Source organism: Protopterus annectens, chromosome 4.part1 (assembly GCF_019279795.1).
Source record: "Protopterus annectens isolate FY-2018-M chromosome 4.part1, PAN1.0, whole genome shotgun sequence".
Classification (NCBI taxonomy): Eukaryota; Metazoa; Chordata; order Ceratodontiformes; family Protopteridae; genus Protopterus; species Protopterus annectens.
This window is the reverse complement of record NC_056734.1, coordinates 299258417-299402595: the sequence shown is the minus strand read 5'-3', so window position 1 is coordinate 299402595 and position 144179 is coordinate 299258417.

Genomic DNA, 144179 nt, shown 5'->3' with positions numbered 1-144179 from the left:
AGCTTTGCTGAGTGCTAATATTTCTATTTGTGGAGTATGCATGGCTATAGGTATGTTTTGACCTGCTACGTCTGACATTTCTACAGAGCAGCTCCCACTTTCATCATTTGTAAAGGTGACAGCCCTATAGGTACTATATTTACAGCTGTGACATTTGACAAGTCAACACATACCTGCGGTCAATACTAAACTGACTACTTCAGCACTTTTCATACCTTTAGATTTTTCTTGTAGTAGTATAGTTGATAATACTGTTTCCTATAACATGTATCTGTTTCTGATACAAGATATATCATTTTATTACACCACTACACACAAGAAGAAATAGCAGGCCAGATGCCATTACATTCCTTTTGCAGGACACACCCGCCCAGAGTGTTGTGTTCCTCACAAAAGCCAACAGGTGCTAATCAAAACATATTATGCTATCATCTACCTTATGTGTTCGCCGGTATTTGCGCTTACCGTCAGTGGCAGAACTCACATGAGAGTGTGGGAGACTGAACACTGTATCAGGGACACTGCATAACAACCTGAGGGACACATTTATTTTGTTTCTATTTACCTTCCACATTGACTGTCACAGGGCATAAGTATTTATTCACATTTATTGAGGTACATGCTTTTGACTTATACATGTTTTGTCATTTGTCATCACGTCTTTCTTCACACCTGTCCACCTGATATCATTAGTTCTGTACATTTATTTAGGACAAGGTTACCTTCATACCTCTCAACTGTACACATTTTGGGTAAAAGTCCCGAACCTAGACTAATAATTTTGTTCCTTTTTTCATAATATTGTGCCTTTCTGGTAAATTAGTGGCAAGTCATTAAGGACTGTGAGGTTAGATAATAATGACAGACATTAGTATTTTCTAATTAATAACCATCAAAACATTCATACTAATGAATTATCCATTATTCTATCAACATTTTAACTTTGTCAGAGGAATATTTAAAATAGTCCCTATTTGTACTTATTTTAATATGCCTTTGTCCAGATGTCTTATTCTGAAAGGTTGAGAGGTATGGTTACAATCTTATTCGTACGCATGTACGTCCATGATAATCGCTTACATGACACTGATATAAGTCCCTACGTCTTCTCCCAATGGTTTACACAATATCCAGTAGATGGGTTCTTCATTTTTGGAAGACATAGGCGTGTGCTATACCCACATAGGAATATTAATCACTCCCATGGGGCCGACCTAATAAATCTGTGCCAACCAACACCTAGGCACCTAGGCCCATTATTGCATACCCATGATTCCCATACCTCACACCCCTCCACAGTAGCCATAAGACATATTTAATGTGAGCGATAATAAAGTATGAGGACACTTCTAAGCACTATCAACTCTCCGCGTATCGGGACATATGTCATACATTCTGTCAGCCCATGTGTTATTACCCTTGCAAAAGCTACTGTTGCATGTACAGCTATATTGTAGCTGCAGATGTGAATTTCTTTGCTTTGATCACTACAGGACGGTGCCTGTAGTGGTCCAATTTTTGGGGTCTTGCAAAGGACACCTATATCCATGTTTAAAGAGTAGAACTTGCAGATTTGGCACACTGGTACTTTCCGGGCAATGGTTTGGAAAGCAGCAGTGTATTTACCTTTCTTGCATGTCTTTATGTCTATCCATAATAGCTTTGATGTAACCTATTTATGTACATGTGTTATATCTACAAGGACATATGTTTATATGTTTGTTATGTATATATCAATTAATCTATTGTGTGTGTGTATGTATATATATATATATATATATATATATATATATATATATATATATATATATACATATATATGTCTGTACATTGTTTATTTCATATATTTATTTAGTTTAAGTCTGTGGATATATATCTATACACAAATATATATATCCATATATAGATATATAAATAAATGTGTAGAAAACAGCATTCATTTGCTATGCTGTCAGCGAATTACACACGCGCAGGCGCACTTGCATATTCTTATTGTGGGTTACATATGTTTATTAAGTCTTTGTGCTTAAGTGGGCTTTATTAATTGTGATGGTACCAGTAAAATATCTGTAATCTGGTTAATGGACATATGCGAAACACATGTTCACGTTTACATATTTAAATGTCTTTACGGCACAGACGCATTCATTACACTTTAAACTTATATGTGCTGTAGTCATAGTTGACGTGGGACTGCATTCACGTGGGCTGGATGCTGTAACCACTATACTACTGGTGTTCTGACTCATTTATATGCATACCCATAGTACATAGCTACATTAACATATGCCTCACCGCTTCACTTACAACACAGGCATCCATTCTCCTGCTGGGAAAAATGTGGCACTACATATTACACATTCCCTGTTCCCTACTGCTCTGGACCCAAGCTGCATATTTAATCACTCCAAGGATATGCAGAACTCCAAGGCTTATAGTCCTGGCACATACAAGTGTTTGATTGTCAGGGTGTTGATGTGGTGATCTGGGTTTAGGCTTGTACGCCTGGTGAATGGAACTCCTCTGACCTAGTTCAAATGTCAGACAAAGCTCATGGACAGAATTTGTCCATTTTATATATTTTTACCTTTGTTTACAGACACAGGTGTTTCGGCACCTGTCAGCAGCTTTTTATGTTGGCAATACATAATATGGATGGGGGTGGTTACGATACATAATCCACGGTGAGGGGTGTTCCCATTCACATTTGACTATTTCCTGTATGCATTCATACGAGGATTATTATTTTGGACATGAATTAACTACAGGTATGCAGTAGTACAGTAAACAAGTGTGAAGGTTTGTTACTGTAAATATGTACGGACCTCTGTAATACACTGTTGTTTTCTGGCAAATCAGTAGCTAATCATTAAAGACTGAAGTCAGAACATAATGACAGACAGTTGAGTTTCAGACTTCATACTCTTCAGGAAATTAATGTCAATGTACAAACTGTTATTCTATCAACTTTCTAAGTTTCTAAGAGCAATCTTTACAAATTGTCCTTACTTTTGGGCCTTTGTCCCACTTTTATTCACAGCTTTGTCCAGATATCTTGCTCTCAGAGGTTGACAGGTATGGTCGGTCACACCTACACACACATTAATTGTCCCTCACACAGTAAATCAGGGTTATCCTGTTTTTTGCCACTATGCGAATGTGTACAATATATTCTCCCGCTTATTCATGTCGGGACACGTGCGTCACGGGCAGGTGTTTGATCCTGGGTAGTAGGTTATGCATGACCACTTAGGGCTGGACAGTGTCGTGCACCTCTAATGCACATTCCAACTTCTGTCCAGATATCTACAGGACTGGACTTCATGTCTTCCATTGTAATGTTTACGCAGGTTACGTATCCCATGAGGGATATCCAAAAATTGGACCGATCCACAACAAGAGGAATACCGAACATCTTTTTGGAGTTACGAAAATGTGCTGAGGTCTTTACATGCAATGGATACATAGTGTGCAATCCTGCAACCACCTAGGGTGACACTACCTACTACATATGCATAGTGGTCAATATGTGTAGCTGTGGCTGCACCAAACCAGTAGGCCAAGTACGGCTGGATTTGGTGGACGTTCAGGTACGGGAGTGGGTTGTGTGATGTGGAGGGGATGCTGGGTAGTCCATTATGCATCCAGGTGTGTTGCATTTGTTATGTCCAGTTCCATCCATGTGTGTTGCATTTGTTATGGCCAGTTCCATCAGGACCAATCTGTGGGTATGTGCCGGTGACATATCTATACATTTGTATCGCACATTTCAATATTCATATGTTTGTAGGATTGTGTTCTACAGTATGGCCTGTCTGCTTGTATTGCAGCTGTTTATACATGTGTTGTGTTTCTTTCAGCTTCACCCGCTGCTCCCTCATACACCTCCGGTTCACCTATTCTGCATACGACACAGTATCGCCTTGGAGGATTGTACCATTACCCATCCACCCCACACACACAGACTCCTCACACCCCATACATCACTGCTTTGGTTGTTGGCCCATGACACAGCCAGATTAACACATTGAATACCCTACATGTGTCAGGTACCTGTATGGTTGTGTGGACTACCCTGCCATGTTTGCTTTCCATATGCTATACCTCATGCACATAAGTACATGCCCATACTTAACTTTCATTACATGGTTGGTATACCCGGGTACTACCCGTTTGACTGTGACACATCCTGACAAGTTCGGCTTGTACCGCTGACTTCCAGATTTTGGCAGCCTGTTGTACTCATTGGTTGGATGCCACCTTTTTCTATGTCCAGGATGGGATATATTCCATACACATATCCGACTGTAGTGGACAACACCTCCCCACAGTCGACAGTAGGATTGCCACCTTTTCAATTGATCAAAGTGGGATATTTTTGGTACAAACATCACATTTTACAGGCCGACACAAACCCACAGTCAGTACACAGGATAGAACTTAAGATTCTTGCCTATATAAATGCTTATTGTTGTAGCATTTTAGTTGCTATTCTGTTTCTTATAACATTTATGAAATTTAGATACAGAAAACCTGTTTAATGCAGCTATTACATAACGTATAGGGAATAATTTTGTCCTATAATCTCAGGACATTTGCCATTTTTACAAGTTTTTGTCAGGACACAACTGCCCAAAGATGGACTGTCGCTCGCAAAGTGGGACAGATGGTAATCCTAGTCGATGGTACGGATAATACTGTTCTTTTCGGACTACATGTGTCCTTATTGTTGTAGCTGTTTATATGCTCCTTCTGTTTCGTTAACATGCTTATTCTATTTCCTATCACATTTGGTATGTGAAATACGGACATACCTTTTGTATGTGACTATTACATGCCTTGTGGGATATGTTTCGGACATACGGTCACTAGATATCTACATTTCTCATGTATTTTGTTATGGACACATCTGCCAAGCTGTGTACCCTCCCTCACATTATTGGTCAGCTGGTGACCCTCACCATTGGGCTGGACATACCTATCGGTGGCTCACTAACGTATTATGCATTTCACTTCCACTTGATATGGCTATCTACACTGCGTTGTACTATGACCACATGGTCTTCCATGTCATTTGTTCACAAGATAGGGACCCGTTATTCCATACCGTGCATTTGTGTTTGCTTCTTCACTTTGTGCTCGCAGGTACTTTCCTGCATGCTTTGCATACGTTTCAGTATCCACGGACACTGACAGATGTGATTACTATCTTGCAACTTGTTATATGCAAGCATTTTAGGTTGCATATCGACAGCTACCATTTCCACACCTCCATGCGGCACTTCAACATGCCCTATGCACTCGCACTCCTTTCCTGTGCACGTGGCTGTGTCGGCAGTGTGCCTATATTAATATGCATTTGGTGCTACTGCGCCATCTTCACGCAGCACTGTAGGCACAAGCCTACCGCCGAACTTGTGCCGAGCTTCATGAATCCGGGGGTGGGTATCTAACTAGAGTTCATTGTGATTGTTTTCACTAAGCATTCAACCAGCAGAGCAGTGAACCATCTGTAAAATCAGATACATACCACCATTTAACATAGTAGCATTGGAGTGGGGAGGGTGTTAGGTAGTAATATAGCAGTAGTGGTTGCTGACATCCCGTGCTATGCAATACCCGAAGGGTATTGTGGAAAGAATTATAAAGAGGAGATGTGAAATTTTGCATTTAACTTGCAGTAACACAGAGGTGACATGTTAAAGCATACTGTACAGGAGAACATCATTTTCCAAATGAAGCTGTTACCATCCAAATTTTAAGAGGAACAGACCAAAAGTATGAGCCAAACATTCCAGACATTCTGTTAAAATTGTACAGTTGAGAGCTATAACTCCTTCAATTAGAAGTGGCGGAATGGGTAGAGAACTCAGGCTCTTGCTCTTTGTACTTAAAGTACAGAGTTTGAGCCTGAGGACCCCTAACCACCAGATATAATTTACACACACAAATTCAAAGTCACAGGTACAGTTTATGCAGTTTTATCATAGAAGTACATTGGACACAATACAGAGAGAAGATTAAATGTACTTGCTTTATCTGTTTCATCGTGTTCGGGCTAAGCCACTCACTGCACAAATATTAATATTAAACAAAAAAATCTAAAATATTACAAAATAAATTTTAGCACACATTACAGAGTTTTGCACAAGTCTGAATTTGAACTATCACACCAATGAGTCTACAAAACACAGTAAGGGTGTTTTATCCCGCTTTGTTATAGAAACAGCTCTGCACCAAGAATGCAAATCATTGTGCATACAAGCAAGTCCCATTTCATCCACAGTATTATTCAGACATATAACACTTGTACACTCTCACTTGCTTGTACTTGTGTTAATTACATATTTAGAGCAATGACTCATCACACAACCATTTATGAATATTGTTTGCACCAATGCAGCTTTGTCTTCTTTTTGTATTGTGTTCATGCATCTCTTATCTGAGCAGTAATTTCAGACATTCAGTCCGTAAGGCATTTTGTATAACTGTCCTTAAAATGTATGAGAATATTAAATGACAATAATATACAGTTTACAACATAGGCAGCAGCGTTTGGATATTAGTGAACAGGAACTGAGAAATGTGTGCCTCTCCTTTCCATTTAAAACCTTGACACAACTATTTCTGTACTTTGTAAGTTTAATTTGTGTGACACACCCACTGCAGGTTAGGGAGTCTGAATTGCTGTTGTGTTTTCCTTCCTCCTGCCACTAATCAATCACAGTTGCAATTCATTAGCAACAAACACTGAGGAAGTGCCTGCATTATGTTTACACATGCTACACAGAGCCAAATGTTTGGGATTCTGCAATCCTAATGAGTTCACACCTCATTTACATATTTACCATGCTCACAGGCCTGATTCTACACTATAAAAGGTAACCATGTAGCTAGGGAACCTGAAGGTGAGGAGAGTTGTGTAACTGGGCAACACAAAAGAAGACTGCTATTAATTTGAGTTTATCTGCAGAGAAGATATCTGATCTTGTTAAGGTATGATTGAATATTTCAATGACATACTAGATTTGCTCACATGTTACTAAAAAAAAAAAAATATATATATATATATATATATATATATATATATATTAGCAAATGTAACTTTGATCTGTATGCACTTCCTAGAAGTTTAATGTTGACCTAGGTATTATTGTCCTGTCATTTTACTTTCTCAGATAACAACCTTATTAACTTTCATCACAAGTGTTATTATTACAACTGTTTCCCTTACAATCATCTATGTTATTTCAGTGAACTGTAATTGTCCTATATTGTGAGTGACACAGTGGTGTTAGCCTTCTAAGATGGCCATAGACATATCTAGCGGAGTGCTGGGTACAGGTAGAGCTGACTCACAATTGTTTAAAAATGACTTTTCTGTGGTAAATGTGTACACATTTTGTGAGAATTTGTGGGAAAGCCTTATAATAATTGACTGATATGTTATTCCTTGTTTGTTACAAACTGTCATTTGCCTGTTGTTTTGGGGTAGGGGTCCCATTTTCCATTTGTGTGTTGCCACAACCAAAAACTTTTTTTTAAGAGGTTTGCTCTTGTTAGTCCTTCTTTTGGATAAAACCTTGGTCTACATGTGACAGTGATATGTTACAACCACGTGACCTTTTATATTTTAATACCTGAAGATTTATGTTTCTCCAGTGGGTAATACTGAAAAAATAATACTATGTGCATATATAAGCAGGACTTTTATTTATGTGATATTTATGTGTAGTATCCTTTTGTTTTATGTCACATAGGGTTATGGCACCCAAGCATCCCAATCCCCACAACTCCCCCTTCAGTGACTCTGAGAATGATGTCATTGTTCAAGCATTTAGATGACATGGTGCCTTTCTGCTTGAGAAAGGATGTAGAAATATGTCTGACAGAATGCAGATTTGAAACCAGATAGTAAATGATGTCAATGCATTAGGGGGGTGCAGTAGGGCTTATAATCAGGTGTGTCATAGGGCCACTGAGATGATTTCATCAGCCCTGAAGAGAGAAGCTGCAGTGGCTCCCAGACAGCTGTCTATGGGTAGGGGGTGGCCTGCTACAGATCCACCACTGACAAGAAATGAAGAGCTCCTGTCCACTGTTTGGGATCCAGACAGCTCACTGGAAAGTGCACAACAGCATGTGATTGATGTTGGTGCTGCTGTTTCAAGGAGGACCATTGTATCCCAGGATGAGTTTCCAGGTAAGCTTACATATGTCAATTTTAAACAATTTCTTGTATAGTAAACTATTCAAAGTAATAGTTAATTTGGTTTAATTACATTTTTTGGGGGGAACCTATTTATAAATTGATACAGTTAATGACACATTTTAGTTTATTACACATAGGCTTGGGGTGCACATGTCAGTCAAGTTTCAGTTAAAAGTATTGGTAATGGATGTAAAAATGCAAAAACTTGGTCTCCCTGTGTTATTGGTATTTTGATGATGGTATATTTACCTTTTGCTTACCTTCTTCCAGAACCATCCTCTCTAGCAAGTGTGGAGTTATCGGCATATGGTAAGCCAATATTTCTATTTGAGTACTGATGAGCATTTGACAGAAATATTTATTTATCCGTTTTTGACTGATGGGTGTCAGGAGTGTGTATGTATTCTTGTACCATCTGTGATAGTTGCACCATTGTTAGTTTATTAGCATATATTAAATTGTAGTAGTGTAGGTAATACTTTCTTTCCTGAATTTCTGGCTTATAATCGTAGATGATCCTGACAGTGGAAGTGTAGGACTATTACCACCTGATGTCAGAGTATCATCAGACTCAGATGATGATGGCCAGACACAGGTAGAGGTGGGGGATGCAGAGGTTGAATCTGACACTAAGGTTGACATTCGTTTATCCCCTGTATTTCCATCAGGCACAGCCAGTACACCTATGCATACTTATTCCAGTGAGCCCTCAGATATTGAGAGGAGGCCTCTTGTCTACCCTCCACCTGATCCTGGTGTGTCTTTCTGTGCCACTCAACATATGTTTAGGGCCATCATGAAGGCACAGGCATATTCAAGTAGGGGCTCTGAGGAAATGCCTAAACATGTGGCACAGGCTGACATGCATGACATGTTGCCAATTCAATGGATCAGATGAATGACACATTGGAACAGGTGGTGTCTGTGATGGAACACCTGCTTGGAGGAGGATGGCATCCACATGGATGTAGGTCAGCCACATCATCTGATGTTAACCAATGTGGCTATGCCCAATCATTCTCCCATAGTGGCACTACTTCCACTGCTCCATCAGTGGTTGAGTTGTCCACACCCAGCTGTGGTAGGCCATGGGATCATGGTCCTGGGTGTACTCATCAAGCAGACATCAGTAATGTTCATGTAGGAGCAGTGCATATGATCATGGGTATTTACATGGCAGTGCAACTCCTGATAGAGCCAGTTCTCATGGTTGGGGATAATGATGATGAAATAGCACCTCTACCATGGACATCTCACACCTGTTCAACATACCAGGACACAGAACTAGCACACAGTTTGGCTGTGTTCTTGTGGACACTCAGACACACACTTTTCCCATTGAGTGCCCATACAGACACACACACATAACAGTTACATGTGTCAGTCATGAGGCTTACAGCTCATTTTGTCTCAGTGGCCATTTGATACTTTATTAAAATGTCTGCCTGTCTGTCTTTCTTACTCACATGCACTCATTGTCTTTTGTGTTAGCCTAGGCCTCCTTCCCTCCCACACAACACCCTGTGCAAATGATGATAACTGTGCCATATCCTTGATTTTCTATCTTTTGAATTCAGGGATACAAAGTCTGTTGTCTGATGCTCAAGCTGCATAGCTGACTTAATGCTTAGCACATCTGTGTTTGTAATGCTGTTTTGCAAATTGTACTGCTTTCTTACAGGTTTTTGTAATGTGTACATCACTCTCAACATCCTAGACCAACAAAGCTGGACCAAACATAAATAAAAGTGGACAAAGGCCCAATAATATGGAACATTTTGAAATATTTTGGTCTTGCAAACTTAGAAAGTTGATAGAATAACAGGTTTTGCATTACCATATGATTTTTCTCAGGGATATGAAGTCTGAAACCGAAATATGTGTCATTATTTTCTAACTACAATCTTTCTGATTTGCCAGTACAAAGCTATGAGGCCAAACTGTGACATTCTGTGAAAATTTGTAAATTTGAGAGATATGAATGTGTGAATCTTTGATGCATGAATCCTTTTAGTTGAAACAGGACACATGTATTGACACTGTGACAGTGCTGACACATATAGATGTCATTGCTGTAAAACTCATCCACCTTAAACTTACATTAGTGAGTAACAGTCTGCAAGGATATGCCAATCATTTGTGTTAGACATTTATTATTCTATTCCAGGTTCAACACTTACCTTGGAAGTCGAGCAGTTGAAAAAATATTAATTTGGGGCTGAATCTGTCTGATGCTAGCAGTACTCAGCCATTACACGAGTAAGTAAAAAAAATGCTGTTCTTCCTACTTTAGTACCTTATTTTGCCTTGCTGCTTGCTCTTAAGTGTTGAAGTGTTTTTATTCTGCTGAATTTATTACTGTTTGTCATTACCCTTTTTAAATGTATCTGTTATTCTAAGCATCTTAGTTTTAGTTTTAGCACTTGGGCTTCAGGCCATTTACTTTACACTTGAGGGTTTTTGTGGTCTACACTCTTGTGGATAAACCCTTATCAAAACTCTCTGTCCATAAGTCCACCAAGTATTCAGGATGCTATGTCTGGAAAATCCCATCAGTTCTTCCTACTAGCCTGGTCAACATGGGCATACTGAGACAGTGTAGCAACTTCTTCATGTTCACTGACAGCCCTATTCTCCTAGCACATAATTCTTTGACTCGCAAGAAATGCATCTATATCAGTAATCTGGAGCCCATGCTCTCTTGGGGCACAGTCAGTACTCCTGACAAAGAGGAGATTGAAAGCAAAAATGCCACACCACTCACATCACATAGTCAAGCACAACACACACCCATCTATGTAGAGGTCCTTAATACATGAGTGTTTCACAAACACAGGACATAAGGCATAACAATAAACCAAAACAGTCCATAAGGCATAACAATAAACCAACCATACTAGACATTGGTGACTCAGTTGTGAGACACACCGATGTACCCCTCACCAAGCTCAACAAGGAGAAGGTTACAGTCAGTTGTCTGTCACTTGCCAGAATCTGCCACATCACATACATGCTAAAGACTATCCACAACATGTGCAAGTATGACTTTGTCATTGCCCACATTGGTGTGAATGACTTGAGATGTACCTCCCTGGACTATATGAAGAGAGACATAGATCTCAGAGTATGAGTCCCATGCAGGTATGACCCTAGGCCTAAGCAGCATCTTACCTTCACCAAGAATGATACCACAATACCCACAAAAAATAATTGACTTCAACAATTGGCTTAGTTTCTGGTGTCATTCAAGGGGATCCAGTATCTATTTGCCTGGGCATGGTTGATAGCCTAGATGCTTTGCCAGAGATGGACTCCACCTGTCACCCATGGGATTTTGGATCCTGGCCAAGGCTCTTGCCTCCCTCATTGTGCCTTTTTTGGGCAATATCCTAAAGACAATCCTTCCAACATAAAAGATCTGTCAAAAAGCAAATTGAAGGGCATGCTGCTTAATGCCATGACCCTTAACCTGAAAATATACTCATTGTAGGCTCTCCTTGCACTGGAAGATGCCAACATCTGTGCGGTCATGAAAACGTGGTCCAGGGCTGCGGAGAGCACCTCTGCCATACCAGGCCACACATTCCAACCCCAAAATAAGGTTGGGAAGACTAAGGGTGGTGAAGTCACTATCTTCATTAAGGATAGGCACTCCTCCAGACTGGTTTGCCAGCATGACACACTGGAACTTCTCCATGTGCAACTGACAGTTGACAAGGCACCCATCCAACTTATAGCCAGCTATAGGGCACCTCCATGATTCAGGATACGCATTCCTCTTGCCTGGATCTACTTGATTTCTTTAAGGTACTCCCTAACACCCTGATCTTTGGTGGCTTCAACTACCTCACCATAGACTGGGTGAACTATTCCTGCACTAATGCACTCACTCAATGATTCCTTGACTTCATCAGTTCTAACACATTAGACCAGCTTGTCTCATCTCCCCAAGGGGAGATAACATTCTGGACTTGGTTCTTGCCAACATGGGTGACTGTTGCACCACTCTCATAGTATGTTCTTCTCTGGTGAGATCAGATCATCGGACTGTCTCATTTGAAGTTTTTATCCCACCCAACCCCCAACCATAATCAAGCTAAAAAAATTCTCAAAAATTGACTTCAACCTCCTGAGGGAGGGTATTGCTAGCTTCATAGGGAGGGTATTGCTAGCTTCATACCACCACCTCCCTCAGATGATGCAGACAACTATACTGAACAGTACACCAATGCAGTATACAAGCAACTGTACAACTGCATGCACTCAGCCATACCCAATAGAAATAAAACCTGCTCCTCAAAGAAACACACACCTGTTTGGTGGACATCCTTTATTAACAGGCTTTACAACAAAAGGAACAAATTGTTGTTCAATGGTAAAAAGTAACATATTCCAAATTGGAAAAACTCCCTCTTTAGCCTCAACATGCAAATTTGATCACTAGTGAAAGCCTCCAAAGGCAATTATGAATCCAAACTAGCCTCTGAAGTAAAGGGAAATCACAAAGCCTTCTTCAGTTAAGTGAGGAACCTCCATGGCAAAGCCAAGTTTTTTTCCAAATTTGTACTTAACAGTATCACTTACATCAATCCTGTTGACTTAGCCAACCTGCTAGCAGATAGGTTCAGCACGAACTTCAACCCCTGTTCCCCCCAAAAGACCTTTCAACATCTCTATTTGTCCTGCACCTCACATCTCAATAGATCAAGTGTTAAAGGCCCTATCCAAGGCAAAGAGCACAGCTTCCATGGGACCTGATAGTATCCCAGGCTGTATTCTGCACCATCTCCAGCAAGAACTGACTTCACCATTAGCACCCTTTCAACCACAGCCTAAGTACAGGCTTCATTCCAGCAGAGTGGAGAACTGCCATTGTCATCCCTTTGCACAAAAATGGTGCCACTACTGACCCTAGAAACTATCAACCCTTTAGCTAGACAAGTCTGATCTGTAAAGTCATGGAGTGTATTATTATGGATCACATAAACAAGGGCATAGGCAATCTCCAAGCACTTGACCCCCCAGTTCAGATTTGTCAAGGCCAGATATTGCCAACTTGAACCTGGTTGACTTCTTTGAGACTGTCACCAAGGCCCTGGATGAGAAAAATTCAGTGCATACAGCTTACCTGACTGTATTGTTTTTTATATTTTCTGACATTTTTTTCTGTTTCTCATCTGTCCTGAAACTTTTTCCCCTCCCTCACACCCTATTTTTGTGGTGTTGTTATAGTTGGTGACTTTGCAGTTGCCCACTCCTATTGTAGATTTGATCTGTGACACCCCTCCTAGTCTGGTGTTTACTCTACTTAATACAGAGAGAACATTTGAGAAGGCCAACCCACTTAGGTTCTTAACCTTGAATATTTATTCTGCTCCTCCTTTCCTCTCTCCTTGCACTTTACTAAAAAAATGCACTTTATTTTGCTTTTGCCTCTTCTTAAAAGTACTCAATTGTATTTATTCTGCTGCATTTATTATTGCTTGGTCATAGCCTGATTAAATTGTAACTGTTACTCTAAGTCTTTTGGTTTAAACCCTTGAGCTTCAGACCAGTTTTACATTAAGAAGGTTTGTGGTCTGAACTGTTGTGGCAGGACAGGTGGCTTACATTCTTCTAAGTTTGGAATTGCTGAGTGAAGGCTCACTGTTTGTTATTCTAAAAGTGTACTAGTTCTGGTTTAAGCACTTGAACTTCAGGCCAGTTATTTTTCATTAAGAAGGTTGTGGTCTGCACTCTTGTGGGAGGAGAGGCTAGATTCTGCCCTTCTGAGCTGGGAATTTCTGGTTAAAGGCTTATTTTGCCTGCTTATTTGAACTGTTTCTTTCTGAAATTGGTGTGCATTGTTTGCTGTAGCATAGACTAGATTCAGGCTTGCTGAATCTAGCTTTGTTTGTACAACTTGAGCACTAATCCAGACCATCTGTTTTGGAGAAGGTTCCCCTGTACCTTAGTGCCAGGAGTGTGCAGTTAGAACTCGTCTGATTGAAGACTGCTGAAACAGAGTTCAGTTTTGAGCTTTTGTACTGGTTAATTGGGTAATTTGTTTAAATCAGTTTGCTCAGTTTCTATTGTTATATAAAAAATGCACTTTATTCATCTGCTTTTACTGTATTTGTGTTTTTCCCTACTTTATTAATTTATTTTGTTTTTGCTGCTTGTTCTTAAAAGTACTTAATTGCATTTATTCTGCTGCATTTATTACTGCTTGTTAGTGGCCTGAATACATTGTAACTGTTATTCTAAGTCTTTGGTTGAAGCACTTGGGCTTCAGACTAGTTGTTTTACATTAAGGTTTGTGGTCTACACTGTTGTGGCAGGACTGGTAGCTTACATCCTTCGAAGTTGGGAGTTGCTGACTGACAAATAGTGTCTGTTATTCTAAAAGTGTATTAGTTCTGGTTTAAGCACTTCAGCTTTGGGCCAGTTATTTTACATTAAGAAGGTGTGGCCTGCATTCTTGTGGGAGGAGAGGGTAGATTCTGTCCTTCTGAGCTGGGATTTTCTGGTTAAAGGATTATTGCGCATGCTTATTTGAACTGTTTCTTTCTGAAATTGGTACACCTTGTTTGCTGTAGCATAGCCTAAATTCAGACCTGCTGAATCTAGCTTTATTTGTATAACTGGAGCACTAATCCAGACCATATTTTTTTGGAGAAGGTTCCCCTGCACCCTAGTGCAGAAGTGTGCAGTTAGAACTTGTCTGAGCGAAGACTGTTGGAACAGGGCTCAGTTTTTAGCTTTTATTGGTTAATTGGTTAATTTGTTTGAAGTTTGCTCATTTCCTACTATTATATTAAATAAAAAAAATACACTTTATGCATTGCTGCTTAGGTAGGGTTAAACTATTCCTGGCACCATAAAGTCTGCTCTTCAAATTTTCCCTTAGAACTAGCCAGTTTTTTTTTAGTTTTAGTACACAAATCTGTTTCTTTGAGCTCAGCACGGGGTCATAACTCATTGTAAGCACTAAATAAGCTACAAATTACTACAGCACTCAACTTTCCTCACTTGTCTAGAGGAAAACAGTTTTTAGTACTTAATAAATAAACACCTATCCAGGCATGTCTAAGGGTCAGCTCCCAGTGTTGTCTCCTGTCTACATGATGAATCTGGGTACCTTGGGGCAGTGCAGCAATTACCTCATGTACACAGGCAACCCTCTCCTCCTACCACCCAACACTACAACCTGTGAGAGATGCACTTATATAGCCAAACTGGAAGCAAAGCTCTCTTCACCCAAGACTGGACTAGACAGTCAAGAGGAGAAGGTAACACTTGCACCACACCACACTCATCACATAGTCCCTCAAAACCTACACCACCAAAACACACATAGAAACACAAAACACACACCTACATTCTTGGAAGCACTCAATAAAAATCTGCTCAAGCAACAGAGACCTCCAAAGCAGAAATGCAAGCAACCTCCACCCCCCAACACAACCCAAATGACACATAGCCCACAAACTCAGTGTTCCACTCGACAACAGCCTATAAGGCATAACAACATACCCAACACTCTAGTCATAGGTGACTCTATAGTCAGGCTCACTGATGTTCCACTCACCAGGCTAAACAAGGAGAAAGCTACTGTCAGCTGCCTGTCAGGTGCCAGGATCCACCACATAATGCACATACTCAGGTCATTCTACAAGTACAAATATGACTCTGTCATTGTCCATGCTGGTGTGAATGACCTGATACGTACCTCAATGGACTATATGAAAAGAGACATGGAGGAGCTCTCCAATCTTGTAGCCCAGGCAGGTATGACCCTAGCCCTGAGTAGCATCCTACCATCACCCAGAATGATAGCACAGTACAAGGACAAAATGGTTTATTTCAACAATTGGCTAAGCTTCTGGTGTCATTCTAAGGGGATCCAGTATCTGTCTGCCTGGGATGACATGATCGACAGACCACGATGCTTTGCCAGAGATGGCCTGCACCTGTCACCTTTGGGATTCCGGATACTGGCTAAGGCTCTTGCCACCCCTATAGTGCCTTTTTAGGCAAGGTTCAAATGACAAATTCACCACTGTAACAGGTACAAGCAAGCAAAATCTAAAGGTAATGCTACGCAATGCTAGAAGTCTAAACCTCAAAATGCTTTCACTTGAGGTGCTCCTTAAAATGGAGAACATTGACATCTGTGCAGTGACAGAGACCTGGTTCAAGGCTCCAGAGAACACCCCTGCATTACCAGGCTATAATTCATACCACAAAAAATACAACCAACTTGCCACCAAAAACTTCACTTCCCGAAAAAACATCAATAAAACATCACCATGAAGGGAACAATGCTCGGAGATACTTTTAACCTTTTATTACATGTTCTGGTACCTCGGCCATTCACCTTCAGTGGAACAATTTATTTAAAAAATCACCTCTTTATATACCAAACACTACAAACAATTATATGCGATTAATTAATCAATTAAATACTTAATAATCATTGTTGACTGAATTTCCTTAAAGTGCAACCACATAGTGCAAATCTATACAACTCGAGCGAAACATTGTATATACATCAAACAACAAAAAGTAAGCACATATGATATGACCATATACTCTAAACATAGACTAATAATTCATGCGTACATACAAATACATATAAAATTATTTTTTATATATATAAACAGTTTTACCATGATCTTATAAACTGATGCACTCATGAAAAAAGTCCATGTTGACCTTTTTAATTTGATCAAGTCCATAATTTATGTTATACTAAATTAGCTATTTTAAAATATTAATTATATTATAATTTATGTTCATAAATTTAACCTTACTGTACATATTCTTTTATCCTACTGTTTTTATTTTACAAAGTTATATTGCTATCTAAATTCATTCCTCTAGGACTTACTGTATGATAATTAACTATCATCCTGTACTCAAGTTTGTTCAATTCCCTTTTAAAGTTGCCATTATAAACTTTAGGTCGTGCTAGTACACTAAAAATGAATCCCCCCGTTTGCCCTTTATGTGCAGATATAAAATGGTTAGCTACAAGGCTATCCATGTTCTTCCTTCTAATGTCTCCAATGTGTTCTAAAATCTGAACCTTAACCTGTCTTGTAGTTTGCCCTATATACCACAAAGTATTTGAGCAGTTACATCCAATAATATAAATCACATCAGAAAAATGAAAAGTAGTACAATTCACCAAGTACCTTCGGTTCCACCTAAAAGCGCTGTAAGCTCCAGTAACCACGTGTGATACTTCAAACACGGTTTACTTAATCCACATAACGCCAAAAAATTCACATAAAAATATAGACTTGAACGACATCCCAGTGCTATGGTAGTACGTGAATAAGATTATTCAAGTACAAAGCATAGACGTAACAAAACAAAAAATCATAGCACCGATGTTAACATACAAAAAAGATGCCAAAAAAATGTAAAAGTTTAGCGCTTTCAACCAAGATAAACTGGTCTTCTTCAGAACTCTGAAGATGCTGATGACAGTGTGTGTGTAACTTGAGTCATTGCTGAGATATTGTACATTGTTCACAAAATATTATAAATGTAATTTTTACCATGTTTACTGTGACTTATAAAGTTCTGTTTATGACCTAGACTCTAAAGAATGCTACTGTGATAGTCTGCCATTTATGCTTCTTTCATAACCCCTATGGTTACAGAGATATGAACATTTGTTTGAAATATGAGGACATAATTTGATTCTGTCAAAAGGCTTAGGCTCCACCCATTGGAAGCGACAGTGCAAACTTACTGAGCTCCATTGGAGTGAATGAGTTAATGTCCCTGAAACCTAAAGTGGCAAAAGTATATACTTTTACCTTTCTTCCCATTTTGGTCCATGGCCCAAGTGGCCTTGTCTGCAGGTAAAAGCTTAGAAGAGGACAGCAATTTTGATGGTTTGTCAGTAGCCAAGGAAATCACAGCAGGGTTAGAAGAAGGTCTTTTATGCAAAAACATGTGAGCTTTAAGGGATTTGCAAAATCTGTCAAGCCTCTTTGGAGAAGGAAGCTGTGTATCAGAGGCTTTAACTGAAGAAAAAGGTGTCTAACAACAAATCGAATACAGGGGGACTGCAGAAGGACAGAGTGAATCAATCGAACTTGGGAACAAACCCATTTAAAATGTTCCAGTGTACATACCAAAGTCCCCCCAAAGGATAATTCTTCTGTAGGGGAATCTGGAGAAATAGAAATCTCTTCCTCAGATCCTAAGGCAAGAGAAGAACGGAACTGAAAAGAGAAAGTCAAGGACTCATCACCAGAATCCAACTCTAAATCTTCATCAAGTGACTCACACTCCCTATGGCATTTAGGAGTACAGGACCAAGAAACAGAATAAGGGACAGACAAGCCTTGAGGAGGCTTTAGAGCTATGAAGGCATTAAAAGACCCTCTGTGAAATCCTGCCATTCCTTGTGAGTATCCTTTGCCACAGTGGCCACATGCCTGCCTTCTGTTTCTTTTTCATGAGAACATCGGCCCTAACAAAAACATGATGCTAAGACCCCTTCCAAGATTATCTAGGAATTCTTTCCTGACTAGTATCTGGTAAAACCCCCCTAAGCCCCACCAATATTATCAGACATGGTCCCCCTCTATGTCTGCAGTGGAGACAGGTACAGCCTCAGAGGAAGGTCAAGAAGGCAGCCGCATGTCAGCCTACAACTGGGTCATGGCAAAGTGATCTGATTCAGGCACCAGATGGTCCTCATATTCTTCATTCAAACCAACAGACAACCAGAGGAGGCTGGACAGCAGCAGCAGATTAAATGCAAACATCCTTTAGGCTTCTTTTCAAGTGGTGGCTGAACATCAGGGTAGGCAGACTCCAAAGCCATGGTACCCTGGGCCAAAAGCCTTAAATACTAATTCTCCAGGTAAATACAAAGAAGGAACAGATACCTGTGAAGTGCCTTCAGAGAAAAGACCTGAGAAATTTCACACTGAGTATGGCCATGAGTAGCATCCAAACACAAGAGGCAATTGTTGTGTCTGTCCTTTTTGGGAGTCTGCCTCCCAGATTCACATTTTCCCTTCCTGTACGATGTGTAAAAAGATAGAGCTACTAACCGAAAAAAGGAAGGAAAAAACTCCAATGGAGAATTCATCTTATAAAGGCTCAAAAGATGAATCAACTTGGCAAACAACCAGCAGACTGAATTTATAGAATAAGGTAGCAAAGAGCTTCTGAGGATTTAGTACTCTTACTTCACTTATACACCATAAGACATTTGAAGTTTTGAAGCTTTGAAATTTAGAAGTAGACCCACACACACACACACACACACACACACACACATATATATATATATATATATATATATATATATATATATATATGTATATGTGTGTGTGTGTATAAACCAAAATCAGTGCTGTTACAACAAGGCTGTCCATAAAACACTGCTTTGACTCGAATAAGAACTTTATTAAAATAGTAAGACTTAAAAAAACTTCTAAGAAACTTATAAAATGGGCAGATAAGCACTTTCAGGTACAAGATTGCCGTTCATCAGATTTGTTAAACTAATCAGTGATGGGAAATTTAAAAAAACTATCAGCCAATCAACATTAATGCTTCAGCTTCTGTCCCTTAAGGGAGGGTTACAGTAGGAAGTATGAGTTTAAAATTAGGATATCTATGTGCTTGGAACCTTCCTATCTATTTCATTTCTGCATGTTCCAAATGATTATTATGATCACCACCTCTCTGTTGTTCAGATACCACTTGTAATACTCTAAAAAAAGAACTTGTATCCATTTGATTCATTCATGTTTCACCTGGGGACTTTTAAGATCTTTCAGACAGATATCACTGATAGGCTTAGATATTCTTTCTTTAAACTGTCACACAGTCTTACCTACATAAAAGCATGTACAGCTGTCACATGTAGCCAAGTACACCAAACCTTTAGTAGTATAGCCAGCATACAGCTTCAGTATAAATATAAAATTAATAAATGGGTGTTTGAAATGTTGTTCTTTAGATATATATTTGCAATTAGAAAAACAACATGGATAGGTTCCTTTCTTGCTGGACTGTATCTTTACAGCTGCTTTATGTTTAAAACATAGCATTTGCTTAAGATCATGATTGTTCTTAAAGGCAAAATGTGTTCTGTTTCCAACAATCTCTTTAATTGTCTCATCTGATGTAAGGATCTTCCAATTAGCTTCAGTAATATCACTTGCATACTTAGTATCATTCATATAAGTCAGAACAACATGACTGACTTGCTCCATCTGTGGCCTCTTTTTCACCTGTTCAGAACTCTGTTGAGGGTGGGAGTCACTCTGATGCAAGTAGGGTCTCCCTTTTTGCCCATGTATGGCCTCAACCTTCTGTTGTGCTTTAACAATCTGTTTCTTATCATAGCCTCTATGTTGAAAAAATGTCCCCATTCTTAACGTAAAAATCACCTCTGTAGTACTTAATCTGGAAACTTTGAGCAGCTGTGCTCAAGTATACTAGAGTAAATATGCTAGGGATGCATACTTGATCTTGTCAAATAATTATTCTTTCCTTATGCAACAATTGTGTATCAGTCTTACCACAGTTATTCTGAATTGTCATCATGTCCAAGAAAGGTAACATCTCATATGAAAAAGGCATGCTAAATCTTAAAAATTCAGTAGTCCCTTCCAACAATCTATGAAAGCTGGCAGGTTCTTCTTCACTTCCTTCCCATAATATATATATATATATATATATATATATATCATTGACAAAATGCTGATAGAACTTCACATGCTGCGAGTATCAATTGTTATTTGACACAAAATCATGTTCCCAATTCGCCATTACAAGAGTAGAATAACTGTTGGCGCATGGGGTGCCCATAGCCTCACCCCATTGTTGCCAATGCAAATTGCCTTCAAAGATCATCACATTGTGTTCAAGCACTAGACTTAACAAAGCACATATTACATTGATTTGATTGATACCAATATCAGCTTCTCTCCATTGAAATTCTCTAATAGCATTTCACCCAAAATCATTTGGGATAGCCATGAAAAGTCTAACAACATCCATAGTCACTAACAGAAGCCTATTCTTATTTTGTTGTTGATTGATAAAGGCATTAAGAGATGTTAGAAAATGTCTAGTATCTTTAATAAACCACGGTGCTTTAACCAGAAAGGCTTTCAACTAGAGCTCAATATAAATAGAAGCTTTGTCTGTAATCCATCTGTTGCCTGCCACAATAGGATGCATAGGTATGATTATTCTCATTTTTATGTAGCTTAGGCAGAACATTAAGTATCAGATTGGTTGGATGATCTACTACTAAATAGTGAAAAAGTCTTTCGTAATAGATCTATACACGAGCAGCTCATGTAGAGTATCATTCACTGATTTCTGTAGTTATAACTTGTAATAGGCTTATACGTGTCATCATCACTCAATAACCCTCTCATTTTAATCACATAAAATGCCCTGTTTCTCAGAACAATAGCTCTATCTTTATCTGCAAGTCTTATAATTAAATAATCTTTCATCATCATACTTTCAAGGCTTGTCTCTCAGCCCTGGTTATGTTATGAAATTGGTGCCTTGGCCTCAATAAACATTGTGCAATATCTTGTTCACACACTTTTATAAAGGTATCTACCATAGAACTATTCTGTGGAACAAAAGCACTAGGCTTTTTGAATATATTAGCACAATGCTGTGAACTGTTACCAAAAATACTCTTTAACATAATGTCTCTTCCAAACATCTTCAGCTGTAAAATAACATCACATGAAGTCGAACAATTTGCTGGAAAATAACTTAGGCCTTGATTTAAAACAGACAAGTGGGTATCAGTCCACCTAAAATTAGATACATTTCCAATTAAGTTATTCATGTTGTCTAGTTGTCATTCTTCCCTTGATGTACTATTGGCAATTTTCTCCTTTTTCTCCATCTGCTGCTGCTAAAGGCCTCATTTTTCCTTGTACTCTTTCATATGTAGAGCTAATTCTGGGCAAAGCAACATCTGTACAGAAGTGTTTTAGGTCTAGCACCTAGCGAGACATTCAGGTCTCCTATTTGAGCATTTAAATGTGCAGACAATCTTGCCTGCTGTGGTGATTTAGACTGAGTGATCTTTCATTATTTTTAACTTCTGTATGGGAAGATACTAAATGTAGTGAAAAAGACTCTCACCATACATTGAATTATGCTTAACCAGGAACTTTACAGCTTCCTGCTGTATGGTGTCAACCTGAATTCTATCCCTTTTTACATTTCTATTATCAGTATTGTGAGGCCATGCAAAGACACACCCTTTCATAAAATCAACATAATCTCTAGTGAGTTTTTTTTAATTTTCTGTTGTTCAAGCCTTGTATTAAAACGTGACACCATTAAATGCATTTCATCAAGCTTAGCAGCATCATTTTCTTGATTAAATTTACCTTTTATCTCTCTCTCTCTCTGTTGATTTTTTATTATTAAGCTAAGTTCATGTTCTTTAGGTTGAAGAAAGTCAATTAAAAGCTTTATATAATTAAAGCTTACCTCCATGTTAAGTAATTGTCACTTCTTTGATAAATCCAGATATGTCTGACCGTACATGGGCATTAGTAACACTCTCAACTCCCTTGGAACAATCTTGTAATGTAAACAGGCTTCCAAATGGAAGCATTGCCACTGCAAATGCTTAAGTTCAAGAAAATTGTCCTCTAACTCCCTCATCTATTTCATTATTTATTATTATTTATTTTACATTTGTTAACCAGGAAAGTCTGACTGGACACAAGTCCTTTTTTAGTGGAGGCCCAGGGAGAAAATCTCCACATAAAAGTAAGCTAATACAACATAGGTACAATTAAAATATAAGAAATACAGTAGAACACAGTTAAATATGCAATGTGAGGCACATGATGTAATTAAACATAGTACTAGATATCATTTGTGTTTATATGTAGAATTAGTAAGATTGAATGCAATATAGTATCAGCATTAGGAACAAGTAGGTTAGTCAGGAAATATACATGGACATATCCAGTTTTTGGAGGGGTGAGGTTTTAGTAAAGGTTTAAGTTGAGAAGAGGTTGCGGTGGATATTATACTGGGAGGTAATGTATTCCAAATTTTAGCTATACAGCTGGAGAAGAGAAATTCCCCTGCCTGATTATTAGTACTGGAGACTTTTATCAAGGATTTATTATTGGATCGTAAAGTTCTGGTACTGGAGTATGGTTGCAGTAGATTTTGCAGGGTAGGTGTCTTTTCTTTCTGATGGAGTAATTTCTGGGCCATTGTTTGCTGGGTGTAAAGTAGGAGTTGAGGAAACTCAAGGCAGTTGAGCTCTACAGTGATGAGACCTGGAGTTTGAGTTGGTTGCAAATCTAATGATTTTATTATAACATGTTTCAAGTTTTGCAAGGTCAGATTTCCTAAAGTTGGTGAGAATAGGTGATGCGTACAGTAGGGTTGAGATCAAGTGTGTTTGAGCTATTGTGGCTTTTGTGTTGTTTGTGAGGTAAAGTTTATTCCTATACAGAGTGCCTATTTTTTTGGACTTTTTTACTGTTTGAGATATATGGAAATCAAATCTCATGTTATTGTCTATTTCAACTCCCAATATCCTAGTATGGACAGTGGGAGAGATTCTGGTTTTGTTGACAGATTCGATAGTGAATGAAGAGGGGGCTGTTGTAGTTTTGTTGGGTGAAATAGTATAAGTTTCATTTTGTTGGTGTTCACAATGAGGTGGGAGTTTGTTAGCAAGATTTCAATTGCAAAAAAGGAGTTTTGAGTGAGCACTTTTATTTCTTGGATAGTAGAGGCAGCACAAATTACTGTGGAGTTGTTGGCGTACTGGATTAGGGATGCTTGTGGGATTGAGGTGTAGAGGTCATTGGTGAATAATGTGAAAAGGAGGAGACCTAGTATGGAGCCCTGAGAGACACCTATGGTGGTAGGTAGAAGGGGTGATAGAGCTCCTTGCCAATGTACTGCTTGGTGGCACCCAGTCAAATAGTCTAGGAACCAGTCAGGTGCAGATTGAGAAAAGTTTAATGAAGAAAGGGTGATTAGGAGTTTGCTGTGGGATACCATATTGAAGGCTTTTGATAGGTCTAAGAAAACAGAGGATGCATATTTGTGATTTTTTTCTCTGTTGGTTTATTGTGTTGGTAAAAGATAACAGGGCAGTGGTTGTACTGTGGTGTGGACGGAAACCATGTTGTGACTGAGTTAATAGGTTATTTGTTTGCAGGTAGTGCATAAGCTGTGTAAGGACAATTTTCTCTAATATTTTGGACATTGGGATTAAGATAGCAATAAGTCAGTAGTTGATTAGGTCAGTACAATTGTCTCGTTTGTGAAGTGGAATTATGTGGGAAATCTTCCATAAGGTTTAGATTTGGTGCTCAACTATGAATCTGTTTATAAGTATTGAAACTGGGTATGCTATTGCTTTGGCTGCAATTTTTAGATATTAGGGTGGTAAATTGTCTGTGGCTACAGCAGTGAGCTTAAGTTTACTAAGCATTTTGTATTGTTTTAATTGATACTAGCTAAATGGAAAAGGTGGTTTTAGCTTTATTGGGACTTGGACTGTCTAGGATTGGGGAGGGTAGTTGCTTTCTAGTAGGGCTGCTATGGATTCGGTAAAATATTTCTTGAATTGGGTAGCTATGTTATCTGTATTATTTGAAGTAGTGGGTTATGGAGTAGTTGTTTTTCCTGGTTGGAGTACATATTTTATTGCTGACCAGAATTTTTGAGAGTTCCTTTTGTATTTAGTTTGGATATCAGTATAGTACTTTATTTTATCTTGCCTGATTTGTTTCTTAGGTTTGTTTCTGAGCCCTTTGTATTTTTATTTGGCAGTATTGGATTTAGTTTTGTTCCTTTGTTTCTGTACTTTATCTCTTACAACTAGTAGAGACCTTGTTTCTTTTTTTTAGCCATGGGGCATAATTAGATTTTACACTTATGGTTATGGTAGCAACGTGAGCGTTAAGAATACAGAGGAAGGTTTTGTTGTAATGATGGACAGCATCTTCCAGGGGAATATGTTTCAGTTGCAGACAGTTGGAGTTGACTAGGGAGCTGATGAAGTTGTTGGTGTTAAATTGTTTTGTGCTTCTTATTTGTTTGTAAGTTATTCATAAAAATAAAGTAATCCTCATCTGGTTCACATACTAGAAGAGTCATGCCATTAAAGTTTATACATAGTAATGGATTCTGTTTCTGAAAATTAGAGCTCTTCTCTGTTTCTTTCACTCTTTAATTTGTTTTAGGACAATAATCCAGTTCAAGAGGTAGTTGTTCAAACCCTTCTGTCATGTGGGTCTGTTCCTTACAAACAGGCAAAAAGGGCAAAATAAGCAAACAAACAGGAACATCCTCCAAAGAACAGCACTGCACCACAAAGTAATATGAGAAAACCAAAATCAATGCTGTTACAGCAAGGCAGTCCATAAAACACTGCTTTGACTTTGATAAGAACTTTAATAAAATAATAAGACTTAAAAAAACTTCCAAGAAATTTATAAAACCAGCGGATAAGCTCTTTCAGGTATAAGATTACCCTTCTTCAGATCTGTTAAACTAATCAGTGATATAAAATTTCAAAAGCTTTCAGGCAATCAACATTAATGCTGATTCTCCAAGTAAATAGAAACGGGGAACAGATACCTGTGAAGTGCCTTCAGAGCAAAGATTTGAGAAATTTCACACTGAGTATGGCCATGAGTAGTACCCAAACACAAGAGGCAATTGTTGTGTCTGTCCTTATGGGGAATCTGCCTCCCAGATTAAAATTTTCCTTTCCTGGAGGATGTGTAAAAAGATAGAGTTACTAAAGGAAAAAAGGAAGGAAAAAACTTCAATGGAGAATTCATCTTATAAAGGCTCAAAAGATGAACTGACTTGGCAAACAACCAACAGACTGAATTCTTAGAATAGGGTTTGGAGTGGTAGCAAAGAGCTTTTGAGGATTTAGTGCTCATACTTCACTTATGTACCTTGCACCATGAACACTATGATCGTAGTTTTGAAACTTCAACCTGTTTAAATGGATATCACCGTACAGCACAGAATAGTATATTTACCATTTTCCTCACTGTAGTGCTATCTCAGACTTGGTAGATGTAATTAGCAGGGTGTCTGGGGAGTGCAGGGGGACTTGCTCCCCTGTAAAAATGTAAAACAGATTAGTTTTGTTATTTAGATTTCGAAGTTTCAAAACTATGATCTTATGGTCTCGACCATAAGAAATTCAAAGTTTTGAAACTTTGAAATTTAGAAGGAAACCCACTAATAAATATATATATATATATATATATATATATATATATATATATATATATATATATATATATATACACACACACACACACACACACACACACACACATTTTATATCTATCTCTGTCTATATATGTATATGCACACACACACGCAAACACACACATGCTGGTTTATATATATATATATATATATATATATATATATATATATATATATGTATATATATATATATATATATATATATATGTATGTATATATATATATATATATATGTATATATATATATATATATATATATATATATATATATATATATATATCTATGGGATCCGGATGTTTGCCCAAATCATGCAACTCAATGGCCAGGCTTAAATGAATCTGTGCATCTCAGTGGCCAGGCTTAAATGAATCTGTTGCAATTACTTTCTTTTTAAGATTAAAAGCTTTAGACAGATGATGCTTTTAAAGAAATGTTCTTGTAATTTTTAATAGTTGAAACATATGCATTAATTTTATGTTTTACATATATATATATATATATATATATATATATATATATATATATACACATTGGTGAATTTTATACTGCATCTATTATGTATTTATTTATACATGTATTTATTCATTTATATTATAATATATTAAGGTTATTTGAAGTGTATAACGTATAGGAAATATTGAGGTTTTATTAGATTTTATTTACGCATATTCAATTTTATTTTAATAATGTATTTTATAGTTATGTATTTATATGTATTATAGTGGGTAATATTTAGGATGATGAATGTTTTATGTGTGATTATCTGACATTATTAGATGTAAATTGTAGGAATAGTCATTGCTCATGAATTATTCATGAACCCTGGATGTTGATTGGTTCAGCAATTAACTTAATATTATAAATTTGCTGTCAGTTGGGGCATGCTCTGCCTTGATAAAGTCTCCAAATGCTTGGAGACGAAAGCGCTTGATTCACTGGATGTATCTGATTTATTTTATTTTTATTTGTTAAATTAAAGTTCTTTCTGTAAGCACTTCTTAGTTGTTTATTTAAAAAAAAAAATATCTTTCTTCATCTTGTTGCAACCGAGGCCGATTTTTGGATTGTCGAATGAGCAAATGACCGGATCCCAAATGGCCACTCATACTTACGCGAAAGTGCTTTTCACCGAAGAAGGCACTTAAGCATAAGTATGCCTGTTGCTGAGGCTGTACTATGGTGTGGTTAAGGGAAATTTCCCTTTTCTCCACTATAGTGCGGTCTTGGAGGGAAAATATTAAAGTAGGGGGGTGTACAATGTTAATGCAGTGTTTTTTTTTTTTTTTTTTTTAAACACGCTTTAACGAAAGCACTTTTTCGATAAAAGCTCTTTTGTTAAAGTGTGTTTGGTTATTATGGATTTGAACGTTTGCTCATTTGAGCAAACTTCCTAGATATATATATATATATATATATATATATATATATATATATATATATATATATAGATATGGATCCCTATCAGTTGATCAAGTTTTCAGAAACTCAAAATTCATAATGGTGAGACTATATGATTGAATTTCCCAAAATTCAAAGCTTTTGAATGGTGATCGCAGTAGAGTGAGGATTGGGAAATTTACTGTTTTCTTCAATTTAGTATGATCTCAGAGTTGGTATATACAATTTAAAGATGGTGTAGAGGGTCCAGCAACTGACATCAAAAATGTAAAAAAAAAGATACACGTTTTTTTTTTTGTTATGTTCGAGTTTTCAGAAATTCAGTCATATCATCTCGCTGATATGAATTTCAAGTTTTTGAAAACTTGATCAACTGACATAGAGTCATATCTATCTATCTATCTATCTATCTATCTATCTATCTATCTATCTATCTATCTATCTATCTACAGATGCACTCCCCCCCCACACACACACACATCTGTCTCTTCATAGATACAGAGATAGTAAGCATTTTTTTTTATTTTCTTTCTTGTTTTGAGCACATCAAAGCACTTTCCAGCCAGCCTCATGGCCATTGCAATGAGTCGTATTAGACATATATGTATAAACTTGTCTCCATGCACTCAGTAATAAATAAACTTGCTCTTCAGCCATAACAAATATTTTCAGTATCTCTTTATCATCTTTTGCCATCACTAAGGTACTTTTTATGGGATGCTTTTTTATGTCTAGTTCCCTTTTTATACTAGTCCATTATAATTTGATGTGGGGGGGTGGATGGGTTAAGTCCTCCTTTTGCTTCATATAGCAAGAGAAACTGCTATGCAATCCTGAAACTGTATATTCAGTTGTTATCAAGCCTCTGTTAATATCACAGATACGTGTCTTTAAAGTAATGCATTGCTTTTAATTTTGCTTAAATTCCTTTATCAGTGGTGCAAGTAAAATTGCCTTTGATTGCTGTTTTGTTTTTAATTGTACTGCCAATATTTTTTTTATTGTTTCTATGTCCTCCAAAATTTCCAAAACAACTACTTCCTGAATGTGGAGCCATGCTTGCCTATTATTTCATGTTATTCAGTAAAAATAGAACAGTGGTTTAATCGTGTGATAAATTTGTAGTCTAGGCTTTGACAATATCTCTTAAATGTGCTCTATAAGTGCTATAGCATTATTTCTGGCATACTGTCACAGTATTGGTAGAAATGTTTTGACAAAGTACCTTTAGTTTGTTTTGCTCATCTGCTGTAGCTTACAGAAATGAAATATTCCTCAGTATTTAAAATATCATCGTTATATTTATATAATAAACTCAGCACAATTCTCTAATGCACATTGAGCTGAAAAAATAACAAGATTTTCAGAGTAGGTTTATGTACTAGCTCTTTTCCCATTGCAGTTTATTAAAAGTGACCTAAGCATCTGCATAATTAATCAAATTCATACTGTGTTATAAATAACAATTCTGATGCTATATTCTTAATGTAATCATGTAAAAGAAGTGATTGTTTTTATTATAGGAAGAACAAAAGTATTACAACATTAAAAATGTTTTGTTAAAAAGTTATTAGTGTAGTCAAACAATGTCACTCTGATTTGTTTATTGCAACAAAAAAGCAAACAGTGTAGCAAGTCAGACAGAAAACAGTGTGGTAAGTCAGACAGATACTGCAATGCATTCAAAAGTGAAGAACAACAGTTGAAATCTCTAACCATGTAAGCAACTCTGATTGGCAGGTGCAAGGTCACTTGTGGCAGAGACTATGCAGGCTTGCACCACTTTTGCAGTGCAAGCATGACTAAGTCAGAGGAGGCAGATGCGAGTGAAGACACTTGTCCAAAGCTAAGCAGTCGTTTCAATGTCTCCAACCCATCTACTGTTGAGGGTTTAGCTGGGAGCAAGTAGGGACCTCAGTCGGACCAGCATCTGATTCATTGTCTTAATGCCCAACTCTGGAGCCTAAGGGAAGTGAGTAGACTCTAGGGCTCTTATCACTCAGTGCATGCCAGACTCTTGAATGGTGTGAATGGACCTGTGCTGTGCAAGAAGGGGAGAAATTTGACTAGTCCTGCAGAGATCTTTACCTTGTTTTCTTTCTAAAATCTAGGCTAGTTATGCACAGCTTTTATGGAGTACTTCTACAAGGGCTCATAACTCTTTATAAATCCAGTTGTGCCAGTGTAGATTCTTTGAAACTAATTTTAGCTTGGAATAGCTCAGTAAGGAAGCATTGTTCTATCATTAAAGCTAACAATATTAAAGAATTTTAGCAGTACTCTGGAATTTCTGTGATACTTCCATGGAAGAATAAATCAGAAGACATCTGGGAAAGTAAAGGGCATGCTAAAATGTTGATGTTATGGAAAACAAGTCTAAGATTTACTCTTCTTTATAGAACCAATACAATGGAGGGAAGTCATTCTGAAAGAACAAAAGCTGCATTTGAAGATGTGGTGATAGGAAATCCAGTTTGAGGGACATATAACACTAGGATGTAATTTTGTGTTGATGTTCTAATGAAGCAAATTGTCTATAATCCCAGATGTATTGCATGATTAATATTTTAATTCTAACAAGCCAGGTGGTGGTATAAAGTAAAAGTGCACATATCACAAAATATAGCATTACCTGTGCAAGCATCACATCGATGCCTTAATCCTTCCAGATGTTATTGTAGCACCTTCTTCCAAACATTCATTTGAACAAACAGCTTCTATCTCCAATACGATCTAAATGCATATCTAGTCCCTTGAAGAGGGAGGGATACAAAAATATTTAGGTGAATTGCTGCTCTGTTTCAGTTCTGCAGTGTTGCATGATGCAACTCCTGCCTTCTGGCCCTAATAGGATTTTTTTTCTGTAACATCCCTTGGAACTTGTTATTTATCTTAAAATCATTGAAGATGAGGCAAGAATTAAGATATTTTTCTGTGGGTGAGATTAGAGAAAGGGTACCAGCCTTTATGATTAGGATACTTTTGGATTGCAAGGCCTAAAAGCTCTGTGAATGGTATGAAAAGTGATAGAGACAGGGTAGCATAGGTTATAGATTCATAGGTGTGTACTAGGCTAATGGTCCTGGAGCCTTTACAAGCCTAGCCCATAGGTTACCCTAGCACCATGCCACCCGACCTTTGTTCCCAGTGCCTCTGTTGAGTAGAGTCATTGGAGTGATCCCCGGGGTGAAATTTCTATTTCCCATCCACTCATCAAGATTTCTCTTGAAGCGGGCCAGTGAGATGCTCTACTTGACATGTATGGGAAGCCTATTCCAGAGCATGGGCAGTCTCTGGGTTATGAACCTGTCCCTCCAGCATGTTCTGTTGATTGTGGTAATGAGGTTGAGGTCTCTGGAGCATGTGATGTGGAGGGATTGGGATTTCTTTAGATGTAGCATTTCTAACAGAGCTGGGTCATCATCAATGGCAGGCCCATTTATTCAGCTGAGAAAGTAAACAGATTTTGAGTTTCTGAGAATTTTTGATATGGAGTTGGGGTGTATACATTTTTATATGAGATACAGATTAATAGGGTGCACTTTAAATTGGGATAACCTTACTATAAATTGAATAGAAAACTTTCCTTCAATCATTTGATAAAACTGCCCTTATGTTTCCCTTCCAATTTGCATAGCACAGGTGTATGTCTGTGTGCCCAGTTTTTGATACAAAGCTTGGCGTATTCTATAGTCAGCTGTATTTTTATGGACTTTCCATGGCATAGGCAACACTACAATAGCAATTTCTTTGATAACCAAGGCCTATATTGCTTTCGAGTGCAATCATTAAAGGATTTACACAACAAAAAGGTTTAAGCAACAAGGCAATATCTGGGCCTCAAGAAGTTTATGTAACTCTGATGGAAGCCCATTTTATTTATTTATTTATGTATGTCTGTCTGTCTGTCAGCTTTTCCCAGTTAGGGGTCGCCACAGCGGAACTCTGGTCCGCTAATGATTGGCAGTAGATTTTTAAGTGCTGGCTTGCCGGGCTTAAAGCACAACCTTCAGCGAAGGAAGGGCCATTCATGCATGTCAATACACAGAAGACGCTCTAACTGAGAATTGAACGTGCAACGTCTAACTGTGAGGCGACAATGCTACCACAGCACCACCACCGCAGATATTATTTATGCATGTATTTACTTATTTTTCATCTCATCTGATGAGACAGAACTACGTAAGTATCTTAGTTCCATCTAACAGTAGAGGACTAAGGGATTATGACAGTTGTATGAGAAAGAGAGAAATAGAGGGGTAAAAATCCTAAAACACGCCAGAATGCTTATTAAATTGGAAATAGACAATCCTTGATTCTTTATTGTATGGATTATGAATGCAATCCTTGTTAATTTATAAATAAAAGTATGGAGGTTACTGTACCTGTTCTTCCCTGTTACTGATTCTAGACCAGTATGTTTTATGAAGGGTTGTGATCTGTGTTTTAAGATTGTAGCCTGAAGTCTCTTGGGAGGTTTTAACCAGTAACATCGAACACATTTTTGAACTTTGGGACTCTGTTCTTCTAAATTCCTAATGCTGCTATGAATGTAACTTCTTATCTGTAGCATTGACAATACTTTGCACTTCATGTTGCAGATGCTGGCACTGCATCTTAGAGAATCCTCCTTTTGAACACTATCAATAATAAAATGCCTCACTAAAATCTGTGAATTTATACTGGTCAAACTACTGTTATTGGTGGATTCATGTTTCTTAGTGATGTCAGCCTGCACAGTTAATGCAAATGTATCATAGTTTGATAAGAAACAAGGTTACAACTCAAAGGTATTCACCTAGATACCTTAAAGGATCTAGGTGAAATATGTACCCAGGTTTGTCTGTATGTTCTGTTTAATTGTCTCTTTGGAGCTTTTCTCCCCGGGCCTCCACTGAAAATGGACATATATCCAGCTGGACTATCCCGGTTAACAAATGTAAAATAAAATAAAATACAATTTACATCCTACAGTAACTCCCTAGAAATTGGAAAGTAGCCTAACCTCATCTCCCTAGCTATAGATTTTTTTTTATTACTTTCCCCTGCTGAATGTTGATAATCAGACTCATGGAGGAGGTGATGGTTGACCAGGAGTGGCCTTTTTTGGATATTCATCAAGGGCAATTTCAGATTTTCTATTTTTATAATATAACTCCCGGGTGCACCTAGCAGAATAATGAAGAAGCCATGATCCTCCTCTTAAAGCATAAGCAGATCTTTCCAGTCTACACCAGAGAGATCACACCAACCAGTGAGTTCCTGAGTGTATGCTACCTTCCTGACCTTCTTCCTAGAGACGTGGACAGACTACATCGCTTCTCACTCTCTCTCTCTTTCTCTTCTTTTTATTCCGTTTCTTTAGTTCTGGGACCACTGATTAAACCTCAGACACCTGGACTGCAGTCAGGTCCAAGACAGTTCTGACTATTATCTCAAAATATAGATCACATCTCTTTATGAAATATACTTTGTACAATCAGCCATGGAACTTGCTTTGAAGTAAAATTGCATTTTAGATTGTCTGGATACTAAATTCTCCATATCAACCAACTCAAGCTCCTCCTAGGATCCAGGTATAACCACATGGCAATGAGTTACCTAAAATGGAATCTGGATCTTCATTGAAATCTATTCCTATTTAGTCAGAACACTTGACCCCTTACTAGACACTAAAACAGAATAAGAAAAAGATACAAAAGACATGGATTGTCTGCATTACAACTGTAGCTATTGCCCACAGCCTGGCTTCCTACTGATGCTACAAATCTCCCATCAATTGCCACCACTTCTGTACCTTAACCAGCCAGTTACCAATGCATGCACTCTCTGACTACATTTGCAACATCCTCTTGTTTGATGTGTCAGCTTAACTACTAATAATGCTGGACCTTCCAAGTAGGAAACATGCATCTCCTAGACTTGTTGACAATTCTGTTCTCTTCCTAGAAAAGCATGCATGCATATCTTAATAGGAATGCACCTATAACTTTAAATGCTAAGTTTTCTGTGTACCATGCAAAGTTCAAAACAGTAGAGATGTATAACAAATGATACCGTTCTAATGATAACAGCAATGCATTCAGACAATGAAACCTAAACATTCTTTTGGTAGAGGGTGGGTCAAACAGTAGGAGAAGAAAACCGTTCCATTAGATACAAAGACCACAACACTCTCCTACCTGGGTTATCCACCATGGAACAACAAGTTTCCTTCAAGTATGATGAAATAAACTGTAAAACATTAAATCTAGTCATGTTTTTCCTTTAGTGGGTCTCAAACTTTGTTTATGATACATCTGAGCTCATTTCTCCTTGGGCACAATTATTAGAACTATGAACCTAGAACAAAACCCTCACATTAGACTTTGCATGGCAATTGGAGAGGCTTTTATCATCACTGGATGTATTTTTATATGACTGGAGATTGGATGGAGGCATACTGAGCTGGTAGCTTTGGGAGAGCTGCATATTTTCCAGATCTTGTGCATTTTGTAGCACATTGATTAAGTGATATGGAAAGATACAATGAGAGTCCTTCATTTGTATCGAGGTATTGGCTATCCACCGAAGTTGTAAGAAGTTTCCCATGGACAAGCTATAGAACTTTCTTGGAGCTTGCAAAAATATGACATTGATTTTAACTGTTTAAAAGCTAGATAAGCAGAATACATAAAACACTTTTTTCCAGTTGAATTTGTAATATGCATCTTAGTAAAAGCAATTTGTTTATTCATAGTTGCCATGAAACAGTCCAGTCAGTGAGAATTCCTTGCACTCACAAGCAGGGTTTGTTTTGTCACTGTATTATATCAGCTAAAAATTAGTAGTGAACGGCGCCTACTTTCTGCTGTAGGGGGGCTTTCTTGCACATACGTATTTACATTCTAAATTAACAACACAACTGCTGACAAGTGCTATTCCAAAAAAGCCAGTGCTTGTTATTATTGATCTGCCTTTGTTCTAGTCTGGTGCAATGTTGTTTCAATAAAAGTATCCTGTATTTCATTATAGTATAAATCTGTCTATAGGCCACTGACATCAGACATAGACATCTCTTTCTCTCTCTCTCTCTCTCTCTCTCTGTTTCAATCTCTCTTTTTGCTTTTGTTAGAACATCCTTCAATATTGTACTTATTGGACTGGATTATGCTATGTGATTCAGCAATGTCCCCCAGGACATGAGACACAAGATGTTTATCCAGTTTGGATTCCATAATGTTTAACAATGATTGAAATACACCAGAGACATTGCTTTGTGGTTAACACTCCATGGATGAATGCTATTTAGCAGTAATTTCAGAGTTTTGTCTACTTCAGATAACTGAAATAAGAATGCAAACAAGAATAAGAAACATGTCCTGAAGATACAGTACAGTATTGCTGTGTTAGCAGTAATGTTTTCATTTAATACTTTTCATTTATTTTTCTTTTCAGTGTGCTATAACTAAATTCAATATTGCAGAAGCTGTTAAACTAGTATTGTTATAGTATTGGTCTCTAGGAAAAGTAATTTGATAATGCTCAATGAGAAGTAATAGGAGCACCACATTTAAGCTTGTTCTTTAAATAATATTATTAAGGTGTTATACAAAAGCTGTGAATTTAAATTGAACTACATTTGTGCAATGAAAAAAAACAGTGGTACTATGTAAACAAGTGTTACAAAACCAAAATAGATATTTTATCACAAGGAGAACGAGTTAAATAGTAGTTTACTCTACACGACGAATGAAAATACTAGCGATAAATTCTTATTGCAAATGTGTAAAAAAATAAATGCAGGTTTGTAATTTTATTGAGAACAGTATCACTATTGTATTAACAATACATTTTCATTACAAAGCCTTGTGTATTGTGAAAGAGTATTTTTTCTCCTGAATATTTCAGCATTTTCAAATGTGTCAATACTTGAGTTAAAATGTACACCATGTATAAATAGTCACACTGAATTATTGGTATAAAGGGAATAAAATTCCATAATAATGTGAAATGCATTGCAAAAGTAGAGCCATAAACCATAAAACTTTTTTGTGCAATACTGTTAAGCTGTTTTATGAATGTAGTTTATTTAAATAGAAATGTGTACTGTGCAGTGAGTTTCAAATAGTGTGGGACTATTCTCGTAGGTTAATACTAAGCTAACAACCTTAAAAGGCCTTTTTCAGCCTATCCATGCTTTCCAAATATATTTGACTGCTTTTGATATCCCCCATTTCATTGGGGTATAGCTTGGGTATGGATGATTGAACATTTATAAGCTTCCCTTTTTCTAATGGAGACATAACAACCATTTTGCAAAGCTAAGCATATTTTTATTGCATTTTTTCATTACAAGGAGAGTAGTAACCATAGTGGACAATAAAAGGAGATACAGATGCTATATTCTTAGTGCAACCCTGAAGCAAAACCCAAGTACATTTTATCACAAAAACCAAGAGCAACATTTTTATTACCTCATTGGAAATCATCATCAACCTTTTAATCACAATCTGCAAATGTAAAAAACTTTGAAACTTTGACAGCAAACAAATTTAAAAGAATAAGATGATGTTATTGTACATCTAGCTAGATTACTCTACTAGGACCTGATAATAATCTAATGGTGTTCTGGCTGGAAATTAAGTACAAATAGGCAGGGGAGTCATTTGCATATATATTTTGTGTATGGAGTGCCCCATTGCAAATAACTCTGTCAATAGCTAAGATATTTGGTATCAACAATTTATACATATTAACCATGTTCTACTGTGCAACATTGTTAATGAGTGGTGTAAAGCCTCCCTGATTGTCTTGACAAACCTTTTGGTTGTCATTGAGCTCTGCTGGAGCTGTAAAAGTACAGAACTGAATAGTCTGTAATGAAGATATACTGAAAAAATGAACTATACTGCTTAATGCAATGACTGGATTTAGTACTATACTGCTTAATGTCATGACTGGATTTAGTACTATACTGCTTAATGCCATGACTGGATTTAGTACTATGCTGCTTAATGCCATGACTGGATTTAGTACTGTACTGCTTAATGCCATGACTGGATTTAGTACTATGCTGCTTAATGCCATGACTGAATTTAGTACTATACTGCTTAATGCCATGACTGGATTTAGTACTATACTGCTTAATGTCATGACTGGATTTAGTACTATACTGCTTAATGCCATGACTGGATTTAGTACTATGCTGCTTAATGCCATGACTGGATTTAGTACTATGCTGCTTAATGCCATGACTGGATTTAGTACTATGCTGCTTAATGCCATGAATGGATTTAGTACTATACTGCTTAATGCCATGACTGGATTTAGTACTATACTGCTTAATGCCATGACTGGATTTAGCACTATACTGCTTAATGCCATGACTGGATTTAGTACTATACTGCTTAATGCCATGAGTGGATTTAGTCTATATTTCAGTTGTCAACTGCTTCAGCAGGACAGACTGTCTTTTCTTGTGGTCACAGTACATGTGCCAACACTGACTTCTGAATCTGGTATTATTAATACTTGTAGAAAGTTTTCCAGCAGAGATGTCCCAGATTGTTAACCTACTTTGCCCTTTTGGCAGAGGTTATCCTTTAAGAGATATTATTTCATATATCTTTAAGTTTAGAGTGTTTCTACCACATTTTACTTCTCTGTCATTGTAGTGTTACTGGAATTTGGATACTTTTCTCCTTCTAAGTGAGCTACACACATGTATCAGTAGCATTGCTTATTTTCATTAATGTTTATCTTGCAAAGTTTTGATTGATCAATCTTGTATTATGGTCCTGTCTGTTTCTTCAGAATTGTTTTCTGTACTCCTTGAAGAACATATTTAAATATGATATAATAAGAAAATACATGTTTAAAAATGTACTTTTTATGAGGATTTTTCTTTAGTTTTAAACAGTGATCTCAGTAGTATTCAGGAATATGCCTTCTGCAATCTCGCAAAAGCTAAAGCAAAGATGGCAAGATGCACCATGGAACCTGAAGGTACCAATCAATTAACTATCAGGGTTTTGTTTCCCAAGCAGCACTAATTAAGAAACATGCTTGCTGAAATGAAAGGGATGGTGACGAGAGTGTTTCCACAGCTGCATGTTGGAATGTTATGAAGACCAGTAGAGAACATGTAGCATATAAGAGCTTTAGCGTGTGCACATACACTACTTTGTGGTGGCATGAGTACAGCAGGAAGCCACAGTTAATGTCTCCCACAAAAGTTCATACAGTTGCATGTATATGAATTGGAGGAAATGGGTCTAAAAGAAAGCAAAACAAATGAGAAGAAAACACTGGAACACGCACAAGGAAGGCAAGAATAGGAGAAGGGAGGGCAAGAAAAGATGAATTGTGATTTAGGCACCCATTTTTTCCTTAAGACAGCCATCTGGGAAGAAGGTAAGGGGAAGACAGAGGATGGATATGCAGGTTGAGGTATGGAAGCAGAGGCAGATAAACAAACATAAAACAGACAAAGTCCAACAGAAAATGTGCTGAAATACAGGTATAGGTTTCAGCACAGAGGATTATGATTGGGTCACCAAACATAACCTGTTTATTATGTGTTTGAAACATGGATGCTAACAAATTCACCTTGAGAGTGAAGCTCAAGAGGTAAATCTTGGCATCTGTGTTGAGAACACATAATTTAAGGTCATAATTCTTTGTACTGCATAGAGATTGATTTGCTCCACATACTACTAGTTACAGGGAACACAATTGCTGACAGTTTTCCCATCTTTCAAAGCCATAAAACATTTAGCGAGTGCTGTCAGAGAGGTAATGTACTGCATCCTGTTATGTTTACACTATTCTCTATACCTCTCAACTGTCTAGATTTATGCAAGGCATGCAGATTATCGATTCATATGTTTAGTCTGTTCCTTGTAAAATATGATTTTGTTGAATAAACAAATCACTAAATAATAGCATGCATTTGAATTTCAGAGTTCATATCCTTCAGAAAATGAATGCTATCACATCCTGTTATTCTAGCAACTACGTTTTTAGAGGAAGTTGGGAACACATTACAGGCAGAGACAGCAGACAGAAGCAAATCTTTTTTCTGCTACTGCAATTTTCTGGTTGTTACTGCCAAGTGCAGGACCCAACCATAACGGCTTAAGCACAGGGTGCATAACATCATTAAGGTTGGGTCGCATACCAGTCTAGCACTTAACCGATTTGTTTTTTTCTGAATTTTGGAGTGTAATCACTGGGCTCAATGCAGTACAATGGAATTATTAACATGCAAATGTGCAGACAGATGATAATTTGTGATGAAAAGATCTGGAGAACAGACAGGGTGGGGAGGTGACACCCAAGGAAGAAGAACACCGGGATGGGGACAGGGTTTGTACCCTTCTTCAGAAATTGCATTCCCTGGCTAGACTCAGGAAAATGCCACTCATCACTGTTACTGCCCTCTCCACATTGTCTGAGGGTGTGACAGTGCCAAGCAGTGGTGTGACTCTGTAAGTCACCAGAGAATCTACTCCAGACAGCCAATGTAGGTTTAAAGTTACTGATCCAGGAGCTCTCTCATCATCTCCACCAGCTATGGCCAAGGGACAATTCCTGACATCCACTTGCAGTGTCACTGGAAGATACAATGGCAGCATCCCATGATAAGCCATAGCCAGATGCTACAGGGGAAGCCCTGAGGTTGATCTCCCCAATGATGCAAATGAATCATAGGTCTGGAGGCATATTGTGTGCTGAAGGGAAAAAGCTTGGAATAACAGCAGGGCAGGGACTGGAATAGCCATGGCAGATGATGCAGAACATGTTAAAATAAGTGGTATAAAGCAATAAACATGAAATAAAGGGTACAAAAATAGTAATATTAATGATTCTGATGGCTATTCATATTGATACCTGATGGTGGACTACACAGCTGCTAGAAATGCTACTATCCTAGGTTCAGTAGTTCTGCATAAAGTCAAATGTCTCTCATGTAGGATGTATATGCAGGTGCTCAGTGTCAGTGTCCCCATGGCCAGTGCTGGGTGGAGTGGGATTGAGGTTGCAGCAGTAGTATGGCAATGCTGGACATAATATTCCATGGTGAGTTTGTGGAATTGTGGCCCTATGCCCACAGTTTTCTGATGAAGTCCTTTATACGAAAAACGGAATCATTAAAGTTTTGTTATGCTTAAAGATGGTGGTCAGCAGAATTATTCTCTTGTCTCCAGTGTTTCTAGTGTGGCTTTTTGCTTTACAAGTTTTGGTCTGCCATATATTGGTTCGTTTTATTTTGTGGTTTTACTTTTGGTAATCTGAAGCAGATATAAAACAGCATATGCTACAAGATAAATTGTTAATAATTAACTGATTACATCGATTGGGAGAAATAACCTGAAAATTACAAGGAATAGGATGAATAAAGGACAAATAATACAGGTGCCAGTAGGAGCAAAACATATACTGAATCTATATTAAGGAGGGAGAATGGAATGCAAGACATAGGATATTAAGAGCATAACATGCTGTTTAAGGTCTGTCAGTGATGGTAGGTACAGTACACTGTAGACTTATGAATATTAATCCCCATTAATAACCTAGATAAATGTACATTTCAATGAGAAGACACATTATCCAATTAACTAAGAGCTCATTCATATTGCAAAAGGCTTTATGACAAATATCACACTCCTTGGTCATGGCTGAAAAGGTTCTGTTGACTAGTCCACACACCCTGTTATTAATCTGAAGTAGATAGATAGACAGATAAACAGACAGATAGATAGAAACATCCTGCAATTGACTACAATGGATAGCCTGGACATGGCATTCTCCCAGAAGATGATGCCAAATGATTATTGATATAAATAGGTATGTGACAAAATATATGCTTGAATAACTGCACAGACACTGTTATTGTGCTTTATGATACATGAGGGTCACAGGGTTGTAACCTGACTGTTACAGAGAAGGCTGAAGAGTGATATTAATACAAATGTAGACATATATCTTAGGCTGTAACTCTAGCCTTATGTAAGATGTGTGTATAACATAAATCATGGATTTATGCATGCAGACGTGCAACAACAATAGTAACTATAGTCAAGCACAACGTGTGGCTGTGCTTGGGGTACGTCAGCAATGCAGATTTAATACTATGCCTGCAAATTTCAAAAACAAACAGAACTGTAAAGGTATAAAAATCTGATTGATACATAGAAAGTCCAACTGCAGATAATGCAGAGACTGACTGGCAAAACAAGATCAAAATTACTAAGTGAAATGCAGGTACTGATGATGTGGTAAAATATTTCTTATAAATCTTGTGTCTTTAAAATATTATAAAGATTTTATTTGTATTTATTTGTTTGTGGGTAAGGGAATGCATGAATGTATGGTGTCAGTCCTGTGTTTGTTACTCCAGCATTTCATGTATATATGTATATGAAAGTATATATATATATATATATATATATATATATATATATATATATATATATATATATATATATATATATTTACAGTGGATATATAAAGTCTACACACCCCTGTTAAGATGCCATATTTTTGCGATATAAAAAATGAGATGACAATAAATAATTTCAAAACTTTTCCCACCTTTAATGTGACCTATAACCTGTACAATTCAATTGAAAAATAAACAAATCTGTTAGGGGAAAAAAATATAAAAAAAATGTACAATAAGCTGGGTGCATAAGTGTGCACACCCTTAAACTAATAATTTGTTGAAGCACCTTTTGATTTAATTACAACATCCAGTCTACTTCGGTAGGAGTCTATCAGCATGGCATATCCTGACTTGGCAGTATTTGCCCACTCATCCTTGCAAAAGTGCTCCAAACCTGTCAGATTGTGAGGGCATCTCTTGTGCACAGCCCTCTTCAGGTCACCCCACAGATTTCCTATTGGATTTAGGTCTGAGCTTTGGCTGGGCCATTCCAGTACTTTAATTTTCTTCTATTGAAGCCATTCTTTTGTTGATTTGGATGTATGTTTGGGGTCATTGTCATGTTGACTTTCAGCAGATGCCTGAAGGTTTGGGGCCAAAAGTGACTGGTATTTGGGACTGTTCATAATTCCCTCCCCCTTGACTAAAGCCCCAGTTCTAGCTGAATAAAAGCAACTCCAAAGTATGATACTGCCACCACCACCATGCTTCACTGTGGGACAGTGTTCTTTTGGTGATGAGAAGTGTTGTTTTTGCGCCAACGTAATTTTTGGAATTGTTACCAAAAAGTTCAACCTTGGTCTCATCACACCATAACACATGTTACCACATGCTTTGGGGAGTCTTGATGTATTGTTTTGCAAATTTTAGCCAGGCCTTTATGTTCTTCTGTGTCATGAAAAGGCTTCTGTCTTGCAAACGTACCCTATAGTCCAGACAAATGGAGAATACAGGAGATTGTTGTCACATTTAGTACACAACCAGTACTTGCCAGAAATTCTTGCAGCTCCTTCAGTGTTGCTGTAGGTCTCTTGGCAGCCTCTCTGACTAGTTTTCATCTTGTCTTTTCATCCATTTTGGAGGGACGTCCAGTTCTTTGCAACTTCACTGTTGTCCCATATTTTCTCCACTTTTTGATGACTGTTTTCATTGTGTTCCATAGTATATCCAATGCTGTGGAAAAATCAGTGTCTCTTTAATTGATGGCAAGTGTGTACCCAAGAAGACTGAATGCTGTAATTAAATCAAAAGGTGCTTCAACAAAGTATTAGTTTAATGGTGTGCACACTTATGCAACCAGTTTATTGTACGTTTTTTTTTCCCTAACAGATTTGTTTGTTTTTCAATTGAATTGTATAGGTTGTAGGTCACATTAAAGGTGGGAAAAGTTTTTAAATGATTTATTGTGGTCTCATTTTTTTATATCACAAAAACTTGGGATTTTAACAGGGGTGTGTACATTTTTTTATATTCACTGTATGTATGTATATATATATATATATATATATATATATATATATATATATATATATATATATACAAAACTGCACCAATCTCCAGCACCATCGTTTAGCTCGATAAGCTAAAATTACTAAACGTAAATACACAACACTCAGGAAAGTGCCTTAGAATTCTTTTAATGACAGACATGTTCCACCACACCCAACAAACCAAGGTTTCGCCTTATGGCATCATCAGTGCTTTTCCTTCCTGAAAGAGGAAGCTTATCCTTTATACACTTGTTCTTAAAGCGATATTACAATGAAACAATACACTAGTGCCACCCAGCGTTAATCATACGGAAACACAGTTTTTATCTTTCCATATACACACATTACTTATTTTATATATATATATATATATATATATATATATATATATATATATATGTATATATATATATATATAAACATATTTATTATTTATTTTATTTATTTTACATTTGGTTACCGGGAAAGTCTGACTGGACATGGGTCCATTTTCAGTGGAGGCCTGGGGAGAAAAGATCCACAAATAACATTTACCCAAACAATAATAGCTGACAATTTAAGTTCACAGTACAGTACACTTATGGCAAGTAGAATTAATTTAACATATGTCAAAATTATGTAGTAGCTCCAACAATTAGAAATTTTAGTTTCAATAGAAAGTTGTTGTTACACTTTTCAGCTGTCATTAGCTACAGCAAGGGTAAGATATAAGTGCATGTAATTATAAGAAATGTGAGGAGAGCAGTGTGGGTTGAATGTGAGACTGATGAGTACAAAAAGGAGATAAAATGCCAGAAGGGAGGGTTGTGGTATATACAAATATATGTACATATAAACACAGACACACACACACACACACACACACACACACACACACACACACACACACACACACACTCATATCAAGAGAGAGAGTTGTATTTCTAGTATGGTTACATAGATGTTTGGCACTTGGTATCATATATTGTCAGCAGGTGTAAGGCCATTACAGAAATACTTGCATTGTACACATATATTTGAAATGAATATTGTGAAGCTACTTTTGTGAAGTTAACACCAGCACTATAAAGCAAAGTATCACAACAGACCAAACATCGGTATAAATGGATGATGGACAAAGTATTTTAAATTAATGTAAATAGCAACAAGGAATATGCAATACACTTTTGAATATAACACCAGAATTTGTTATAGATGCGGATGTATTTTTCCTGAGGTACTGTCTTTTGGTTTAAGCCTTCCTCCCATTTACCAGTTTGATCTGTTTATCCAACCAGAGGGTCATATAATGAGAGCAATACCATTATCTGATTACAGATAACAGTTTTTCTGACTAAACTTATAGTTTCCTTCAGAAGGTTATCACTACATCCCTAGAAGATGACTTGCTAAAGGCATCTGAGAGGGCACCTTTCCTGCTTTTATGAGAGATTTTCCTCAATAGCCATATCTTATTGAAATCAAACATCTCCATTGATCACCTGTCTCCTGCAAGGATTCTAGCTGGACTTCTCATCCTGTGCATGTATGCCTCAATCATCAACACAGAAAGAGACATGCAAGCATTGCCTTCTCCTTTTCCCTTGCTAGCTCGCTCCTTGCCCCGGCTTTCGGTTGTAGTCATAGTGTCATTCATTAGTGCTGCACCATTGGCTGTGTCTACAGTTTATTGAGGTGGTTGCAAAACTCTCAAAAGTATTTCATATGCATGATATGCAAGGGTGCAAAATAATACAGTGTAAATGCAGATGATGGAAACACAAGTCCGTATCACATCTTCAAGTATTCTGACACTTCACAAACAGAATGATACAAAAGGTAAAGCACGTACAAATACAGCATGTACATACTTAGGAACTTTCTAAATGAGATTAGAGTTGAGACTTTGGTGGGCGAGGTTTTAGAGGGAAGATCTTTGGAAGGTGGAACAAGGAAAGATGCACCTAAGCTCTCAAGTGCAAAATGCTTTGCTGGTTAATTGCAAGCAAAGACATTAACTTATAGACTTTCCCCTGGATTCATGAAGCTCGGCTCAAGTATGGCGGTAGGCTTGTGCTGACAGTGCAGCATGAAGATGGCGCAGTAGCGCCAAATGCATATTAATGAAGGCACGCTGCCGACCCAGCCTCGTGCACAGGAAAGGAGCGCGAGTGCATAGGGCGTGTCGAAGTGCCGCATGGAGGCGTGGAAATGGCAGCTGTCGACGTGCAACATAAAATGCTTGCATATAACAAGTTGCAAGATAGTAATCACATCTGTCAGTGTCCGTGGATACTGAAACGTATGCAAAGCATGCAAGAAAGTACCTGCGAACACAAAGTGAAGAAGCAAACACAAATGCACGGTAGGGAATAGCGGGTCCCTATCCCGCGAACAAATGACATGGAGGACCGTGTGGCCCTAGTCCAATGCAGTGTAGATAGCCATACAAGTGGAAGTGAAACACATCATATGTTAGTGAGCCACCGGTAGGTACGTCCAGCCCAATGGTGAGGGTCACCAGCTGACCCATAATGTGAGGGAGGGTACACAGCTGGGCAGATGTGTCCATAACAAAATACATGAGAAATGTAGATATCTAGCGACTGTATGTCCGAAACATATCCCACAAGGCATGTAATAGTCACATACAAAAGGTATGTCCTTATTTCACATATCAAATGTGATAGGAAATAGAATAAGCATGTAAATGAAACAGAAGGAGCATATAAATAGCTACAACAATAAAGACACATGTAGGCCGAAAGGAACAGTATTATCTGTACCGTCGACTAGGATTACCACCTGTCCCACTTTGCGAGCGACAGTCCCTCTTTGGGCAGTTGTGTCCTGACAAAAACTTGTAAAAATGGCAAATGTCCTGAGATTATAGGACAAAATTATTCCCTATACGTTATGTAATAGTTGCATTAAACAGGTTTTCTGTATCTAAATTACATAAATGTTATAAGAAACAGAATAAGCAGCTAAAATGCTACAAGAATAAACATTTATATAGACAAGAATCTTAAGTTCTATCCTGTGTACTGACTATGGGTATGTGTCGGCGTGTAAAATGTGATGTTTGTACCAAAAATGTCCCACTTTGGCCAATTGAAAAGGTGGCAACCCTACCATCGACTGTGGGGAGGTTTTGTCCACTACAGTTGGATATGTGTACGGAATATATCCCATCCTGGACATAGGAAAAGGTGGCATCCAACCAATGAGTACAACAGGCTGCCAAAATCTGGAGGTCAGCGGTACAAGCTGAACTTGTCTGGATGTGTCACAGTTGAACGGGTAGTACCCGGGTATACCAAACATGTAATGAAAGTTAAGTATGGGCGTGTACCTATGTGCGTGAGGTATAGCATGTGGAAAGAAAACATGGCAGGGTAGTCCACACAACCATACAGGTACCTGACACATGTAGGGTATTCAATGTGTTACTCTGGCCGTGTCATGGGCCAACAACCAAAGCAGTGATGTATGGGGTGTGAGGAACCTGTGTGTGTGGGGTAGATGGGTAATGGTACAATTCTCCAAGGCGATACTGTGTCGTATGCAGAATAGGTGAACCAGAGGTGTATGAGGGAGCAGCGGGTGAAGCTGAAAGAAACACAAACACATCTATAAACAGCTGAAATACAAGCAGACAGGCCATACTGTAGAACACAATCCTACAAACATATGAATATTGAAATGTGCGATACAAATGTATAGATATGTCAACGGCACATACCCACAGATTGGTCCTAATGGAACTGGCCATAACAAATGCAACACACCTGGATGTAACTGGCCATAACAAATGCAACACACCTGGATGCATAATGGACTACCCAGCATCCCCTCCACATCACACAACCCGCTCCCATACCTGAACGTCCAACAAATCCAGCCGTACTTGGTCTACTGGTTTGGTGCAGCCACAGCTACACATAGTGACCACTACATATATGTAGTAGGTAGTGTCACCCTAGGCAGTTGCAGGATTGCACACTATGTATCCCTTGCATGTAAAGACCTCAGCACATTTTCGTAACTCCAAAAAGATATTCGGTATTCCTTTTGTTGTGGATCGGTACAATTTTTGGATATCCCTCACAGGATACGTAAGCTGTGTAAACATTAGAACAGAAGACACGAAGTCCAGTCCTGTAGATATCTGGACAGAAGTTGGAATGTACATTAGAGGTGCACGACACTGTCCAGCCCTAAGTGGTCATGCATAACCTACTACCTAGGATCAAACACCTGCCCGTGACGCACATGTCCCAACACGAATAAGTGAGAGAAAATATTGTACACATTCGCATAGTGGCAAATGGTATAAGGGTGATGAAGGCACTGACCTAAAAAGGATAACCCTGATCTACTCTGTGAGGGACAATTAATGTGTGTGTAGGTGTGACCAACCATACCTGTCAACCTCTGAGAGCAAGATATCTGGACAAAGCCATGAATAAAAGTGGGGCAAAGGCCCAAAAGTTGGGACAATTTGTAAAGATTGCTCTTAGAAACTTAGAAAGTTGGTAGAATAACAGTTTGTACATTGGCATTAATTTCCTGAAGAGTATGAAGTCTGAAACTCAACTGTCTGTCATTATGTTCTGACTTCAGTCTTTAATGATTAGCTACCGATTTTTCAGGAAAACAACAGTGTATTGCAGAGGTCCATACATATTTATAGTAACAAACCTTCACATCTGTTTACTGTACTACTGCATACCTGTATTTAATTCATGTCCAAAATAATAATCCTCGTATGAATGCATACAAGAAATAGTCAAATGTGAATGGGAACACCCCTCACTGTGGATTATGTATTGTAACCACCCCCACCCATATTATGTATTGCCAACATAAAAAGCTGCTGACAGGTGCCAAAACACCTGTGTCTGTAAACACAGGTAAAAATCTATAAAATGGACAAATTCTGTCCATGTGCTTTGTCTGACATTTGAACTCAGTCAGGGCAGTTCCCTTCTCTAGGCGGACAAGCCTAAACCCAGATCACCACATGAACACCCTGACAATCAAAGACTTGTATGTGCCAGGACTATAAGCCTTGGAGTTCTGCATATCCTTGGAGTGATTAAATATGCAGCTTGGGTCCAGAGCAGTAGGGAATAGGGAATGTGTAATATGTAGTACTGCATTTTTCCCAGCAGGAGAATGGATGCCTGTGTTGTAAGTGAAGCGGTGAGGCATAAGTTAATGTAGCTATGTACTATGGATATGCATATAAATGAGTCAGAACACCAATAGTATAGTGGTTACAGCATCCGGCCAACGTGAATGCGGTCCCGGGTCAACTACGACTACAGCACATATAAGTTTAAAGTGTAATGAATGTGTCTGTGCTGTAAAGACATTTAAATATGTAAAGGTGAACATGTGTTTCCCATATGTCCGTTAACCGGATTACAGATATTTTACTGGTACCGTCACAATTAATAAAGCCCACGTAAGCACAAAGACTTAGTAAACATATGTAACCCACAATAAGGATATGCAATTGCGCCTGCGTGTGTGTAATCCGCTCACAGCATAGCAAATGAATGCTGTTTTCTACACATTTATTTATATATCTATATATGGATATATATTTTGTGTATAGATATATATCCACAGACTTAAACTAAATAAATATATGAAATATAGAATGTGCAGACATATATATATATATATATATATATATATATATATATATATATACACACACACACACACACACACACACACACACACACACACAATACATTAATTGATATATACATAACAAACATATAAACATATGTCCTTGTAGATATAACACATGTACATAAATAGGTTACGTCATAGCTATTATGGATAGACATACAGACATGCAAGAAAGGTAAATACACTGCTGCTTTCCAAACCATTGCCCGGAAAGTACCAATGTGCCAAATCTGCAAGTTCTACTCTTTAAACATGGATATAGGTGTCCTTTGCAGGACCCCAAAAATCGGTCCACTACAGGCACCGTCCTGTAATGATCGAAGCAAAGAAAGTCACATCTGCAGCTACAATACAGCTGTACATGCAACAGTAGCTTGTGCAAGGGTAATAACACAAGGGTTGACAGAATGTATGGCATATGTCCCGATACGCGGAGAGTGGATAGTGCTTAGAAGTGTCTTCATACTTTATTATCGCTCACATTAAATATGTCTTATGACTACTGTGGAGGGGTGTCAGGTATGGGAATCATGGGTATGCAATAATGGGCCTAGGTGCCGAGATGTTGGTTGGCACAGATTTATTAGGCCCCATGGAAGTGATTAATATTCCTATGTGGGTATAGCACATGCCTTTATCTTCCAAAAATGAAGAACCCATCTACTGGATATTGTGTAAACCATTGGGGGAAGATGTAGGGACTTATATCAGTGTCATGTAAGCAATTATCATGGACGTACATGCATACGAATAAGATGGTAACCATACCTCTCAACCTTTCAGAATAAGACATCTGGACAAAGGCATATTAAAATAAATACAAATAGGGACTATTTTAAATATTCCTCTGACAAAGTTAGAACATTGATAGAATAATGGATAATTCATTAGTATGAATGTTTTGAGAGTTATTAGTTATAAACTACTAATGTCTGTCATTATTATCTAACCTCACAGTCCTTAATGACTTGCCACTAATTTACCAGAAAGGCACAATATTATAAAACAAAGGAACAACATTATAAGTCTAAGTTCAGGACATTAACCCAAAATGTGTACAGTTGAGAGGTATGAAGGTAACCTGTCGTAAATAAATGTACAGAACTAGTGATATCAGGTGGACAGGTGTGAAGAAAGACGTGATGACAAATGACAAAACATGTATAAGTCAAAAGCATGTACCTCGATAAATGTGAATGAATACTTATGCCCTGTGATAGTCAATGTGGAAGGTTAATAGAAACAAAATAAATGTGTCCCTCAGGGTGTTATGCAGTGTCCCCGATACAGTGTTCAGTCTCCCACACTCGCATGTGAGTTCTGCCACTGACGGAAAGCGCAAATACCGGCGAACACATAAGGTAGATGACAGCATAATATGTTTTGATTAGCACCTGTTGGCTTTTGTGTGGAACACAACACCCTGGGTGGGTGTGTCCTGCAAAAGGAATGTAATGGCATCTGGCCTGTGATTTCTTCTTGTCTGTAGTAGTGTAATAAAATGATATATCTTGTATCAGAAACAGATATATGTTATAGGAAACAGTATTATCGACTATACTACTACAAGAAAAATCTGAAGGCATGAAAAGCGCTGAAGTAGTCAGTTTAGTATTGACTGCAGGTATGTGTTGACTTGTCAAATGTCACAGCTGTATATGTAGTACCTATAGGGCTGTCACCTTTACAAATTATGAAAATGGGAGCTGCTCTGTAGAAATGTCAGACGTAGCAGGTCAAAACATACCTACAGCCATGCATACTCCACAAATAGACATATTAGCTCACAGCAAAGCTAAGGCCAGGAGTCATGGAGCCTTGGCTGGCATGTATGAGTAGAGTAAGAGTAGAGCAAGGCAAGATGTCTGCCGAGCTATTCAGCAATATCCTGTAGGGGCGGCTAAGACAGCCCCTAAAACAAACGTTTCACGGACGATGTTAGGATATGCAAATTACCCCATTTGTAGGTGAAAGCTATGCAAATGATGTAAATCTGCGATACATGAAACAGTAAGCTGTCCGTGCAAGAGTAGAGTTATGTGCAGAAATGTACGCAAATGTTAACCGAGTTACGTTCTGCAAGTAGCTAAACGGAGCAATGTGAGCTACAAATGAAGGATGAATTTAGTTGAAGAAGCATGCCAATGGCCAAATATAAGGCCAGTGGCATTTTTTCCATTAGAAATTAATAAAACTCTATTTGTCCTCCCCCGATCTCTGGTGTTTAAGCATAGCGCAGCGACGCAAAAATGTGCTGCGCTTTTAAAATAAGAAAAATATTTAAAATATACATAGAAATTGTAATTTTAGTTAAAAGTTAGTTCGCCATGCAGGTGAATGGCAAGCTGAAGACAACATGGCTACTGAGTACTGGTTGCTATGTGTGGAAGTGCTCTGTCAGAGATGTAACCAAGCATTAATAGGCAATCTGATGCAAATGAGGCTGAGGATAGTGAATCACAATTTGTCATGCCATATGGGCCAAGCCACTACAGTGCAAGAGTAGGTTAAGGGGACTATTAGAGTAGAAGATAGGTGACATCATGAGTGTGTATGTATAAAACACTGTAATCTTATCGGAGCAGTGTGTCACATGTTTGCTGTCAGTTACTCATCAGTGGAAGAGGCGTGTTATGATTTATCCTAGGTGAAGTCAGGAAACTGACGGTGTATGCCATGGATATCACTGAAGTTTCTTGCAAACCTACTTACAGTGTGTTCACACCTGTAAGCCCAAGTAAGCATGTGTGCGTGCGTGCCAGCCCATGTGCGCACGTTGAAGAATGAGTAAGTTAGTGTAAGAATGTTGAAGCCCGTGTAATGTTGTGTAAGCCAGTGTACGCATTTGTAAACATGTATAAATCTGTACTACACACATCACACACATACTGCACACTCTGAAACACATGCTGCCAATACTACACACGTCAGTCAAATGGCACATGGATGGATAATAAATCTTCAGAATTAACAGTGCTGTAAACTATACTACATTGATGGTCATAGCTGCAATGCATCATGCCTGCTTACATACACCTAGAAGGATATCACACTTTGTGTTAACAACATTTTAACATTAATACAGTGCTATAAAGCTACCCTGTGCATCAGAACCATGTTAGTCTGTTCCTGCATCAATGTTAAACATTACAGGTGGTGGCACAGGTGTCATCATATGCACAGGGTATGGTGTTCCTTTTTCAGAGCCTGTCATTGAGCCATACAATCAACATGTAAGTATGTGTGTGTGTGTGTGTGTGTGTGTGTGTGTGTGTGCGTGAGGGACAACAGTGTTTGCATGGCCCTATGTTGATGTAATATGTGTGTGTGTATGTGTTAGCCCTAGCTGTTTGTTTTATGTGTGTGTGTCTGCATGTACACAGTTTCAGCATGTGTCAGCCATATACAGGATGTTGTGGGCCAGTCACAGACTGTATGTGCCAGGCTGTACAGATCGCCATTACTGGCCATGGACACCCCTCCATCACACACACACACACACACACACACACACACAGACACACACACACACTTGGCAGGGTTGGGATCAGAACACAGACCTAACAACCTTATCACACTACCGCATTACGCATGTACAGAACACGCTACCGTGATTACTAGATCACAGCATTCACACAGGCATACGTCTAGCTTGCTGGCATCAGCATCAAAGGCAAAGACGCCATACAGATTCTATGGAGAGTGAATAGTGTCAAAGCAATGTACTGTTGTCATGCAGCGGGAAACACACACACACACAGAGGCACACACTTGGTAGGGCTGGGAGTTGAACATACACCTAAGTACCTTATCACACTACAGCAATACTCATTTACAGAATGTGCTACTGCGATTACTCAACACAGCACTCCCAGAGGCATACTTCTTGGTGGGTGACATCATCCGCAAAGGCAAAGACGCTGATAGGGAATGTATGTGGTGTGAGGCATCTAAAAGCATTACCGTGTCCCCAGGCAGTTGAAAACACACACACACACACACACACACACACACACACACACACACACACACACACGCACACACTTGGCAGGGCTGGGAGTCAAACATACACTTAACTACCTTATCACACTACAGCATTATGCATTTACAGAACTCGCTACTGAGATTACTGAGCACAGCACTCCCAGAGGCATACTTCTAGGTGGGTGATATCATCCGCAAAGGCAAAGATGCTGATAGGGAATGTATGTGATGTGAGGCATCTAAATGCATTACTGTGTGCCCAGGCAGCTGGAAACACACACACACACACACACACACACACACACACACACACACTTGGCAGGGCTTTGAGTCGAACATACACCTAACTACCTTATCACACTACAGCATTATGCATTTACAGAATGCGCTACCGAGGTTACTGAACACAGCACTCCCAGAGGCATTCTTCTAGGTGGGTGACATCATCCGCAAAGGCAAGGACGCCGATAGAGAATATATAGAGAGTGAGCAGTCTGAAAGCATATTACTGTCCCAAGGTAGACATAGACAAACACATGGCAGTGGTGTGATCGGGGCAACTAAATATCTACGGAGCACTACAACAACACTACATAGATAAGGGATGCGCCACAGACAGTACACCCTGCAAGACAGTCAACCAGTGTGTTCAATGTAGGCATCCATCGTGACGTTGAAAATGGACATCTGTTGCCTGGATGTCCACCCTCGCTATACAGGGTGTCAATGGCCATGCCCATACACAGAGGCACATCACCGACACAAGGTGTCACTGGCGATGCCTGCATGCTTAGTATCACACGTCCGTTTGGAATGTACTGTGTGTCCATCTACATAACGGCGTACTGGGTATGTTCACACACTTAGCAGTTGCAAAGGGCCGTCTTGCATGCACACAGATTCTAAACATGTAAGGGTGCAGTTTGGAATGTACTGTGTGTCCAACTACACAATGGCGTACTGGGAATGCTCACACACTTAGCAGTTGGAAAGGGCCATCTTGCATGCACACGGATTCTAAACATGTAAGGGCACAGTTTGTAATGTACTGTGTGTCCAACTACACAATGGCGTACTGGGCATGCTCACACACTTAGTTGCAAAGGGCCGTCTTGCATGCACACGGATACTAAACATGGAAGGGCACAGTATGGTATTACTGTCCCCACGTACTTGAAGGCCACTCACATGTATTGACCAGTACACACTCAGGAGCCATCACAGATGTCTCAGGTGCAGATCACAGAGGTACACACCGGAGTCTACAATGTAGCCCTCAGACATCACCATGTTGTTGGACCAGCAATACACAGCCATACATCAACACAACACCATGTAACTCATGACCAGTGGACTGTACATAGGAGTACAGCAACTGTGCAGACTACACATGTACCGACAGGGTTCCATCATGTGTTATGCATTGCAATGATACCACTGTACATAACCAGGTTGGCTCTACACATACCAGGGGCCCTGGGTCTTACACAGCTGTGACAGATGACTGTCGCTGTACACCAACGAACACACATGTTTGAATATGTCATACATGTAATTGCAGTGGATATGTGCATGGACCACACACACAACACATATGTACATAGCATAGCTTTTGCTGTCCTCTGTGCAGACAAGTGGCTACAGCAATTATACGCACGCAAATGGAAGGTTGGTCCATGGCTATTCAATGTTAACAGTACATGAGGTAGCAATGTTGACCGAGGACACATTCCCTCTGTACTAGTTACCCATGACACCCATCATATCATACAACAGTCCATGTGTTATGTATGTCAACACACATGTCCACCAATTGCAATGCATACAAACATGGCTACATGACAGGCATGTAGGACCAACACACATGTACAAACTGTAGTGTGCATGCAGCTACCATGCATGTGCAGTAGCTGATGTAAGTAACTCATCTTTGCCAGTTACAACATGCAGTTGCAATGCAGCCCCATCATTGACACCTGTATATGGTGACATACTGACAGTACGGCAGGATGTACATCAGGTATGGATGGATGTGTGTACATAAAGTGGTGATCCACCTATGTAGATGGATGTTCACTGGGGACAGCTCACAGGTGTGTCACACGCCATTCTACCATTACATGTGCAAACAGTAAGCTATGTTACTGTTACTTGACGGTGAAGACATAAAACCTACACAGCGGTCAGGTGTTACCAACTGTACATCACTTGACACCTGTAACACTTACATCCTCCTGTGTGCATATAGCAGCACAATTGCCGGACATAGCATTGGGACACATAAAGCGGCCAATACTGCTGTATGTCTGTCAGATGTATCGTCATATAGCATGTGTATCATTCACAGTACTGCCATGTGTGTTTGCATGTGTGACCATATATGTCACATATGGTGGGCAATACATCCAATTGTTACACACCCTTGTACACTGTTGTAGACATCTGTACATACTGCAGTGTGGAAAGCATGACGTAGGCAGGTGTGGTGTGTGTATCACACACATCAGCTATCCGTACGTGTATGACATTTGTGGTCTCCGCAGTGTGTGTGTGTGTGTGTGTGTGTGTGTGTGTGTGTGTGTGTGTGTGTATGTATGTATGACTGTCTGGTGTATGGAGTGAGCGTGTATGCTACCATACAGAACACACAAGATTCCCAACCCCTCATGGTGATGCAGTCTACTACCCTGTGGATGCCATCAGTCTCAGCCGTACAGGCTACCTGTACATGCCCTTTCTCTGTGTCTCGTCATGTGGGTGCACAGTACTGTGAGGGTGATGACCACATAGGCAAGTGTCCTCACCTCAACACTATGGAGTGTGCGCTATAGTGTTGTTGACCCGTTGAGTGTGGGCATGTTCCTGTAATGTGACAGGGTATAACTGCTACACAGTGAGGCCTCATGCTATCAAGTGACCTCTAACGTTATCATTGGCCAGACCGCTGTGTACAACCCCTGCACCATGTCAACATACCTGTGATGTGACCTGGTATGCATGTCATGTCTCTAGCCACTGTAGCCTATTAAACTGCACACATGCTGTTGGATCAGTATATGTGTGGACATCTGTGGTATGTTAGACTTTCCAGCAGTCAGGTTGAGGCTACATATAGCATGCTGAGATTGCCATACGTCCCTGTGAGTACTCAGCAGTTACACATATGAGACTGCAAACACTGCTACCTGTAGGCACATGCAAGTGGACCATAAGGAGAGAACCAGGGCATCATTACCAACATGCTGTTACTGTTGTTACTGAGACACATACTGTGAACATATAACAATGCATGCTACACCTGTACTACATGGTATGTCTGGTGCGTGTCAACAGTACACAACTAATGTAATATACACATCTCTCACTATTCTTACACAACTAATGTAATATACACCTCCCTCACTAGTCATACACAACTAATGTAATATACACTTCACACTATTCTGTTCACCCTGTGCATCAGACCATTTGAGCATGTCCCTGCACCAATGGTGTGGATGACAGGGATGCAGCACCGGCTTCATTTTATGCACAGGGTGATAATGTTTGCCGGGGCATAGGCTGCACCAATGGGTGACATCATGTGTGATTGGACATGTCTGTTCAGTATGCATGTGGGTGTTGTGGTGTCCTACAAATGTGTTTGCTGTGTGGGTGTATGTGTGCACACAGTTCTGCCTTTTGTGAGGCCTACACAGGGGTATTATTGACAGCTCCAGATCATACAGACCAGGTTGTACAGCTCACTGTGTCCGGCCACGTGACCTGTGCCTGCCAGGGGTTGCACGGGCACTAGCAGGCGGAGGAACAGATTGGCTACTGTCTGACGACACATGCCCACTGGAAACGTGTCCCTGCTGGTAATGTCCAGGGCCATGTCCATGTGGCCTGCTGTGTCCTGGTGTGGACAGCGCAGCACCAGCTGCACTGCTACTGCTACCGGCACTATGGGAGTGGGCATGTGAGGTGGCATGCTCACGTCAACCTGCACTAGGTGGTGTAGCTGGCCTATGTCCACGTGGCCTATGCCTCACTCCTACCAAATGTTCCAGCATAGACAGCTCACGCTCGTGGATTGCCATGCCACGATCAAGGATTCTGACCATGTCACCCAATCGCCTGTCCAGAACATCAGCAATCTGCTGTTGAACATTTGCCAATGCCTGGATGTTGTCATTTAGGGTACAGATAGCAGCCCTCTGCAGCCTCTGCCCTTCTTTGTTCTGCCATTCAGCATGTGCCTGTGCCGCCATTACAGTCTGGAACATGCATGTGGTGATACCAGGTGCTGCACTCTGACCTGCAGGTGCATGTCTGACAGAGGTCCTCCTACGAGCAGCACCGGCCACATGCCTGTGTGGCTCATCTGCAGAAATTACACTGACACCATGGTGGGGAGATACACCTTCTGTAGCCACCACACATTCCTGTTCTACGCTAACAGACGCTGACTGTCCTTCCTCTATGGCCACTGGTGATGCAGTATGTGTTGGCAGCAGAACTGTGTGCGGGGAAGAGGGGGACATAGCTGAGAGGGCAACCATTGGCACAGATTCAGCCCCTGACAACTCTGCCTGTACCTCATGCATATGTTCATCACTGCTAGCATCTGTGGGGACACAAACATCAGATGGACCGCAGGAGGGTAATGCACCTACATCACCTGTGAATGCAACGAAAGACTAAATTACAATAGACACACACACACACACACGCACACACACACACACACACAGACACACACACACAGACACACACACACACACACACACACACAGACACACAGACACAGACACACACACACACACACACACACACACACACACACACACACACACACACACACACACACACACACACACACACACACATACACACACACACACATGCACACACACACACACACACACCATACATGTGATTTGACAGACAGCATGCAGCAGGCCTGTGATGTAGCAGACGGCATGCAGCTCAGACATTAATAGTGTTAGTAAGCATACCCCCCTGGGGTGCACACTACAGCAAGCAGGTGTCATATCAGTAGCCATGCAGTTCACACAATCATGGTAGTATGCATGCAACACCATGATACACCATGTTGACCAGAACAGGATAACAGTACACATGTCTGACGTGACCTTGACATGTAATCTGCTGACGTGTGCATTAACATGCATACATGTCTTACACAATGGTGTCCTGACACATGTACAGCATCGTAATGGGCATCACATTGTGGTGTTGTCTGTATGCCCTACAGATAGAATGCATGTTTAGCAAATGTGCATGCGCATGGAAGGGTAGTGTGAGCCGTCTAAATTGCTCTACAGTGTAAAGTACAGACACTGTGCCATTGCATGGCATCATGAGGCATCTATATTGCTATACAGTGCATAATATGTACACATTGCATAGCCATAACTGCATGCATACCTATGACATAACTGTGGACTGTGACCCACGATACTGAGGTGTATACACACCAAACCATGCTGTGTCATGTGACAGGTCACTGGAGGACCTACAGATGACATCCCTGCACAACAACTACAGAGTCTTAGCTGCCTGGCAACCATGTCCACACATAGCGGACTTGTGAATTTACCATGTCCCACATGACATTGATGTACCACACACACGAGGTGCACAGCTAACGGGGATGTCCTACAGCAGCAAAATAAATGTACAGTATCTGTGGCCTGATGTGGTATCAATGTCTGTGGAAGCTGTAGAGGTGACTACTGTCATGCTATGACACAGGTGTGATGTTCAACACATCTTATATGGCAGACATCAGTGACACCTCCACTGGCTGTACACAGGCTTTTAGAATGTCCAGTGTACCACATCAACTGTATAATTGGTCAACTAAGGCTATAATTTGACCATGTGTGGACAATGTGAAACAGGGTGTATACACATCACATCTACTGTGTGGCTACATATCTCTGGCCATCCCCCATGGCCATGTGTGCACATGTGTTGGACAAATGTGTGTGATGGCCATCTATCACACATGTCTGTGTACTCCCATAATACATACACCCATAGATGTCAGATATGTCACCATCCACAGGGCTATGCAGACAACAGGTTGTATGTGTGGTATGTGGGGTATGGGTTATGGGATAGTGTGACATTATTGTAGCCAATACACTACGTGTCTGGGACATGTCAGATCGCACATCACAATGTATGCACCCATTGCAGGGGCATATAACACAATGGTGACTCCTGTGGGCTGCCCATATCACAGCTCACTGTGTGGTACTGTTTGCGTACCACATGTGTTGTTCCAATGTATAGTACATATGCCTCCATTTTAGAACACCTCCACCGTTGTATGCACAGCTGACCACACATGTAGCAATGACAAATACTGTAGTTTCATGTCGGTGTATCATTTCGTTTGTGTATATTGCACATGGGTGGCCTGTGTGAATGATGGGTGACGCGACATGTATATCATGAATGGAATGAACATCAAATGTACAAGTGTTAACTGGCCACATGGCAAATAGATCTATGCTTTAACATGCCTGATACTGATGACAGTCTCACCTGCAATGGGCTCATGTCTGTACGGCATGCCAGAGGTACCTATATAGGATTGACACAGCAGTATGAACATTATCCATGACTGTATGACAGCCACAGGGTGCACTGTGCATGTTAACACATTCACCTGTACAACAGCATATAGTATGCACATGTGTGCATACACAGGGTAGCATACTGTAGTATGCAGCACGTGTGTCCACATACCATCCATATGTTGTTACATTACATAATGTACAGTGACACGTGCATGTAAATGGGATATAGTAGCCATATGTGCAGTACTGACATACCAGGAAACTTCAGGCTCATTGGTTGGCAGACACCCACCTCCACGATGGCAGTTAGTGTTTGTGGATGCTGTTCTGAGGGTGCCCCCAGACTGGCCAGTAGCTCCTCAGTGTGTGTGAGTGGGGGCTGGATTGGTGGCCCACCACCTGTTCCACCTTGTTCCCTGGCAATTACAGAGGCATACTGTTTTGCATGACGTATCAAGTCCGTGCAGTGTTTGTGCACCTGCTGGTAGGTACGGTTATGGCCAGCCACATCGTTCAACCTCCTGCGAAGATCCTGCCACAGGTCATCCCGCTGCAGGGCATGCTGTGGCACATGACTGAACAACACCTCATAGTTCTCATGGAGGTACAGGATGAGGACATCATCCTCCTGGCGGCTGTACACTGGAAGGCATGTACGAGGCATTATCTGTAAGACATAATGATGGTGACAGGTCACAGTTTCAGAGATGTACAGAGATACTGCTGCACATACATTTCTATGACATCTAGTACATCTGCACAGTTATCTTTGCAAATCATCATGACACTGACATGACTGACATGTTTGTGTCACACACATGTAACACCCGTTATGCACTGGATATCATCACCATATTTGCGTGTCACCTCCTTACAGTGTTCATACTCCATGTGAATGCTGTCTTGATGTGGGCATGTCTGTTTGCCTGCACTGGTGTTCTTACCTATCTGCACATGCCTGGATGTGTCCATGGTAATGCTGTTGACCTTGATGCTGTGTATGTGTCACATATCAACACAGACACGGCCTTAATGGACTTGAGCAGTGACAATGCACCGATATGCATGAAAACCTGTACATGCATGTGTTTTGCCATATACATCTACACAGCACTGTACAACTGTTCAACATCCTGCCACGGATCTCCTGTGTTGCACATGTTATAGACATGGGACAATAGCTAGTCGGACGTCATTCGCAGGGATGGTTATCAACTATGGCATGTACGGACAAGGTTTCCTAGCTGTATCCAACAGCCATTATGCCACTGTGAGGTGCATCAGTGCCACATTACTGATCCAGACAGTTGATACTACATCTACCATGCGGCCATCACACCATGTGTGACAGGGATGACATGTGCAGCTTTGATGGACAGGGTTGCATGGTATGGTGGGAGTATGTCACATGTATGGCAGAGGGATCTGTCCAGCATGTGGCAATCCTAGTATTAGGACGGTGGCTGTCCATGATGTATGTCTTTCAGATCAGGATATGGACATGTAGCATGTCCATCATCATAGTGTAGCAAATGTCTTTATGCAAGGTAGACAGCATGCTGCATAGTGGAGGTGAGGATTGTGAAGGCTGGTATCGCCCATCCACGCATGGCCATTACCCCATAAAGGTGATATGTGATCCAATATTGGTCACCCAAGTGCTGTGTATGCCTGTACAATGATCTCCGTGCTCATGGATGGCACCCTGTCATGACATGGGTACCTCGTATGACTACCTAATGGGCCTGGAGATGTCACCAAGTTAGGGAGGTGTACTGCACAGCACCATCCCTAACACAGTGTCCATAATGTTGACCACAGCCTAGGTGGTAGTTAATGGGTACAGGGATGTTCACCTAGCGGTGACAATGCTGATATCATCCATCAGAATGTGCATATATGTCACACACCTCACCCACACAGCCCATTCTGTATGTTGTTCACAACACTGACACAGCTATTGCTCATAGGTCATGGCCATTCACATTCTTACATACACAGATGCCTGACATTTGTCTGTGTGGTATGGGCTACAATGAGGGTGGAGTACAACACATTAACCCTGTTTTACTGTAGCTGGCACTGGTGTGATATGCACATGTCACTCTGGCACCTTTTGTAGTTGTGAGTCTGTCAACAGGCCACAGGTAGAACACTCCTGTGACATACAAAGGTATTTGTAATCAAATGTCTGTACTGTCTTGTACATCTGTACTACTAACATGTAGTTCATGGACATGCAGACCATACTCAGCAGGGTTATAGTGCGGTGCCACCAATTATGACTGTCGTCACCACTTGTGGGTTGATATTATCCAACACCCTATCTGTATTATATGTTCATGCTCAGCACTTGTTCAGAACTTGTGAGCATGTCATGAGCTACTGATTAATATAGCACCCATTCCACACCATTTCTCACAGGCACACTGTCTGCCCTCAAATTTCCAGCTTGCTTACAGTACAACAGCTGTTGTACACACATAACTCACATATCCTGTGAGACATGGTTGTATATACAGGCATGTCCAACTGTCACATACCAGTGCTATTGCCTGTCTATATGATGGATATGTCATACATGTGGCAATAGAGCAATTGTGTCATGTACACAGTCAATGCTCTCCTCCCAACATACGACACTACAGCCTGTGGGGGATGCACATATGCAGCCCTGCTGGGGGTAATGCTGTCACCAACCCTGACTGCACCTGACAGTCATGTGGGGATGTGTAACATTCGCAACACACCCCACTCATCACATAGTCTCACATGATCTCCACCACAAGCCACACATACGAGGACAACTTGTGCAGTATCCTTCCATACTCTGTGTAGGCACCAAAGGCAGCCCCCATCACCGAACACAACATCACCAACTTATAGCCCACAGACTCATGTGTGCCCATCACATACAGCCAATAGGGTGTTATAACATACACAACACACCAGTCATAGGTGACTCTGTAGGCGGTCACACTTCTGCTCCACTCAGCAGGCTACACAAGGTGATAGTCGCTTACATCTTGCTGTCGGGTAACTGGTTCTGCAACATAACCTATGCACCCATGCCACACCTCACCAGGTACGATGTGACTGTCATTCTCCATGTTAGTGTGACTGCCCTGAGATGCAACTTCACATACTACGTGTGCAGGGACATGCAATAGCTCACCAGTCTTGTAGCCCTGAAGGTGTGGGCCAAGCCCTGGGGAGCATTATGCATTCATCCGGACCTGATACCACTGTACAACGACTGACTGTGTCACTTCAACAGCTGCCTATGCTTCTGCTGTCATTCCACAGGCATCTGGTATCTGTCCGCTTTGACTGACCTGGTCAAACAACATGATGCGTTGGCACAGATGACCTGCACCTGTCAGCCCTGGGAGTACAGATCATGTGTAAGACTCTTGCTGCTTCTATATTGCCTGTCTTGCACAGTTTCCAATAACAGTCACCAGCAGAACGGGATCTGGCAAGCAAAACATGGGGTCATTTGACACAATGCTTGACATCTTCCTCTGTGACGCATGCAGGCAAGGCACACCTTATAATGCACCACTTCGATATCTCTGCAGTGACTGGGACCTGCCTCTAGGCTCTGCAGAGCACACCTGCAATGACAGGTTATAGGCAGACCATACCTTTCAGGCACGTACCTGGACCGGCACACCCACACCTGAGGTGTTCCCATATTCCACTATGTCATACACACATCCTGGCTAGTTACTTAGCACAATGCATCAGAGGTGCTCCACGTGCAACTAACTGTCTCCAGAACTGCTATACACATTGTAACAAGCTACGGATTCAACAACATACCCCACAGTTACCAGACCTCATTTGTTGGTGTACTGGACAGTAGGGCTCAGACAGCTACTACTGATGTGAGACTGACACTACCCCACACTTAACTGGGATAGCCACTCATGTACCGACACATTAGGCCAACGCTGTCCATGAGTCATAACCTCCACTCGGCTGGATCAACCCATACACACCACCTCCAAGACCAATATTATCCTTGACATGAACACTACCAACATGTGACTGGTGTTCCACACCTGGGGTTATCCCCTCATTTTTGGATTCCGAACATATGCTAATCACCCTTGTTAGCCACATCCCAGCACCACACCCTTCACGGCATACACAGTACATGAGTACTACAACACCTACTACAGACGTCTTATGACAGCAGTAGTTAACATCATGACACCCGTGCAGATGGAGAATGCACATACAAACGCTGAAACATACCCCAGTGCACTTCATTAGCACGTACGCTACTGCATGGATCATGCTATTCCACACAGAGCCATGATGGTACCCATCAGATAACAGATGCCACTCTGGGGGTCAAGTTCCATGGACATAATTTACAACAACAGGTGGAGGCTGTTGCACAGTAGTGTACAATCCCATGGGTGGGGTAGCTCACTGGTCAGCCTTGGTAGGGCCACGGGATCCCTCATCACATACTCCAAAACTAGCTACGTAAACATTACTGTGACACATTCTGGGGTGTACCACAAAGCATTATGGTGGTATGTCAGTAGTCAATGGCAATACCCACATCTGCTCTCACATACAACAGTCACTCAGGAACATTACAGAACCAGGTGATGTTGGCAACATGCTGGCGGATGGATTCAATGCTAACATTACACCCTCTCACTCACTACAGGGCCACAATCCATGCAGGAACATTGCAGTGTCCCTGCGATCACACCTACACAGTACTAATCTGCACTCTATATGACCTGGGACACTGGCCCCATGTCACCTTCCAAAATCCCAGGCTGTGATGCCAACAAACCTCTGAACGACATGTCTCCCCACTAGGCCACCATATTCAGTAATAGCCTTGTATCAGACATTGTGGCCCCTGAATGGCACACAGCAACAGTTATCACACTCCGCACAGGTGGCATCACAATGTACGAGTGGGACTATTGTCCTACACACCTGACTGTACTGTTCTGCACGGCTATGGGGCACATCATCATGGATGTCATTCACAGAGACATTGTTGGGCTCCGGTCCTTTGATGCCACCCGAGTTGGACTTGTTAGGGCCAGAGCATGGCTCCTACACCTGGTGGACTCCTTTCATACAGTTACCAGGGTAGTTGATTATGGTACAGGGGTCCACACAGCCTACATTGTCCTCTCATTGCCTTTCATCACCGTTCTCCATTCTGGAATTGACAACATACACATCCACCTGCACATCATACCCTATGTCTCAGGATGTTATGCAACATGGCTCATGGACAGGACACACACAATGAGGGTAGCATACCATAGTACCTACTGCATTTCAGTTACACTTGGCATACCACAGTCCTCAGTCATAGGGCCCCTCATGTTCGGTATATGCTTCCCTGAGGTACAGGCTAGCACAGAGGGACTTTCCCTGCCTAGCTTTACAAACCCCTGCATAGAAAGCACCATGATTGATCCAAAAGCTGATACTGACTCCATCCATATGGGTGTCACTGTGACGGATACCTGATATGAATATCATGGCCTCAAGCTGCATGACACAAGGTGCATGAACATCACCTTTGCATTACACCATTCACCCACTGACTATCACACAGGTGGTAGTTCCCTACATACATGTCACATTGTACATGTTTGTAGTTCACACGTATGTCGCACCCACTCCTGTGATTACCATATTGCCACTGTTGCGTGGATATCCTTCTACGTGGCCACACTTATCTGTACTGTGTAGCTGGTACATAGGCACCCATTATACCTCTGAACTCCAGACTTCTACATACATTCAAGGGTACAACACCCTGTTTAGAGTGTACCTTACACAACAGCCACAGCTTTACATACCACAACATTAACACGTCATGACGTTTATTGAGCTCCGACAGTTAAAGTATGCAGCTGAACTATGGACACCACGTCTGTACACATTTGCATAATACATACTCAGGGGTGGCCTCTGCTGAACAGACAGGGCCCATGTCCACAACAATATTAATGGATATACTCCACATACGCGACATAAGCAAAAGCCACTGTGAGCAACATGCTCATGGATATGTGCGCACACGCAACGATGAGTGGGATGTGCTTGAGGGTTACATTCCCAAACTGGACACTCACCATGCTTTGGAACATGATTCCTATGTACATCATGCAGGGACACTCAGTAGCACTGTTCATGTGATACCTCACTTGGTGGATGGGAGACACATGTATGGCAGGGATCACTGCAGTGGCTGTACTGTGCAGAGGTGTAGGTAACACATGGCTCTGCTGTTCACAGGACACTACCCTAGAGAGGTGCCACTGGTGTGAACACTGTAGTTGTGCTTACACATAGACTTGCCAGACTGCATAGTACCCCACTATGAACCTGTGACGCTATTACATGTCCTTTGTGCATGGTTACTTGGTAGCCCTTCCATTTAGATTAGCTATCATGCTATTACAATGTCCTGTGACTACAAGTCATATGTATTCTGTTATTGTACATGCCAATAGACGATACCTTTGGTATGCATGGTATGCCTGTTACGCTGTGTAGCATATCTGGCATATCTACCTACAATACTATACATTACACATATTTTACATAGTATCCCATAATGCAAAGCATACTTGCACAGCGGGACCACCTTAGACATGTCATTGTCGTTATATGCCTACACACATGCCTACTGTGACAGTATATCAACATATACTATCCCGTGCTATGGCACGTACTTGTTGGACATACCCTACCACTGATGGTGGGTTGTATGTAATTGTTCTGTTTAAAGCCCTCATGTAGCATCCCTTGTTGTGTCTGTGATGTTTACCTTGTGACCCACTGCTGGACGCACAATTTCAGCAAGCGTTAGTATGCTCAGCAAGACTTCACTACATAAATACCTTTTCCCACTTTATGCATTGCAGACACTTTTAATTAATGCAAACCAGGCTATACATACACTAAATAATTAATAGAAAACATGCTATACATACACTTACATACCGAGTGTTCTACATACCTTGTTATCATTCTGGACTTTCGTCTCTATCTCTCTTACACTGTTTAAACAGTTATACTGTATGAGCATTGAATGTCTGGCAAGTCATCCTTATATACGTCGATACCTGTAACATGTGGTTTCCTGCCGCCAATTGGTGTTCCTGAGTGATTACTTGCACATCAGCTGTGCAGCTACTCCATTCGCCAATTACGCGGCAACAGTGGGGTATAATTGAATTCTCCACTTGGGCATTACCCATTTGCCCTATCTTCGGGAAGATGGCCTGTATTGTGTTTTGTTGTGTGTAATTGCAGCTGCTATGTGTAGAGACAAGTATACTTTGGATTCATGTCCCCCATGGATTATGTGTGATGGCTAGAGTATGTGGTTCAATATGTGAGTGTACCTGTCATCCCAACCATCTGATAACGGACTATTGCAAACAAAACCTGTAACATCACTGTTTGTTCCATTATACAATGGCTACAATTTTGCATGGTGCCTTTAATTGTGTCTCTCACAAGTTATGTTAACAGTTCTGCAGATGTAATTGACTGACTGGATGTTTGTGCTGTAATTACAGTCTGTATTGCTATAGTTTCTAGTGTGGGGGATGTCGGTGGGTGTACGTAGCATATGCAGGTTTGTGGGGCTTGCATTTCTACATATTCCATATATATGTGTGTGAGCTCCTTCCCTAATTAAAGAGCTATCAATTAGTAGACTTATGTTATGGGATTTTACATTGGGCCATTGTGAATTGGTTTCTATATAGTATGCAGGTGAGGTTTATACTTCCATACCTCCAGAATTGCAGCGATATGTAAATGGATATTTCTAAATGACAGCTATCCCGTGTATTTCTGTCCCAGATATTTGCAGTCATTGCAGTTGTGTTGGTGACAGAACCTCATTGCCATGGGTTGCCACCTTTTCATATGGCCATTGTTGGACACTTACGGGACACACAGCGGAGTTTACAGGCCGACACATAGCCACGGTCAGTACACAGGATAGCACATGCTTTTATCCTCAATACATACCTATTGTTATGGGACTTTGGCTACTTATCATATTGCATGTAACATTTACGTTTTTTACATACAGGCATAACTATTTCATGCAACTATTACATAATATATGGGACATAATAATGCCCTACAATCTTGGACAGTTGCCCTTTGTAATGTTTTATGTCAGGACACACCTGCCCAGGGAGGGGCTGTCCCTCCTAATGTGGGACAGGTGGTAACCGTATGCCTACGGCTAGCTATACCCACAGCTACCGTAATGATCTACCTCCAAGTTGGCACTAACAGACACACGATGCGGACACACACACACACACACACACACACACACACACACACACACACACACACACACACACACACACATTACAGTCACACAGAAACGCACACGGCACCCTCAACAAACACATACACAGACTACGGCACTCACAAACACAGTTGAACACAGTACCAATGTGGACCGCAACACCGGCAGCGGTAACTAAATGTCCCTTCATATCGTCATACTATTACTCGCGGTTCTACTGTTCCGGTACTGTGTTCTGTCGGTCTTTCAGCCTCGTGGTTACGCGTGTCGGTATGTTACATATTCCATAGTATCCTATTTATTTGTACCTCCAAAGTGTTATAATGTCATTGATCTATCTATATATTTGCAGATATCAGTGAATCCATATATATCAACATATATCACTCTATCGCTCTTTCTATCTGTATTATATATATGTATATATGTATATATATATATATATATATATATATATATATATATATATATATATATATATATATATATGACAGGGAAAGTGACAGGCAAGCTACACCTTTCATTGTGTACTTGTGTACTTGTCGGTGTATACTGTTTCCTGGACTCCGCACCTTTGTATCTGTACCTGTCACATTACACACCTGCCATAGGTTAGGGTTACCAGCTGTCCCACTTTGCGAGGGACAGTCCCTCTTTGGGCAGTTGTGTCCTGCAAAATATTTGTAAACATGGCAATTGTCTTGAGATTTTAGGACAAACTTATTTCCTATAATTTATGTAAAAGTTGCATAAAACAGTTATTCTGTATCTGAACCACCTATATGTTATAAGAAACAGAATAAGTAACTAAAACATTACAAGAATAAGCTTTTATCTAGGCAAAACAGTGAAGTTCTGCTTTTCGTACTGGCTGGGTGTTATGTGTCAGCCTGCATTCATCTGACGTATGTCCCACATTGGTCATTTGAAGAGGTGGCAACCCTACCGTAGGTACATCTTGGCTAGCAATAGTGTTAGGTGATTGTATACATGATTGCATGTTCTATTCCTGGCAGTGGTCATTTTACCCTTCAGAGCAGGCGCTATTAGTACAGGAGTAAATAATGCTGGCTTCACCTGTTCTGGACACATTGATCGTGATCTGTGCAATATTCGAAGAAGCTTAGCCCTGTTTCGCGCATATCCGTATAGTCATATTTAAACGTCGCTTACCAGCAGTGGGCAACGCATATTCCCACTAACATGTGCTAAACATGATCTGATGACCTGCATCTGACATGCATTACACGTGCCTTCGGGATTAGGTTACATCCCTTGCAGGATGTGGGACTGGGAACATGCACGATGGTCACTGTATTTAACACTTGGACATCTGGGATCTGTACACGTGTTTTGTCATTTTGTATGTGGAGTATACTACGGCTGTTACTCCATACTGCACTCACATGGGTAACTCAGTTAGTTTACATATTGATGAGTCCAGTTAATGGTATGTCCATGTGATGTTTACTGGATGTACTCCGGCATTGGGTATGTATATCACAGTGAGCCACACACGATACTGTGCTACACCTTCAAACAACCGTAGGTGGAGCATGCTGGGGTGACGAATACCTGTCATGGGTGCACCCCATGCCTTGACACAAAATCCATGATTACATTATGTGGAGCCCCTCATTAACGCAGCAGGGAATCCATGCTGAGTGTGTGCAGAACAATGCTTACACACATGTGCTCCCGCGATTGCCTCTGCTCCACTAAGCGACAGTTGGTTACTCGATGTTGTGGTGACAGTGGACACTGTTTGCCCCATTTGGTGTATGGCTTCAGACAATCAGGCATGTACCTACCGATGTACCAGGGAACCTATACACACAGCACCAACATATGCTGATAGGTGCATGCACTGTTCGGGTGTTGACATTCCGTGTTCCAATAGCTGTTGTGTGTACAACATTTGAGGGCTGCCTATGTAGGATTCAAACAGTGGGCCACATATACATTAAAATTTACAGGTGGTCGTGTTTGTGTGCCATCCATTTTACTCTGTGTTCAGGTGGAGAGGTGTGTCAGTCCATAGGGGCCTACACTGTCAGATTATGTGCTATACATTCCCTCTTTGCCAAGGCATAGGCATATTGGGCACACCTCTGTCTGCCTACTGGGGCTGGCACAGTGTATTCGTGGTTTGAATCCCTCTGTGCCTGTGATGGCCTTGGCAATTGCGATGAGCTATGAGGGCCTTCACAATTTTCCCTGTTGCAGCTGTTTCCGCAGGATCATATTATGTAGCATGGCACATACTATGAAGATGTGGGTACATGTGCCTGGAGAGTACTGCAAGGCTCCCCCAGATGTGTCCAAGCACTGGAACCATGATTTCAGCATCCCGAACACACGCTCTATGATGATTCTGGTTTGTGCGTGTGCCTCATTATGGCGTTCTTGCATGGGTGTGTGTGCATTTCTGATGGGAGTCATCATCCACGGCTCCAGTGCATAGCCAGCATCCCCCACAAGGTGGCCATGTGGGATGTCCCCCCTGACAAATACCTGATACAGCTGTGAGACATGCCAGATATGGGAGTCATGGTAGCTTCCAGCACAAACATCCAAGATAATGCCCTGGGCATTGCACACAACCTGGCAGTTGATGGAGTGGAATCCCTTGCAGTTTATGTAGCAGCTACCATGCTCACCGGGTGGTGACTTGATATGTATGTGTGTGCAGTCTATCGCACCCAGTACCTCCTTTTAGTGTGCCACATGGCGGAAGTGACGCATATTGCTGACCAGCTCCTCCTGAGTTTGGGGGAATTATATATGCTCATTGGCATGTGGTAACATGGCATCCAGGAACTGGTGTAGTACCCTGGATGCTGATGCCTGTGAGATCCCCATTATATCTCCAGTTGGCCTTTGAAAGGTACCTGTGGCTAGTATTCGCAAGCTTACACATACCTTCGTGTCCACTGGAATTTGTTCCCCTCTGTTGTTTCTGGTTCTCAGGCGTGGCTGGCACAGCTCCACTATTTGCTGTAAGATGTCCCTGTCCACCCTGTAACGCTCGACTATCTCCAGATCATGTAGCCCCTGGTAGGTTACCCTTGGTCTGAACACTCTTCTCCTCCTCCGGGGCCTGCGGTGGTTGTCGGCATCATCCTCCACAACACAGTCAGTCTCTAACACATGCTGATGAATCACAGCTATGGCAGCTCTCAACATGTACATTTTAAAAGTTCCCCGTGTGCTTACACCTATGGTGCAGTGTTTGGGAATACACAGGTGTGTGTAGGGTGCTTTCACACTTTATAGTATTGTGCTGTGAACACCGATGATGTCATAGGGTGTGTATGTACGATCGTAGCTACAGGGTATCTTATGCGTTTTACTACCGGAACTACTATTGCGGTGCCTTTGGTGTTGAATTACATTTGGCTGCCATGGATTACCTCTTGACCTTCCCTTTAGATTTCTGCACGTTCCACCTACCATTTTCTGGCATGCATCCAGCAGCCTGCTTTCATTTGTACTTTCCTAGACCTGGCTTATCTTGCATAATGTGTTCTATTGCTGGTCTACTGTTGGTTTGCTTTGCTCTGCTATGACATATCTCCTATCTTTGCAATCCAATGCCTCCCCTCCTTTTTTTGCAATCCAATGCCTTCCCTATCCTGTTTTGCAGGTTTCTGCGAGCAGACTTGTCAGCTGCCGTCGATTGGCTGCCGTGAGTTGATTGGTGTTAATTGCTCAGTAGTACTCCAATTACCCTACTTTGGCATTTCCTTCTTTTCTTCCCCTGACCTTCCTGTTTGTGCTATTGTTCATAGCGCGTGCATCTGCTTACTGGGTTTCGGGCATGTTTTCATCCCCGTACACATGCGCTTTGGGGCACCATATGTGCTCTCAGTTAAACAATTCTATACCTTCCTCCCCACCCTTGTCCTGCAGCTTTGCTTAGCAATGGCCAGGCCAGATTTGCATTGCTCTAATGTGCTTACTGCTACAATGGCACACCCCTCTGCTGATGTCATGTATCTCCTCTGAGCCACTCCTCGGTGTTATAGCGCTGCGCTGTATGGTACATCCTTCATCTGGCGGGACGTTTGCGATTCAGTATTACCTGCCTCATTTGCATGGCATTGACTACTAATTCATAGTTACCATGCCGAACACTGTCGCAGGCCCTTAGCAACCCTTGCACCTGTGTTGTGGTGTACCATGCCTACCATTGCGTATTATGGTGAAATCCTGATTTGTATTACATTGCAATTTTATAACATTTGTATATATTTTCTTTGTGTTCCTGTTTGCGCACACATGCCCTGTGGTTGTACTGTGCGTTACTGTGGACATGACATTAAATGTTGTTTTTTAGGTGTTGTACATCTTTTCTTATGCCATTGGCTGTGTATTTAGCCATTGGCATATGTTAACTTTGTAATACATGAATCTGGTCCCCTTCCATAGCTCCGATGTTCTGTTTGGGAAAATATAAACCGTTTTTTTGGTTTACATTTCCGTGGGCTTACGCTACGCCTGTACCACTTCATGAATCACTATATGCTTTCATTTGCATGGTGCGACACTGCGCATGGGGTGATTAGCATACCTGTGCTGAGTGCTACACAGTTCTGGCATACGTTTGTAGTGCACATGGAATTGGATCGTACCTGAACCGCTCAAACGCCATATTTGGCATTATTCCACCTACGTTACGCCTGCGCCTGGCACAAGCTTCATGAATCCCGGGGTTTGCAAGAAAGTTTGCAATGTGTTGCACTACACATCTTAACTTGTGACATTTTTACACTTTTTACTGCAAAAGGAAGACTTCCTTATGCAGTCATAGTTACAAATGGAGTATGATTAAGTAATGGGGGAATGCATAGAGTTTTATTGTGAGAAGGTTAAATATACACATATGTCAACACTATGGTATGATAAATGCCTTTAAAAGGAAATCTTCAAAAATGCAAACATAAGGTAATAGCCTATTTAGCTCACTTTTCAGTTGGCTGGGCACAACTTTTCCTAATAGATTACTGTAGACCATTTTTTCATATTATAAACAGAGCATATAAATAAGTGATAAGAAAAGTGTAAACTTTTAAAATGTATCTGAAAACAAAAGTAGTTTTCCCTTCACAAGAATACATCTGTCAGGACAGAGGTTTTCAAAACTGGAAACAATCAAAGAATAGCCTAGGCAGTCCTTGGTTGTATGTATTATACCACAGACTAAAATAATGAAGTGGTTCATTCCCACAGTGTCCTTTATTCTCTTCACAGTAGGACAGCAGACAGCAGATAGCATCCCCCTATGGTGTTGTTGAAGTAATTTGCAATAAGTCTGGGCATTATCACAGCTAATGATAACTCTTAAGATTTATATAAGTGGTATGGCACTGGAGGGGGGAACAAAAAATCCATTTAATTTAATTGCTGTTTTCCATTACTCATTGATTTACTGATCATTCATTAGTATTTTGGTGGTGTTATTACTTACAATAATTGTGTTGCACATATATATAATTAATTCATATTGTAATGAACAGCTCATTATAAATGTCAAGAAATCATATCCGTGGAGCTGTAGAATAATTACAATTGGTTGGCAGCAACAGACCAGTGTGACTTGTACTTCTGTTACACATTCATTACTTGCAAAACATTTGCCCTCGGGATGGCGATATAGGTTGATTTTTTTGTTTTTGGTTAGTGCTTGCATGTCAGACTGAAGTTTTGGGTTAGAACACAATATGCTGTCATGTTCAATAAAAATGAGGGTGCCTCAGCTGATTTCTGTAAAATACCACTAAAAGCATTTAGGGTTGCCACCTTTTCAAATGCCCAAAGTGGAAAATATTTTGTAGAAACATCAGATTTTGCAGGGCAGAACATACCCACAGCCAGTATAAAGGATAAAACTTCACTTGTTTGCCAAAATAAAAGCTTATTCTTGTAGCACTTGTGTTGCTTATTCTGTTTCTTATAACATTTAGGTGTTTCAAATACAAAATAACTGTTTTATGCAACTATTAAAGAAAATAAAAGAAATATTTTTGTCCTAAAATCTCAGGACATTTGCCATTTTTTCAAGTTTTTTGCAGGACACAACTGCCCAAAGAGGGATTGTCCCTCGCAAAGTGGGACAGGTGGCAACCCTAAAAGCAAATAGCATTTATTCAGATCTGTAATTTATCCTCTATTATGTTGTCTATGTGTTTGTACGCTACTGAGTCCAAATGCATGTGTGAAATACACTGTTATAAGTATGTATGAAGTCTACTTAACACAACTTCTAAGACCAGGAATATGAGGCAAAATAGTTACTTATGTATGTAATCACAGCTGTACTTAGATACTGCTATTCTGCAGTAAGTGACTTTTTGAAATAGCTGCTGGTTATATTTTCGGTAAAGTGCATTTGTAACACTGTACTGGTGTCAAATGTTGCTCTCTACAAAACCATAAATTTGTAGGTTACAACATCCTGATTTGAAATACAAAGAATAATTATAAACTGAAGTAAGAGCTTTATATATCACTTTATGTGTGTTTTTTTATTAAATATTGTGTGGAAAACTGGGTAAGGTTACTACAGGCAGACAATTTATTTTGCTGATACAGACACACACACACACACACACACACACACACACACACACACACACACACACACACACACACATATGCGCTTGCTAAAATCACAATAATTGTAGCACTTTGTTTCAAAAGTACTTTTTCTCTGAATTCAGAAAAGAGATTAGATGTTAAAAATGTTTTTTTTTCTTTTTTCTATGAGTATTAGTGACTCTGAAGGTGATGAAGTAAAGGGATATGAAGGGCCAAAGCATCCACATGGGTAGAATAGAAAGTAATCAGATAAAACAGTAATGTCACATGAATTTCTTGTCTGCCAGAGGTCAGAATTTTGAGCAGTTGCATCAGAAACATTGATATCTTGTACAAATCTGACATAAATATTTAGCCTTTACATTCTCTGTTATTCTTTTTTTCTGTCTATGGTTACAGCTCAAAATACTGAAAGCACATTTGACTGAATGGTCAAATGAATGAATGCTCATTTTTACAGTGTCTGTAGGTAGGAATGTGCAGTAAAATGAAAGTATGACTGGAAAAGTGATAGTGATTTTTGCATATATATGAGTGCTCATGGATTAGGGAAAGAGTTAGGTAGCAGGCATGATGTTTTTGATTTGCTTGTTTGTTGCTGTGCATGTTGTGTGTCCTTTGTCTTTTGGAGTGGCACTGTTAGGGAAAGGGTTTTTAGTAAGGTAATATGTAGGGTTAGGATTAGCACGTGACCTAAATGTATGGTTGGCACTGTGTATGTTCTGTTGCATGTTCGGTAACATTTGTGTTACTCAAATGATACTGTTGAAAGCACCTAGCTCTACATGTGGCATATGTATTGAAGTAATCTGCCATTGAAATGTATACTGGGGGACTGATTAAAGTTAATAAATTAGAGCCACATGGCTAATGTTAGAACACGCATACAGGTTAAGTAATTGTAAGGCTGGCATTGCCTGTTGTTATGTGTACATACGTGTGACAATGTGGACATATTGAGAAGAATCATGACACCAGTACAAACACTCCATTAATGGTATTAAGGAATGAGATCAAACATTTTAAGCAACATGTGTGATGTGAATGATAAAAAGTTAATGAATGTTCATGAATGCTGCTTATGTATGTAGTAAAATACAGAGGGGCATGACACATGCATAGGGGTGTCATATTAATGAGAATATAAATAGAAAAGCTCATTCAGACTCTGACATATTTTGATGTGAGGGAAAGGTTAGTTTGTTTTTGCCTTCTTGTATTTTGTATTGCTTCATTGCCTTCTATTTTGTATATTGTGGTGCATTTTCTTTACTCTATGTTTTACTTGTATTCTCCTTTCAACTGCATAATTAAAGTAGGAATGCGACCAAATCTCTGTCTCTTGTGAGTCACACAGAAATGAGAACAGGTCAACTAAGGTTAATTAACGGTGAACCGAGAGTGGAGTTAGGAACTAAACCTTCTATTTAAGGGGTAAAATAGTGTATTGCAAGGCTTTACTGGAAAGGATCACTCAAATTTTGCCATAGATTGCTGTGAGGGAAAGGCTAGTTTGTTTTTGCTTTCTTTTGCATTGCTTTATTGCTTTTGTCTATTTTGTACATTGAGGTGCATTTTCTTTACACTTGTTTCACTTGTATTCTACTTTCAATTGCATGTTTGAACTAGGAAAGAGACCACAGCAGTGTATCCTGTGAGTCAAAAAGAAATTAAATTTATCACACCCCCCCCCCCACCACACTGGTGATGTTATGTTTTTAAATTCAAATGTCTTTCTATTTGTCTGTCCATTATTTTAATTTGATCACATATTTCCTTCCCTGTCTTCTTTTATTGAATATTGTGAGTAAGCACAAAATTATCATTTGTGAAATCACTCAATTTCAGATATTTAAATTTATTGGCCATCCTGCTGTATTCCATAGAGACAGAATACAAAGTACCCACCCACTTTCGATGCATTTTGCTCTTTTTAAATTAGTGGCTCTCCCTTTAGATTGCTAAAACTTAAGTTACCCCCTCTCTCATATCTAACTGCTTAGTGCACTCTACAACTCTTATGATATTGGCCCATTTTTCTATCTTACCTTTGAAATCTGCAAAATCCAGTCCAAGACCACTACTTAACGGAGGGTCTTTGTTCTGTATCTTAGTAGTCATCTTGGGATTAATGCATCTGTCTGGTTCTGTTGAGAGAAGAAGCAAAGCAACTTTATTTTCTGGAGATTGCTGATCACCAGAATGCCTGATAACTGCTTCAGATGTGCCAGCTTGGAATTCTTGCTTAGATTTTGCTCCTGGTGAGAGAAGGAGTAGAGACCATTAATTAGTGACTGTTTCTGATTGTGCAGTGAGTATCTGGTTTGGACCTTTATGATTGGTTTGATTGTTATTCAAGGCATCTATCATGAAATGGCTACAACAAGCCTACAAACCCTGCATCATCAGGGACAAGACTATTAATCATCAAAGAGCCTGTGGCCTGCTTCTCATCTTGACATTGGTGATACTGTTTTTGCTTTTGGTGAAAGAAGAAACAAAAAAGCATTGTATTCCAGCAGTGTAAAGCTGTGGTGAGATCAGCTCTAGTACTAGCCAGGCAGTAGCCAATCAGGTGATCCCCTTCTTTTCATCCCTCTTGACAAAGATAATTATTTTTTTCCAGTCAGCACTGGTTGATTAGCTGCTGTCTAACCTAACTTTAGAATATCAGCCTAAACCCTTTGTCCATATATCATCAAGGTCTACTTATTAGTTTCCCCTCAAGTATTTGGCAGTGCCCTTTATAGACATAGATACCCTGATTTGACATTTTTTCTGTAAAAGCACCCTTGAAATTTGCATGCAGGAAAACTATTTTGCCGTGACAATTACCACCCCTCAGAGTTGCAAAGCAGGTACTCCTGACATTATTTTATATTCTCACAGCAACCATCTGATCAATAAAAAGGTCCTGTTGTCATACATAAGAACTTTGCCACTATCTCCATTTACAGCTTGGTGTATATGGACATCCTGAGGCAATGTAGAAATTGCCTCAGACATCCAGCTAATTCTTAAACTAATTGATAAGGTATATGATTGATGTATTTACAGAATCTCACTGGAGGCAAAGCCCTCACTTAAGAGCACTTCTAATATCAATCAGGTTGTCAGTAGCATACACACATGCTGCACCCATCACCCACAGTTTAAATCAGGCACATAGACCCACATATGCTGAGGCACTTAAATGCAACCTCCCTAAATCCTAAAGATTCCTAGACAAAGTACACACAACAAATACCCTCAGCAGACCTGAATGCACTCTTTCAAAACAAAACCCACATCAACACATACAGCCACATCACATTGAGCCTCTACTTTGAAGCCCATAAGGCAAGCCAGCACACAATCCAACATTCTCATAATTGCAGACTCCATTATGAGACATAGTGATGTCCCTCTCACCAGTCTGAGTAAGGAGAAAGTCACTATCAGTTGCTTATCAAGGGCCAGGATCTGCCAGATTATGCACACACTCAGGTCATTGGACTACAAATACCAGTATGACTCAGTTATAGTCCATGTGGGTATAAATTACATGAAAAATATCTCCTTAGACTATATGAAGAGAGACTTCATGGAACTCTCAGAACATGTGTCCCAGGTTGTATGAGTCTAGCACTGAGCAGCATTTTACCTTCTCCAATTATGATGCCACAATATGAGCAGAAGATGACTGACTTTAATAAATGGCTTAGTTTCTGATGTCATTCTTAGTGGTGAAATATTTATCAGCATGGAAGGAGATGGTCAACAGACCATGCCACTTTGCCAGAGATGGTCTGCACCTCTCTGCTCTAGGCTTTTGAATACCAGCTAAAACACTGTCCTCCACATAGTGCCTTTTTAAGCAATGCCAAACTTGAAAGTACTTCCAACAGAGCAAATCAAAACCAAGAAAATCTAAAGGTGTTACTGCTCAATGCTCGGAGTGTAAACAAGAAAAGGCTCTCCTCACCCAAAAGAATGGGTATGGATGATACAAGTGTATAGCTACACAGACCTCATATCTGGTGACTTTTTTGTATTTGGGGTAGGTACCACTTTTTATGCAATTCAATGTCTTTGTGTGACTTAATTGAGTAATAAAAGTCAATGCAATTATACTTCAGAACATGGATGGCAATGAAACAACATTGTGCTTATCATATTATGTGTATATAGCAGCAACATTGTCCAAATGTACCTATTGTACTATGCTTGTTAACACATAAAGGCTGTACGAGTATGTAACACAAGAGGGACCAAGCATGTGAATGCTGTTGGAAAATCTCACAATGGAAACAATGTGAAGAAAGTTTGTTGGCAGCAGGACTCATACACTGCTTAAAATTGGAACATCCCATGTGGTGTACATTTAACTCTGCAGCCCATTGAAGAGATGATAATATCTGTCTACTCATAATGCTCTCAGCCTGTCTTTCCATGGTGTCTACTCATATTGCTATCAGCTTGTCTTTATATAGCACATCGAGGCTAAGCACAGCAGCAAAAGGGACATCAGACTAATGCTGCTAATGGCAAGACTCACAAGATTTTGCCATAAACTTTCATTTCCCATAAGGTACACAACCTACTCAGCACCAGGCATGGTGCAAATGCTGAGGAGAGGGACAAATGAGACAGAATGGGTGGATACAGGGAGAAATTTGGAGACACAGACAGAGACATATTAAGAGATTTGTTTATGGGGCATGTCTGCAAAGCTTTGTGGTGTGTTACTGTTAAGGTTGAAATCATGATTATTCTGTCAGGCTCTGTACATACAAAGGCACAAGATAAATAGGTGACAAAAGCTAAAAAGGACAATTTTTAAATACTGACCTTATAAACTGACATTTTTTCCAGGATAATGTACTTTTCTGACCTATATAAAGTCTAAAAAGCAAATATATGCCATTACTTAATGGCTTAAGTTCTCAGTAATTCATATATGTTATGATGAACATGCCACAAGTCAAGATCCAGAGAGGTGGCATCCTTTGCAAATCTGTACACTTTAGAGGTGCTGCTCTGTACAATAAAGTATTTCTGATATGGATAAAGAAGGGGTAGGAGACTGGAACCATGATGAGGTCATAAGGAGGATAGTGGTGGTTTCGTAACATATGTAGTACACAGTTACATACATAACATTAATGTTATATTTTCCACCAGCCCTGTAATCTCCTGATGAATGACAAAATAACCACCTGCTGCTCCCAGAGGGTAATGCTGTACCAGCAGCTAGGGCAGAGAAACCTGGTGCAGTTGGAGAAGGTAGTGTGGCAGTTGTGGAGACAATGCTCACAGGTTGCAAGCTAGATGTCCTGGGTGCCTTTGTTGCCTATGGTGGTGCCACCGAAATTACCTGTGGAGGTATGGTGAGACAAACAACAGTGGTCAGTCTTGTTCTCTGTCCTGATGACCATTTTGGTTACAGCACCAATGTACCTAAAAGCAAAAACATATATATATATATATATATATAGGTTTATTATCAAAAACACGAAAATCACTTATGAGAACAGTGATTTCCGCAACAAATAACGTTGGCTCATACATATACATACATATTAGGTTGTATAGTCGACGCAACAAAATCGACAATTTCTGTCGATCATACTTTGTAAATCCCCCATTTACATCCATGCAGTGAGTCCCTGCCCTGTGTACATCCTTCTAAACAGATGTACACATGAACTTCGACATTCCGACTGTTGCTCCTAACATGTTCGAGGAGGAGGCTATCGTGCATGTCAATGTCAGCCTTTAGATTGTAAACCATATATATATATATATATATATATATATATATATATATATATATATATATATATACAAATAAAAAAAAAAAACAGAGAGAGATAGGGTTGGTGGAGACAATACAGAGGGAATAGGACTGATGATGTTATATTATTTTATTATTTCAATACAAAAACAAATATAACACATAAATATATCCACCTTTGACACCTTGAGATATGATGTGAAGGCATTAATGTGTCGAAATATAAATCAATCTCAGTGCCATTGTATATGAAATGGAAAAGTTTACTTGACTATGCAATATCATATATATACTTTACAAGTTAATAAGTCCACTTACCAATGCTGAATTGTTAATGTCATTCAATATTGCAGATAACATTTTAGACATACTATTCTGTAATAAAAGCTAACTAATGCTTCTGGGAATTAAACCCACACAGAGTTACGCTGGTATACTCATTGCTGACTGCAATCACGAAGAGCTATTGGAACAGATACATACATCCGATATACATTTTAGGTATGCCAGCTCAAGCTGATATGGACTGATGGCCTGAAAAGTATTATGTGGCTTGCATTCATTCTTGATGCATACTTACCGTCTGCCTCTCTGAGGTGAGCCAGTCTCTCCTGGTACTCCTCATGGTTCAGAGCTATATTTTCTGTGGCTGTACAGAGTAGGGAAAAAAGATATGAAAGCTATTATAGCCATGATATATAATTGACCGGTGATGGTTCTCTATACTTACACAACTGAGAGGTGTTTGCACTCTTAAATTTCCCCTGTCTGCTTGCACGTCTTTGTGTCACTGTAATGGTGATGACACTGTTATCAAGTGCATGGAGACAACCTTGGCCACGCTATTCCAAGCCTCAGCCTTATACTGAGACCCTGTATAATCCCCCTGCAGTAGCCTACAGCTGTAGTGCTTGACCAAGACTGCTACAGAACTCCTGGATTTTGCAACACCCCACCTTTGTGCTCTAAATGGAGCACCATCCTCATATTTGACATCCATGTCTGCAGAAGTACAGCTATAGAGCTAAGTGTCTGAACTGGACCCCAATTCAGATATTGCATATAACATCCTGTGCACAAAGATGCACACCTTGCCAGCTGCATTTGGGAAATTGAAAGCATGAAAATAGCTTGGTAGAGACACTAGCAATGATTACATCAAAAACTACGAAGGTGTGAAATTTGGCAGTGAGTTTGGCCAAGTATGATGCTCACCCTATTTACACACATTTCAATGTTAAACACTGAACTTATTTATGGTGTTTATTATAATCATTGCTTGCTGGAGGTGAAATTGTATGAATTGTGACATATTGGGCTGTTGGGACTTAACTGTTAGTGCCAAAGGACAGCATCTATTTTTAATTGTTAATTTGAGATATACTAATTTAAAAATTAATGGAGATGTACTTAATAGATGCCTGTATGTGTGTGACTTTAGAAGTCATGGTACTGCATTTCTATGTAAAAGGCTGTACTTATGCTTGTAAATACATTTCAGATGCATGGAATTTCATGAGCTCAGTAATACATGATAGGGTATGTTACCTAAATACTTCACAAGACATAGTGTCCTAAACACATAGTTATGATACATAGGAACATAGGGTCTTAGGAGGTTACTAGGCTATCGAGCTCGAGGTCATTTCAAGCCTAGTGGGTGTTATCCCCCATAAGAATTTATGATGCCTCATCCACTTGTTCAGGTTCCTTTTGAACAGTGTCATAGAGGTGCTTTGTTTCACATGAATTGGCAGCCAATTCCAAAGAATGTGGCAGTCGCAGGGAGACAAATCTGTCCCTCCAGCATGTCCTATTCAAGTCACAGGCCAAATTTAGGTCCCTGGAATGGGTAGCACTAGTCTGGTTTGAATTACAGATGTGCAGCAAATTCATTAGCTTTGCGTCAGACATTGCTATGTAAGCCAGGCATAAGTCTCCCCTAAGAAGTCTATACAATACTGAGTATAGTGACAGGGACTTTAGTCTGTGTAAGGCACATGCTGGAGTCCCTTGATCTTCTTAGTTAGGAATCTCTGCTGTCTGTCCGATTGCTGCAAGTACTTTGTATAGTACATGCCGAAAGGGGCATTATACTCAATTGTGGGCCTGATTAGTGATGGGTATAGATGGGTTATTACCTCTTTTGCTCTTGAGGCAATGCCTTTCCTCATCAAGTGTGCTACATAGAAAGCTTTCCTTACTACAGTCGACACATGGTGGTCAAAGTTAAGGTCATAGTATACCTGTGATCCCAGATCTCTTACCATTCCATAGTTACATAAGGTATTGTTAATTTGAAAGTGTGACGGGACATTGTTTTTCTCAAAGGGAATGATGATGCATTTCTTTGCATTTGGTTTGAGTCTGTGACTAAGACACCTGCCATTGGTCTACATAAGTCCCTCCTGAAGTATACTGACTTCATTTGGGGATTCAATAATTGCACCCAGTTTGCAGTCATCCTCAAACTTGATCAGTAGGGGGCCAAGACCTGACCCTTGTGGCACCCCGCTGGTGACAGGTCTGCTGGTTGATGTGGAGTCACCCACTTTGATAGTGTGTGCCAGCTTGTAAGCCAGTTGGCAAACCATCTTACAAGAAAGGGGTTTGCGTTCAGTTTGCTAGGTTTATCAGTAATGCCTGCATGTGGGATTGTGTCAAAGGCCTTTGCCAAGTTGATGTATGCTCTGTGCACAGATTTGCTTTCATCAATAGCTATGGTCACATTTATTGAAGAAATTCATCAGGTTTAACAGGCATAATCTGTCCTTGATGAACCTGAATTGGGTCGGATCCAGGGTTTGGAGGTCACCTATGTCTTTATTTATGAGGTACATCATGATACATATCATGGCTTTACAGATGAGGGTGGTCAGACTTAAGGGTCTATAATTTCCTGGGTCTGTTGCTAAGCCACCTTTGTCGAGGGGAATAACTGTTGCTGTTCTTCATTCCACAGGAACAATGTCAGTGGTTATGCTGTGATTGAATAGGTACTAAATGGTGATGCTAGTTCATGTTTTGGTTTGTTTAGAAAATGACCTGGGATGCCGTCTGGTCCCATAGAAGCTGTTTTTTGCCTTAGACAAGGCTTTAATGACCCAGTCTTTGAATATGTGTGATGGGTAGAAGTTGGGGGCAAGGTTTTTGATATTTGGAGGGAAGTCTGTCCACTACCAGGTTTGCTGTCTCTGTGGGATGAGTGTGTGTGATACCATTAGTTACTAATTCAGCACATGCTTGAGTTCTACCTTTAAAGCTACATACATAGCTGTAAAAAGCCTTGTGATTATCATTGGCTGTGTTTGCTATGTTTTTCTAAAAGTTACCCTTAGACGATATGACATGTTGTCTTATTTGCCTGTTGAGGTTGAGGAGGATGCTTTGCCATTGTTGGGGCCTCAACTTAGTTTTCTTAGACAGCAACATTTTGCATTTATTGTAAAGTATGTTGATGCTGGGTGTCCACCAGGATGGCATGTTTTTATTTGGGGTTCTAGCTTTGATTTTCTCTTTAACAGCTGTGTCTATTCACTTATACAAGTGATTGTACAGGGCTTTATTTTAAGTTTGGTGTAGTTACTACTTCCAGCTGGGGCTGAGGCTTGGAATGCATTTATATCTTCTGCTAGGAAGCTATAGTTTGCTTTGTGAAGATTTTTAGTCTGACTTCGCCCTTGGTGATTTCTGGTGTTAGTGTCAGTTTGGAGGTGACTGATTTGTAGTCAGAGTTAACTAATGAGGGTCCGACAATTGTGGTGGTGCATCTGTTTGTCATGTTATTGAGGACCTGATCTAGTATGCTTGTTCATCTTGTTAGAATTTGAACAATTTGTTAACAAAGTCAAGGAACTTTTGTGCAAGTGAGTTAGGGCTAAAATAGGTTTCCCAGTTGATGGTGGTATAATTGAAATTCCCCATGACGAGAGTGTTTGGCAGTATTTGGATCTACTCCAGTTTGGTTAAGTAGGCCTCATGCGCATCATGATCCAAGGAGGGGGATCTATAATTAGCTATGACTTGCACTGGGGTCTTACCCACAGTAATCTGAACTTGCAGTAACTCCATGGAGTTGTCCATTCTAACTAATCAGGAGATGAATTTATCTCTAATATAGATAGAAAAAACACCTCCTTTGGTTCTTACACATTCAGCCTGAAGGGGTATAAAGCATTGTAGTCTTGCAAGGCCAAGGTGTTCTCTGAGGCCTTGAACCAGCGTGCTGTAATTGCACAGATATCTACATCTTCTAGTGATAAAAGTGCTTCCAGAGTGTACAATTTTTGGTTTAAGCTCCTAGCGTGTAGCAGCATAACGCTTATTTTGTTTTGGTTGGCAATTTTCACATTGACAATTTTATTTTTGAGAACTTGTCTAAAAAAGGCATTATTGTGGAGTCAAGAACCTTTGCCAGTAGTCAAAAGCCTAGTGGTGCCAGGGGCAAACCGTCTCTGACAAAGCAGTAAGGTTCATTGACCATGTTATTCTAGGCTAATAGAAAATGGATCCCCTTTGAATGACACAAACAACTAAGCCAATTATTGAACTCAATCATTTTTAGTTTATACTGTGACATCATTCTAGGTGAGAGTAATATGCTGCTCAAGGCTAAGGACATACCTGACTGGCACAAATACTCAGAAAGCTCAGTCATGTCTCTCTTCATATAGTCCACTGAGGTACATTTCAGATCATTCACTCCAACATGAGTTATGACAGAGTCATAATGGTACTTTTTGCTGAGAGACCTAAGTGCATGCATAGTCTGATGAATCCTGGAACTGGACAGGCAGCTGACCGTGACTTTCTCCTTATCTAATCTGGTGAGTGGGACATCAGTGTGTCACACTATGGAGTCTCCAAAGAGAAGAATATTTGTTTTTTGAGTGTTATGCCTTATGGGCTTGGTAGGTGAGACACTGGTGTTGCTGTGTGTCTTGGGTGCTGTGAGAAATGTGTTAGTTGTAGCTGTCTTTTGTTTTGGAGGTCTCTGGTGTTTCAGTAAGTTTTTTGAGAGAACCTCTGTGTATGTTGATTTATGTGTTAGATGCATACTATCTGTATGAGTAGTGATACTATGTGCATGAATAGTGGTGGGTGAGTTGACAACCTCTTATGTGTTACTGTTCTGATTGTGAGAGAGCAGGGATTCAAGATTCTTGGTGTAGAAACATCTCTCACACTCTGTACTATAGTGAGTTATTACTAGCTATTTGTCAGTATACATGAGGCAGTTGCTGTACTATCTCAATAGAACTAAGTCAATAAGGCTGGCAGGAGAAACAAGGATAGTCTAACTGTCTATATTGCTAGGTTTGAAGAACTGTTATCACAAAGGGGGTATTACAGGAGTGATCTATGAGGTTCTCTGTAGATGGGTATTTCCGAATGTTATTTTTGGCTAGTGGTATAATAGGTCACAGCTCACTAGCAATACTTCTTAGACATATAGAGATATACTAAAGATGAGGGCTATATTAATGTACTGCAGCTGTATCTAAGGGAAAGATTGTCTAAATTATCTGTCCTGCAATGGTGCACAATTGCATGGCAGTGTGCAGTGCTGTACAATGCGCAAACAAATAGAAGCTGGATCAAGTGCAGGGCCTAAACACCAGAAGCTAAAAACATGATAACAAAATAAAAAAAAATCAAAAGTGATGACTCATAATAATGATAACAAACCAAGTATGCAGGTTATATATAAGAAAGTGCATTTTAAATTAACTCTCATCATTGTTATGTTTAACATACTCTACACACATTACATTGGACTTATTTAGTAAGCATTAATGATACATTTACTGCAAAGAATCATATTTATCATACATATTTGTTTCTAGTGTTACATTCCTAACAGAAGTTTGTGACAAATGTCATTCTGACCCCTCAATAAATATATTTGTAAATTGATTTCAAACTCTGCATTACCTGTCCTCTTTCTGTAAAATCAATGCAGTTACAACTTGCCCCATAGAGGTAGGTAGCTGATGGATACTTTTTCTATACTCAGTACTGTTCAGAGTGTTGAGGGCAACACAATGGTGCTAGGCTCATTTACCCAACAGAATGCAGCCCAAATTATTTATTTTTTTCAGTTTTATCTTTGGACATGAAACATCATTGCCCACTGCCAGGCATCACACAAATGCAAAACTCAACAAAACATTGGTAAGAGCAATTCACAAGGACTATAGGCAACATATTCAGTGTTTCTCATACAGGTTGTTCAATTCATATCCCAAAATATGTGTCAATACTTCATCTGACATCAAAAGCAAAAGGATCAGTACTATAGATATGAACCACCAAGTACCTCTGCTTTTGCTCCTAACTCAATGTATTTACAGCTTGTGTCATGGAAGGAGTTGGCCGGCAAGTGCATTTTCTTCACTTAGTGGTATCTACAGTGTTGACAGCCATTAAACAGTGCCAGTTTCATTTGTGCTACAGAAGACAGCCCAAATTAAATTTTTCATTTTTGCGTTCAGCCTTTAAATGTGGCTGTCCATTGCCAAGAGGAGAACAAATGCAAAAGGTAAAAAAAAATGTAAAAATGTAGAAAATAACAATTGTGGACATAAACTATGTGTAAAACTAAAACAATTAAAGGGTATATCTAGCAAAGAAAATAGCACTTACAGCATTAATCTGACACATTTATCCATTTAACATCTCCTTTCCCCATCAAAACTAACATTTCTGTTACATATAATATTTTCAAGTAATACCAAATCTTAAAAAACGGGACACAACAGAAAATTACATTAGCTCATTATTAATAAAGTTCTATTAATACTAACACATTTTTAAAAGACATCTATTACTCTTAGGATGACTATTTGGGAGATACGGATATGTAATCTAGCATATATGACATATTTCTACATTCCTCTTGATAAACCGTTTGTGTAAACACACTTTACAGACTATCATATGTTAAACCTCATAGTACACATTGCTGTTAATAATGAAAAGGGTTGAGTTTCCAATACCACATTTGTAACAGCAATCCACATGGAGTACAGGTAAGATTTTTAGCATTTATCACACAGTATGTTCATTTCATATACAAAATTGTGTGTTAATATTTATTTTGCCTTCCCACAGGAAAAAAAATATATATGTAATCTGGATTTGAACCCTGTATTACTCTTCCTCTTTCTGTACACCCACTGCGCTTTCACCATGTGCCACAGAGGTAAGTAGGTGGCAGGTGGATTTTCTGCACTCAGTGTTGTCCAGAGTACTGATACCTGATTAAGATGAGAGACAAAAAAATATAAGAAATGGAAGACAGGTCGAACTACAACTTTGAAAACTGAAATAAACAAGCTTGACAAACAGATTAAGCATACCCCAGGATTCATGAAGCTTGGCGCAAGGCCGGTGGTAGGCTTCGCTGACAGTGCGGCTTGAAGATGGCGCAGTAGCGCCAAATGCATATTAATGAAGGTGCACTGCTGCCACAGCCACGTGCATAGGAAAGGAGCGCGAGTGCATAGGGCGTGTTGAAGTGCCGCACGGAGGCCTGGAAATGCCAGCTGTCAACGTCCAACCTAAAATGCTTGCATATAACAACTTGCAAGACAGCAATCACATCTGTCAGTGTCCATGGATACTGAAACCTATGCAAAGCATGCAAGATAGCTCCTGCGAACACAAAATGAAGAAGCAAACACAAATGCATGGTAGGGAATAATGGGTCCTTATCCTGCGAACAAATGACATGAAAAACCATGTGCCCATAGTCCAACACAGTGTAGATAGCTATACCAAGTGGAAGTGAAATGCATCATATGTTAGCGCACTGCCAGCAGGTGCGTCCAGCCCAATGGTTAGGGTCACCAGCTGACCCATAATGTGAGGGAGGGTACACAGCTGGGCAGATGTGTCCATAACAAAATACACGATAAATGTACATATCTAGCGACCGTAGGTCCGAATCATATCCCACAAGGCATGTAATAGTCACATACAAAAGGTATGTCCGTATTTCACATACCAAATGTGACAGGAAATAAATAAGCATGTAAACGAAACAGAAGGAGCATATAAACTGCTACAACAATAAGGCAACATGTAGGCTGAAAGGAACAGTATTATCCGTACCATCGACTGTGGGTACGTGCTGTCCAGTACAGCTGGATATGTGTATGGAATATATCCCATCCTGGACATAGGAAAAGGTGGCATCCTACCAATGATTAGAGCAGTCTGCCAAAATCCGCACTTCAGCAGTACAAGCCGAACTTGTCAGGATGTGTCACAGTTTAACGGGTATTACCTGGGTATACCAACCATGTAATGAAAGTTAAGTATGGGCGTGTACCTATGTGCATGAGGTATAGCATGCAGAAAGCAAACATGGCAGGGTAGTCCATACAACCATACAGGTACCTGACATATGTAGGGTATTCAATGTGTTACTCTGGCCATGTCATGGACCAACAACCAAAGCAGTGATGTATGGGGTGTGAGGAATATGTGTGTGTGGGGGGATGTGTAATGGTACAATCCTCCAAGGTGATACTGTGTTGTATGCAGAATAGGTGAACCGGAGGTATATGAGGGAGCAGTGGGTGAAGCAGAAAGAAACACAAAAACATGTATAAACATCTGCAGTACAACCAGACAGGCCATACTGTAGAACACAATCCCAAAAACATATGAAATGTGCGATACAAATGTATAGACATGTCACCGGTACATACCCACAGATTGGTCCTGATGGAACTGGCCATATCAAATGCAACACAACTGGATGCATAATGGACTACCTAGCATCCCCTCCACATCACACAACCCGCTCCCTTACCTGAACGTCCACCAAATCCAGCCATACTTGACCTACTGGTTTGGTGCAGCCACATCTACACATAGTGACCACTACACATATGTAGTAGGTAGTGTCACCCTAGGCAGTTGCTGGATTGCACACTATGTATCCCTTGCATGTAAAACCCCCAGCACATTTTCATAACGCCAGAAGAATGTTTGGTATTTGTCTTGTTTTGGTCTTGTTCAATTTTTGGGATATCCCTCATGGGATAAGTAACCTGTGTAAACATTAGAATGGAAGACATGAAGTCCAGTCCTGTAGATATCTGGACACAAGTTGGAATGTGCAGTACTGGTGCACGACACTGTCCAGCCCTAGATGGTCATGTATAACCTACTACCCAGGATCAAACACCTGCCCGTGATGCACGTGTCCCGACACGAATAAGCGAGAGAATATATTGCACACATTCACATAGTGGCACATGGTATAAGGGTGATGAAGGCACTGATGTAAACAGGATACCCCTGATCCACTGTGTGAGGGACAATTAATGTGTGTGTGTGTGACCTGACCAACAATGGTACAATGCCAAATGTCCTGTGATCGTAGGAAATAACTATGCACCATACTGCATGTAACAGTTGCCTAAAGCGGTCACGTCAGGATAGAATAAATGTAATTCGTACAAGAAACAGGCAAACAACAAAAGTGCCAAAGGTATAAGGCTCACAGCTAGGAAACAAATGAATGTTCTAAACCTGCACTGACCATGGCTTTATGTTAGCCCAAACAATGTGGTGTCCGCAGTAGGGTTATCATCTGTCCTGCTTTGCAAGGGACAGTCCATCGTTGGACAGTTGTGTCTTGACAAAATACATTACAAATGGCAAATGTCCTGGGATTGTAGGACATAATTATGTCCCATATGTTATGTAATAGTTGCAGAAAATAATTATTGCAGTATCTACAATACCTAAATGTTACAAGAAACAGAATAAGCAACTAAACCGCTACAACAATAGGCTTTTATGTAGGCAAATAAGTAAAGTTCTATCCGTTGTACTGACCATGGGTATGTGTCGGCTTGTAAAATCTGATATGCGTTCCGAAAATGTCCCATCTTGGCCATTTGAAAAGGTGCCAACCCTAGTCCCCAGAATACATCCCAACCTGTACATATGAGAATGTCAACGATACCAATGGTCAAAGCATTCACACAATAACTGGCCAGACCCTTAGAAACTCACAAAGCCAGTGAACTTTGGGGGAAAGGTGTTGAATGAGAATGACTACTTACAACAATGAAGAGTAATAGATGCATTAGACTGCAGAAAATTAGTAGTATTACGAATCTGTCAACACGTTCCAGGTTAATATTACTAATATGGTAGAAGTGTCTGAGTTGTCATAGCCTTGTCCCTGTCACTGTAGACATGAGTCCCCGAGTATCAGAGAGGTCCATACACAGAAGTACACCAACCAACTGTCCCATCTGTTGACAGGACTATTGCATACCTGTAGTGAATGTATAACATATGTCCAGAAAAATATTCATTGTATGTATAAATTAATGAAATAGTCAAATGGGAAGGGAAACCACCCCCAACCTGCATTATGTAGTGGAACCACTCCCCTCCCCAAATTATGTAGCGCCGACCCAATAATGTGGTCAGAGGTGCCCAAACACCTGCGTCTGTAAACACAGGTAGAATGTTAAACTCTGAACTAACTCTGTCCATGTGCTACATCTGATCTTTGAACAGCGCCAGGGCAGTGCTAGTCACCAGTCAGCCGAGCCTAAACTAGGACCAGCACATGAACACCCTGACAATCAAACATGCGTATGTGCGAGGACTATAAGTGTAGGCATTGTGAATATGCTTGAAGTGAGTAGACTTGCAGCATGGGTCCAGAGCAGTAGGAAACAGGGAATGTCCTAATTGTAGTACTGTGGTTTTCCCAGCAGGAGAATGGATGCCTGCTGTGTAAGGGAAGCAGTCAGGCGTATGTCAGAGTATCTATGAACCATGGGTATACATATAAATGAGCCAGAACACCAATAGTGTAGTGGTTACAGCATCCACCCAACGTAAAGGCATTCCCGATACAAGTATGACTATAGCACATATTAATTGTGTAATGAATGCCTCTGTGCTGTAAAGCTAACATTTATACATGTAAAAGTGACCACGTTTGCATGGGTCCGTTAACCGGATTCCATCAAAGTGGTACTGTCATAAGGAATAAGGCACATGTAATCCCAAAGATGTACCTGCAAATATATGTAACTCAGAATAAGTAGATGCAAGTGGGCCTGCACGGGTGTACACAGCTATTAGCATAGCAAATGTATGTTGACTTGTACAGCTGTAACTTTTATATATATAGTTAGATAGATGTGTGTATAGATAATTATCCACAGACATAACAGAAATATGCAGTTATATATCTACATATTTATCTATATATACACATCTATATAAATAAATATATATATATATATATATATATATACACACATATATATATGTATATATATATATATATACATATATATATATATATATATATATATATATATATATACACACACACACACACACACACACACACACACACACACACACACACACACACATATATATATATATATATATATATATATATGTATACACACACACACACATATATATATATATATATATATATATATATATATATATATATATATATATATATATATATATATATATATATATATATATATATATATATATATAGATATGTTAGGAACGCCGAAAGACGATAGCAAACTTAAGGGTTGTGAAGGGAATCAAGAGCAAGTTAGGAATTATGAAGTGCCTGCAGCATATGTCACATAAAGCTGCAAAAGTGTGAGTAGAGCACCGCTCTCCACACCAGAGGCAGGGCTATACCAGTGGTCATAACATCGTTGAAGTGCTACGTCAACATTGTAAACAGACAGAATGTAAGACATGTTGCGACCACCTACACTTGTAACCCGCAAATCGTTCATAATCCATAACACTAGGAAAGGCACGTATGTGCAAATATGAATGGATGGTGAGCCTGTAAATACACGAGGCAGTATAAAATGTGTGAAGGGCCCCAACGCTCATGAGAGGGCAATGTGTAAAGGTGTATCATGGCTGCGATATCAGGTGTATAATGGCTGTTATGCGGGGAAACTCAACACAGGTGTGCAGGAGAAACTATGGATATACGAGTATGGCCACAGAGTGATAGGGTATGTTGCGCTGGGTGCAATGGAGTGGCCCATGGAGGTCAGCTAGTACGCAGGTGCGATTCCCAGATAGAGCGTCATTTGTGTGGAGACATGCATGAATGGGCATATCATTGTCGGACGTTGTGCGTCAGGTCTGGCAGCCCGACACGTAAAACCTATACGCCACCCATGAGCGGAACAGAGTTCTGCAGTGACAACCCCAAACCGGGAAAAGTACAAAGACACAACTACATGAAGACAACAATTTGTCGGCGTACAGTCACATAACACAAACACACATCCTATCAACAGTAATAATATGAATGTGCACAGAAACAAACACAGTAGCAGGAAAAATAGGCTGTGCATACGAGGAATAGGATGAATGACACTATCACATCCCAGTTAGCAGCGGCACCCCAGACATGAAAAACGTGCAACATCTGTCCGCTGCATAACGTGCAATATACTGAGCACAAATTCACCGGAGTGAAGTGTCGATGTCAGAATGACTAAGGCAATAGTATGCTGTTGAAGCAGGGATAAAACCAATACGCATGTGTAAGTGTCCATGTCCAGGAAATGTATAGGTTAACGGACACACAGATGTATATATAGATAAAAATGTATATATACATATAGCTATATTAGTTTACATACACATATGTATTCATATGTATATATATATATATATATATATATATATATATATATATATATAAATATATATATATATATATATATATATATATATATATATAGATATACACACACACTCATACCTCCCAACCATACCGAATTACTCGGTTTTTACCGAGTTTTGGGGTCCAAATGAAGGGGTGTCACGATTCCCGATTGGCACCCCTTCATTTCTGATATTTTCCCTTTTGTTTAATTTATTTTTCAATTTTCGCGCTGTCTGTGATGATGTCATCACGTGCGCAATGACGTAATCACCATCAGGACTACCAGCCAGTTGGAATTGAGCTGAAGAGCTCATGTCATTTCTGGCGGGCCACAAATGCGAGCGGGAAATGAATAGGAACCGGCTAACATGCGAGTGGTAATAGAACAGCTTTAGCATTATGAGACTGGTTGGCTAGCTCTAATTTGCAAGATGCGGGCACTGGGACAGCTGACTGAGCTCTAATGAACGGGAAATGGGACTGTGCCATGCATCGGTGAAAAGTGAAAATGTCACTGGCTGGAACTTCTCTGTGGGGAAAAGTAACGTGAGTGTGCATTTATCTTCTTAGTCTCGTAATAATCACATGTAAATCTTATTTCTACTTGCATATAAACATATTTGCTCTCGTCTTTCCTTTCTGTATATTTTATTATATTAGTGCATGTTACACATTTTAAATTACTCGGTTTATAAAATGTGTATGTTAACAATCAATTCTTATATGATATAAATAATTATTTAACTAGGTCTTGTTTTAAAATGTTAAGTCACATTACTGATTGACTGGACGTAAAATGGGAAATAAGAGGCTTTCGTTTGTTTCTGAGATACTGCTTCTTTTTTACCTCCTCATTGTGTCTTATTTGTGGATAGGATTGTTTGCTTTTAAACCAAATCATGTGTCAGGTTGGATTGCAGCATTAGTCGCTTTTTATTATTGGATGTGCTACTTATGGGGATCTGCAGTGTGGATTTGTCAGGTTTTGGTTGGTTTCACAGTTATGGGATGTGGTAGTTTGGTGGAGGACAGGATCGTGAAGATGGTTGATTGCATTCATGTTCCAGATTCCTTGTTGCAGCGTTCCGATGTGTAACTGGATTGTTCAATGGGTTGTTTCATTGGTTTTGTCTTGATATGCGGTATGGTTTTGAATTTTAACTTGTAGTGTAACGGTTTTCAGTAATCTGTAACTGTTTTATAGAACTTCTGACAGTTGAGAGTCTCTGCTGTATGGTTCATAAAGGATTTTTCCCACCTTCAGTATAATATAAACTGTTATAGTTTATAGTGGAATGTCCAGATTGTTGCTTTATTTCCTAATACTTGAAATATTATAGGGAATGAGTTTCTTTTTTTCAGTTTTAATTTGTTTGGAATAGTGTGGCAAATGAAGGTGACTTAAAAGTAGGAATTAATGTATTGTATTCAACCTTTGTATAAACTTTTAATTTACTGCTGAATCTAAATGGAAGTTTTTCTAAATCCAAAAAACAATCCCTAGGCTCATAATGTGAGGAACTTTTCTAGAGTAGCTTAGCAGTGGCTTTCGGTTACTCCACTTTAGATTTGCATTTTCTGGGATTTCAAAGACACTATGGATGTGAATTTTGCTATGTGGGGCAGTCTAAATGTGGACAATATGATAATGGGTTTGATTTGTGGATTGGCAAGTCCCAGTTATTATAGTGCTACTGTTAGATTTCTGTCTTGTATGCATTGATTCTGATGCAGGCAGTGGTGCTTACTGGTGGATATGTGACCCATCGAGATGGTCTCAATTAACAGAGGATCAAGATGATAAGACCTAGGTGGGATGGTTCATATTCAGGGTGTTTGTTCCTATATGGTTCTCTGCGAGACTGTTTGATATGACTGGATGTAATGTAGGCTACAGGAGTCAAATGTCTGTTACTTCTGTAACTTTCTAACATGTTACTAGAACCAGTGCTCTGACATAATTACATAGCTTACTATAATATTATTTTTTTCATTATACATGCTGAATTTAGAGAGAGGGACTGGGAAACAATGTTATAAATGGGACACTTAAATCTGTAAACTCCAAGTTAGTGATCTAAAACTATGCTTTTAGCATATATTTTCTTTAACGAAAACAGATTTATATATACTGAAACGTATTATAATAGAAACAAGAAAGGAGTTTATGCTAAATATTAGTTAAGTGCTCCATCATGTGCCTTTAGTAATACAGCAGGAATGTTTTTTTTGTTTTTTTGTTATATTTGACTGTCTATTACTTCATGTAGCTAAATAAATAATCAATTCACACCAGTTATTAAAAAAACTCTTCCTGATATATAGATTTACTATTTTAGTGCTTATTTGTATGTGTGCACTGGCATGTTGCTCTGACTGTAGTGTATAAGGTCCTAGGACCTGGGTTCAAGACTTACTAGTGAAATGCATGATAGTAACACATTTTATTCTAGCAACTTTACAAAATTATACAAGCAATGTTTAAAATGTGTCCCTGTTTTTTGTCTTTTTGCCCCCTACCCCAAAAAAATGAAATTGAAAATAAGTGTAGCTGTACAAGATGCCTATGGCTTACACTGCTGTCATTCTATTTATAGTGGGGGTGTGGAAGTAGACTTTTATGATGGAAATGTTCTGAATTGGGCAGTTTTGGCATTAGTGGTTCTTGCATTTTGTTTCATTGTCTACAGTACAGTCTACTGGAAAATTGTTTAAGCAATAAATGTAAAACGTGCTCTGTCTAAAAAGTGTGGTGTATTATACAAGGAATATAATTGTCAGGAAGGCGTATCAAAGAAAAGAACACATGTATGTTGTGTGCAAGGGGCCAATGATTTGAAAACAACCCAAAGGCCATCTTTATCCACCAGTGGCCAGATGCATTTTCTTTGGATGTGGTGTGGGTTTCAATGTGTTTTAATGTCAAGTCTATTTTCATTGTGAGACAGTATTGTTTTTACCAGATGTCTATTACTGTTTGTGCATTTTTGTGCAGTAAAAACAAAATCCAAATTATCATTGTAGAAGTAAAGCAGTATGCACAGATTAGTGTTTATAGTAAATGGGGAGAAATAGCCAGGTAATGGGACATCAGAGTGGCTGCAGGGGGACTCCGATGCTATATTTTGGTTAAAAAAAAATTCTTGTTAACATATGTTTACTGAAACTTAAGTCTGAAAAGATGAATAAGTTTCAGTCTTATTAGTAACCTTGAGATGCATTTATACATGGGTACATCATCAAATGTAACTAAACTGAAATAGTGAAATCATATATTGGTACCTACCTTTTTGTATAAGAGAAGGATCCATTATTTATGTATTTATTTATTTCCTTATCTTTTTTACCTTTTCATTTATTTAGGGATTTATAGACTTTTCATAGCAGTTTTAAAGTAACATAAGTTTAATTTGCTTTAGCTAGCTTTAAATTTATGCAGATATGTTGTGACATGAATACCATCTGATGCTAACAATGTGATTATGTTTACTATTTAAATAGGGTTGTTTGAAAATGGTGTAACTTTTTCTGAAGAAGTTACTGTATAGCAGCAACGAAAAACACTTCAAATAAACGTGTATGTTTTAAGAAACGTGTACAGTGTTTGGGCTTATATCTAACACGCGGAGCATTAGTTGGATACTTTCTTTTGGTTTCTGCTATATTTTGGTTGCCTCTTCAGTTTGCGTTTGAAAGTTAGTATCCCACAATTCTGATGGAGTGGGTGTGGTTACATAATTATGTATGCAAATCAGATGTTAATCGGTGTACAGAATTGTACCTATTTTTCATGGGCCTTGTCCAGATTTTTAATGTTTCTAGGTTGAGAGGTATGACACACACACAAGGATATACTACAGATATATATAGACAGATATATATATACACAAACAACAGGTAGTGATATATACACATACACACAAAACAAATATATATGTCAGTGTAGATATACACATTTACATAAATAGGTCACTTCACAGCAATTAGGGGTAACATATTTACAGCCCGGGCATATGTGACTGGGAGGTCCAATAAAGAAACGTTGTACCCCCACATCACCCAGCTAGGCTGGACAGACATACAGACAGGCAATACAGATCAATACACTGCCGCTGTCCAAAACACCGGTAGGAAAGGACCAGTGGGAGAGTTCTCCAAGGTCTACACTTTAAACATGGATAACGGTGTCCCTTGCGGGACCCCAAAAATTCTGGGTTTCTAAGAATCTGCTGGCATTGATACGAGCAGGATGTAGGTGTACATGGAACAGTAGGTTGTGCAAGTGTGATAATACATGGGTTGACAAAACGTACAACATGTGTCCCGAGATGGGGAGAGTGGGCAATGTGTAGGGGTGTGCTCATACCCCAGCTTCGCTTGCAGTAAGTATTTGTCATGACTGCTGTAGAGGGGTGCCAGGTACGTGGACCATGGGTATGCATTAATGGGCTTAAGTGTGCAGGTGCTAGTTGGCAGAGATGTAATAGACCCGCCCAGTGGAAGTCATTAATATTCCTATGTGGGAATAGCATACGCCTACACCTCCCAAACCTGAACAGCACATCTACTGGATAGTTTGTAAACCATCGGGGAATACATAGAGACCTACACAGTGCCGTGTACCCGATTAGCATGGACGTCCATAGTTATGTATCAGAATGTAACAAAGTCCAACTAAACACTGCCAGAACTACTGATATTAGGTGAACAGGTGGCGGAATACAGGTAATGACAGATGACAACATGTATGAGTCATAAGCGGCATGTACCTCGACAGACGTGAATGAATACATATGTTCTGTGACTGTGAATGTGTCTGGTTAATAGAACCAATCATCTAAATGTGTCCCGCAGGGTGTTATACATTGTTCCTGATACAGTGTTCATTCACACCCATTGGTATGTGAGTTCTGCTACTGACAGAAAGTGCATAAGTTGCTGATCATCTCAGGTAGATGATAGCATAATAGAAGAGGTTCAACACCCATACGCATGTGAGGGACACACCCGTCTGGGCAGTTGTGTCTTGCAAAATGACAGTTATGGCACATGGCCTGTGAATTCGGGAATGGAGGCTATATAGTGTGTGTAGTGGTGTCAGACATAAATTTGTTGTATCAGTAACAGCTACATGTAATAGGAAACAGTATTATCAATTGTAATGCTATATGAATAATCTTAACGTATGCAAACCATGGAAGTCGTCCGTTTACTACTGGCTGTTGGTCAGACCTCTCAACCAACTGGGGAAAAATTTCAACAGAATCAGGGACAAGTCAAGAAAAACTCAAGGACAATCAGGGACACATTTAAAATATTAGAGCCATTAACTGGAAACATTGACAGAATCAAAGCATATGAATAAATACACATTTTCTGAAGTAAAAGAAGTTTGTAACTCTTAATTATTGTCATTATTCATGAAGTGTAATTCACCACCTTTCCCCCAAAAGTCCCTAGTTTTAGGAGGGATTAAGAGGGACAGAGTTAAAATTTGAGTCAAAATCAGGGACGTCCCTGAATATCAGGGACATTTGAGAGGTATGCTGTGGGTATGTGTTGCCTTGACACATGTGATTGCTCTACAATAGGGTCTATAGGGCCGCCATCAGTCTGAACAGGCAAAGTGGAACCTGCTCTGTAGAACTGTCAGATGTACCAGGGCAGAACATACTTACAGCCATGCATAGTACAGAAATATACATATCAGAACAAATCAAAGTGCAGTCTAGCAGCAGTATAGCTGCTTATGCTACTACATATGACATATCAACATGTCAGGTATACAAGACCTGTAACAAGCAACCAGTACAGATACCTACAACATGAGAAGGTCCCCTAATCAGGACAGTTGCAATGGCTAGAGTATTGTCCATACCACTCAACTGTCCCTGAATGTCAGGTACGTCCCTGAGTTTGACTGAAAGTCTAACTGTGTCCTTCTTAATCCCTCCTAAAAGTAGTGGCTGTTGAAGGAAAGGTGGTGAATTACACTTACTGACTAATGACAATATGTAAGAGTTATAAACAACTGTTACTTCAGAATATGTGTATTAAGTCATATGCTCTGATTCTGTCAATGTGTCAAGTTAATAGCACTACTTAGTGTCCCTGTTTTTCTTGACCTGTCCTTGATTCTGCAGAAATGTGTCCCCAATTGGTGGAGAGTTCTGGTATTGTCACATGTGATATGTGTGATGAGAGACTGTCCCATGCAAAGTGGCAAAGGTGTAACCCCTACAGTCTCCCGTTGTGCAATCTGAAAGGTGGTCAACGTGCAGTAGGTTTGCGGTAGCATGACTCGGCAGACAGCTGCGTTAACAAATTCAAGTCACATGTCAGCATTGCAGAGTATCGGTTCCCTTGTATCAGGCAGATGGGAGCAGATTGTATGAGGAACATGCATATAATATGATTACATCACTGGACAGGCCGCCAAGTCTGTACAGTCGAACGGCTGCCGTTGCAAAATGGTTACACATACCCGATACTGTAGTCATGTAGTCTGATGTAATACGCATCACAAGGGATCGCACACACCCAGCATGATTGACAAATGTAAGCGGAAATGTCAGAGAGCGAGCGGCTGTAAGCGTGTTTGTCTACCAGTATGCCAGTAGTGCGCTGTCAAAGAAATGTGGAGTCTAAACATGAATAAGGTGCTGTGACCAGAGGTCAGCAGTGCTTAACACTGTGTAAACCCATGCACAACAGCTCCCACCTGCTGGACTGTGCCTTACCTGGTTTGTATCCAAAGGCGTTGGCCTGTCCGCAAAGAAAGAACCGCCCTATACACGTGATGGTAGAAGTACACTGCGCACATAGCTCATGTGAATTAACAATAGACCATGGCATATGTACAGACAATAGACCGCAAACACCATACAGCGCAGACATCCAACAGTATAGCAATGTACTGGCAGATATGTTCAGACCACTGGTGTGTGCATGCCTGGCCATCCTGTGTTTCAGTATGTGAGCATGCCCAGTATGACTGTTATGCATGTTTTAGACCGACAATACCATCATGTGTGTGAGCATGCAAAGTATGGTCAACTGTATTGCATGTGTCACATGTCCAGATAGTTAGTACTGTGTTGCTGACCCCTCCGTTCTACACAGACAGGTGACATGCTGTGTCTGCAGGGTAGCTAATGGTCATGTGGCATTAACAGTTGCTTCATGTCTGCATAGCATGGGGGGACATGCAACCACAACCACAGTCCTACACAGCACCGTGGGTGGTGCACATGACTCTCACATGTGTAGGTGTGATGGGGGCACAGCCAACAGTTGTACACATCTGCCGCTGCTGTACTGGTCTGCCGGGTACTCCATGTCAGTGTGTGAACCTACCTAAATTGCTGGTTGGAGGGGATACCAGGGTACGTCAGTTCCCAGGATTAATTACCAGCACAGTGGTGTAGGACGTCCTAGCTTACATAACCTACATCAAACTGCCTGGCCTGCTGTTGTCTGTGTGTGTCATAGGGGGTTGGGGTCAGTCATTGGGCATATCCATAGGCTATCGTATATCATTTGTCTGTATTGGTCCACATCTGTCCAGCTGCATGGAATGTGTGTGGGCTGTACGGACACACATGATGGTCAGCCCATAATCTGCAGTGGGTTAAGACACCCTGTGTACTACAGGCTACCATTGTGACCCCCGTATGTGCTACAGAGGTCAAGGTGCCACTATGGATGTGTACTGTCTGCTGCCCTAACATTTGGCCACCACAGTCACTTGTATGCTCACATACATACATACCATAGCAATGGGTAAGTACACATTCTAATACAACTGCCACTTGTTAGGTCAATAGACATACCCTGGGTGTGTTCCAGACTTGAGGATGGTGCTGGAGTGCTGCCTATGTCGGATGCACACAGTGCACCTCCCATACATGGCCAAGCACAGGTACTGTCATGTTTGGCATCCATTGTACTGTGTGTGGGTCAGAGAGGGGAAATCCGTGGGTACCTACTGTGTCATTGCATATGCCTTGTGTTGCCTCTTTTCTAAGGGCAGGTCATACTGTGTACAGGCTTTCGCCGACTGTGCCCTACTCAGGTAGTTCCTTCACCAAGTCACACTGTGCCTGTATAGGCCTTGGCAGTGGTGTTGGGCTGTGTGGCCCTGCCCCATGCTGTCCTGCTGCAACTGTTACTGCAGGATAACATTGTGTAGCATAGCAAATACCATAACATCTTGTATGTATGTAGCTTGTGAATACTGCAGAGCTCCAATGGATGTAACCGGATACCAGAACTGTGAACCATGCATCCCAAACACATGCACAAGTATATGTCTTGCCTGTGCATCCACCTCAGAATGGTGTGAGTGTTCAGGTGTGTGTGCATTGCTGATGGGTGTTATCAGCCACTACACCAGTGTTTACCTAGCATCCCCCACTAGGAGACTGTAGGGGATGTCCATATAAGCATTGGTGTGCTACAGCTGTGTTAGAAGCCATATATCGGACACATCATAGCTTCCAGGGCAGACAGCACACATATTCAATCTCATGCCCTGGCCATCGCATACGGCCTAGCTGTTGGAGGGTATGCCCCTGCACTGACTGTAGGCCCTACCCTGCTCCCCAGGTGATGCTACATGTGCAGGCTGTAGCACCCAGTACCCCAGGGTAGTCATCCATGTGGTTGAACAGATGCATATTGCTGGTCCACTAATCACATGTGTTGAGGACATGTACGTGCTCACTAGCATGTATTGACATGGCATCTGTGAACTGGTGCAATACTCTGGATGCAGATGCCTGTGAGATACCCATGATATCCCCAGTTGTGCTGTGTGAGGTACCTGTGGCTAGTACACCTAGGCCAACACATCCCATGATATCCACTGTGATGCGTTTCCCTCGGCCTGTTTGATGTGTTAGGCACAGGTCAACAAGTATCTGTAGGAGGTATCTGTCCACCCCATAGTGCTCCAACATCCCCGGCCCATGTAGCCCCTGGTAAGTCACCCTCGGTCTATAAAGTCTTATGTCACCCCAGTAAGGGTTGTTCGGCAGCATACACATCCTCACTGCCCCAGCCTCCTGCACATGTTGGTATATGTTGCCTGCTGCAGCCCGTGTCATTTGGTTGGACTGTGTCGTGAAATGTCCCTGCAGGTATACACCGGTGGTGTAGAGTGTGGACAAAACCTGTGTGTATGATGCTTGCTTGCATTAACGTACTGTTCATGTGTGGGCTGGCCATGTCATCTGCTGATTGTGCTGATCAACACCTGTTTGTGCAGCATGTACACCCTGACTACCCCACCACTGCTGTCATCCCTCCCAATGTCACCAGGCAGGTATAGACACACCCCTAGCTTAGGTGTGCTAAGGCAGAAGCACTCCCGAGGCACAGTTCTGCAATGTACGTACAGTATGCCTGACCCCCCCCTCCCATGCTGTCAACTATATTCGAGACCTGCACCCGGCCGACTACACACATACACTCCAGGGACCAGCAGCACACCCTGGCGATAAATGTGTTACACCATAGTCAACCTCATCTGCATAGTATACTCTTCTAAGGAATAGTTATATGACCCATACCGAACCACCAACATATTAACCACTGCTCAGTGTCGCTCAGATCCATACACAACTGGCAACAGGTGCCTTACCATCACCATATTCGATGTCCCATGGTCTTCCAAGAAACAAAATAACCGGTGTCTACACGACTACAACTCGTGGCCCTGCACACCTCAGATGATGTGCATTAACACCACGCCATGGCAGATATACATAGATCCCAGGTTATCACGTACAGATCATCCGGCACAAACAGTCAATAGTGCTGATGTCCCCAGACATATGTTCACATCTATGTCCAACTCCATATCTACATATATCATATATATTATTTGTATACATATATACATGGACATATCTATATATCTATATATATATATATATATATATATATATATATATATATATATATATACACATATATATATATATATATATATATATATATATATATATATATATATATACGCACAAATATACATGTACACACATATGTAGATATGGCATTTATATCACAACAGCGGACCACATGACAGCAATGTATTAGACAGGAATGGAAAGGAAATTACATGTGCCACCTGCATCATGTAGTGTTTTTACCATCAAGGCATGTGTGTTATATTGCGTCACATGGGTCAGACCGCATCAAGGGTAAGAGTAGGGCTGTTGACAGTTACTCACCAAACCTATTGGTGAATGTATGTGTTGACAACCCAGTGTCTTGGCAGAATATGCAGGCTGTGGACACTATATAGGTCAGCAACAAAAGAAACTGAACACATCCCACAGCTAGCCACCCACAGATACCAACACATATGGTATAACTGCCAAACACACACACCTGCCATGCCCTGGAATTTTGCATCTACCTGTTTAGTCTACCACACTACAGCATTATGCAGTAACAGAATGCTCTACCGAGTTCCGGCATCACCGCACTCCCACAGGCATACTTCTAGGCGGATGACATCATCCGCAAAGGCAAAGACGCCGATAGGGAATGCATGTGGAATGAGCCGTCTAAAAGCATTACTCTGTCCCCAGGCAGCTGGAAACACGCACACACACAAGCACACAGGCACACACTTGGCAGGGCTGGGAGTCGAACATACACCTAAGTACTTTATCAGACTACAGCATTACGCAGTTACAGAATGCGCTACCGAGATTACTGAACACTGCACTCCCAGAGGCATACTTCTAGGTGGATGACATCATCAGCAAAGGCAAGGACGCTGATAGGAAATGTATAGAGAGTGAGCAGTCTAAAAGCATATTACTGTCCCAAGGTAGACGTGGACAAACACACGGCAGTGGTGTGAGCAGGACAACTGCCTATCTACGGAGCACTATTACAACACTACATAGATATGGGACGAGCCACAGACAGTACACCCTTCAAGACAGTCAACCAGTGTGTACAATGTAGGCATCCATCTTACGTGGAAAGTGGACATCTGTTGCCTGGATGGCCACCATCACTAAATAGGATGTCAATGGCCATGCCCATACACAGAGGCACATCACCGACACAAGGTGTCACTGGGCATGCTCACACACTATCACACGTCCGTTTGGAATGTACTGTGTGTCCATCTACACAACGGCGTACTGGGCATGCTCACACAGCAGTTGCAAAGGGCCGTCTTGCATGCACACGGATTCTAAACATGGAAGGGCAGTTTGGAATGTACTGTGGGTCCATCTACACAACGGCGTACTGGGCATGCTCACCCACTTAGCAGTTGCAAAGGGCCATCTTGCATGTACATGGATTCTATACACAGAACGGCACAGTATGGTGTTATGGACCCCACGTACATGAAGGCCACTCACAAGTACTGACCAGTACACACTCAGGAGCCATCACAGATGTCTCAGGTGCAGATCACAGATGTACATGCCGCAGTCTACTATGTAGCCCTCAAACATCACCATGTCATTGGACCAGCAACACACAGCCATACATTACCACAACACCGTGTGACTCATGATCAGTGGATTGTGCATAGGTCTACAGCAACTGTGCAGACTACACATGTACCGACAGGGTTCCATCATGTGTTATGCATTGCAATGATACCACTGTACATAACCAGGTCAGCTCTACACATAACAGGGGCCCTGGGTCTTACACAGCTGTGACAGATGACTGTCACTGTACACCAAAGAACACATATGTTTGGATATGTCATACATGTAATCGCAGTGGGTATGTGCATGGACCACACACACACACACACACACACACACACACACACACACACACACACACACACACACACAACACATATGTACATAGTATAGCTTTTGCTGTCCTCCGTGCAGACAAGTGGCTACAGCAATCACATACATGCAAATGGAAGGTAGGTCCATGGCTGTTGAATGCTAACAGTACATGAGGTAGCAATGTTGACCGAGGACACATTCCCTCTGTACTAGTTACCCATGACACCCATCATATCATACAACAGTCCATGTGTTATGTATGTTATTACACATGTCCACCAATTGCAATGCATACAAACATGGCTACATGACAGGCATGTAGGACCAACACACATGTACAATTAGTAGTGTGCATGCAGCTACCATGCATGTGCAGTAGCTGATGTATGTAACTCATCTGTGCCTAACTACAGCATGCAGTTGCAATGAAGCCCCATCATTGACACCTGTATATGGTGAAATACTGACAGTATGGTAGGATGTACATCAGGTATGGATGGATGTGTGTACATAATGTGGTGATCCACCTTTGCAGATGGATGTTTGCCGGGGATGGCTCACAGGTGTGTCACACGCCATCCTACCATTACATGTGCAAACAGTATGCTATGTTACTGTTACTTGATGGTGAAGACATAAAACCTACACAGCGGTCAGGTGTTACTGACTGTAAGTCACTTGACACCTGTAATACTTACTTCCTCCCGTGTGCATATAGCACACAATTGCCGGATGCAGTATTGGTACACATATTGCGGCCAATACGGCTGCATGTCTGTCAGACGTATCATCATATAGCAGGTGTATCAGTCACAATACTGCCATGTGTGTTTGCTTGTGTGACCACATATGCCACATATGGTGGGGAATACATCCCAATTGTTACACACCCCTGTACACTGTTGTAGAGATCTGTGCATACTGCAGTGTGGAAAGCATGATGTAGGCAAGAGTGGTGTGAGTATCACACACATGTCAGCTGTCCATATGTGAATGACATTTGCGGACTCCACAGTGTGTGTGTGTGTGTGTGTGTGTGTGTGTGTGTGTGTGTGTGTGTGTGTGTGTGTGTGTGTGTGTGTGTGTATGTATGTATGGCTGTCTGGTGCATGGAGTGAGGGTGTATGCTACCATACAGAACACACAGGATCCCTAACCCCTCATGGTGATGCAGTCTACTACCCTGTTGATGCCATCGGTCTCAGTCATACTGGCTACCTGTACATGTTCATTCTCTGTGTTGCATCGTCTGGGTGCACAGTACTGTGAGGGTGATAGGCAGGGGTCCTCAACTCAACACTATGGAGTGTGCGTTATAGTGTTGTTGACCCCATGAGTGTGGGCATGTTCCTGTAATGTGGCAGGGTATTACTGCTACACAGTGATGCCTCATGCAATCAAGTGGCCTCTAACATTATCATTAGCTGGACTGCTGTTTACAACCCCTGCACCATGTCAACATACCTGTGATGTGACCTGGCATGGATGTCACGTCTCTAGCCACTGTAGCCTATTAAACAGCCCACATGCTTCTGGATCAGTATATGTGTGGACATCTGTGGTATGCTAGCCTTTCCAACAGTCAGGTTGAGGCTACGTATAGCATGCTGATATTGCCATACGTGCCTGTGAGTACTCCACATTTACACATGGGAGACTGCAAACACTGCTACCTGTAGGCACATGCAAGTAGACCATAAGGAGGGAACAAGGGCATCATTAACAACATGATATTACTGTTGTTATGGAGACACATACTATGAACATATAACAATGCATGATAAACCTGTACTACATGGTATGTCTGGTGCGTGTCAACAGTACACAACTAATGTAATATACACTTCTCTCACTATTCTGTTTACCTATAGGCACATGCATGTAGACCATAAGGAGGGAACCAGGGCATCATTAACAACATGCTGTTACTGTTGTTACTGAGACACACACTGTGAACATATAGCAATGCATGAAAAACCGGTACTACATGGTATGTCTGGTGTGTGTCAACAGTACACAACTAATGCAATATACACTTCTCTCACTATTCTTTTCACCCTGTGCATCAGACCATTTGAACATGTCCCTGCACCGATGGTGTGGATGACAGGGATGCGGCACATGCTTCATCATATGCACAGGTTGATAATGTTTGCAAGGGGCATAGGCTGCACCAATGGATGACATCATGTGTGTGGGTAAGGGCCGGTGATCTGATTGGACATGTCTGTTCAGTATGCATGTGGGTGTTGCGGTGCCCTACAGATGTGTTTGCCATGTGCGTGTATGTGTGCACAGAGTTCTGCCTTTTGTGAGGCCTATACAGGGTTATTACTGACAGCTTCAGAATGTACAGACCAGGATGTACAGCTCACTGTGTCCGGACATGGCCATGTGACCTGTGCCTGCCAGGGGTTGCATGGGCACTACCAGGTGGAGGTACAGATTGGCTACTGTCCGACGACACATGTCCACTGGAACCGTGTCCCCACTGGGAACGTCTAGGGCCATGTCCACGTGGCCTGCTGTGCCCTGGTGTGGACAGCGAAGCACCAGCTGCACTGCTACTGCTACTGGCACTATGGGAGCGGGCATGTGAGGTGGCAGGCTCACGTTGACCTGCACTAGGTGATGTAGCTGGCCTACATCCACGTGATATACGCCTCACTCCTACCAGATGTTCCAGCACAGACAGCTCATGCTCGCGGACTGCCATGCCATGGTCAAGGATTCCGACCATGTCACCCAATCACCTGTCCAGAACATCAGCAATCTGCTGTTGAGCATTTGCCAATGCCTGGATGTTGTCATTTAGAGTATGGATAGCAGCTCTCTGCAGCTTCTCCCCTTCTCTGTTCTGCCTTTCAGCACGTGCCTGTGCCACCATTACAGTGTGGAACATGCGTCTGGTGATACCAGCTGCTGAGCTCTGTCCTGCAAGTGCATGTCTGCCAGAGGTCCTCCTACGAGCAGCACTAGCCACATGCCTGTGTGGCATATCTGCAGTAATTACACTGACACCATGGTGTGGAGACACATCTTCTGTAGCCACCACACATTCCTGTTCCACGCTAACAGATGCTGACTGTCCTTCCTCTATGGCCACTGGTGATGCAGTATGTTTTGGCAGCAGAACTGTGTGCGGGGAAGAGGGGGACATAGCTGGGATGGCAACCATTGGCACAGATTCAGCCCCTGATAACCCTGCCTGTACCTCATGCATATGTTCATCACTGCTAGTATCTGTGGGGACACTAACATCAGATGGACCGCAGGAGGGTAATGCGCCTACATCACCTGTGAATGCAAAGAAAGACTTTAAATTCCAATAGACACACACAGACACACACACACAGACACACACAGACATGCACACACACACACACAGACAGACACACACAGACACACACACACAGACACACACACACACACACACACACACACACACACACACACACAGACACACCATGCATGTAATTTGACAGACAGCATGCATGTGATACAGCAGACAGCATGCAGCTCAGACATTAATAGTGTTAGTTAGCATACCTCCCTGGGTCTCACACAACAGTAAGCAGGTGTCATATCAGTAGCCATGCAATTCACACAATCATGGTAGTAAGCATGCATCCCCATGATACACCATGTGGACCAGAGCAGGTTAAAAGTACACATGGCTGACGTGACCTTGACAAGTAATCTGCTGACATGTGCATTAACATGCATACATGTCTGACACAATGGTGTCCTGACACATGTACAGCATTGCAGCGAGCATCACATTGCAGTGTTGTCTGTATGCCCTACAGATAGAATGCATGTTTAGCAAATGTGCATGAGTATGGAAGGGTAGTGTGAGCCATCCACATTGCTATACAGTGTGAAGTACAGACACTATGCCATTGCATGGCATCATGAGGCATCTATATTGCTATACAGTGCGTAAGATGCACACATTGCATAGTCATAACTGCATGCATACCCATGACATAACAGTGGAATGTGACCCACAATGCTGAGGTGTATACACACCAAACCATGCTGTGTCATGTGACAGGTCACTGGAAGACCTACAGATGACACTCCTACACAACTACTACAGAGTCTTAGCTGCCTGGCAACCATGTCCATACATGGCAGACTTGTCAATTCACCATGTCCCACATGACATTGATGTACCACACACATGAGGTGCACAGCTAACAGTGATATCCTACAGTAGCAAGGGAAATGTACAGTATCTGTGGCCTGATGTGGTGTCAATGTCTGTGGAAGCTGTACAGGTGACTACTGTCATGCTATGACACAGTCTTGATGTTCAACACATCTTATATGGTAGACTTAAGTGACACCTCCACTAGCTGTGCACAGGCTTTTAGGATGTCCAGTGTACCACATCAACTGTATAATCAGTCAACTAAGGCTATAATTGGACCATGTGTGGACAATGTGCAACAGGGTGTATATACATCACATTTACTGTGTGGCTACATGTCGCTGGCCATCCCCCATGGCCATGTGTGAACATGAGTTTGCCAAATGCTTGTGATGGCCATCAATCTCACATGTCTATGTTGTCCCATATGACATACACCCATAGATGTCAGATATGTCACCATCCACAGGGATATGCAGACAACGGGTTGTATGTTTGGTATGTGGGGTATGTGTTATGGGATAGTGTGAACATATTGCAGCCAGAACACTACGTGTCTGGGACATGTCAGATGGCACATCACAATGTGTGCACCCATTGCAGGGGCATATAACACAATCGTGACTCCTGTGGGCTGCCCATATCCCAGCTCACTGTGTGGTACTGTTTGCGTACCACACATATGTTGTTCCAATGTATAGTACATATGCCTACATTGTACAACACCTCTGCCGTTGTTTGCACAGCTGTCCACACATGTAGCAATGACAGATACTGTGGTTTCATGTCAGTGAATCATTTCATTTGTATATATTGCTCATGGGTAGCCAGTGTGAATGATGGGAGATGCGACCTGTATATCAAGACTGGACCAAACATCAAGTGTACAAGTGTTAACTGGCCACATGGTGAATAGATCTATGCTTTAACATGCCTGATACTGATGACAGTCTCGCCTGCAACGGACTGATGTCTGTGCGGCACACCAGAGGTACCTGTATAGGGGTGACACAACAGTTTGAACATTATCCATGACTGTATGACAGCCACAGGGTGCACTGTGCATGTTAACACATTCGCCTGTACAATAACATATAGTATGCACATGTATGCATACACAGGGTAGCATACTGTAGTATTCAGCATGTGTGTAAACATACCTTGCATATGATGTTACATTACATAATGTACAGTGACACATGCAACTAAATGGGGTATAATAGTCATATGTGCAGTAATGACTTACCAGGCAAGTCCAGGCTCATTGGTTGGGAGACACCCACCTCCATGATGGCAGCTAGTGTTTGTGGATGCTGTTCTGAAGGTGTCTCCAGACTGGCCAGTAGCTCCTCGGTGTGTGTGAGTGTGGGCTGGGTTGGTGGCCCACCACCTGTTCCACCTTGTTCCCTGGCTATTGCAGTGGCACGCTGTTTCGCATGTCATATCAAGTCTGTGCAGTGTCTGCACACCTGCTGGTAGGTGCAGTTATGGCCACCCACATAATTAACCCTCCTGCGAAGATCCTGCCACACATAGTCATGCTGCTGGGCATGCTGTGGCACATGGCTGAACAACACCTCATAGTTCTCATGGAGGAATGGGATGAGGACATCATCCTCCTGGTGGCTGTATGCTGGCAGGCGTGAACGAGGCATTATCTGTAAGACATAATGATGGTGACAGGTCACAGTATCACAGAGATGTACAGAGATACTGCTGCACATACATTTGTAGTAAATCTAGTACATCTGCACAGTTATCATTGCAAATCATCATGACACTGACACGACTGACATGTTTGTGTCACACACATGTAACACCCATTATGCATTGGATATCATCACCATATATGTGTGTCACCTCATTACATTGTTCATACTCCATGTGAATGCTGTCTTGATGTGGGCATGTCTGTTTGCCTGCACTGGTGTTCTTACCTATCAGCACATGCCTGGATGTGTCCACAGTAATGCTGTTGACCTTGATACTGTGTATATGTCACATATCAACACATACACTGCCTTAATGGCCTTGAGCAGTGACAATGCACACATACGCATGGAAACCTTTACATGCATGTGTTTTTCCATAGATATCTACATGGCCCTGTACAGCGGTTCAACATCCTGCCACAGACCGCCTGTGTTGCACATGTGATAGACATGGGACATTGGCTAGTCGGACGTCATTTGCAGGGATGGTTATCAACTATAGCATGTATGGGCAAGGTTTCCTAGCTGTATCTGACAGCCATTTTACCTCCGCAAGGTGCATCAGTGCCACATTACTGATCCAGACAGTTGATAATACATCTACCATGCGGTCATCACACCATGTATGACAGAGATGACATGTGCAGCTTTGATGGACAGGGCTGCATGGTATGGCGGGAGTATGTCACATGTATGGCACAGGGATCTGTCCAGCATGTGGCGATCCTAGTAGTAGGATGGTGGCTGTCCATGACATCTGTCTTTCAGATCAGGATATGTACGTGTAGCATATCCAACATCATAGTGTAGCACATGTCTTTATGCAAGGTAGCCAGCATGCTGCATAGTGGAGGTGAGGATTGTGAAGGCTGCTATCGCCCATCCACGCATGGCCAATATCCCTTAAGGGTGATATGTGATCCAATATTGGTCACCCCAGTGCTGAGTATGCCTGTCCAATGATCTCCATGCTCATGGATGGCACTCTGTCATGACATGGGTGCCTCCTATGACTACCTAAGAGGCCTGGAGACGTCACCCACTCAGGGAGGTGAACTGCACAGCACCATCCCTTACACAGTGTCCATAATGTTGACCGCAGCCTAGGTGGTAGTTAATGGGTACAGGGATATTCACCTAGAGGTGACAATACTGATATCATCTGTCAGAATGTGCACATATGTCACACACCTCACCCACAAAGCCCATTCTGTATGTTGTTCACAACACTGAGACAGCTATTGCTCATAGGTCATGGCCATTCACATCCTTACATACACAGATGCCTCACATTTGTCTGTGTGGTATGGGCTACAATGAGGAGGGAGTACAACACATTAACCCTGTTTTACTGTAGCTGCCACTGATGTGATATGCACATGTCACTTTGACACCTTTTATAGTGTTGATTCTGTCAAAAGGCCACTGGTAGATCACTCCTGTGACATACGAAGGTACATGTCGTCAAACATCCGTACTGTCATCTACATCTGTACTGCTAACATCTACATTGATAATGGTTCATGGACTTGCAGACCATACTCAGCAGGGTAATAGTGCGGTGCCTCCAATTATGACTGTCATCACCACTTGTGGGTTGATATTATACAACACCCTATCTATATTGCATTTTCATGCTCAGCACTTGTTCAGAACTTGTGAGCACTTCATGAGCTACTAATTAATGTAGCACCCATTCCAAACCATTCCTCACAAGTACACTGTGTGTCCTTACATTTCCAGCTTGCTTACAGTACAACAGCTGTTGTACACATGTAACTCACATATCTTGTGAGACATGGTTGAATATACAGGCATGTCCAACTGTCACGTACCAGTGCTTTTGCCTGTCTATATGATGAATATGGTGTACATGTGGCAATAGAGTGATTGTCTCATGTACACAGTCAATGCTCACCTCCCAACAAACAACACTACAGCCTGTGGGAGATGCACATATGCAGCCATACTGGGGGTAATGCTGTCACCAACTCTGACTAAACCTGACAGTCATGTGGGGACGTGTAACATTTGCAACACACCCCACTCATCACATAGTCTCACAAGATCTCCACCACCACAGGCCACACATACGAGTACAACTTGTGCAGTACCTCTCCATACTCTGTGTAGGCACCAAAGGCAGCCCCCATCACCAAACACAACAACAATAACTTATAGCCCACAGACTCTTGTGTGCCCATCACATACAGCCAATAGGGTGTTATAACATACACAACACACCAGTCATAGGTGACTCTGTAGGCGGTCACACTGATGTCTCACTCAGCAGGCTATACAAGGCGATAGTCGCTTACATCTAGTTGTCGGGTAACTGGTTCTGCAACATAACTTAGGCACCCATGCCACACCTCACCAGGTACAATTTTACTGCCATTCTCCATGTTAGTGTGACTGCCCTGAGATGCAACTTCACAGACTACACGTGCAGGGACATGCAATAGCTCACCGGTCTTGTAGCCATGAATGTATGGGCCAAGCCCTGGGGAGCATTATGCATTCATCCGGACTTGATACCACTGTACAACGACTGATTGTTTCACTTCAACAGTTGCCTATGCTTCTGCTGTCATTCCACAGGCATCCGGTATCTGTCCACTTTGACTGACATGGTCAACAAAACATGATGCTTTGGCACAGATGACCTGAACCTGTCAGCCCTGGGAGTACAGATAACATGTAAGGTTCTTGCTGCTCCTATACTGCCTGTCCTGCACAGTTTCCAATAACATTCACCACCAGAACGGGAACAGGCAAGCAAAACATGGGGTCATGTGACTCAATGCTTGACATCTTCATCTCTGACGCATGCAGGCAAGGCACTCCTTATAATGGACCACTTCAATATCTCTGCAGTGACTGGGACCTGCCTCTAGGCTCTGCAGAGCACACCTGCAATGACAGGTTATACGAAGACCACACCTTTCAGTCATGTAACCTATTCCAGAACACCCACAGCTGAGGTGTTCCCATATTCCACTATGTTGTACACACATCCTGGCTAGTTACTTAGCACAATGCATCAGAGGTGCTCCACGTGCAACTAACTGTGGCCAGAACTGCTATACACATTGTAACATGCTACGGATTCAACAACATACCCCGCGGTTACCAGACCTCATTTCTTGATGTATTGGACAGTAGGGTTCAGACAGGTACTACTGATGTGAGACTGACACTACCCCACACTTAAATGGTATAGCCACTCAGGTACCAACACATTAGGCCAACGCTGTCCGGGATTCATAACCTCCACTCGGCTGGATCAACCCATACACACCACCTCCAAGACCAACAATATCCTAGACATGGACACTACCAACATGTGACTGGTGTTCCACACCTGGGGTTATCCCCTCGTTGGTGGAGTCCGAACATATGCTACTCACCCTTGTTATCCACATCCCGGCACCACACCCTTCATGGCATACACAGTACAAGAGTCCTACAATGCCTACTACAGACGTCTTATGACAGCAGTAGTTAACGTCATGATACCTGTGCAGATGGACAATGCACATACAAACATTGAAACATACCCCAGTGCACTTCATTAGCACTTACACGACTGCATGGATCATGCTATTCCAAACAGAGCCATGATGGTACCCACCAGATAACAGACGCCACTCTGGGGGTCCAGTTCCATGGACATAATTTACAACAAGAGGTGGAGGATGTTGCAAAGTAGAGTACAATCCCATGGGTGGGGTAGCTCACTGGTCAGCCTCAGTAGGGCTAGGGGATCCCTCATCACATACTCTAAACCTAGCTATGTAAACATTACTGTGACACATTCCAGGGTGTACCACAAGGCATTATGGAGGTATGTCAGTAGTCAATGGCAATGCCCACATCTGCTCTGACATACAACAGTTACTCAGGAACATTACAGAACCGAGTGATGTTGGCAACATGCTGGAGGATGGGTTCAATGCTAACATTACACCCTCTCACTCCCTACAGGGTCACAATTCCTGCAAGAACATTGTGGTGTCCCTGCGGTCACAACTACAAAGTACTAATCTGCACTCTCTGAGGCCTGGAACACTGACTCCATGTGACCGTCCAACATCCCAGGCTGTGATTTACACAAACCTCTGAACTACATGTCTCCCCACTTGGCCACCAGATTCAGTAATAGCCTTGTATCAGACATTGTGGCCCCTGAATGGCACACAGCAACAGTTATGACACTCCACACAGGTAGCACCACAATGAGCAAGAGGGACTATTTCCCTATACGCCTGACTGGACTGTTCTGCAAGGCTATGGGGCACATCATCATGGAAGTCATTCACAGAGACATTGGTGGGCTCCAGTCCTGTGATGCCACCCAGGATGGACATGTTAGGGCCAGAGCATGGCTTCTACACCTGGTGGACTCCTTTGATACAGTTACCAGGGTAGTTGATGCCGGTAAGGGGGTCCACACAGCCTACATTGTCCTCTCTGTGGCTTTCAGCACCGTTCGCAATTCTGGTATTGACAAGATAAACATCCACCTGCACATCGACCCCTATGTCTCAGGATGTTATGCAAAGTGGCTCATGGACAGGACCCACGCAATGAGGGTAGCATACCATAGTACCTATTGTATTTCAGCTACACTTGGCGTACCAAAGTCCTCAGTCATAGGGCCCCTCATGTTCTGTATATGCTTCCCTGAGGTACAGGCTAGCACAGAGGGACTTTCCCTGACTAGCTTTCCAGACAACTGCATACAAAGTGCCATGAATGATCCACCAGCTGATACTGACTCCCTCAATAAGGGTGTCACTGTGATGGGTACCTGATATCTATATCATGGCCTCAAGCTGCATGACACAAGGTGCATGAACATCCCCTTTGCATTACACCAATCACCCACTGACTATCACATAGGTGGTAGTCCCCTATGTACATGTCACATTGTATGTGATCATAGTACACACGTATGTAGTACCCACTCCTTTGATAACCATATTGCCACTGTGGCGTGGATATCCTTCTATGTGGCCACCCTTATCTGTACTGGGTTTGTAGCTGGAACATAGGCACCCATTGTACCTCTGAACTCCTGACGTATACACACATTCAAGGGTACAACACCCCGTTTGGGGTGTACCTTACAGAACAGCTATGGCTTCACATACCACAACATTAACATGCCATGAGGATTATTGATCTCCGAAGGTTGACGTATGCAGCAGAACTACTGACACCACAACTGTACACACTTGCATACTACATACTCAGGGGTGACCTCTGCTGAACAGACAGGGCCCATGTCCACAACAATATACATGGATATACTCCACATAAGTGACATAAGCAAAAGCCATTGTGAGCAACATGCTCATGGATAAGTGCACACACGCAACGGTGAGTGGGATGTGCTTGGGGTTACATTCCCAAACCAGACACTCACCATGCTTTGGAACATGATTCCTATGTACATCACACAGGGACACTCAGTAGCACTGTTCATGTGATACCTCACTTGGTGGATGGGAGTCACACATGTATGCCAGGGATCACTGCCGTGGCTATACTGTGCAGAGGTGCAGTTAACACATGGCTCTGCTGTTCACAGACAGAACACTACCCTGGAGAGGTGCCGCTGGTGTAAATACTGTAGTTGGGCTTACACATAGACTTGCCAGACTGCATAGTATCCCACTATGAATCTGTGAAGCTATTACATGTCTTTTGTGCATGGTTAATTGAGTAGCTCTTCCATTTTGATTAGCTATCATGCTGTTACAGTGTCCCGTGACTACAAGCCATATGTATCCTGTTATTGTATATTGTACATGCCAATAGACGATACCTTTGGTATGCATGATATGCCTATGCTGTGTAGAATATCTGAAATATCTACCTACAATACTGTACATTACACATATTTTAAATATTATCCCTGAATGCAAAGCATACTTGCAAAGCGGGACCACCTTAGGCATGTCATTGTTGTTATATGCCCATACACATGCCTACTGTGACAGTATATCAACATATACTATCCTCTGCTATGGTACGTACTTATTGGACATACCCTACCACTGACGGCGGGTAGTATGGAATTGTTCAGTTTAAAGCCCTCATGTAGCATCCCTTGTGGTGTCTGTGATGTTTACCTTGTGGCCCACTGCAGGACACACAATTTCTACAAGCATTACTGTGCTCAGCAAGACATCACTACATAATACCTTTTCCCACTTTATGCATTGCGGACACTTTTAATTAATACAAAACAGGCTATACATACACTAACATACTTAGTGTTCTACATACCTTGTTATCATTCTGAACTTCCATAACTATCTCTCTTGCACTGTTTAAACAGTTCTATGGTATGAGCATACGGTTTGAATGTCTGGCAAGTCATCCTTATATATGTCAATACCTGTAACGTGTGGTTTCCTGCCACCAATTGGTGTTCCTGAGTGAATTATTACTTGCACATCAGCTGTGCAGCTGCTCCATTCACCAATTACATGGCAACAGTGGGGTATAATTGCATTCTCCACTTGGGTGTTGCCCATTTGCCCTACCTTCGGGGAGACGACCTGTATTGTGTTTTGTTGTGTGTAATTGCAACTGCTATGTGTAGAGACATGGATATTTTGGATTCATGTCCCCCGTGGATTGTGTGTGATGGCTAGAGTATGTGGTTCTACATGTGAGTGTACCTGTCATCCCAACCATCTGATAAGGGACTATTGCAAACAAAACCTGTAACACCGCTGTCTGTTCCATTATACAATGGCTAGAATTTCACATGGCGCCTTTAAAAACGTGTCTCACAAGCTATGCTAATGCTTCTGCAGATGTAATTGAGTAACTGGATGTTTGTGCTGTAATTACAGTCTGTATTGCTATAGTTTTGTGTGTTGGGGATGTAGGTCAGTGTATGTAGCATATACAGGTTTGTGGGGCTTGCATTTCTACATATTACATATATGTGTGTGGGCTCCTTCCCTTATTAAAGACCTATCAGTTAGTAGATTTTTGTTACGGGCATATACATTGGGCCGTTGTTAATTGGTTTCTATATAGTATGCAGGTGAGGTTGATACTTCCATACCTTTGGAAATACAGTGATATGTAAAGGAATGTTACTAAATGACAGCTGTCCCGTGTATTTCTGTCCCAGATATTTTCACTCATTGCAGTTGTGTTGGTAACTGAACCTCTTTGGCATGGGTTGCCACCTTTTCAAATGGCCATTGTTGGACACTTGCGGGACACACATCGTTGTTTACAGGCCGACACATACCCATGGTCAGTACACAGGATAGCACATACTTTTATCCTTAATACATACTTATTGTTCTAGGACTTTGGCTACTTATCATATTGCATGTAACATTTACGTTTCTTACATACAGGCATAACTATTTAATGCAACTATTACATAATATATGGGACATAATAATGTCCTACAATCTCAGACATTTGCCCTTATTAAGGTTTTATGTAAGGACACAACTGCCCAGGGAGGGGCTGTCCCTCCTAATGTGGGACAGATGGTAACCGTATGCCTACGGCTAGCTATAACCACACCTACCGTAATGATCTACCTCCGAGTTGGCACTAACAGACACAAGATGCAGACACACACACACACACACACACACACACACACACACACACACACACACACACACACACATTACAGTCGCACGGACACTCACACGTCACCCTCAACACACACATACACAGACTATGGCAATCACAAACACAGTTGAACACAGTACCTATGTGGACCACAACACCGGCAGCAGTAACTAAATGTCCCTTCATATCGTGATAATATTACTCACGGTTCTAGTGTTCCGGTACTGTGTTCTTTCAGTCTTTCAGCCTCGTGGTTACGCGTGTCGGTATGTGACACATTCCATAGTTGGCGGTATCCTATTTATTTGTACCTCCATGGTTGTGTGCATGTCATTGACCTATCTATATATTTACAGATATTGGTGAATCCGTATATATCAACATATATCTCTCTATCACCCTTTCTATCTGTATTATATATATATATATATATATATATATATATATATATATATATATATATATATATATATATATATATATATATATCTGACAGAGAAAGTGACAGGCAGAATACACCTTTCATTGTGTACTTGTCGGTGTATACTGATTCCTGGACTCTGCACGTTTGTGTTTGAACCTGTCACATTACACACCTGCTGTAGGCACATCTTGGCTACCATAGTGTTAGGTGATTGTGTACATGATTGCGTGTTCTACTCCTGGCAGTGGTCGTTTTACCCTTCAGAGCAGGCACTATTAGTACAGGGGTGAATAATGCTGGTTTCACTGTTCTGGACATCACTGACCGTGATCTGCATGATATTCAGAGAAGCTTAGCCCTGTTTCATGCATATCCGTATAGTCATACTTAAACGACGCTTACCAGCACTGGGCAACGCATATTCCTGCTAACGTGTGCTAAACATGATCTGATGACCTGCATCCGACATGCATTATTCATTCCTTCGGGATTACGTTACATCCCTTGCAGGACATGGGACCGGGAACATGCATGATCGTCACTGCATTTACCACTTGGGCATCTGGGATTTGTACACGTGTTATGGCGTTTTGTATGAGGACTATACTACGGCTGTTACTCCATACTGCAATCACATGAGTAACTCAGTTAGTTTACATATGGATGAGTCCTATTAATGGTATGTCCATGTGATATTTAATGGATGTTCTCCTGCATTGGGTATGTATATCACAGTGAGCCACACATGATAATGTGCTACACCTTCAAACGACCGTAGGTGGAGCATGCTGGGGTGACAGATACCTGTCATGGGTACACTCCATGCCTTGACACGAAATGCATGATTACATTATGTGGATCCCCTCATTAACGCACCAGGGAATCCGTGCAGAGTGTGTGGAGAACAGTGCTTACACACATGTGATCCCGCGATTGCCTCTGCTCCACTGAGCGGCAGTTGGTTACTCGATGTTGTGGCGACAGCAGACACTGCTTGCCTCGATTGGTGTATGGCCTCTGACAATCGGGCGTGTTCCTACCGATGTACCTAGTAACCTATACACACGGTACCAACATATGGTGATAGGTGCATGTACTGTTCAGGGGTTGACATTCCTTGTTCCAATAGCTGTTGTTTGTACAATAGTTGAGGGCTGCCTATGTAGGGTTCACACAGTAGCCCACCTATACATTACAATTTACAGGTGGTCGTGTGAGTGTGCCATCCATTTTACTGTGTGTGCAGGTGGAGAGGTGCGTCAGTCCGTAGGGGCCTACACTGTCAGAGTATATGCAATATGTTCCCTCTTTGCCAAGGCATAGGCATATTGGGCATGCCTCCATCTGCCTACTGTGGCTGGCACAGGGTGTTCGCGGTCTGAATCCCTCTGTGCCTGTGATGGCCTTGGCAACTGCGGTGGGCTATGAGGGCCTTCACCATTTTGTCCCTGCTGCAGCTGTTTCTGCAGGATCATATTATGTAGCATGGCACATACTATGAAGATGTGGGCACACATGCCTGGAGAGTACTGCAAGGCTCCACCAGATGTGTCCAAGCAACGGAACCGTGATTTCAGAATCCAGAACACACGCTCTGTGATGATTCTGGTTTGTGTGTGTGCCTCATTATGGCGTTCTTGCATGGGTGTGTGTGCATTTCTGATGGGAGTCATCATGCACAGCTCCAGTGCATAGCCAGCATCCCCCACAAGGTGGCCATGTGGGATGTCCCCCCTGACAAATACCTGATACAGCTGTGAGGCATGCCAGATATGGAAGTCATAGTAGCTTCCAGGGCTGCCAGCACACACATCCATGATAATGCCCTGGGCATTGCACATGACCTGGCAGTTGATGGAGTGGAATCCCTTGCCGTTTATGTAGGGCCTACCATGCTCACTGGGTGGTGACTTGATATGTATGTGCGTGCAGTCTATCGCACCCAGTACCTCCGGGTAGTGTGCCACATGGTGGAAGTGACGCATATTGCTCGACAACCCCTCCTGAGTTTGGGGGAAGTATATATGCTCATTGGCATGTGGTAACATGGCATCAAAGAACTGGTGTAGTACCTTGGATGCTGATGCCTGTGAGATCCCCATTATATCTCCAGTTGGCCTTTGAAAGGTACCTGTGGCTAGTATTCGCAAGCTTACACATACCTTCGTGTCCACTGGGATGGGTTCCCCTCTGTTGTTTCTGGGTCTCAGGCATGGCCGGCACAGCTCAACTATTTGCTGTAAGATGTCCCTGTCCACCCTGTAATGCTCTACTATCTCCAGATCATGTAGCCCCTGTTAGGTTACCCTTGGTCTGAACACTCTTCTCCTCCTCCGGGGCCTGCGGTGGTTGTCAGCATCATCCACCACAACACCGTCAGTCTCTAAGACATGGTGATGAATCACAGTTATGGCAGCTCCCACATGTACATTTTAAAAGTTCCCCATGTGTTTACACCTATGGTGCAGTGTTTGGGAATACACAGGTGTCTGTAGGGTGCTTTCACACTTTATACTATTGTGCTGAGAACACAGATGGTGTCATAGGGTGTGTATGTACGATCATAGCTACAGGGTATCTTATGTGTTTTACTACAGGAACTACTATTGTGGTGCCTTTGGTGATGAATTACATTTGGCTGCCGTGGATTACCTCTTGACCTTCCCTTTACATTTCTTCACGTTTCACCTACCATTTCATGGCATGCATCCAGCAGCCTGCTTTCATTTGTACTTTCCTAGACCTGGCTTATCTTGCGTAATGTGTTCTATTGCCGGTCTACTGTAGGTTTGCTTTGCTCTGCTATGACAGTTCTCCTTTCTTTGCAATCCGACACCTCCCCTATCCTGTTTTGCAGATTTCTGCGAGCAGACTTGTCAGCTGCCATTGATTGCCCACTGTGAGTTAATAGGTGTTAATTGCTCAGTTGTACTCCAATTACCCTATTGCGGTATTTCCTTCTTTTCTTCCTCTGACCTTCCTGTTTGTGTTATTGTTCGCGGCGCGTGCATCCACTTACCGGGTTTCGCGCATGTTTTCATCCCCGTGCACATGCGCTTTTGGGCACCATATGTGCTCTCAGCTAAACAATTCTATACCTACCTCCCCACCCCTGTCCTGCGGCTTTGCTTAGCAACGGCCAGGCCAGATTTGCATTGCTCCAATGTGCTTACAGCTACGGTGGCACACCCCACTGCTGATGTCATGTATACCTCTGAGCCACTCTTCGGTGTTGTAGTGCTGCGCTGTATGGTACATCCTTAATCTGGTGGGACGTTTGCAATTCAGTATTACCTGTCTCATTTGCATGGCATTGACTATTAATTCATAGTTACCGCGCCAAACACTGTCACAGACCCTTAGCAACCCTTGCAGCTTGGTTGTGGTGTACCATGCATACCAGTGAGTATTATGGTGAAATCTTGATTTGTATTACATTGCGATTTTATGACATTTGTATATATTTTCTTTGTGTTCCCGTTTGCGCACACATGCCCTGCAGTTGTACTTTGTGTTACTGTGGACATGACATTAAGTGTTGTTTTTTAGGTGTTGTGTATCTTTTCTTATGCCATTGGCTGTATATTTAGCCATTGGCATATGTTAACTTTGTAATACGTGATTCTGGTCCGCTTTCATAGCTCCGATGTTCCGTTTGTAAAAATGTAAACTGTGTTTTTTGGTTTACATTTCCGTGGGCTTACGCTATGCCTGCACCGCTTCATGAATTGCTATGTACCTTCATTTGCATGGTGCGGCACTGTGCATGGGGTGATTAGCATACCTAAGCTGAGGGCTGCGCAGTTCTGGCATACGCCGGTAGTGCACGTGGAATTGGATCGTACCTGAATCGCTTGGCGGACATATTTGGCGTTATACCCTCTACACTATGCCTGCACCTGGCGCAAGCTTAATGAATCCCGGGGATAGTGTTAGAAAAGATCAAGAACATTTTGAAGAAAATTTATATAAAGATATTGAGCATAATAGGAAACCTTTCTATAGATACATAAGATGTGAAATGAGTAAAGATACACAAATTGATAAACTGTGTGCAGATTCTAAAATTTATTCTCAGACACAAAAGATTATAGATATATTTACAAAATCTTATGCAAAACAGTTTGGCTCCACAAAAGGGGTGGTAAGTTTTCGAAGTGACATCCAGGTAACCCCAGATACTGGAATCAAATTAGATTATATTGAAAAAGAACTGTGCAAATTGGGTCCAAACATAGTGCAGGGAGGAGACGGAATAAGTAACAATGACCTGAGAACACTTCAGCAAGAACTTACACTACCATTAAATCTATTATTCACTAGGTCATATAAATATGGGGAGATTCCTCAAGATTGGAGACATGCACTTATTAAACCTGTCTTTAAGGGAAAGGGGAGTAGGACAAACCCAGAATCATATAGACCCTAAAATCTACTTTCACCTTGTGGAAAAATAATGGAGAAGGTAATACTGAATAAGTTATTGTCAGAACTGGATAGGTTGGGATTTGAAACCATATATCAGCATGCATATGATGAAAATAGATCTATTACCACCTGTAACATGATGTTCTATAACAATATTGAAAAATTATATTGAGCTGTTTATTGTGATGGATTTGAAGCCTTCTCAGTCTTGCTGGTTAGATTCTGCTAAAATTCAAAGTCTGGTTATATTTGCATTCACAGTCTGTTGCATACAGAAACTTGCAGAATATACACTGATGAGAGAATATACTTTGCAGGATCAACTTAGAGCAGTAACAAAGAACTTTTTATAATAAACCAAACGGACTAACGTTGCAGCTTAAAGTACTGTTCCACTTTACTTGTCATATAGTACAGATGATGTGAGAGATTTAACATTTACCTCGAGACAAATGCTCTACAAATACCTCTAACATAACTGGATTCATACAGCTCTTTATATACAATTTTAGTCATGCACAAAAATATACATTTCCTCTTGGTATTCTATTTTGGAGAATTGCTCATCCTGTGAAAACAGTACTGATTGCTGCAGATGCTGACGCAAATGCTGACTTAATAATATTATTTTTAAGCTTCCTTGTTTAACAATGTCTTGTCACATTTTTGCTGAATTTTATAAGAAGCCAGCTTTTTTGACAGTGTGCACATCCTGTATTATATTTGGATCTTTGTATAAGAACATCTGTTCTTGTGCCAATGCTGATAAACATGTCCTGTTGTCCATGCAGAAAAATATGTTTTTGAGGAAACACATTGCCACAGTGTCATTGTCCATTCTTTAAAAGCAGATTTTGCATTTTTGATCTTGCATACATCCTGTTTTTAAGTCTGTAAGGGAAAAATGTCCATTCAGCAGGTTCCTTATTTTCCAAGCCAAGGTCATTTAGTATGAATGCTGATCATGTATTACTAAACTCTGTTTCTGCATTTAAGCAAGCTTTTTCTTTCAGCATATTTACAACAGAATTAATTTCAGCCTTATATTCATAATATCTAACAAATATAATAACAGCTATGAATGAAAAATTGTGCTGTGATGTGATTTATATAGATTTAACGTCAGCATTTGACAGCGTCATACACAAAACAGTGATCAATAAATTAGTACAACTAGGTATTGATGCACTGTTGATAACATGGATAGCTGCATGGCTTACAAACAGGACATGACAAGTATCACACACCAACTGGACAGGTGAAATCCTTGGTTATAGTCAACGTGTCCTACAGGTCTCTGTTCTAGGCCCTTAGTGGTTAGATTGCATCTTTCAGACCTTACTTTTTCATCTGAGGAGTTCTACAGTAAATATGCTGACAATCTGAAATTGAGTAAACTGATTACAAGTGTTACAGATAAGGCATGTCTGCAAAATAATTTGACTGAATTGGCCATTTGAGCACAGGAGAATAATACGTTGATAAATACATCAAAAACTAAGCATATGAGATTTGGGAGACATAAACTAAAAGGTGAATATTTAATACAGCACGCAGTGATTTAAACTGTAGACTCATTTAAGGACCTGGGTATATGGGTAGATTCAGCTATGAGTTGTTCTAATCATATCAACCAATTGGCTAATGATAGATATAGAACTATTGGTTGTATGAAAAGATTTATAAAGTCTAGGAAATCAAACATAATGAAGTCATTGCTTGTTAGTTACATTAGACCCAAACTTGAGTATGAAATAACAATATGGAAACCCTATAGGAAAACAAGCATGAATAAACTGGAAAGATTACAGTGGAAATATATCAAGGGCATCCATGGATGTGAAAATCTATCTGCCGGATTCATGATGGCTTGCACGGAGTGTACGAGTAGAGTAAGACTCCATGCAGCCATCATGTCCAATGAGCGATCCAGGAACAGCTTGTAGGGGTGTGTAAGAGAGCTCCTAAAACATCTCCTACACAGACAGGGCTGGGATATGCAAATTACCTCACTTGCAGCTGAAAGGCATGCAAATGAGGTAAATTTGCGATCCAAGAAGCTCAAACCTGTCCGAGTAAGAGCTGTGTTAGCTGCAGAAATGTACTCAGTTGACAACTGAGTACCGTTCTGCAAATAGCACAATGGTGCCTTGTCAGCTCCAAATAAAGGTTGCAAATGGTTGAGGAAGCATGCCAATGGTCAAATATACGGCCATTGGAAATGTTCCCAGATGCAAAATTAAAATAAAAATATATTTTTTTTTTGGCGATTTCCGATGTTTAAGCGTAGTGCAGCACCGTGCAAATGGGTGCGCTAAAAAAATCATAAAATAAGAAAATAAAAGCCACAAATGTGGAATCTATGAAAACTGTTAAATTACAATGTAAGGGAATAGTAGGCTGAAGACAACATGGCCACCGAGTAGGGGTTACTAAGGGGAGAAGCCCAGTCTAAGACATGTAACCAAGCATTAGTAGGCAATCCTATGTAAATGAGTGTTAAAATAGTGAATCGCACTTTTACATAGCAAATGAGCACAGTCAGTGGCGTGTAGGAGTAGGATATGGGGAGTAACAGAGTAGGAGATAGGTGACATCACAAGGGGGGGTATGTATGAAAGTAGTGAAGCTCATAGGAGCAGAGTGGCATGTGTCAGCTGTCAGTTAGACATCATGGAAAGAGGTGTGTCAACAGGTAGGCCAGGGAAAGCCAAGAAATAGAAGGTGTATACTGTGGATAACACCAAAGTTTCTTGCTGAGTGTGTATTTGCACATGTGTGCGCCTGTAAACCCGAGTAAGACAGCGTGAAAGCGTGAGTGCACGCGTTTAAGCCGGAGTAAGCATGTATAAGGCTGTTTAAAGACCTGTAAGTGCGTTTGCGCTGGTTTGCGCACGTTTTAACCCAAATAAACAAGTTTTAGTCCGTCTAAGCATGTGTGCGCGTGTGAGAGCTGCTGTGAGCGTGTTTGTACTTGTATGCGCGCTGCTCCGCCCTGAGGAAACAGAAAGGAAAAAGGAAGCACAACAAATAGTAGGAAGCTACCAGGGAATACTAGTAGAGCTAGCAGGTGAAAACAATCAGAATCAGGCAATTACACAGGCAGAACACTAGCCCAGCCCAGCACTTAAAACTCTGCAAACAACAGTGCAGTTTGTTTCTCTCAAGAGACACTGCAACACTGGAGTAAGCTACTAGAAGTGAAAACTGAAAAAGCTTCACTCAGCCAAAAAATGCTAGGGGCTGCCATTGCTGTTATAAGGCGACATATGCAACATGCTGAGGGTGGTGACAATGCAAATGCTGCCGGACAACCCACAGTGAGGAGACAGAGAAGAGTGTACAGGCCCAGGGTCATCTACCAGGGGTTACATGAGCTGGAGATAGTGGAGCGCTATAGAGTGGACAGAGACCTCCTGCAGCAAATTGTTGAGCTGTGCAGGCCACGCCTCACACACAGAACCAACAGAGGGGAACCCATCCCAGTGGAAACCAAGGTATGTGTTGGCCTAAGAATACTAGCAACAGGTACCTTCCAGAGACCAACTGGTGATATGATGGGGATATCACAGGCATCAGCATCCAAGGTACTGCACCAGTTCCTGGATGCCATGTCAGCACATGTCGGTGATCATGTATATTTCCTCAATTCCTGTGAGGTATTGGCCAGCAATATGCATCTCTTCCAGCAAATAGCAGAATACCCTGAGGTAGAGGGTGCAATAGACTGCACGCATATATGCATCAAAGCACCAGCCGGTGAGTGGGGTAGGGCCTACATTAACCGCAAGGGCTTCCCCTCCATCAACTGCCAGGTCGTGTGTGATGCCCAGGGCATAATAATGAATGTGTGTGCTGGTTGCCCTGGAAGCTACCATGATTCCCATATCTGGCATCTGACGCAGCTGTACCAGACATTTGCCAATGGGGACATCCCACATGGTCACTTAGTGGGGGATGCTGGCTATGCACTGGAGCCGTGGCTGATGACACCCATCAGAAATGCACACACACCTGAACAGGAACGCCATAATGAAGCACATGCACAAACACGAAATGTAATTGAGCGTGTGTTTGGGTTGCTCAAGTCATGGTTCTGGTGCTTGGACACATCTGGTGGAGCCTTGCAATACTCACCAACTACATGTACCCAAATTGTCATGGTATGTGCTATGCTACATAATATGATTCTGCAAAAACAGCTGCAGCAGGACCAGCATAGGCCTGGACCAAACAGCCCCTCACCATTGCCAAGGCCATCACAGGCAGAGCATGACTCGGAGGAGGAACGACCTGAGCCTGCCCCAGTAGGTAGAAGGAGGCGTGCCCAGTGTGCCTTGGTCTTGGCAAAGAGGCAACGCATAGCACATACACTGGCTCAGTAGGAACCCTGGAAATGATACCTCTCTCTGACTCCCACATATAGTGAACGGGATGCCTAAGTTGACACATCCTGCTTTCGAACATGTGCAGGGAGTGTAGTATGTGCGTCCGACATAGGAAGCCCTGCAGAACCACCTGAGGCATGATTTCCATGTGTTAAGCAATGTAAGGTAGTGCCACCATGTAGTATATGCAAACTTGATGACCTTGAGTATCATCCTACCCTCACCAAACATGATGCCACAATATGAAGACAAGATGATCAATTACAACAATTGGCTTAAGTATTGGTGTCAGTGAAAGGGGATCCAATGCCTGTCAGCCTGGGATGACATGCTCGACAAGACATGATGCTTCACTAGGGATGGCTTTCACCTGTCACCTGTGGCCTTTTGGATATTGCCAAAGGCTCTTCTCACCCCCATAGTGCCTTTTTTAGGTAAGGCTCAAAACACAAACCCACCTCTATAGGTATCACAAGGGATAAGAAACTAGAAGTAATGCTACTCAATGCCAGAAGTCTAAACTGTAAGATGCATGCACTCCAAACTCTCCTCAGCATGGAGAATGTTGATATCTGTGCACTAACAGAAACCTGGTTCAAGGCTCCCAAGAGCACCCTAGCACTAACAGATTACACCTCATACCATGCTTTACAGCCACAAAACATGGAACAAGCTACAAAAGGAGGGTGAGTATCAATATCTGTCAAAGATACCCACACCCCCAGGTTGGTGGCAAAGCATGAAGCATCAGAGACTATCCATGTGCAACTAACAGTGGGTAAAACTGCCTTCCAGTTCATAGCCTGCTACAGACCACCCTCCTAAACCCAGGAACCACACTTGACTGACTGGCAACACATGAAAATATGAAGGTCTCCCCAAACACCATTATACTGGGCAACTTCAACTACCCAAACATAGACTGGGAGCATTACCATAGCTGCAACACCCTAGCCCAAAGGTTCCTAGAATTTATAAACTCAAATGCTATGGAACAACTTGCTACCACTCCCACAAGAGGGGAAAACCTACTGGACCTGATCATCACCAACATGGGGACACTATGCCCAAGACCAGAAGTGTATGCCTCACTGGTAAGATCAAACCATAGAGTAATCTCACTGAATATTCACATCCCGACCCCAGCCCATGGCCAGAAAACCACAGTGAAAAATTTTCACTAAAGCAAATGTCACACTCCTCAAAACTGAGGTGGAATCTTTCACAGCCCCTGTGCTTGTGGTAAATACGGCCCAGACCTCAGAACCCTTTATAAACGCATTCTATGAACACCTTCAGGAATGCATGGATCATGCAATCCCAAATAAAACCAAGATCCAGTTCTCCAAAGGCAGGCATCCTGTCTGGTGGACCCCAGCCATAAAAAAACATACAATACAAGGAGGAAGCTACTATATGATAGAGCAAAATCCCAAAAAGGGAAGGCATCTCTGATCAGTATTATTGAAAAACTACGGCCCACATAAAATCGTCTAAGGCCATCTTTGAGATAAAAATTGTACAGGACACTAAGGATAATCACAAGGCTTTCTTTAGTTATGGTAGGAACCTGGGTGGGAATTCCCAGATATGCTCAGAATTAGTCCAAAATGACAAACAATATACCAAACCCACAGACATTGCCAACATCCGAGCTGACAGGTTCAGTGCAAACATCTCCCCCCCTCCCCACCAAAAGGGCAAATATCTATCCCAGCAGAGTGCTGGCCCCCTGACATCTCAGATGCTCAGGTAACAGCCAGCCTCTCCAAAGCAAAACACACAGCATCAATGGGACCAGACAGTGTCCTGGGCTGTGTCCAACATGAACCCCAAGAAGAATTGAACACAAACATAAAACCACTGTTCACTCTCAGCCTTACCACAGGATATGTACCCAAAGAGCAGTGTACAGCAACAGTGGTCCCTCTCCACAAAGGTAGTGCCTCAACGGATACTGCAAACTATTGCCCCAGAAGCCTGACTAGCTTGGTCTGCAAAGCTATGGAAAGGATCATCATGGACCTCAGAAATAAAGATATTGGGGACCTACAGACACTGGATCCTACCCAGTTTGGCTTTGTTAAGGGCAGATCTTGCCTCTTAAACCTGGTTGAGTCATTTGAAACAGTCACCAAGGCCACTGACGAGGGGAAGGTGGTCCGTACAGCCTACCTAGACCTCGCAAAAGCCATCCATACAATACCCCACTTGGTCATTATAGATAAGCTCACCAGCTTCAATATAAACCCCTGTGTCACTAGATGGGTTGCAAACTGGCTCAAGGACAGAACCCACATGGTCAGAAATGCTGGAGCCATGTCAGACCCCAAACCAGCTACAAGTGGCATCCCACAAGGCTCAGTCCTGGGACCTCCCTTGTTTGGTATATATTTCTCGGAGGTACAGGCCAACACAGAAGGACTGTGGCTGAACAAGTTTGCAGATGACTGCAAACTGGGTGCCATAATTGACCCTCCAGCTGACACAAGCATCCTACAAAAGGGCCTCATAGAAACAGACAACAGGTGCCAGAGCCATGTCCTCAAGCTAAATGCAAAAAAGTGTATAGTCATCCCCTTTGGCAAAAACTAAGTGCCCACAAATTACCACATAGGTGGTAACCCATTAAGTATGGAAGAAGTGATAAGGGACCTGGGGACCCAAGTTGATAGCAATCTCTCATTTGACAACCACGTGGCCAAAGTGTTTAGAAAAACATTTCATATAACCCACCTAATCATGAAGGTATTCACATCTAGATCAGGGGAGGTCATCGTGCCTCTTTACTCATCCATCATCAGGCCCATAATTGAGTACAATGCCCTTTGTGGGATGTACCTTATCAGACACCTGCAGCAGCTGGAAAGACCACAAAAGTACCTCACCAGGAGGATCAAAGGGCTCAAACACATGCCATTTGCTGCCTGGTTAAAGAAACTGCAGCTCCACTCAGTGGCATACCGCCTGCCCAGAGGTGATCTGTGCCTGATGTATAAAGCCATGTCCAACCTGGAATCAATGGACATGCTGCACCTTGGAAAAGCAGAATCCTATCAAGCTATGCGCTCAAAGACCTTAACCTCAAGACTGAAATAAATAGGACATGCTGGAGTGACAGATTCATAACACAGAGGCTCCCTCCACTCTTGAGTAAACTCCCACTCCAGGTTAGCCAGAGTCCCTCATTGACTCTCTTCAAGAGGAATCTTGATGAGTGGATGGGAGATTGTAGGTTTACCCTGGGTATCACTTCTATGTCACTGTTAGACAGAGACACAGTATACTAACCTTGAAAAATGTCATGGCAAACTCCACTTAAAATGTGTGTTGAAAGCCAAACACACTCTGGCTAGGATTATAAATGCCCTAGGGCAGATAGCCTAGTATGAACCTATGAACAGAATCGCACACACCAACTAGTACAACTGTGGTCAATGTGGAGTAATGTTTGGCAATGTCCACTCAAGTTGGTGAATACACAACAATGTTGGACAAGCGTGGTTTAAGTAGGCCATAGCTGAACAAAATGCAACATGCTCATAGTTGTCCAACTGGCCCTTAACCAGTCTGGTCTGATCAGTATGAACATTTAAATCAGTGATGGGACTCAAACCCATGATACTGTGCACCATAGTGAAAGTACGGAACCAGTACACCATGACGGTATTGCAGTGTTCAGCCAGTATGAAAGAATGTTGACAAGTCTTTGCAAACTATCCCATGGAACCCCTGCAGGCACAGCACAATCCCTGTTGAGTTATGACACAAAGGAGTCTGGCAGTAAGAGCACAACATGACTTCCAACACACACAGTATAAATGTCAATATTGGTCATGTTCACACACAGCCACAAATGTAGTGGACTTCACATCATAACATATGGAAAGGTCACACTGGGCATGCTCACACACTTGGATAAATGAGACATATGTCAGGCAACAAACCATGGAAAGCCTGAACTGGGCATGCTCACACACTTAGGCCATGTCTGAGTATAGCAGTCGGCCACACATATCTGGCAGTTGTATGTGTTAAGCCAGGAACCTCCCACGATCCAGCAATCTGCCCTGTGCACACAGTTAAATGACAACAGACACATATATTAATATACTGGAACACTGTCATGATCAAACATGTTATGCAGATACACAAGTTGTTCATAGAAACTGGGAAAGCTACAGCAATAAAGACCTGCAAACAGTATCAGCAACAAATATTGTGCATCCCCAACATAAGCATAGGTGCAGAGGTCGATACTAGGCTGTCTGCCCTAGGGAATTCATAAGCCTAGGCAGAGTCTATTTGGCGTCCGCCTCCCCAGTAGAGTAGCCTACTGTGCCTCTGTAGAGTAGGTCACAGAAGGCACCCTTTAAGGCTAGTTTGCTGTGCCTCTGTCAAGCAGGGACACAGTGGAGATCCCAGGGGTGAATTTGCAATTTCCCATCCATGCGGCTGGATTTTGCTGGAAGAGGGTTGGCAAGGGGCTATGTCTAACTTTAATTGGGATTCAATTCCAGAGTGAGGGGAGCCTCTGGGTAATGAATCTGTCCCTGCAGCATGTCCTATTTAGTTTTGTGCTGAGGTTTAAGTCCCTGGAGTGTGTAGCTCTAAGGGTCTTGGATGTTATGAGGTGGAGCATGTCCATTACTTCTGGGTTTGACATGGCTGTGTACGTCAGGCATAGATTACCTCTAACTAGGTGTTAAGCAACTTTGTAGAGCTGGAAATCCTTTAGTTGAGTGGCATAGAACATCTGTGTGTAGCCCATGATCCTCTTGGGGAGGTACTGTTGTGGACACTGTAGTTGCTGCAGGTGTTGGGTAAGGTACACCCCAAAAGGGCCATTGTAGTCAAACATGGGCCTGATGAGTAACTAGTAGAGGGCCACAATGACCTCCCATGATCTACATGCAACCCCCCATGTGATAAGGATAGCTATATAAAGGTCTTTGCAATGACTCTGTCAATTGGATTAGCAAAGGAGAGGTTACGATCTATGTTGGTCCCCAAATCTGTAAATACATCTTCTGTACTTAATGGATTACCACTTATGTGGTGATTTGTGTGCACCTTGTTTTCCCCAAAGGGGATGACTATGCATGTCTTAGCATTTAGCACGAGGCCATGGCTCTGGCAACAAGCATCCATCTCTGTGAGACCCTTATGGAGGAAGCATGTGTCAGCTGCAGTGTTGCTTATGGTCCCCGGTTAGCAGTCATCTGTGACGTTTGTTAGACATAATCCCCCCATGTTAGTCTGAACCTCAGAGAAGTACATACCGAACAGGACAGGTCCCACAACTGAGCCCAGTGAGACACCACTTGTAACTTGTCTGGAATTGGACATGGCACCTGCAATTCTGACCATGTGGGTTCCATCCCTGGGGCAGATAGCAACACATCTAGTGATATAGGGGTTGATATTTAAGCTGGTAAGCATATGTATGATGCCTGAGTGGGGTATTGTGTTGCAGGCTTCTGCAAGGTACAGGTAGACTGTGTGAACTACCTTGCCCTCATCCATGGCTTCAGTAACCATTTCAAAGATATGAACTATGTGTAAGAGGCAAGATCTGCCCTTAACAAAGCCGAATTGTTTATGATCCACTGTCTGGAGGCTCACAATGTTTTTGATTATGACTTCCATGATAATACGCTCCATAGCTTTTTCTACCACACTAGTCAGGCTTATGGGGTGATAGTTCCTGTGGTCCATTGTGGCACCACCTTTGTGGAGTGGGAGCACTGTATCTGTATGCCATTCTCAGGGTACATATCCTGTAGTAAGGCTAAGTTGGAACAGTGACTTAATGTGAGTGTTCATTTCTACTCAGAGCTCGTGTAGGACACAGCCTGGGACACCGTCCTGTCCCATACATATGCTGTGTTATTTGCTGTGGAGAGGGCACCTTTCACCTGTGCATTTGTGATGTCAGGGAGGTTACATTCATTTAGGATGGGCATCTGTACCCTTGGGGGGTAAGGGGGGGGCATTTGTGCAGACTCTGTCTGCCAGGGTGTAGGCTATTCCCATAGGTTTTGCATATTTTGTGCTGTTATGCAACAATTCAGAGCATATCTGGGTTGTTTCCACAGGTATTCCTGACATAACTAAAGAAGGCCTTGTGATTATCTGTAGTGTCTGGTCAATTTCACTGTCAAAACTTGGAAGTGATGATTATATGAGGGATTGAAGTGTCTTGCCAATACTGTTCAGAGATGTCCTCCCTCTGTGGGATATTGCTCTGTTATGTAGTAGCTTCCTCCTTCTGTTGTACAGCTTATATATGGCCTGGGTCAACCAGACAGGTCTCCTGTTTTGGAGGAGTCATGGTTTTATTTGGGATAGCATGATCAATGCATACCTGCAGGTGTTCATACAATGCGTTTGTAAAGGATTCTGCAGAATGGGCTGTATTATCGTCCAGCACGGGGCCATTGAAGTATTCCACCCCAGTCTTCACAAGTGCAAAGTCTGCTTTTGAGAAATTCTTTACAGTGATTTCCTTGGCTGGGGGTGGTAATGGGATATAGATGTCCAGGGAAAGTTGTTTATGGTCTGATCTTAACAATGAGGGTTCTACCTCTGGTGTGGAACATAGAGTCCGCATGTTGGTGATGATCAGGTCCAATATGTATTCCCCCTTGTGGGTGTGGTGACTGGTTGTGCCATAGCACATGGATCCACAAATTGTAGTGGCTGTAGGGTGATGTTGTTGAGGGCCTGAGTAGTATCCCCAGTCAATATTTGTGTACCTGAAGTCAACCACTAAAATGGTGTGTGTGAAGACCTTCATATCCTACACTGTTCCCAGGAAAGCCGAGTGCGGTTCCTGGGTATGGGGGGGTGGTCTGAACTACACACCAAACCAAAAGGCAGTTTTGCACAATGGTAGTTGTATATGTATGGCCTGTCATGCTTAGTGCAATGGTACCAACCCAGAGGTGTGTGTATCTGTGATGTATATGGATAAACCCCCTACTTGTGTTGTGTGTTACAAGTCCTGTGGTCACGAAGCATGGTATAGAACATAACCTGGCAGTGCCAGTGTGCATATGTGACCCTGAACTAGGCATCTGTTAATGCACAGATATTGTTATCCCCCATACTGAGGGATAGTAAAAGATATACATTCCTCTTTGGAAAGACTGATGATGTCAGCACCCTATAAATACAGCTGGAGAAGAGAAACCATCCAGTAATGCGAATAGCGTGCTGCGCTAATGTGTCTTTCTCTCACGTATCATAACATAGTTAGGTAGGGGTTTGAATCCTGCAAACACTGTGTGTGTGGGGGGTGGCAGGGGGGTGTGTATGTATGCAATTCTCTGTGAAAGGAATGTCCTTTTTGAAGACTGGGATAACACACTAAAAGATGTACATTCCTCTTTGGAAAGACTGATGATGTCAGCACCCTATAAATACAGCAGGAAAAGGGAAATCATCCAGTAATGCAAATAGCGTGCTGTGCTAATGTGTCTTTCTCAAGTATCATAACATAGTTAGGTAGGGGTTTGAATCCTACAAATGACATGTGTGTGTTTGTCACACACTTTGTCAATGTGTTGTGTGTTTTGCTTTTATTATTGTATGACATATTATTATAACAGTAATTTCAATGCACACATCAGGTATGTGTGTGCCACATACAGGTATGTACCTGTGACCTTTAATATTTCCTATGTGTGAAGCCTGCCTCATATGATTACAGTTGTTACCTTTGCCAGCATGTGCTGCAGTTTACCAGACATTAGGCCATACATGTATGTTGGTGACAATGCAGGCTACTGCAGTGATCTGTGTCCTAGGCCAACTATGTGACACACACCCATGAAAACTTTGATAGATTAATGTGGGTGAGGGTTCATGTCTGGAGTATATGTCAGACACATTAAAACACAACAAAGTCTGTGAGGGATGGACATCCAGTGTAGGTGTATGACAAATGTTGCTGATATGCATACAGACACCTTCTTGCTTAGGTGATACACTGAGGGACTGCAGAATACCTTTGGAAATGTGAATATCACAGGATATACAAGATAACACTTGTCCACATGTACACACCATTACCCGTTCTACATGATGGGTGCTACCACCTACATGGTACTGTTGGAATACTATGTTAACTACATACCAATGACAATGCTACAGTTGCATTACAGCAATACAGCATGGCTTGGACAACAGGTATTTGTCTGCATGATACCCTTGTGGTGGTTAGGTGTGTCATGTGTAGAATGCATTATAGGCCACTGTATGCATTTGCAGTCGTGGATGGACATATCCATAATGTGTTGACATGTACGTGAGACTGCTATATGCCAAAGAGTATTGTTCCCAGGGATGTGTGGGGCTCAGTAAGAATGGCTACTGGTATAGTGTAGTACTGCAGGGATATCACTGACACCAGGTTCCTACATCTGTGTATCAGTTGAGGAGGCACCATGTAATGACCACGGAATGTCAGGCTATGTAGGCTGTGTATAGTACCAGAATGCAGACCATTGATATTTGGAAACCGTATCACCCACAGCATACTGTCAAACCATGTCATGTTCCATGCTAACCATGTTCACAAATGTACACCTGCAACTCTGTGCTGCAAACATCACACATGTACTGCCCACACCCCAACACATGCAGGCACAGGTACACACAACAGCCATGTGGCACATGTGCAGACAGTACACTTTGGGAATTAACACTGGTGTATACAAAACTACAATGACAATCATAGTTAATGCATCATGCATGCTCGAATATACCCACAATGATATCATTACACTGTACTGTTAACAACATGACATTATTACTACAGTGCTATGTAGTCACCCTGTGCATCAGCACCATGCTATCCTGTTCCTGCATCAATGTTACACATGGCAGGAGGTGGCACAGTTTCATCATATGCACAGGGTGTGTAGTTGGTTTGCCAGAGTCTGCCATTGACACATCCAATCGACATGTATGTGTGTGTGTGTTAGTGAGGGACAACAGTACAACATGGGGCAATGTTGATGCAATGTGTGTGTATGTGTTAGCCCTAGGTGTTAGCATTATGTGTGTGTGTGTATGCTTGCACACAGTTCCACCACGTGGCTGCCATATACGGGTGTTTGTGGACAGCCACAGACTGTACCTGCCAGGTCATACAGATCACTGTCTCTGGCCACGGACACAGTACCTGTGCCTGGCAGAGGTGCTACGGACAGTATCAGGTACTAAGCTAGACTGGGTACTGTCATCAGAAGCAGTGGGTTGTTGACTGGACACATGTCCCTGCTGGGACTGTCCAGAGCCACGTGCACGTGGTCTTCTAGGACGGTGTAATGACAGCACAGACCCAGCATTGCTGGGGCTGGTACTGGCACTATGGGAGCGGCTGCGGGTTTGTTGTTGTCCGCGATGACTGCCAGCTGATGATGTTGCTGGCATACATCCACATCGATGCCTCAGCCATCCTGTACTGTCCTAGCTCCTGGACATGTAGCTGTGGAAGAGATCTAATGTGTCCCCCCAAACGTCTATCAATGACCTCGCTGATATTACGGATGGCAGCTGCAATGTCACGCATAGTGTCATTCATAGCGGTGCAATGTGCTCTAAGCTCCCTCAGATCCTGTCTGGTGTACCGTTCCATATGTGCCTGTGCCTGCATTACAGCCTGGAACATAGCTGAGGTTGAATGACCTCTGTGGGCACTTCTGACAGGGGCAGTATGATCACAGATGCTCCCACGAGAACCCCTGGACATCTGCCTGTGTGGTACCATGTCAGGAATCTGGCCATGGCTGCTGTGAGGGGATGCATGTGCCAATGATACCACACTACCCTGGTCAATGCCCACTGTATGCTGTCCCTCAGCTAAGGACATTGGTGACAATGGCTGTATCGGCAGGATGACTGTGTGCATTGATGGGGTTGACTGCTGTGTAGTGTTGATTGGCTGACCAACGACAGACCCTGTCACACCACCCTGTGCCATTACACACGTATCATCATTATCACTATCCCCAGCAGTGGCTTCAGGTTCCCTGCTGCACTCCACCAGAGCAACATCAGAACCTGTGAGAGGAAGATAGGAAACACAGTTTACAAATGTGTACACGATGTTAGCACACATGCACACATGCACACATGCAAACAGGCGCACATGCACACATGCACACAGGCGCACATGCACACAGGCGCACATGCAGACATGCACACATGCACACAGGTGCACATGCACACATGCACACATGCACACAGGCACACTGACACACAGGCACACAGGCACACTCCTCAGTACAGCAGATACAAACACAGACACACCTGCAATCCAACACATACACAATACTGTTTGAGGGTGGGTGACAGTATCACAAGGAAAAACATCACTGCACATGTGTCAGCATGCAGACTATGTGTTGCACAGGAACATACAGTGCAAGTGTAGACAGCCCTTGTTAATAACAGTATACATGTACTTGATGATTGTGTGTAGTTGTTCAGTGATTGTCTCCACCCTGGGACACAATGTGTACAAAGACATAACAATGTTGTGCAAGTGTTACAAGCTGTGGGTGTATATATTTGCACACACACACAACACATGGCTGTGCTACACAATAACTGCTATGTGTACTTTTGTGGTCAGTGGAACTGGATGTGGTGTAGTAACGTGAGCCATGATCAACATGCTTCTTGTGGTCAGTCAACAATAATTATGTGTGCCAGACAGGCAGCTAGCATGCTGTACCTGAAGTGCAGTAACATAACTACATCCACAATTACACAACCACTTGTTACATGGGTGTGTAAGGTGGCCAATAGTGAGCATTGCCTAACATGAATATATTATTTGTTCAAGACTGTTGCACAAAGACATGGTAGGCCTCTACCTCTCAGGTATATTATGTTTGCTGCATAGAGGATAAGTGGGATACTGAAGGGCGGCCATACAGCAGGTGTCATAATTGGACATGTGTAGCAGGCTAAGGTGTAGTGTCTATGCCAAACATGTGTGTGTTGTGTACATGTGTATCAGGTATGCCTATACAATGTCCAGTACTATGTTGCCACACATGTGTGTCATGTTCTGTGTATTGCATGTGAGTGAGGCAGCTACTGAGAATAATGGGATATGCATAGTCTCACAGCAAACATGCACAGCATGCATTATGCGTAGGTGTTACATGTGCACACACTAAACCTCCATATGACATGCACATGTCATTAGCAATAGTATTGTTATTACACACTCACCAGCATGGATTGGCTGCCTTGCTGTCACTCCAGAGGGACCTGCAAAAATATGACAGTGATTGCCAGTGGCCACAACTGTGCCATTGATACTGTGAGTATGATAAAGTAGAGTAGTACAACAGGTGGCTTTCACAGGTGTACAGATTATGCTCAGAATATCAATCTTGCAGAAGAATAGGCAGGTTAACAGCTACACACACAGTACATATCTCACACATGCATAAACTACCAGTACAGAGAACAGTCAACTACAGATATGGCATGTTACCTGCACACTCCATTTCAACATGCTGTGTGGCTCCGGCCTCCATGATGACACATGTTTGTGGATGTTGTTGTTGGCCTGGAGCCACAACACTTAGGATGTGCTCCTCCACACTGGTGAGGAGGGGGGGGTGGATAGGTACCCCACCACCTGTGGCAAGTTGTTGTCTGTGGATATCAGACGCATGCTGCCGGACATATCTAATTAAATCACTGCAGTGATGGCGTACCTGCTCGTATGTCTGGTTATGCATGCCTATGTCATTTACCTAACGGACAAGATCTTGCCACAGTGCAGCCCTCTCATGCTGGTTCTGGCTGGTCCTGGAAAACAGCACAGAGAAATTCTGCACCAGGCTCTGATGGATCTCCTGACCCTCTGCTGCTGTATAAGGTGGGTTACGCTGTTGCACCATCAACCCAGAAGGAAAAGAAAAATATGTGAGCAAGTCATGTGGCATACAATATTCTAATGTACTGATATCACTTAACTGCCATATATAGCATCTGTCTGTCTATCAGGGGATGTACATGTTCGATTCCACATATCAGTGCTCAGCCCACAACTGTCTGACAGTGCCTGCCACACTCCATACAATAAACTAGTATACACCAGCACTCGGCACACTGTTTGGGATACAATGCACAACCTCACACTGGGGGTATGTATCAAGCTAATGGATGAAGAATATTGTCAACCCATGCAATGAATGCAATGCACATTTACAGTTTAAACGGTAATCCACCCTAGCCATACCCCTACCTGACATATGTGCACAGTTGTTAATATAGCCAGCATACTGCTGTCACAGAGTATACATGCTGCCAGGTACACACACATACCCTGTAACACACGTGATTGCGGCCATGGTACAGGCATCATTACACACACATTACACATACATACAACACACAAATGTATGACAACACAGATGAGCATTAACTGTGTACCTTATAGTACTGTGTGTCCCTACTTACAGATACCTATGCATGAGGTATGTAATCTGTGCAGACTACAGGAAACACACCAGATAGTGTTACCAGGGAATATGAACATACACCATACTGTAGTGTTTAGGCCTACAACTTCAGGTAGTACAACAGTTCATATGTGAGCTGGATTCAACAGCAGTACCACTTACTGAGCATACATGTATTGCTTCTGCCTACGATGGGACACCACAGTCATACACAGAGAACTACAGCACAACATATGCCAATCTACTATGTTTGCATCCTGATAACTGACACATCTTTCTCTGGCTTCACACCTACAACACAAACTACCATGACAGACACAAACTCACGCTAAGCTATCACACCTTTACAGACCTTGCACACAGTCAGTGTCACACTCATTCAACCTCACATAGCTGGTATTGCACTGAGTACATGTGTGTGTGTGTGCATTGTGTCATAGGTAGGTACTATGCTATTGGCCCTGGACCTAGGGCAGCCTAGCCATATGCTACCCTGCCCTTTGGGACACATGTAATGAGATTTTACTTGCTCCTGTGAAACGGTTACACAGAGGTGACTCACAGGGCATATTACCTATCTCCATAACATTCATCAGGGGTATGTATGACATCTACTAATAAGGAGCCTTGTTTGTTAATGCTGGGTGGTTTAGTCCAGGGTATGGCATATTTGTGCATAGAAACCTGTACCTCCAGCATGTGCAGTTTAGTGTGGTGAGAAGGATTAGGGCCCTAGGTCATGTGGGCTGGATTGATTATGAGGTGTTGCCATGGTGGTTGGCCGACTGGTATGGGTGTGACATAACTCTGTATGTCCAGCAGTGGTAGCCTCTGTGTAGGAAGGATGCAAGGCACTCTAGCTGTGGTTTTGTGAGTCAGTCTGCATAGAGAATGTACAGTCCAAACAAAGCGTGATATTCCAATGGCAATAAAATGAAAGTAAGATGCTCCAAAAAACTAGAATCAGCTTCTTAAAATCAAACTAGAAATTTATTTAAACGAGTAAGCGCTTTCGCCAAAGGCTTCTTCAGACTCTTAAGACAAAGACAAACATCTTAAAAAACATTTTTAAAACCAGTCAACATCTGTCATTGGTCAGATCAATTCACATGTTCTATTAACTTAAAGGTACAGAAACTGGCGTGAATATAAACACAGCCGTAGATCTGTTACACTCATAGAATAATATCGGCATACATTAGCATTCATAAAACATGCTGTTCAGGCATAAATATAAAAGGCATCATTGTCCATTATTAAATTAAGATATACTGAGCTGTAAACAACAAGTCTAAGCGTTCTTGTATTAACTAAACACTCAAAGCTCTCAGGGCACTGTCGTGTCATGTGGATTAAACAGCTACAATAGTACATACATCGCACTAGCTTGAAAGGTTATGGATAACAGAAAATACATGAATGCCAAGTCTTTTATAAATTCTAAATCTTTTATAAATGCTTTGGAACTGCTCTACATTTAAAAGTTGCAATTTTAAAAAAAAACAAACTCACTGTGCAGACAAACGATCTCTGCATGTATTTACTCAACTAAAGCAAAAAGCGTTAGGACGCTGCTGTGCGTCCATACGTCCTGATGGAATTCTTAAAAAACCAAACAACACTCGGTGGTCACTCGCTGTGAACACAGCCCAAAATTGCATGAAATAAGTAAAACTATATGTACCTGCCCACTGGAGAACATGCCAGACATCCATCACAGGCGACCGAATAGATATAAATAAATAAACAAATAGAAGATGGAAAAAACCATAACTTTCAATTCTAATTATAAAAAACGCATGTTATAAGATGCAGAATAGTAAAACTTCTATATAAAAAGTTTAGGTTTTAGACCCTTAATAGTCGCAATGCTTTATCGTTTTATTAAAATGTACTCAACGTAATATACACTCATTAAGCGACATCTACAAACAATAGTTTGTGCCTTATCAGTCTGTGTCGTAAAGGTCTTATTTGCCATCTTTAAGGCATCAAGATCTAAACATATTTCCAATATATAGTCTATCATGAAATCTAGTAACTCATTTAGCAGCTAAACTAACTGCTATCTCCATGACATACAAGTAATACTTCTTAAGAGTTCAACACCAATAGGTATAATAACAGTGCCCAATAGGGTATAATAAAGAAACCTATAGAGAGCACTTACAAATAACAGATGGAACCTTATGTATAAGATTAGGTTTATTTATTGAATAGTAACATGAAGTATTTACTGTGTGACAACTGTCTAATAAGCTTACAATCTCAGTAGTCTAAATCACAGACCTAAGGGAACCAATAGTAGGTTTTCCAATGCTTTTAAGGTTAGGTGTAAACAATGGAGTTGTCTTTATCTCCGTAACTTTCTGTTTTTAAGAAAGGCTTAAGTTGTACTTTATCATTCAGGCCAGGTGGTCTATCAGATCTCAGTCTTATTATCCATCTTGTTTCTTGTTCTAAGGTTCTGTTTATTAAATCACCACCCTAAAGCCTTCAAAACACGTTGGATAATGCAAAATTTAAAATTGTGATTTATGCCTGACAATTTTTTATGCCTGGCTAAGGCATTAGTTTCAGTGCCCACTCTGCTGTGATATATATGTTCCTGATTCTTTCTTTAAGGGATCTGTTGGTTTTCCTATATAATAACTTTTACAGTATGTACAAGTCGCTAAGTATATTACGTTCTTAGTCTCACAGTTGGTATTAGTTTTAAAAATATAGAGACGTCCTGTGTTAGGGTGTTTAAAAGTAGTATCTTTGTTAATGTAGACACATTGGTTACAATGACCACAAGGTATGGTGTTCCTATCGTTTATCAATCTATCTGTTAGTGCATATCTGGGTCTACATAAAATGCTCTTCAAATTGGGAAGATTCTTGTAAGCTATACTCGGTGCTGAGCCTACTATCTCACTAACATCCCTATCTGATTTCAAACTTCCCCAGTGTTTGTTCAAGGAACTTTTCACTTGCAGGTCCATCCTACTAAAAGTAAGGTTGGCTCTAACATCCGTTGCCGAGGATCTAGGAATATTCGTGGTTATTTCTTGTGCCATAAAATAAGGTTTCGCAGTGCTTGACCTTAAATTCTCTACTATCTTAATAGTATCAGATATTTCTTTTTCCTTATATCCCCTTTCTAAAAATCTCTCTTTCATGTCATCAATTCCTGCATCATAATTCTCTTGTTGTGGATTCAATCTAGATACTCTCATAAATTGTCCTTTAAGGACATTTTGGAATACATGACCAGGGTGCATACTTTGTCTATGTAATATGTTATTCCTTTGGCATTCTTTCCTATAAATTGTTGTGTTGATCAGACCATTGGCCATTCTAATTACTTCCACATCCAAATATGGTAAACTTCTAACCGAAAAGTTCAAAGTGAACTTTAAAAAGTCCATAGTGTTGTCCAAATATGAAACAAAGTTTAATAAGGAAGGCTCATCACCCAACCATATGAAAAGAGATCATCTGAAACGACAGTACATTGCAACATATTCTTTGTAACACGGATTCTCAAAAAGGTAAGTACCTTCCCATCTAGCCATAACCAGGTTGGCGTAGCTATTGGCACAGGATGTGCCCATAGCTACGCCATCCTTCTGTAAATAAATGACTTCCTGAAATGCAAAAGCATTATTATTTAGAATAGTCTCAAGTAACAAAGCAACTAAGTCAACCTTCTTATCCAAAAAATCTGAGTGTACTTTCAAGTATTCAGTAATTAATCTAATACCTGTATCATTGGGAATCACAGTAAACAAGCTGACTACATCAAGTGTCACAAAAAAATAGTGCTGTTGTTCACTCAAAGATTGTGTTTGAGAGTATAAATCTACAAGGAATTGCTTGCTATCTTTCAAGATTTTCTTATTCTCATTAACTAAAGGTCTTAATACACTTTCCAAATAAATGGAAAGAGGTTCAGTTACCCACCCCTGACCTGCTACAATAGGCCTAAATGGCGGGTCTGTACTGTTCTTATGTACCTTAGGAAGTCCCTGTATGATTGGAATGGTTGGATTTTTCACCTTTAGATATTCATAAAGTTCCTGTGTTATATCTTGTGACATCACTAGGTCATCTAAGGTATTATAGACGCTAAAAACCATCTTATTTAAATCACCTTTAGTCAATTTTATAAATGTGTTTGTGTCATCAAGCATCTGGAACATTTTGTCAGCATAGTATTTATAATCCATGATGACCACAGGGCCACCCTTATCTGCTGGTCTTATTACAATGGAATTATCATTCCTTAGAGACTGTAACGCTTGTCTTTGTTTATAATTCAAATTGCGTCCATGTTTCGATGGTAGTTTCTCTTGGTGAGTTCTATATATTTCATCTTCCACTACATTCCCAAATACTTCTATGGTTGGATGTAGTTGAGGAATAAATGTACTGTTTGGGCGATGTCTATTTATATTTATACTGTTATTAAAATGACCAAAATCTAATCTAAGTTGTAAATTGCGAATATACATTTTTGTCTCTATGATGGTATCTACTAAATCACATCTCTTTGTGGGAATGAAGCCCAAACCTTTACTTAAAACCTGTTCTTCATATTCATTTAATACTCTTCCAGATAAATTCATAATTAACGATTTTGTCTCCCCCACATTTTCTTTA